The 134,666-nt window shown below is 35.2% G+C and overlaps 5 protein-coding genes and 2 pseudogenes across 14 annotated transcripts; 4 read left to right on the forward strand and 3 right to left on the reverse strand.

The window, feature by feature from the left end:
- The first annotated feature begins 6,894 nt into the window (after positions 1-6,894).
- LOC114300998 (chloride channel protein CLC-f) lies at positions 6,895-15,943 on the forward strand. 2 transcript variants are annotated; one of them, XM_028245883.2, is made up of 10 exons: positions 6,911-7,661; positions 9,065-9,467; positions 10,089-10,283; positions 11,850-12,304; positions 12,440-12,544; positions 13,584-13,817; positions 14,177-14,389; positions 14,570-14,802; positions 15,011-15,088; positions 15,347-15,943. In XM_028245883.2, the coding sequence occupies exons 1-10, from the start codon at positions 7,365-7,367 to the stop codon at positions 15,426-15,428; spliced, it is 2,295 nt and encodes a 764-aa protein (XP_028101684.2). In that variant the 5' UTR covers positions 6,911-7,364; the 3' UTR covers positions 15,429-15,943. The 2 variants fall into 2 exon arrangements, with proteins under 2 accessions (XP_028101685.2, XP_028101684.2); XM_028245884.2 differs by lacking the exon at positions 15,011-15,088 and having other exon boundaries at positions 6,895-7,661.
- A 513-nt stretch (positions 15,944-16,456) lies between these two features.
- Positions 16,457-24,077, reverse strand: LOC114300999 (putative WRKY transcription factor 2). Of its 8 annotated transcripts, none has more exons than XM_082880300.1 (6): positions 23,706-24,077; positions 22,151-22,607; positions 19,782-19,967; positions 18,388-19,232; positions 17,952-18,110; positions 16,457-17,089 (listed from the first exon to the last, which is right to left on the reverse strand). In XM_082880300.1, the coding sequence occupies exons 2-6, from the start codon at positions 22,589-22,591 to the stop codon at positions 16,540-16,542; spliced, it is 2,181 nt and encodes a 726-aa protein (XP_082736426.1). In that variant the 5' UTR covers positions 22,592-22,607; positions 23,706-24,077; the 3' UTR covers positions 16,457-16,539. The 8 variants fall into 8 exon arrangements, with proteins under 8 accessions (XP_082736426.1, XP_082736425.1, XP_082736422.1 ...); XM_082880299.1 differs by having other exon boundaries at positions 22,151-22,670; positions 23,706-24,075; XM_082880296.1 differs by having other exon boundaries at positions 19,782-19,976; positions 22,151-22,670; positions 23,706-24,071.
- Positions 24,078-30,847: 6,770 nt separating this feature from the next.
- On the reverse strand, positions 30,848-34,825 carry LOC114301002 (serine/threonine-protein kinase BRI1-like 1). The gene has a single exon (XM_028245886.2). It carries the CDS (start codon positions 34,624-34,626, stop codon positions 31,039-31,041), a length of 3,588 nt encoding a protein of 1,195 aa, XP_028101687.2. The 5' UTR covers positions 34,627-34,825; the 3' UTR covers positions 30,848-31,038.
- A 16,426-nt stretch (positions 34,826-51,251) lies between these two features.
- LOC114300082 (putative 4-hydroxy-4-methyl-2-oxoglutarate aldolase 3) lies at positions 51,252-54,405 on the forward strand (annotated as a pseudogene). The gene is made up of 3 exons (XR_014334859.1): positions 51,252-51,795; positions 53,439-53,588; positions 53,942-54,405. The product of XR_014334859.1 is annotated as a putative 4-hydroxy-4-methyl-2-oxoglutarate aldolase 3 (transcript).
- Positions 54,406-56,244: 1,839 nt separating this feature from the next.
- Positions 56,245-57,643, forward strand: LOC145796425 (uncharacterized). The gene is made up of 2 exons (XM_082881533.1): positions 56,245-56,929; positions 57,270-57,643. Exons 1-2 carry the CDS (start codon positions 56,245-56,247, stop codon positions 57,641-57,643), a joined length of 1,059 nt encoding a protein of 352 aa, XP_082737659.1.
- Positions 57,644-83,383: 25,740 nt separating this feature from the next.
- LOC114301001 (putative 4-hydroxy-4-methyl-2-oxoglutarate aldolase 3 pseudogene) lies at positions 83,384-83,881 on the forward strand (annotated as a pseudogene).
- Positions 83,882-84,242: 361 nt separating this feature from the next.
- Positions 84,243-92,568, reverse strand: LOC114301000 (COP9 signalosome complex subunit 6a). Its single transcript, XM_082880304.1, has 9 exons — positions 92,055-92,568; positions 91,869-91,957; positions 89,905-89,998; positions 88,906-88,967; positions 88,742-88,820; positions 88,560-88,652; positions 86,792-86,892; positions 86,451-86,506; positions 84,243-84,700 (listed from the first exon to the last, which is right to left on the reverse strand). The coding sequence occupies exons 1-9, from the start codon at positions 92,356-92,358 to the stop codon at positions 84,619-84,621; spliced, it is 960 nt and encodes a 319-aa protein (XP_082736430.1). The 5' UTR covers positions 92,359-92,568; the 3' UTR covers positions 84,243-84,618.
- Between the last annotated feature and the right edge of the window lie 42,098 nt (positions 92,569-134,666).

The raw sequence follows: 134,666 nt of genomic DNA on the forward strand, positions 1-134,666 counted from the left end.
ATATGAGCCACAAACTGAATGACTGATATACTGATAAATGACTGTTTTCAATACTGAAAGGACATTCATTCTTAACCTCTTTATGCATATGTTATTCACTGGGCCTTAGCTCACTGCTCATATATATATGTAGGTGTTCAGACACCGGACCATTGCTAGAAGCGTCAGGCTAAGCCCTTGTTTTGTCAAGTCAACCTTTGTGCCTCACTTCGAGGTTCCAGATCTGTTCAAGCTAAAGCTACTCTTGGGGTGTCTCAGATTCACCCTATCTGTCTCTATTATGTATAGACTGAATGATATTTGTACTGTACTGTTATGGTAGGGATTTGGTCCCTAACCTGAATGCCTGTAAATGATGTATGTATATACTGTTATGGTTTGAATGTGTATATGTTTGAAAAGTCTTTTTGCATACAGACTGTCACAGCTCATTGGACATCTTTTAATTACTGTTTTGGCTTCCGCCAGCCCCTGTACTCTGTATTACTGTTTTACTGTTATGCAAGCCTTCGGTAATCTCGGATTACTGGCCGGTTACGGTGCTAAACCCATAGGGGTGGGTTTGGATCGTGAGAAAATCCTCCTCCCTAGCTAAATGCCGGCTGGAATGGAGAATTCCTGACGGAAGTAATCTAGTTTATTGAGGAAGTCTACCCTCCATTTGAACATCCCCATGACCTCGGCTAGAGCGATTTTGGCAAGGAAGATTGAACTGTGTGGGTTAAAGACCTCGACAAAACCCTAAGGACTGCTGGGTTATCAGTTTCAGGGTTCTGAGGAAGGTTTGGGGGCAAAATTTGTTTCAGTTTTCCTAAGTGTGGATTCTAGCAAATCCCAAGCCTAAGTCTATGCAAATGTACAAGATTCAGAGGCAGTAATATGCTAACAAGCAAGAACAGACAGAAGAAACTGGTCTCAAAAACATGAAACAGTGATCAAAGATTCAAGAATACGAGAAAAATATAGCATTGACATATTCAAGGTATAAACAAAATTGATAGAATTCGGTGACAGTGTGCCAGAAAATATGTGTCAAATACAGAAAATGTGGAGATGGGCTCAAGAACATGAAGGACAAAATATGAGTCAAAGCAAGCAAAGACATGTAGAACAATAGGATTCGAATATAAATACAAGATGGCAATGTAGATGCAGATACAGATACCGTGTGTAATGTGTAACAATCCACAGAAGGAATGTATTTGAAAATAGAACTTACAAAGCAGAGTCGATGAAGTAAACGCCGAAATAGGATTTGCCTGAGTCAAACAACGCTTTGATCGGAACAGAACAACTGAGTGCACGTCGGAAGTGGTGACCAAAGTTGTAATAGGAAAATCTTCAAAGGAATGGCAATGGAGACTTCTAGAAAGAGAGTGAAGGAAGTTTTGTCCAAAAACAAAAAGGTGGCAAAACATTATGTAACTGCCTTGGATGACATGCCTGTTCGGCGGCGTGGACAGCTTTGATGTGATAGAGTGACGTGTGACTGATACGAACCAACAAGGTGATGACATGATGATCTCGGTTGAGATGTTGATCTTGGTTAAAATACTGATCTTGGTTGAGATGCTGAATTTACATGTGTTCTTGGTTCTTGATGAGTTGATACTAGGGTCTTGATATTCTTGAACTAGTGAATCATGATCTCTGCTAATTGTGTGATCTCTATCCAGATGTTGGACCTGGATGAAATAGAACATGATGGTTCTTGATTCTTGGTTCTTGACGAGTGGACATTTGAGTCCTTGTTTCGATACGCCGGCGAGTCGTGATCTCAGTCGGAAGAGTATCTCTAGCATGTTGGAAGATGAAACAATGTAGGTTCCATCACCTCAGGTTGTTGAGATAATAGAACCTAGGGGGCAGTTGTGGGGAAGCATTTTGAGATAACGCCACGTGGCTAAGGTGACGCTGAGGTGTCAACCGAGGTGCCACGTGGGTAGATCATGTTTGCCAAAATGTTTAGGGCACTGCCGAGGTATTCTGCAGGGATACTAGAATCCGAGATATTTGGATAGAAAACTAGAGTCCTAGATAACATCAAGCTACCTATTTGGATAAAGATAAGACTCTTGAGGGAGTTCATCTTAATCTGAGTAGTGTGAGTTATGATAGATGTTATCTTTGTAAAGGACAGAGTCCTATGAAGTAAGACTTTTAGGGGAAGTTGAACACTGATCATTATAAAAATAAGATACCCTTGTGGGTCTAAGGTATACTTTTATTGGTGATGCTTCAACTTGTGCATTAGGTACTGTTTTGATATCTGTGAGAGATAAGATTTACTGACTTGATCGTTGAAGTGCCCCCGGGTGGACGAACCACCGCAGAAATTCTCATCTTCTTGTTACAGGTTGTTGGGCTTAATCTATTCTACCGGTGCTCTCCAGTTGAGTTTCACTTTTAGTTGTGTGGTCGGAAATCAACACCCACACACAACATTTGAGATTTGAATATGAAATATAAATAGAAACATTTGGGAAGGAATAAAGATAATTTTTTACTCAGTTTAGAACTTGCAACTCTCTAATTGTTTATCGAGGAATTTGGTCAAAATTCTATCAAAATAGTTTTAATTTGGGAAGTGTAATAAGGACACAATATACATGAGGTTTAAGTTATTATAGACAGTTTTGACTTTCAATTAATGAAAAAAAAACACTTATTTCTCTGTTGAGAGAAAGTAGAGTTTACCAAAACAAATGATTATTGCACCAGCCATTGAACTTTACCCAAGCTAAGTTTATGTCAAAAAATACGTAAATATCTTAATATATATATATATATATACATAATTTGATTAATGAGTGTTTTAAGAATATTAGTTAATAATATTTAAATTAATTGCACATTATTTATTATATGCACTGTCATATATGATATTTGGTTGACAACTGGTTTTGTAACAGCTGTTGGATTGATTGGGTTCTATTCTTGCCTTATGCTTAGGGGATGGTTGACTTAATGCTGAGTTTGGGACTGTGGCTGCATGGGGTTTGGCATTTGATGGGGGCTCTGGCTTGCTCTGTGTCTGTGGGCATAAGCCTGAAACTGTTATAGGCAAATGCTATGGGTTAATTTGTTTTGTTGATTGCTTAAATTCAACTCACGTTGTAGTGTACGTATATAATTGAGCTCACCTTTCAGTGTCAATTTAGTTGAAATCATTTTTATAATGCAATTTGGACGCTCTATTATTGATGTATTATCTTTTTGTACATTGGTTGTTCATCGATAAAGTTTTTTTCTTTTTATTGATAAAAAAATAGGTATAATTATTTTAAATTTTGTTAACAAAATTCATTAGAAAATATGGTTGATTATTTTTAAAATTTTCCCCCTTGTCACGTAGTTATTAGCAACAATCAATTTTGGGCGCTAGGGCTGAGTAAGGAATCCGTGAAATTCGTAATCCGATCCAGTCCAGTCCAATTCAATAGATTTGAATTGGTTTTTTTAATCCGTGGTTCGGTTCCGGATTGAAAAATTAAAAATCCGTAGTACACGGATTGGTTCCGGATTGAACCCACGGTTCCGGATTGGAACCGATCCGGACGGTATACAAATAGTATATATTTTTATTATACATCTTCCCCCATAGTATCTTCTCTTATTCTATATAAAATCTAAACTCAAACCTAAAACCGTATAATATCTTCTTTTATTACTTTTGTTTGTTAGTTTTTAGTTTTAATTTGTAATGGTCTAAATACTTATGGTGAAACCAGTTTTCTTATGGTTGTTTAAATTCTAGCACAGTATATCGTTATTATAGAAATAGATGTTGCTTTGTTTAAATTCTAGCACAGTATATCGTTATTATAGAAATAGATGTTACTATTGCGGAACTAATATAGCGCTATGTTTATATTTTTATAAAATTAAAGTGTTATATATATTTTTTTTGTTATTTAATTATGTGAATCCGTGGTCCTAAACCGAACCAATCCGTATTTAAATGGATTAGTTCGGATTGGTTCCATGATTTAAACGGATTAGATTGGTTCCAATTTTTTAAAAATTATAAATAATAAATTGATTCTAATTTTACTTTAACTCGGTTCAATCCAAACCATGCTCACCCTATTGGGCGCGGAGGCTGTAGTGGATTTAGTTTTCTTTTTTACCCTCCATTTGAATAGGATGAGTTGGCGAGAAATGATAAAAAATAAAAAATAAAAAATTGAGAAAAATAACTCTTCTCTCATGTTTGATTTATAAGCTAAGTGAAATGAATAGAAAAAGAATTTTTTTTACTAAAAGTATTAGTGGTGAGATTTGATAAAAAATAAATTAATTGGTTGTAAAATAAAAACAATATATAATACAAATATTGTTCTTTAAAATATAAATTAATAAAATTAAAAAAAATCCGACTCACACGATTTGCTTTCGAGTTGGTTTGGAAATAGGATATTTTAGCCTCCGTTTGGGAAGTGGGTTGGCTTTTTGGCTTTTTGGCTTTTTTAGCCTAGGCTATTTTAGCCTGGTTTGGGAAGGGCTTTTTGGCTTTTTGGCTTTTTTGGCTTTTTTTGTGAGAGAGGATTGTAATGATTATGGGCTGGATTTGATGTTTTGTTTTTTGTGGCTAAAATAGCCTATTTTATTTTTTGTGACTATTTTAGCCAAAAAAGCCTGGGCTTTTTCTTGCCAAACGGAGGCTAAGTATTTTTTTTAACTAAAATATAAAGTCAAAAAAGTTAATTACTCTGTTTGGTTTCTATTTCCAAAATTCACTTTTCAAAAAATTCTACTTTTTTATTTTCCGTATTTTTTTGTTTTCAGTAAAAAAATTTTAATATGTTAAGCAATTTTTAAAATTATTCATATTTTTGTATATTTATTAATTTTTTTAAAAATATTTTACTATTTAGATACATCTAAGTAAGGCACATCTAGAAGAAAAAAAAAATTTGCTTAAAATTTTAAAAATATTTATTAAAAACAAAAAAAAAAACACGAAAAATAAAAAACTCAATTTCCAAAAAATTAAAACCAAACACACTAAATATGTTTGGGATAATTTTTTGACTTTTTATGAAAGCAAGTGTACAAAAATAAAGAGAAAAGAAAATATAAAAAAAAACTTTGATTTTTGACTTCTTTTTTTATTATTATTTATAATTCTTTGATTTTTTAATTTTTCTAATAACTTTTTAATTTTTTGACTATTATAATATATAAAAAATATTAAAGATCTTAAAAGTTTTATCAAATGACATTTGATAGACTAAGGGCATCTCAAAAGATATATCAATTTTTTCATGAAATTTGAGTAAAAATTTAAATAAAAGTTTCATTTGATATTAAGTGCTCCAACGAAGAGTTTTGTAGTTTCATCAAACCACCGGTTGACCGGGCAGACAACCGGTCGATCGACCGGCCAGTGTAATTTTTTCTCAATTTTTTTGTGTTAAGGTGGTCATTTGGGAGATATCTGATAATTAATGAAAATCCAACGATGATGAACAGTGATTTCATGAAAGACACATTAGCGCATTTCCAATGGTTCAGTAAAATTTTCACCAAATCTGAGTAAAAAAAATGTAATTTTCTCAATCTAACATGAGTAGCTCCGATGGTTCCACTGTAGCATGCATCAAAGCGAAGGGGATGCTCGGCGGGTCGACCAGGGTAGGCAAACTCAATTTTTGTTTTTTTAAGAAGGTTCTGATGAAAAGTTTGGAAAACCAGTGACCCAGAACCCAATTCAAAAAAACAACAAAAACTCTCAAGTCTGAAGGACAAGAAGATTAAAGAGTAACAAAATAAGAAACTACTCAAGCCCAGATCCAAATTCATCAAGAAAAGAAAATCAATCACAGAGCAGAGAACCCAATTCAAAGAAATTATAGAATGACTCACAAATAATAAAAAACCACAAGTCTAAAGACCAAGAAGAAGATTAAAGACAAACAAAACAAGAACCACAACCCAAACCCAGATCCAAATTCATCGATCATAGAGCAAAGAACCCAATTGAAAGAAAAGAAAGAAACACCACAAGTAACAAGTTCCAACAAGAAACACAAATTGAAGGACAAAGAAAACAAGTACAACAACTACAACAAAGAACCTGATCAAAGATTCACCATCAATGAAAGACGAACGGCCAAGATGGGTTGTCTAGGTTTTTGGCGGCTGTAAAAAAACCAAAAACTAAAAAAAAGAGAAAAGAAAAAAAAAAGAGGGTAGATGGATGGATTGTGGATGGATTCGTGAGTTATTGCATGCGCCGATCAACCGGTGAGTCAACCAGCCAGACGTCCGGTGGCTCCACTTGCAACGTTACAGCACAGTGAAATAGTGAAGGCTTACTCGAATCCTCAGTTTGATGAAAATTTTTCTCCGTTCTCGGTTTAATATTAGTTTGGTGAAACTATTGAAGGGAGAAAAAATGACTTTTTTCATCAAATTCAAATTTGATGCTGCATCTGATGCATTGTTGGAGATGGTCTTAGTTTTCAGTTTGATGAAAGAAAAGTGAAATTATGAATTTGATACGTATTTGATGAAATCGTTAGAGTAAGAAAAAAAAGTTATTTTTCATTAAATTTAAATTTGATGACAATTTTGAATAACTATTAGAGGTGATGTGATAACTTTTTACTAAATGATATTTATAGAAATTTTAATAAAATTTTGTCTCTAAGGGGTTGCTTAGAAACTACTAAAATATATTTTTTCTAATTATTTTGGAATTATATCACCTCTATAAGGAGTTCTTTGGAAACTATTAAAAAGTATTTTTTTTTATATTTTAATACCTTTTAAATCATATTATTTTTTTATAAATAATAAAAAAATATATTTATTTGATATTTTTCAAAGAAAATGTTTAGGAACTCATAAAAGAGGATTTCAATGATATTTTTTTAATAAGTATTTAAAAAAACTATGTTTGATAGTAACAGGATGGCTCAACGTAGATATTCTGTTTTGTGGTACTTTCCAAACAACTTCAGGCTTGTAACATATAGCCAAAAACCAAGAAAACCATCATTCATTTTATTTTCTCAACTCTACCATGTCGCTAGCCAGTCTGCCTCCAGATGATTGCAAATCTGCACGTTAGACGTGAAATTAAAAAAAAAAAGAGGCATCGCGTAGATCGATTTTTCCCAGTAGATAAACAGTAATTTTCCAATCAGGACGTACGTTTGGTTGCCAAGAAAATAAGCTAGAATCCAAACCTCGCATTCCATACACGCGTCTGCTTCGAATCTCCTGGATCGCCGTGAGAAAGATCCGGAGCCAATTCAATTAGGTCATTGATTTCAGAGTTTTCCACTTCCCCGTCTTCAAAAACTCAAATCTAACAGACTCGTATGTAGGTATTGAGATTATGAGGAGGAATTGAAATGTCGGGAGGCGAATTCAGAGATCACGACATTCTGTTGGGGTCGAATTCGTCGGTTTCGGAGAGCGATTTGGAAAGTCAAGGATCTCATAAGAGTAATAGACGAATTGAAGATCTGTTGAAGCGATTGGATCGAGGGTTTTCGGGACGCCGACTCAGCATCAATCGTTCGGATTGGGAAGATCACGGCGGAGATGCCGTACTCGGCGACGGCGCTCCGCCGGAATGGGCGTTGCTGCTCGTTGGCTGCCTTCTTGGTCTCGCTACGGGTCTTTGTGTTGCTGCCTTCAATCGTGGAGTGAGTCATTGCTTGTTTTCCATTTCTGCTTTATTGAATTTGGATTTGAATGGCTTGTATCGTAGCAAAATATATATATATATATATATACACTGAAATTGTTAATGATGTCCTAAAAATGGAAATTAATTACTCTAACTAGGTAATTTTGGTTGATCTAGATCTCTTGCTCTTGCTATTGATGATGACTTTTGGTGTACATTATATTTGTATATAGTTAATGAGTTATGCTAGTGATCCCTAGACAGATGGAGGGGTTGGATCTTAGTTGGTTGACAACTGACATGTAACAATCCATGTGAAGAATAAATTTAGAGGTTTTGAGCATTTTCCATAGTGGATATGGCATATGTGGAAAATTGAGCTTCGCTCAAGTGGTTGTATTGTACCCCTTGGTTTTTAAGGGGGAGGTTCAGGTTGGAGCTTATGGAGAAGCATTGAATGCCCATTAGTTTACTAACTGGCTAATATCCTACTTTGACCCCAAAAAAACAAAAACAAAAACAAAAAAAAAAGTAAAAAAAAAAGGCATATGTGGTTGGTTGACATGCAAGTCTCGCAAATCAAAGGAAAGATTGCTAGGTGAGCAAAGAAAAGGCTAGCTTTGTGGTATAGAAGCTAAATAATGAGAGCAGGAGGAAAATAGGCATAGAATAAGTGGAAGTAATGGGTGATCATCTGAATAAGTCGAAGTAAGGGGTAGGATTAAAAATGAATGCATCTAATAATACTGACTATTGGTGGATTGTGAGAACTGTTGGATGCAATGGTTGCTGCAAGTCACAAAGTGTGCACGGAGTGCTGGAAAATCAGGTTTGTGAGAGGCTAGAAGGGGGTATGAAATGTCATTTTCCTATTTTTATTATATAATAACATGCATAAAAGGTACATAAATATGTAGCTTGTCCTAGCCGCGTAGTGCCCTGCTTTTTAAAGATTGACTGTGTTGGTGTGTTTGTGTCCCATACCAGTGTCTATGCTACATAGATTGGCATCATGTTGATCTTACTTGGCATTTTTGTGGGTGCAAAGGGCAATGTAAAAAGGAGGGAGTGTTCAGATATAGGGGTATTTTTGTCATATTCAGTGGGTTTATATAAACCCCTTCATTGCATGTTTTGGTTGAGTATCTTTCAGATTGAAGGAAAATAAGATGAGAGGCTTTTGTAATGCTATTCCATCTCAGATTGTGGATGCATTAGCCTCTGCCCTATTGATTTAGGAATGCTATCAAGCCATGTAAGTTTTGTTGTCTCATGTGTGTGCTTGATCAATTCTTTACGAGTTTCATGGTTGATCCTTTGGTCACTTTTCTCATCCTTACGTGTTTGAGCATGAGTTGCTTACTGCAAATTGCTTCTTTGACATTTGCTGACACCAGAATATCCATATATGTATTACAGGTACATGTAATACATGAATGGGCTTGGGCTGGTACTCCAAATGAGGGTGCTGCTTGGCTCCGTTTACAGAGGCTAGCTGATACTTGGCATCGGATACTTTTAGTACCTGTTACAGGAGGCGTTATTGTTGGAATGATGCATGGCTTACTCGAAATATTAGACCAAATAAAGCAGTCCAATTCTTCTCAAGAACAGGGTTTTGATTTGCTTGCTGGAGTTTTCCCCACTGTAAAAGCCATCCAGGCTGCTGTTACATTAGGTACTGGTTGTTCACTGGGACCTGAGGGCCCTGATGTAGATATTGGAAAATCATGTGCCAATGGATGCTCTCTAATGATGGAAAACAACAGGGAAAGGAAAATAGCTCTTGTTGCGGCTGGTGCAGCTGCTGGGATAGCTTCAGGTAATCAGATTATCTTGTTCTAGTATTTCACCATGTACATGCTCTTTTATTTTCTTGTTCTCGAAATTGCCTTTGAATGAGCATTTCTTCTTGCAATTGCTTTTGAAATTAGCTTCTTCTTCTTCTTCTTTATTTTCCCACCAGCCTTGGGAACCCCACCTAAGGGTCAACTTTGGGTCAAGGCTACTCCTAAGGATTTCATTTGCACTTGTGATCAATCAGGAGGTCCTGTTGTGGCAATCTCATTGTAAATCGAACCTTTTCTCTTTCTCGTCATCAAGTGCACCCAAAAGTAGGTGCCTAAGACTTATAGTTGGGCGATCTGGGACATCCACAACATGAAGCAGTGTGAGGGCTATTAGAGTGTTTCTTTCATGTGGATGCATGATTCTATGATTATATTGTGATGTCCTTAAGTTTTTTTTTAAAATAGTATGGGTATTTCCATTCTGCTTCATTTTGTGCCTAATCTTTAATCTGCTTGCCACTGGCCTCTCTTTGTCCTTTTGATTTGTAATTCTAAGAACTATGACCTCGCAGATGGTGTTCATTTTTGTACTGGTATTTTTATTTCTCTGGTGTTTGATATATAATAGATTTTTTTTTCTTTGGACAACTCAGGTTTCAATGCAGCAGTGGCCGGTTGTTTCTTTGCTATTGAAACTGTTTTGAGGCCTCTTCGTGCAGAAAACTCTCCTCCATTTACAACTGCCATGATAATATTAGCATCCGTTATTTCATCTACAGTATCAAATGCTGTACTTGGGGAGAAACAGGCTTTCACAGTGCCAACGTACGATTTGAAATCTGCTGCTGGTATTTTATCTCTTTCCTGTTCAATTATCATAACTCGATGACATCTCTGTGTGCATACATTTATGTTTGATTGTTCGCATACTTCTTGAAATAATTGTACAGTTATTGAAGAAATTTTTTAAAATGCAGTTGCTTCTAATTTACTTTTGAAGAATTTAATCATCCTTACTGTATTGAGGGTAGAAAAAATTGCTTTGCCCTGATATTGGATCGCTTGGTTATTCCATTTGTTCAATTGTTCTGAGTTGTGACATCATGTATATAAGGCCCCGTTTGTTTTGGGGTGTAATGGATGGGTGGGGATTAGGATGGAGGTAGGGTTATTTAGTATTGTGTTTGTTTGTAGAGTTGGGGAAGAGATTAGGATGGAGGAGGGGATTAAGATGGAGGTTGGAAGGGGGATTAGGATGGAGGAGGTGGAGGTGGAGGTGGAAGTAGTATTAGAAAAATAGTGAGGGGATTAGAATTTTTTTTTATTTTTTACCTATTGAGAATTTTTTTTTTAAATATTAATGTTTAATTTTTTATATTTTTTTGTTTGTTTTATTATTTTATATAAAAATAATTTAACAATTTTTACACTAACAACTATCATCAAAATAAACACCATTTTACTTAATCCCCTCACTATCAATCCCCTCACTATTAATCCCTTCACTATGAATCCCCTCCATTCTACCTCTGAAAACAAACGGGGCCTAAGGTTGCATTGCATTCCTTCTGGCATCTTTTTTAATCGATACATTTACGTGTCCCAAAAACCAAAAACAAAACATTCCAAGTTGTGACGTGGGGAGATGATTAGAATTTATGTTTATGAACTTACATTGGCAATTTAACTGCAGGCACTTCATCCTTTTCCTGCCCTTAATCTTAGACAGCAATGTAGCTGATATGGGGAGGAAGAAGCAGATTGGTTATTTATGCACCCCCCAGTATCTTAGTGTAAAACTTATCCTGTCGAATGAACTGTACAGTCTGTAAAGTTAGTGAGTGCAAATCTGAGCACTAAATGCTTGACATGATCTATTCTGCTTAACTTTCTCTTATATTATTCTCTTTTTTCAGTGGATATTTGGTTTTCAACATGTGGCTCATCGTTGCTGTGCTAAATGCTAAGATTTGGGCTCTGTGTGTGTTGTAGTGTTGGTCACATAAACATTAAGCAGAAAAATTGTATAAAAGCTTCATTGTTCAATTTTTGGTGTGGGTAAATAGTTGGATTATTTTATCCCATTTACTTGGTTGGCTATATAGATCCATTCCCTCCAATTGATATTATTTGAAGTTGTATCCTTGCTTAAGTTTAAGTTGATCATGTGGATCAAATCACTCCTCTTTACATGCGTGTTAATTGATCTACGATGAACATGAGTATACCATCTTAAACGACTTCTCCGCATTTTGTGTTCAATCCATGCCACTTTTGTAATTAAACATGCGAACTAAATTATCTGTGCACTTCGAACACAAAGTAATTATATCTGCATAATTCTCTGAGTAGCTTACGTTTTATAGATTTATGGTGATCTACTCTCCTGATTATACACTGCTGTTTCCTTGCAGAACTACCTTTATACCTGGTATTGGGTATGTTATGTGGGGTAGTAAGTGTAGTATTCACTCGCCTGGTAAATTGGTTCACTGAGGCCTTTGAGTTTATCAAGGAAAAATTTGGCGTTCCTGCTGTTGTGTGCCCTGCTTTGGGGGGTTTAGGAGCAGGGATAATAGCTCTTAAGTATCCTGGAATACTCTACTGGGGTTTCACCAATGTTGATGAAATTCTTCATACTGGAAAGAGTGCTTCAGCACCTGGAATCTGGCTGCTAGCTCAATTAGCAGCTGCTAAAGTTGTTGCCACAGCTTTGTGCAAGGGGTCTGGGCTTGTAGGTGGGCTGTATGCACCAAGTTTGATGATAGGTGCTGCCGTGGGTGCTGTATTTGGTGGTTCAGCTGTAGAACTAATCAATTCGGCCATGCCAGGAAATGCTTCTGTTGCCCAGCCACAAGCATATGCACTGGTAAGTAGTCAGCGTGTTTCTACTTAAATAGGCATTAATTTGCTTGTACAAGTAATAATTTGTTTGCGTCATTTTATTGATTGGTTAAGTTCGATTATTATTGATGCATATTTATATTTCCTAATCACACTTCAGGTTGGAATGGCTGCTACATTAGCTTCAGTTTGTTCAGTACCCTTGACGTCAGTTTTACTTCTGTTTGAGCTGACAAAAGATTACAGGATCTTGCTTCCTCTCATGGTAATTCCTTCACAATCTTGCTTTGTAAAGATTGATTTGCACTTGTTGATGCGTGTGTGAGTGTAAAAGACCAGCTTTTCTGATGAAGCCTGATCAAGGCAACATGTGTAATGGTTTCTTGTCAAAGAAAAGGGCAATACATGTTGTGTTTAGATCCACATTAGCAGGTTTGTAGTTGTGATGTTTTATGTACCAACCTTAATTCCGTCTCTTCTAACAGATGGTTCCAATCTAGCTAAACTAGCTTCTCTAGATCGCTGCTGCATTTTAAACTTTATTCTACTAGATGGATTTATTCTGCACTTTGGAAAAGTAATACTGGTTTGATTGCTCTTGGTTTTGAACTTTTCATGCTTATTCTAAGCATTGATGGAAAGTGAAAACATTATTTTTTGAACAATTTTATTGCAATGTAGCCTGATGTTATTCAAAATTCAATAGTTGATTCTCTTGATTGAAAATAAATAAGTTAAAGAAAGAAAAAAGAGTGAAAAGGAAAGGAGAAAACGATGTATTACGAGGAATGGAGGAGATGATAGAAAATTATTAGAGAAAGAGAGAAGGTGACTAGGGAGTGGAGGTGTTAGAAAATAATAGATGGATTAAGAGAGACTAGGAAAATTAGGGAAAGAGACGGATGTAGAGAGAAAAGCATAGTTGACGAGAAGAGAAAGATGAAGTATAGTTGTTAATAGTATTGTTCATCATTGGGCTGCTCTGTTTTGTGGCTTATAGTAAGAAGTCACTACCAAAAAGTCAACTCTTCGCTCTATTTTTTTGCTCGTCTTTTCGTAAAAAGTTAAAAAGCTAACTAAAAAGCTAATTGCCAAAACAACTCTAAAACTCCTTACAATGACAATATCATTGTAAGGCTTGTAATTAAGCATATCGATTTATAATAATGTTTATGGAGGTTAAGGCAGAGTGAGGCATGGTTTGTAAAGTTGGCAAATATAACATATCTTTCTGACATGTGTTCTGCAGTCCACAATTTCACTGCTTGATTTAATGCTCTTCTGTTTTAAATTTTTGCGAGCAGGGGGCTGTTGGGTTAGCAATATGGGTACCCTCTGTGACAAACCAGTCCAAAGAGACCGAGGCATCTGATAAAAGGAGCTTGAATAGAGGCTATTCTGCTCTCTCACCCACTGAAGACAAAAACGAGGTTACCTGGAGACAAGCTGAAGGTGGAAATAATTTAGAACTCTGTGTTATAGGAAACGGTGAAAACCAAGAAGCAATCGATGAAGACATTATTCTAGAAGATCTGAAGGTTTGTTTTTTATTTTTTCCAATCAGAACTGGTTTAGGATATGGGAAAATTATTGAATAGTCCCTACTTGGTGCTCCTGGCCAATAGAAAACCGCAACATACACTATGTGGGTCATTCCTTGTATGCTACCTACCTAACAAGGTGGGTCAATATTGTTCAACCTGTGAAGTTTCCACTATGCCATTGGTTGAGCACCATGTGGACAATGCCACGTGGTACTCTGGGATCACCCAATAATTACCCTAGAATTTTTTTTCTTATGCTTTTAGATTCTCATTTTTTTGGTTGGATCATGCTTTTTGTTATCTTGTAGTTTCATATGTTGCTCAACTTCCGCCACTGTACTTGCTGTGATCAGGTTTCTCAGGCCATGTCAAAGAAATATGTGAAGGTTTCACGGAGTCTAACATTGAAAGAGGCCCTTCAGTCTATGCATGACAATGAACAGCATTGTGTGCTAGTGGTTGATGCTGAAGATTTCCTAGAAGGAATTTTAACATATGGTGACATCAAACGATTTCTGTCAAAGAAGTCTGTTGATGCTTTGGATGGTGATTCATCACTTCACGATGTATGTAGTAATGTCAATTGATATCATTCTTCTAGTGTACGTCCACTTTGGTGATTTTTTTATGATGTGAAGTTCTATCACTGTCTTCTTTCCTGATTCTTTTATCAATGTCTAAGAGATGATCTTACCCTCACATTTTCTCCCCTTTTATAAAATTGATTAAACATGAGTTCTTGACAGGTAAATACATGCCTTGTTTCTTCTATATGCACTAGAGGGATAAGCTATCGTGGCCGAGAGCGCGGACTTTTAACTTGTTATCCTGATACTGATTTGGCAATCGCAAAGAAGCTAATAGAGGCCAAGGGAATAAAGCAACTACCTGTGGTCAAGCGTGGTGGAGAATTTCAAAGACAAAGAAAGCACAGAATTGTTGCCATTCTCTATTATGATTCAATCTGGAACTGTCTCAGGTTATCTTTATTTCTTGTTGATGGTTATATAGTTTCGTATATTTGTTTGAATCCTTTGATACTTCTCGTCCTCGTTTTCAGAAATAGAAACTTCAAGATATGTCTTAGGTTAGCTGTGTTGAGTTTGCTCTCCCTCCCCGCACCCCCCCAAAGAGGCAACAAGTGAATATATCAAAATTCAAAATCTAACAATTTTTCATATTCAAAGGCTGAAAGAACTCCATATACTTCACATACGATTTGGTAGATCTCGATTGTTTTATCTACTACAAACAGATCCATATGGGTGAGTCATGGCTTTAGCTATGACTCAAATCAAATTAGTTTGCATCTTTTTAGTGAATTTTCAAGGTTGCACATCACAAGGACTTATTTTGTCCCCTTCAAATAAGACTAGATATATGGTTTGAGTATGTGACTGTAAATGTTTGTGTGTCCTACTTTACTCTTCTTGTGCCCTTTTTTTTAATATATATATATATATATATTTGAAGCAATTATCCTAATGGAACTTTGTCTTCTTGATTTCTCTATGTGCATGCAGAGAGGAGATCAATCGCCTGCAATCAGTCTATCAGCAGAGAAAAGACGACAATCTTCAGGCAATGATTTCTAATGGTCACTAATGTAAACGATGGAATTGATTTTTGATGCTCAAAAGTTTGATTTCTGCCATAGGTGAAACCAATGTCGAAGTAAAGACAACAGTGGTCAATTTTGCAGCATCCAGATTGGTCAAAGTATATATATATATATATATATATATATATATATATATATATATATATTTTTGGTGCATATTTTGAGAGTTGAGATCATTATAATGATGGATTATCTTGGTATCTGAAATTTCTTTATGTACTTAAGCACATTACGTTGAGTTTACTCCAAATTCAGTAGTTAATAGGAGAGGTGTTTGATTGAGAGAAAATGAGAATATGAATTATAGGTGTACTGGGAAAATTTGAGTTACGATCCTCTAGGTGGTGATTGGGTGTTTTTCATTCACAATTACAACAAAGATGAATTAAGGAACCTTCTATTTTGTATCCCCAATTCATTGGCTCTTTGTATAATAAAATTTTTAGACTTGTACTTTATTATATGGTTATGAGAAATACAGATCTCAGTTCATTCTGCATTTTGTTTTTCTCCTTTTTCTTGTGGTGGTGGTGGTGGTGGTGCATGAGCCAACTATATGGTATTGAATTATACTCCATCCATTATAAATTGTTTGTCCAGTATAAAAAACAATGTTAAAGAAATTTTAAAAAATTATTTCTCATTTTATGTGCTGAACAGAATTTGAAACGGAGGTAATAGCTCTGAAGGGCATTCCAGTTGGTAAAAAGGTAAGCTCTCCACCTTAGATTTTCAATACATTTTTATAAGTATTGATTTCGATGACATGACATGACAATACATAATAATTATGAATAAAGAGTAGGACAAAGGGTGGGACAAATGATCTATACTCTGCTTGGACAATTCGCTATCAAACATGAGTGGTCGCACACAGATGAAGATTCTCCATTAAAAAGAAAAAAGAGAGGGAGACAGTGTGTGTGTAAAATGTGGAAAATCTTATAATAAAATGGAAAACTATAGCTCATTTGTTTAAAAAAAATAAAAAATCAAAGAATCAATACCAAAATTCGTCACCAATGAAGATACCCATTCAAATATAGAAAGTTAAACGTTTCTACTTTCCTTTCTTGAAGACAAAAAAATAAAAAGTCATATATGAGGACCTAATGGTAGCCTACTCATAATTTGATTATAAACCAATGACGATGATCCATTGGTGAGGTTCAGGTGAGGCTCCGACATAGGCTCCATCTTAGGTTCTCCTTTCGACAACATGAACCCCATTTCACTCATCGGGCATTGCTGTCCTCCCATATATGGGTTAGGACCCAACCCGGCCATTGCCACATTGGCAAAGCCGGGTTGGTTCATCCCAAAGGCATATCCATGGGGCGGTCCTGGTCCCGGTCCCATCTGCTGCCTTTCAGGTAGGCCAAATGAAGGAGGCCTATCGAATCTAGCCATGTTGTTGTGAACTTGAGAAGGCTCGGACCTGTGAAGATGGGTCGGAAGAGCACCGCCGGTTTGGGAAGGCCCATTGCTAGTGGTGCCAGAGTTACCATGGCTGCTGCTCCGGGCTGCGGGAACATCGTGATTGTGCTTACCCTCGTAAGTAGTGATCACCGACTTGAGGTCATGCGATGCCCGCTCCACATGCTTCCTCACCGTGCAGCCAGCATTCGTGCACTTATAGTAACTCCTGCATCAAAAACAGCAACAAAATTGTTTCTACTTCAGCAATGCAGTTTCAGAAATGTTTCAGAAATACAAGGAAAATGAGAGAATAATTTTTATCTTCTCTTCTATATTTCTCCTTCTCTTCTTTCTAGTGTCTCAGATTCTCTAACAAATTTAAGTTTTTTTTTCTTTATTCTCATTTCTCAAATTATTTCTTTTGACAAAAAGATGTAAATAGAAAAAAAGGCTGGGACTTGCCTCCAGTCCACCATCTCTGGAAGGGAGGATCCAGTCTGGCCCAATGGGTCCACTTTGGGTCCCTTTTTGATAATCCGAACCGTTCACATTTTAGAATTTGTTGAGTATATTATCCCTATAAAAAATCACGTTGATCGGATAACGGATACTATGTATTCAGATCACTTTATTATGAATCGTTAATTTTCTGACCGTCCATTTTTTTCAGACAAAAGTGAACCGAATATATAATATTTGTTATCCGATCGACGTGATTTTTTAAAGGAATAATATACTCAACAAACCCTAAAATGTAAACGGTTCAGATTATGGAAAATGGACCCAAAAGTGGGCCCAATGGGCCGAACTGGACTGGACTGTCCAGATCTGGACTGGAGACAGTCTGGACCCAAAAATAACCATTTTTAGTTACTTAATAGGTGATCAAAACAACTCATTGTTTCAATGTGTTTTGTAATGTTTTGATGCATTTTTGTTTCAGTAGAAACAATAGAATTTTGATATTCCACTAATGTTTCGTTTCGGTTTTCCATGAAACTGACATGTTTCGACTGCTTTGATGGAAAAGAAATGAAATTTTGTTCCTTAGTGAGAGACAACTATGAACATGAAGATTATGAGATGACCTCGGATTTGGATTTCCTTTCACAACTTTCTGCCCGTACTTGCGCCAACGATACCCATCGTCAAGGATATCCACCTCGCTTGTTGTTTGAACCACAACCCTTGGCTCCCTAATAGCTCTGGCAGCCCCACTCATTTCTGTTGCGTACGCTTCGATTTTCCTGTAAAAAAAATAGAAGATATTACATTGACCAACTCACCTCAACATTATAGCAAACATTGAGATTACAAAAAAGAGTGAGACTCCCTTTCCAAGGGACCCCCACGACCCCCTTTGCCTTTTGATTGGTTGAAATTGTTTTTTTTTTTTTTTTTTTTCTTCTCTCCCACTCACCAACCCCCACGTGTCTGTGGGGGTGGGGGTGGTGGGGGTGGGAATATGAGGGGGTCCTAATCACAGCTCCATTGATTAAGTGTATGACAAAGAAATGGAATAACCTTCTCTTCGAGTCGGATTCATCTCCTTCACCATCATACCCTAACGATACACTGCCATGTGTCCCTCGATCATCTTCGTCTTCTTCATTAGAAAAAGTAGAAGAGGCGTCCACAGCATCACCCAACTCAAAGTGAGTGCTGTTCTGGCCCGGCACAGTGTTAGGTCCATTTGAGTACTCACCACCCATAGACGCTGATGAAGTCGCCTCAAGATTATCATGCCTCCAGTCGGGAGAGCCCTTTTGCATGGTTGTCCAAATTGAATCAACATCGGGCCCGTTTTGATCACCAATGTTGAGTTGTATATCTGTTAGTGGATTTGCAGATCCAATGGCTGATCTGCGATTGGGCGGAGGTTTGGAATGATTGTGGGTCCCCTTGTATATGATCTCTGTAATGTGGCCCTCGGGAGATCGTTCAACCTTCTTCTTAACTGGACAATTAGGATGTGTGCATTTGTAATAACTTCGTGGATACTCGCTCCCTTTTACTTGTTTTTGTCCATATTTTCTCCAATTATACCCATCATCGGACGGGGCTCCACCAACCACAGCATCTCCACCGCCTCTTTGATCAGCATCCTCATCTTGTGGCTCATCAAGTGGCGGTGAATGTTCGGCATTGCCACTGACAATATCAACAGCCCTTGGCTCCGACATGACAGTGTTACCCGATGCATCCTTTTTACCGGATGTTCTAGACAAGTCAGTGTGAAGATGGAGTGTGGATCCGTTTTGAGACGGTACTTTAGAAGGTTCTGTACTTTGAGACTGACGAGAGTTCTCTGGCTGAACGGAAACCTCAATACTAGGAAAGATTTTCTGAGGAAAATTTGATGAACTCATCTGTACATGTAAAGGCAAAATATACTTAAAAGAACAAAAAAACATGTTAACAAGCCAAGTCAATCCCAGTATAGGTTGGTCAAGCTTTGATCTGAAAACAAAATGAGTTTTAAAATATGTTCAAAATTAGCTTGTTTACATAACGAATGAACACAAGTTGAGCTCGAGTAAATTGACTTTTTATAGTGCATGTAAACTTACCAAACCTAGTAGTTAGTAAGTTGTTCAAGTTTGACTTGAAAATTTTACAAGTTTTAAAATATGTTCAAGTTTGACTTGTTTACATAACAAGCAGATCTCGAATGAATTTTAATGAGATGAACATGAGTTGAGCTCCAATAGTTTAGTTCGTTTTACAGTCCTAACAGAAAATGGATAATTCTTGATAGGATACGTGTCACCCATTACTCTGTTTGGTGTGTAGCTGCGTCATGTGGATATGTGTGCCATCTGTGATTGTGTGAAGAAGAGAGTTCTAACACGACTAAAATTTTTTGTTTCTTTTTCCCGAGGTTGAAATGTAGAAGAGAATTTCAAAAGCATACTTACTTTGCTTGCAACACCAAAAAAATGAAAGGGACTCGATTCTGCAACAGGCTTGAATGCAAATGATGAGGTATTGATGTCTTCGTAGAAATTTTTATTTTTATTGTGGGCGTTTGTGATCAAGGTAGAGCTTCTGCTGTAACCCCCTGAGCCAAATGGGATTTTTCCCGTTGTTGGAGATGGCTGAACCTGCATAAACTAGTGAATATGAAGTACAGATACTCCAAAATGGTCCCTATACGCGTGTCGGATACGTATCGGATACAGATACGCGTCCAATACGACGGGATACGTATCAAATATGGCAAAGAAGTATCTCAATTTTTATTTTTATTTTTTTGAATTTTAGATACGTTTGGGATACGTGAGGATACTTCAGGGATACGCTTGGGATACTTTCGGGATACGGCGAAATATTTTTAAAAACTTATAATGGGTCCAAGTGTAAAATAACAAAAGTAATCTAAAATAAAACAAAAAAATCAACCAAGCCCTAGCTCAAGGTTCGCTAATAGCAGTGAGGAGGAGGAGGAGAAGGAGGAGTCTCTATCGTCTCTATCGCAAGGTTCGTGAACAGCAGCAAGGAGGAGTCGATCAAGGTTCGTCCTCTCCCTCTCCCTCTCGCTCCCTCTCGCTCTCTCTCTCTCTGTCCCTCTCGCTCAATCTCACTCACTCTCTCTCTCTCTCTCCCTCTCGCTCTCGCTCGATCTCTCTGTCCCTCTCGCTCAATCTCACTCACTTTCTCTCTCTCTCCCTCTTGCTCAATCTCACTCTCTCCCTCTCTCACTGTACTAACCCCTTTGAATTTCTTTTTTTTTTTTGCAGCTAAGCTAAGCTACTATAAGGTATTTTTTTTTATCATTGAAAGGGTAAATTTTTTTCCCTCTTAATTTGAATTGCATTATGATTGTTATGGGTGATGCTATATTGTTGGAATTGCTAAAATTTAATTGAATTGCTGAATTTTTTTTTTTATGTTCATGCCAAAAGATAACTACATTAATGTTTTGTTTTATTTCTTTACCAAATTTATAAATTTTAGGAAATGAGTTCAGGTATGGGAAGTTTAGGTTCAACAAGTGGTACACCAATGGAGGAAGATGATCATGCTCCTCTTTGGTGTTATGTTACAAAACTGGAAAAAATGGAAAAGGAGGTGGTAATACCAAGTTTAAATGCAATTACTGTCAAAATGAGTACAAGGGGTCATACTTTAGGGTCAAGACACATTTGTCAAAACTTTAGGGTCATACTACATTACTAAAAATTGTAAAAATAATATTTTTTACAAACGTATCCCTGTTGTATCCGTATCCTAGTTTTTCAAATTTTGCCGTGACGCCGTATCCATATCATATCGTATCCTATATCTGTATCCGTGCTTCTTAGGTGAATTACGATCTAATTGTGAGAATTATAGACGGATTTGATACAAAAACAATACGAATGAGACATAATAATTCGCTCATAAATTGTTAACCTTGCAAATCTAGCCCATCTAGACCAACATTAATTCCATAAAGTGACATAAAAGTGAAAACACGCTCAGTTTTATTGTACCAACATCACCATTCACAATTGATCATGCATCTTCAAGCAGAAAGGCTCATACTAACAATAGAAAAACATCCGTGCAGCAATACTGCACACCAACTCCTTGAAGCTTGGGCATTCATAAAGATAGAGTTTGGATGTCCCATCAAAATCGCATGTTTATTTTGCATGTCCAACAGTATGAAGGTTTATTTCATCATCAATTGGGTCCATTGAAGAAAGCGGGGGCATCACCACAATTACTGTAATTGGGACCATTTTTGGATTGGTTATCCTTATTTTGTGATTTTTGGTTGAGAGACACAATGAGTGAAGAACGTGAAATAATTATGAAGTCTTATTTGCTCTACTCCTGATTATGAGCCTCGTATAATGATTGTTCTTCTCCAATTTTAATTGTGATTCAAGCAATGTATCAAATCTGAACTCTTAGTTTCCTTGCCCTTTTTTAGCTCAACATACCATACCACAAGATAATTCCCACAACAATATGATTTCATCTTTATCATAGTTCTTCTAAACTTAAGCCGTACAGTAAGCAACAACCCCACGTTTTGTACAAGTTGCTAACTAAACAAAGACTAAGAAACTCCCCGATATCACCAAGGCAAAGGTTGATATTGCCTCTCGGAGATAAGACAAGTCAAAACTATCCTACTCAAGTGGGGTCGGTTACGGATCATACTTCACCATTATGCTCTGTCAATGGTTATATGCTCAATTAAATTAAATAAATTCATATATTTTTTCACTGTTGCATCCCACATTAAGTACTTCCAAAAAATGCCAACCAAATGTTATCAAAATCTTAAGCTTACCTGTGAATTTGAGAGAAAAACTGGAGATTCTAGAAGGGTTGTCGGACTTAGACCAGACGGAATTGTCAAGTAAGGCGACCGAACATCTCCGTTTTGTGAAAGGTCAGAAGGTCTGATGTTTTCTGTATTCAACCTCGGAGCATTAAACCCTGCTCTAGCTGCCATCCTTTCCAAAAGACCACCTCCACGTGAGCCCATTTTCTGCTCGGAAAATGGATCTGATTTAGTCAATTGATCGCCTGCTCCATCCCCATCCTTCTCATCAGTCCACTCTTCATGACCTTGAAAAAACGCCCCAGTTTTGTTTTCCACAACATGTTCTGAAATTGATCTCGAGCTGATATCATCACCCAACATTGCTGTGAATAAGGATCTCGGACTTGGACTAGGAGGAGGCATCCAATCTCCGATAATAGCAACATGGTTGTCGAATCCACCCATGTTAATTCTAAGCTGCCTTGTTATAGCTCAAAATCAGGTCAGCAACAAAATCAAGGCGGTGTATGTAATAAATTAAGTCCTGATTTACATCATGACAACATCAAACACAAGCCAACGTAATAGTATATAAATCAAATATATATAGTGAATAACAGAAATATATAATTAGCGACAACGATAAACATGTCAATAAGAGATCAAATAGATCAAAAAAATTTATGACAATGAAATAGTCTGAACTACAAACGATTCATTTCCTTTTTCTTTTCTTTTTTCCTTTTTCAGATGCTGGTGAATCAGACTACAAATACCAATTACCTTTTGGTTCCATTCAAACAAACTGAACTTAAGAAAGTGATTTGATGAAAACCCATTCATGAATTTTCTTAATATACATCTCACTTATCAATGTCTTCCTCCCTCAACACAATAAAAGATTTTCCTAGGCTATGTTTGGATTAAAGATTTGGAAAGGGATTTGTAGAGGTAAATGACAAAAAAAGGGATTTTCCTTTCCCTGCACAAATATTCCCTCAAATCCTTAATACAAACACATCCTAAATCAATTACAAATCTACAATCAGAATCAGTCCAACAATTTTATATATATATATATATATATTCAAAGAGGATCATCAATTCATGACACATCAATTCAGGGCAATCCAGGAAGATCATTTAATTAATCCCACAATCATTTCCAAACTGATTTATCATAGTTTTCAAAATTAAAGATAATTGAAAATAATCAACAAAACAGAATCTGAAAGTTGACAAAAATCTAGAATTACAAACCATCAAATAAGATAAACTACACTGTCTATTTATTCAAATCTTTTTTTGGGCAAACAAACAAACCTAAAATCACAGAAGCTCATCAAGATCTAATTATACAAGAAAAACAAGAAAATTAAAGAGGGAAATTTAAGATCCAATATAGAAAAGGAAATAACTTAAATTAGAGAGGGAAACTATAGATGACTCAGAAAAGAAAATTCCCAAAAAAAGAGAGACACAAAAACAAGAAAGAGTGAAATGGAATACAAGAAAAACCAATTCAAGACTCAAATCATTAAAAAAATGATGAGCAAAAGAATGATAACTAGGTAAGCACCTGAAAACAACAGAGAAAAGAGAGACAGTCAAAGCAAAGATTGGTATGAAGGAGACCCTCTTCTGACCTACTCTTATGAACTCTGCTTAATGGGTTTCTTTTCCCCTCTCTTGAAAGAAAATTGAGACAAATCCCACCTTCCTGTCAATGTCCTCTCTCTCTCCCTCTTGTTTTTCTCCCTAGATGCGTTTGGGCAAAAACATGGTTGATAGATGGGAAAATTACAAAGAAATCAAATAAAGGAGGAGAAAAAGTGGGGTTTGTTGTGTGTTATGGTGGATCAGAAATGCATGGAATCTTTGGAGAGAGACAGAGAGAAGAGGAAAGTTCACACAAACATGACATTTGTCTCTCTGGTGAATTTTCTTCTATTTTTAATTTATATGAGATAAATTATAAATATAATTAGTTGGCATTTGATTAAAATAATTAAACAGTTAAAAGTTATTATAAAGTGAATTTTTTTAGGGTTCTTGGTATTAAAATTTTATAGTATAAAAGATATCTAATATTTTAATAATGTTTAAAGTCTCTCAAATTGATTTAGAGAATTTCTTTGGACTTCCAGAGAAATTCACTTAATCTAGAGAAATTCTCTCAAAATCAGAGAAATTCCCACAAAAACATTTCTAGATAAATTCTCTTCAGCCTAGAGAAATTTCATTTTTTGTAATTTTCAATGGCATGTCTCTACTTTTCTCCCAAACCCACTTCATTTTCTTCATCATCTTCATCACAGAGCTTCAGTTCGAGGCTCGTTTTCATCCTCACAATTATTTTCCTTGAGATAGATTGGGGACCTGAAATAGACGGTGTGGCGGTGTGGGGGAGAAAGGAGGAGGACGACTGGCGATGGTGGGACGCCAGAGATGGAGGGGCAACGACAGTGCAGTTGCAGTTAGCGGGCCAACAACATCGAAAGAGAGAGAGAGAAAGGAGGGTGATGTGACGGGGTGGTGAGGGGTGGCAAGCTGTGACAGTAACAACAGTGTAGTAACGGAGCGAGACAAGGCACACGTGGCAACCGAGCAACAGTGCTCTGATGATAGTAGCAGGGGCGTTGACGGCGGTCGGTAGGGAGTAGTCGGTGGGAGCAAGGGCAATGGGTGTGGCAGAGTGAGTGAGAGTAAGAGAAAGAGTGGAGGCAAGATCATGATGCTGGCGGCAGTGCAACAAAGGGCTGGCGACGGAGGATGGATGATGGTGACGTGAGGAAATGGAGGAAAGATTTGGTTGCAGTATGGTGTGAATAAGAAAGAAGGGGTATTTTTTTGAGTTGAGAGAGTCAAATTTCTTTGGGATATATGAGTGTGAGGTTGAGAGACCTTAGATATCACAAAATAATATTATGTGATATCTAGCAGGGGCGTTGATGGCGGTCGGCAGGGAGTAGTCGGTGGGGGCAAGGGCAATGGGTGTGGCAGAGTGAGTGAGGGTAAAAGGAAGAGTGGAGGCAAGATCATGATGCTGGCGGCAGCGCAACAAAGGGCCGGCGACGGAGGATGGATGATGGTGACGTGAGGAAATGAAGGAAAGATTTGGTTGCAGTATGGTGTGAACTGGAGAATAAGAAAGAAAGGGTATTTTTTTGAGTTGAGAGAGTCAAATTTCTTTGGGATATATGAGTGTGGGGTTGAAAGACCTTAGATATCACAAAATAATATTATGGATCTTTTCTATTACTAAAACTAGGAAAGAGACCTTAGATTAATTTTTCCTATTATAAATTATCATATTATTTTTTTACTTTTTTATATTTTTTTTATAAAAAGTTAATAGAAATAATTAATTCTCAAACGAGATTTAAAAATGATATTAAATTGAATATATACCAAAAAGTAATAATATACTAATAAAATTTATATATAGAATTATGTGGTACACATTGTGGTTACTTCATTTGTAATTCTAAAAATTTAGAAAAATTCTGTGGTTATATTATTTTTCTGTAAAAAAATCCAACACAAATAATTGAGGGAAAATTACAATTTAGTGGCCTTTTCAAAAAATAATTAAAGTTTCATGAAAAAGTTATAATTTTAATTATTAATATTTACAAATTTTATCACTGATTTATAATTATTTTTGTAAATATCACTGATTTGATATTTCTCCAATAATTAATATGTTTTGTACCCTATTATTCTCTATCATTTTTTAAAATTGATAACAGATAAATTATAAATATGATAACAATTATAACCCACTGGACATTCAAAAAAATCCAATACATAGATAATTATTGTTCAATTTACCCATCACTTAAAGTTTTTAGCTGATTAGTAAAGCTGGGCAGGTAATGTTTGGCACGAGATGATTTCACTAATTGAAGTCAGTGAAATTTCACTAACTAAAATATTACTGACAACATTGTGAACTTAGCTATTTTATTATGAAACTTGACCTAGTCCAATAATGTGATGTGTTAAATAAGTGGGTAAAAAAAAATTATAAACTTTTGTTATCGTATATATAGCATATAGAAATAAAGAGAATTAAGAAAGCAACAAAGACCGTCCAAGTGTTCACATTATGAGAAACTTGTTATTGGAGAGAACAAAATAGAACAAACTCATTTGTGACTATTTATTTGGGAGCATATGGGAATAGAATGGATTGATTAATTTATTTAAGAAAATCTTTTTTTTTTTTTAAAAAGGCTGGTTGATAGTGAATATATCATTTTTTTTTAAAAAAAATTATTTATTCTTGTGGATGAAGAATGAGTTTCCAACACTAATCTAAAATATATTCTAAAGTCATTCCTATTCTATTCATATATATATTATTTTATATTTGTTTATAGTTTGGTTGAGACTTGCCCACTCAATGTAAAGTTATTCCCAATACTTTATATTTATTATATATTCAATGCACATAATGATGTTTTACAAGAACTTAGATGCCTTGGTAACTTCAAATTTAAGAAACTCTATAGTTGATTTACAAGGATATTAAATTCTCATCATTACCATGCATAAAACTATCATTAATTAAAATTTAAAATCAATTCTCTATAATTATTATATCATTTTAAATTTAAAAAACAACTTTTTAACTGTTTTTAGATTTGAAATAAAAATACATTAATATGATTTTTTTTTACAATCATATAGTGGAGACTAGTTGGATCCAATTTACTCAACATAATGAGTGAAGTTTTATGGAACCGGGCGAATTGCTTTTGTCTAGCTAACTAAATAGTAGTATAGTTTTTATTGATCAAGTTCTTTTTTCTTTTCTTTTTTTACACCCACTTTTGCAATATATATATATATATATATAATTTGAATTTATTGTTTTGATACCTTACAACATTAACATTGATTAACAAAATCTTATCTAATTATATAATGTAAATACTTGAATTGATACGACCCTCACAATTTTTTTAAAATTTTTAAACAATCGATTTTCTTTCTTCTGTGACTGCATAATTAAATACACTCATGGCTTTAGATTTATAATTTCAAATTTCAAACACATCAATATGAATACGCACTCTACTAATATAATATAAGGAAAATTACTAGAACCGAAGAAAAAAATAAGGAAAATTACATTTCAGTTTCAAAAAGTAATTACAGATTTGTAACAAAGTTTATAATTTTAATTATTTATATTTATAAAATTTATTACTGATTTATAATTATTTTTTCAAAACATTAACTGATTTGATATTTTCTTTATAATATATATAAAAAGATTGAGCCAAAATGTGGAACAGAGGATGGAAAGTAAGTGAGAAAAGTGGTGGGAAACTGACAATTGGGGAATGACGCATCATCAATTAGCTAACAAACACAATACAATTCTTCTCTCTTCTTCTGACATATCCACACATATATATATATATTATCATAAAAGTATATAAATATTTATAATAATAAAAAATGTTATAAATTATGAAATTCTACTTTAAATTTTATCCTAAAAATTATTAAAAAATATAAATTTAAAATTAGTAAAATATGAATAAAACACATGCAATAAATATATACTCTTACTTCATTTTTCTAAATATTTTTTTTTGAATTTGTAACATTATTATGTAATAATATATTTATGTAAATTTTGTAATTATATGTATCAGTCTTACATGTAACAAACAGTTCAGGTTCTATCCCGACCCAGTCAAAAAGATTTCCTTGACCAAGTCTTTTGTGTCCTATATATACGCTCCCCTGACCTTTTTTACAACCAAAAATTATTTAATACTAAAACATAAATTAATTACCGAATCAAATATAATTTATTTATATGCGATGTGCTTTATTATTTTTATTTTTACATGATGTGTTTTATTATTTTTATTTTTATAGATTTTGCATCTATTTGAAAAGATCGTGTATGATTTTGTGATTAATTTTAATGTTTTTAAAAGAATTATAAAACTATTCAATGTGAATTCAGTATTACTTGTAACATGACCTTATTATATGATTTGATTATAATTAGAAAAATTACTAGAATATAATTGTCTCCTATCAACTATATATACATAGAATTAGGACAACATGTCATAATTATAAAAATATAAAAAATACTCTTATTTCAAATTTGAAGTTGAGTGATTAATGTCCTATCATTATTAACAAATGTCACATAACTTGTCAATATAATAACGAGTGACATATTTGTAATTTGAAGAGTACATAGTTTTAATTGATAAAATTAAATACTCAAAATTTAAATCGAAACAGAAGTAAGAACTTATGTTTATTTTATTTATTTATAATTTCTACTATTTTTTATTTGTTGCTAAGGTGGCAAAATGGGTATTAAAAAAACCACATATAATGAGGGAGGAGGAGATAAAATCAACCGACACTGTTCTTCCACATCAGTGAAGTAAAATAAGGGTTACCTAGGGGATTAAGGTAAAGACGGAGAAAGAAAAGAAAAGAAAAAGAAGAGAAAGAGACTTTTCGTGTTCTATAACTTGGCAAACACCATCAGGTCTTTGCAGTCAATGAAGACTACTTTAATATTTGAAATCCAAGACTTTTACAACTTCATGTCATGACTCTATTCACATTATTAGATGTGAATGGTTTTGTGTGAATAAAATGGGAAAGGTCAGGAATCGTGAATTTTTTTTTATGAAAATGATCATGAAAGATTTGTGACTCTGAGATTATCTTAATTAGTGTGTGATACTTTATTTTAAGTGTAATTTAAATGTCACAAATCTTTCATGATCATTTTCATAAAAGATTTTTCATAATACCTAACATTGCTGGAATAAAATTCCTACCTTGTAATTGGTTTTTAAAAATGAACCTCTTAATCCAAAAGGAATTGGGATACCATGCGTTTTGGGTATAGTAGGGCTGACTCTCTTTTGAGTGGGTCCATTTCATGAATATAAAAAAGATTTAAATAGTTAATCTCGTAAAATATATCAAATAGCTCATTTATGTAAAAATATAAAAAATAAAAAAAAATTAATAGAAATATCAACAAGATTAAATCATATTTTCCTTAAATTTAGATGACAAATGCGATTTTGAGAATAAACATTTTATTTTTTATTTTTTAAAAATAAATATGATTTAATTATGTAATTATTAACATTTGATTAATTTAATTTTTTATGTAAATAATTTATTTGAGGAGTTTTATAAAATTGAATAGTTAATAGAGTCCAAAGTGAATCTTACAGGGGCAATAAGGCCTGTTGTGCCCAAGGCCTAGTAGGTACCCTAAATCCATTAAAAAATATTGAGTCCAACTTTAGTTGTGGACCCATTGGAAGCCCACCCCTCCGCCACTTGGGCTGACTCTTAATTTTGTAGGGCTTGGACTTTGTTTCATGCTCTAAAGTTCATTATTCATTTATATTGTGTTTGAATTATAAATTTAGATAAAAATTAAAAAAAAATATAAGAAAAAAGGCGAGTGATCAGCCAATTTATTTTAGTAAGCACATTGAAAGGTAAAACCCAAAAAAGATTGAAAGGTAAAACCCAAGAATAGAGTAGGAAAACAATTAGTAATTTTACGGATTCAGAAAGAAAAAAATTCATAAAAAAGTGTTTAGAATGCAACTTGGCAGTGTTTGTATTCATTTCGGTGGAGTGTGAACTCACCTTGAATGAATGCAGCACTGTGAGTACAATATTTTAAACCTTTTTTTCATTATAAAAAAATAAATAAATAAATAAAATCTATAAGTCTATATATAACCCATAACAAAAACATCCAGGAAAAAAAATTAGAAGAGAAGTCAGATGCACTTGGGACTTTTCATCAACTGTTAAAAAAAAAAAATTTGTGTAATGAGTGTTCTTGTTTAGATGCAAAAACATGTACAACAGAAAACTTTGGGGGCTGGCATTGAGTTGTACCATGGACCATTCACTTATAATAATAAACCTTAACAAGGCTCGGTACAAAGGCTTCACTTATTTTTTTTTGGAACGCCAAAAAAGGATGTTCTGAGATATCATTACTGTATCATTTGGCTCAGGCCCCGGGATAATCAGTTGCTTGCCTGATTTAACCTAACCCATAGGAAAGGACCCACCACCAAGGCACTAACGGAGCTCTACCACACATCATAGACGAGCCCAAAGTTCAATCGGAATACAAAGCGAGATCTCCGCAGAGAACCACTGGAATTATCCAACATTTTGCTCTCCCCAAAATTCAAACCTGAGTCACGTTGTGAAGAGAGATACTTTCTTCATACAAAGGTTTTACTTTAAATCAGTTTTAAAAGTCACACAAGGAGACTATTCGACTGACAAGACATAAGAATTAATGTATTCTGAAAAATGATCCAGCTATTAATTGATTCAAGGAGGATGAACACGTGATGCAACGATGATCTATCATGGCTAAAATGAATTTGACTCTAGTGACTATACCTAGCCTACATACTGAGACAACAAAGAAAAAGCAATTGGCAAAGGCAATGGTATATGAGCATTGCATAATTACAACTCTGAATAATTACAATCAATGATGTCCAAATTGCTTTCCATTTTGTATACTTTTCTTGCTAAGGGCATTGAAGCCAAGTTTGTTTTGGGTAATGGTTTTGGAATTGGACTAATAACTAATAATCTAACAAAATATATAATTGTATAGCAGAAATACAAGGGTGATCATCACAGATTCACAATTAAACAACCTAGTTGCTACAATTATAATTTCCATTATCAAACAAGTCAGTGCCTAAAATGCTAAACAACTTCACAAAATCAGAGCTATTCTGAATTTTCTCAAATTCCCAACTCTCTCTACAAACATTAACAATCAACAACTGTAACAACAAACTGTCAAGACAAACTTAACAATACTGTGAACTCTAATGTCGTAAAAAAAACTAGGGTTCTCTCTCTTGTTGTTCATCGATGGCTGTGTTTTTTAGTGAGATGCTATCAAGTGTATCACTTTCTGATTCTCCCCCAAGATCCTTAAACATTGTCATCACCTGAATCATAGTTGGCCTCCGAAAAGGCCTGTCATCGAGGCATGCAAAAGCAATCCTTAGACACTGTAATAGCTCAGCGTCATCAGCAGATTCATGTGAAATCAATTCATTATCAAGTATTTCATGAATTCTCTTCTCTTTCTGTTTCTGCTTTGCCCATCCTACTAGATTGTTGTCATCTCCAAACTGCGAAGTGTCTATTGGTCTTTTGCCAGAGATAAGTTCTAACAATACGACGCCAAAGCTGTAGACATCCCCTTTCGCGGTGCACCTAAAACTCTGGTAGTACTCTGGGGGAACGTACCCGGGAGTCCCTGCCAGGGTGCTCACACTGAGATGAGTGTCGAGGGCGTTCACCAATCTTGCCATCCCAAAATCAGAAACCCGGGCTTCAAAGTTATCATCAAGAAGAACATTGCTAGACTTCATGTCGCGGTGGATTATGTGAGGGATACAACTATGGTGAAGGAATGATAGTCCTCTGGCTGATCCAATAGCAATCTTCTTTCTTGCTGCCCAGTCTAGTTTTAAACCCCCGACTTTAGAACTATCATGTAGAACAAATTCCAGGCTTCCCCATTTCATGTACTCATACACGAGAAGCCTTTCTTCGCCAATTTTGCAGTAACCCAATAAGGGGACGAGGTTTCGGTGTTTGATTTTCCCTATAGTTTCCATTTCTGCCATGAACTCTCTGTCTCCCTGACCCGTGACATGGATAAGCTTTTTGATTGCGACGACACACCCATCTCTTAGTTGAGCCTTGTAGACCTCCCCAAACCCGCCAGAACCAATCAAACTATCGGCACTAAAACCATTGGTAGCTTCGAGCAAATGGGCGAAGGTTAGCTTCTTCAAAGGCTTTTCAAATGCCGCAACATTGATGCTCAGAGGCTCTGGAACACCACTTAGTTTCCAACTACTACTACCAGAAGTTGTTAGGCTTTCGATATACTTACCTCTCTTCTCTGCTTTTTGTTGATGCTTCTTTATCCTACAAAACGCCAGCACGAGCATGACGATACAAAAAACTGATACCCCAATTCCAATGACCATCTCTGCCGTCACTGCCTGCTTCAAAATTCCTCGACGACGAAACGCTGGCCTAAGGCGTGGTTCATTTCCAGAGCCACAAGGAGGTAAGGGGACCCCACACAAACCCGAATTGTTCTCGTATCTGGAAGCTGGGAAAGTAGTGAGTTGACCACCCGAAGGAATAGTCCCAATGAGGTCGTTATTAGACACATCAAAATCACTGAGAAATGACAAGTCCCCTAAAGATCCTGGAATATATCCTTGGAGATTGTTATGAGACAAATCAAGAACTCCGACAACTTTTAGACCTCCTAAGCTGAATGGGATATTTCCGCTTAGATTGTTGTGCCCTAAATTCAAGACCTGTAAATATTTCATTGAACCAAACTTTTCCGGGATAGTTCCAAACAAGGAATTGTAGGAGAGATCAAGGTAGATCATGCTTCCATTGCTTTCAAATGTGTAAACCGCCATACCAGAGTAGATTCTAGTCGAAGGGCAAGAATGTACCATTGGAAAATTTTCTAATCTTTCTGCGCGAATCCCCTCAAACTCAACTAGTCCTCCTGCCCCTCTACATGCTGTCCCACCCTCGTTTCGCACGAAAACAAATTGCTTCCCAGAAACAATTCCAGGAAGTACTAACCCGGCATTGTTGGCAAGCTCCTGTGGGATGGGACCGGTTAGGCCATTGCTGTTCAAATCAAGCCAAATTAGGCTCCGACAACTACCAAATTCGCGAGGTATCTCTCCGGTGAGCGAATTGTTACCCAATTGGAGAACAGCAAGATTACGAAGATTTCCAATACCCGAGGGTATTTCTCCAGTGAGGTGGTTACTGGAGAGTGAAACCCAAATCAGGTTTGTACAGTTAGCAATGGAGAGTGGAAGTGATCCAGTAATAAGATTGTTGTTGAGAATCAGAGTTTGAAGATTTCCACCATTGATGCAAATGCCTTCTGGAATATTTCCAGTGAGATTGTTAGCCCACATAACCAAGTCTAAAAGATTTGGAAGGTTCCAAATTTCAATGGGTATTTCACCAACAAGGTTGTTGAAACTCAAATCAATTGTCCTTAAATTCTTGCACTTTCCGAGCTCCGAAGGCACGCTCCCCGACAAATAATTGTCCGACAACAACAGCTTTTCCAGAACCGACGATGTGGATGAGCAAAACCCAGAAGGTACATTTCCTGTAAAAGAATTAGAACTGAGGTCCAGCACTCGAAGCCAAGTACTATTAATCAAGGACACTGGCACCGGCCCGGTTATGTTGTTGAACTGGACAGAAAGGTACTTGAGGCTTCTGAGAGTACTAATTACCGTGCTGAGAAAATCGCCCGAAAGCTGATTGTGGCCGAGGTTGAGGCTAATCAACGAAGAACACGTGGCAAAATTCGGAGGAATACCACCGGTGAGATAGTTTCTAGAAAGATCTAGAACCTCAAGTGTCCCACAAGTTTCTCCCAATTCTTGTGGAATCTCTCCAAATAACCGGTTCCGGGCCAGATACAGCTCCCTCAGGTTCTTCAAGTTAGATAACAAAACCCCGGGAATCTTACCTCGAACCGCATTGTACCCGATATCAAGCATCGTCAGAAGGTGGCAGTTTGCCAGGCTGGCAGGAAAACCGGTACCGGACAGGCTGTTGTGGGAAAGATTTAGTTTGATGAGATTAAGGCAGGTTCCGAATTGGAGACTAGAAAAGTTTCCCGAAAAATTATTGTTTGATAGATCAAGTACACTCAATGACTGTGGCAAGTCCGGTATTTCACCTGACAAGAGGTTGTTAGAGAGGTCAAGAATCGAGAAGTTTGTACAAAGCAATGAGGGTGATGATGGTCCAGTACTACTCATGTCCAAATTACCGGAAATCTTGTTGTACGACAAATTTAGTGAATTCAGGTTCAGGCAGTTAGAGAGAGAATATTTCAATATTGACGAATCTGAAATTTGGTTATGAGAGAGGTCGAGAGAGGCGAGGCGGTTACAAGAGTGGAGGAGAGAAGAGGCGGCGAGGAGATCGGAGACATTGTTTAAGGATAAATCGAGGATGAGGAGGTTGCATGATGATGAGGGTGATGAAGTGGTGGTGGAGAGGTTGCCGGAGAAGGAGTTGTGGCTGAGGAGGAGGTGGGTGAGAGTGGGGATGGTGGTGAGTGGGTCGAGGTGGAGGCGGCCGATGAGGCCGAAGTTGGTGAGGTTGAGGGCGGTGATGCGGCGGCCGAGGTGGTGGTGGGGAGAGCAGGTGACGCCGTGGAATGAACATGGGGTGGCGGCGGTGGAGACCCAGTTGGTTAAGAGGTGGTTGGGATCGGCGGCGACGGAGGACTGCTTGAAGGATATTAGTGCTGCCACGTCGTTGTTTTGCTGGTCTGAACATAGGATTAAATGAGAGTGAGTGAAGAGAAGGAAGAGAGAGATGAGAAAAGAAATTGAGTCCATCAATTCTGATGATGATGAGGGTGATGAGATTATCTATTGTTTCTCTTCATGGGTTGAATTGTTGTGAATTGTGATGCAAACAATCAAGAAGTGGTTCTCTCTCTCTCTCTCCCTACATTTGTGAATTCAAGTTTTGCTACTTCACATTTGTTGCTTGCTGACCTGCTAATTTTTAATTTAAGCAAATAAACAGTTATTATCTAAATTCTCTACAACAATGCTACAATATCTCCGCACACAAAATTATTAAATACTTTTATATTGAGTTATTTTTTATCTCTTAATTATTTGACAAAAATAAATTAAGAATTTTGTTTATATAAAATTTTTTGAAACGTCATTTTTATCTCTTAATTATTTAATAAAAATAAGTCAAAATCTTCTTTATATAAATTTTTTTGTTGCGTGATTAATTTATGTAAGTAATGTCGCAAGAATGCTCAATAATTATTCTTTCCACACCCATTTAGACATATAGATGTGAATATCATGTTAGCATGTTGAGTGTTGGGTGTTATTGATAGGGAATGTTAGAAATTTAAAAATATTATAAATAAAAAAAGTACAATATGATTGAAATTTATTTTAAATGTAAGTTGGATTATATAAAAATTTGAATCACATAAGATAAATTTTTAAACATTTTTCTAAGTTGTTATCTTTTTTGAGAGAATTAGAATAAAGAGACAAGTTGGAGGAGAGAGTGCTTCAACTGTGTTTTGTCTATTATGGAGTGAGAAGGGGGCTCGTGGTTTGTCTTTCTCACTTTCTATGTTCAGTCAAAGTTGGGTGAGGATTTGGTTATTCTCACCTAAAATATGCTCTCTCTTTTTAGTTCTTTTACTATTTTTAAAAGCTAATTTTTTTTTTAACTTTTTCAATTTTTTTTAGAAAAATGTGTAAAAAAAAATAAAAGAGATAATCTAACTCAAAAAAGTTAAAAATTCAAAAAATTGACTTTTAACCCAATTGCCGAAATGGTTAAAGTCATGTTTTAGTATTTAAAATTTTATTATTACAAAATATACCAATTACTTAAAAAAATTATAAAATTATAAAATTTATGTTTCTATCCCCTAACACTACAACATTTTCTTAGTTTAGTGACATTTGAAAGTGTCACAAAACTATTCTTCTAATGACATTTTTTGGTCTTGTGGCATTTTGAACAAGTGCCATTTTTATCAGTGCCACGGTAGATACGAATGTCACGGTAGATACTTGCAAGTGCCACTGCACCATCATGATTGAAAACTTTCAATGACATTTTAATGTCATGGTAGATATTATTTGTGGCACTATCAAGCGCCATTAAAAAAAGAGTTAGTGACACTTGTAAGTGTCATTACACCATCAATACTAAAACTTTTCAATGACACTTTAATGTCATGGTAGGCACTATTCGTGACGCTATCAAGTGCCATTCATGACGATAATTCGTTGTAGAACAATTTGATCTGCTCTTGCGGAGACTCGAACCGCCAACCTTCCGCACCATAAACCTTATACACCACACTCTTCCCACTACACCTCTATACCATCACATGATTATATATGCAACATATATTATTTATATAGTACATACATCCATATTAATATAAAAGTATATGTATAAACATAATTATTTTATTGAACATAATTTATGTAAAATAAACTATTTACTACCAAAATAAAAAAAGACCACTTTTGGCGACTAAAAATATTTTTTTGTCGCCAATTCTATACTTTTGGCTACTAATTATTTTTTAGTTGCTAAAAAACTTAACTTTTGTCGACCAAAATTAGATTTGGTCGTCGAAGATGCACTTTCAGCTACCAAAATTTTGGTCACCAAAAAATTTTATTCCCGCTTTAGGATTTTAGTTCTCCGGTGCTAAAAATGACCACTTTTGGCGACTAAACTTATTTTTTAGTCGCCAATTGTAGACTTTTGGCTACTAAAATTTTTTTTGGCACCAAAAAGCTTTACTTTTGGCTACTAAAATTTTTTTAGTCAGTAAAACTCATATAATTAGCGACCAAACTTATTTTTATTCGCCAATTGTAGACTTTTGGCTACTAAATTTTTTTAGTCGCCAAAAAGCTTTATTTTAGGCTATTAAAAATTTTTTAGTCACTAAAACCCATATAATCAGCGACCAAACTTAGTTTTAGTCGCCAATTGTAGACTTTTGGCTACTAAAATTGTTTAGTCGCCAAAAAGCTTTACTTTTGGCAACTAATACTGTTTTGGTCGCTGAAAGTTATACTTTCAGCGACCAAATTTTTTTGGTCAGGAAATTTAGTCGCCGAATATGTTTTTTCTTGTAGTGTATATTGAGTTTAATTCATTTATTTTTAATCATTTACTGCATTTTAAAAATTTAGAAAATATATTGGCTTTTTTTGTTTTTTCAAAAATGTCATTATAAGCTTGGAAAGTTTTTGGCTTAGTGGCATTTCTCAAAATGCTATAAAATATTTGTTTATGACACTTTTCACCTAAGTGCCATAAAAAGTAATTTGTGCCTACCTAGTGTCCTGACATTTTTTAAAAAATGCCATTGCAACTAAAGTTTAGTGGCATCTGTTGGTAAATGTCACGAACATAATTTTTGTGTCATTATTTTATAAAATGTCATAAAATTGATGTGACATTGCTTTATTGAAATGCCACTAGAGCCTTATATGTTTTGTGGTTCTATGGCATTTTTCTAAAATATTTAATGCCAATTTTTATTTTTGTGGCATTTTCTAAAAACATGCTACTAGTGTGGTGTCACTAAAGTGTAAATTTGTTGTAATGACATTTTTGTTGTAGTGAAGTGACACTTTTTTTAATTGAAATGCCATTAGAACCTTGTATGTTTGTGGCTCTATGACATTTTTCTAAAAAATGCCACCAAATATTCTTTTTGTGACATTTTTTAAGAACATGCCACTAGTATGGTGTCACTAAAATATGTTTTTGTTGTAGTGTTGTGACACTTGTTTATTGAAATGTCACTAGAGCCTTTTATGTTTGTCGTTTTGTGGCATTTTTCAAAAACGTGCCACTAAATATCATTTTTGTGGCATTTTCTAAAAATATGCCACTAGTGTAGTGCCACTAAAGTATGTTTTTGTTGTAGTTTTGTGACACTTGTTCATTGAAATGTCACTAGAGCCTTTTATGTTTGTCGTTTTGTGGCATTTTTTAAAAACGTGCCACTAAATATCATTTTTTGTGGCATTTTCTAAAAATATGCCACTAGTGTAGTGCCACTAAAGTATGTTTTTGTTGTAGTGTAATTGGTGTTGAGCTTCTATTGATGAGCAAGCACTTGAGCACCCAATTTTATTTTATTTTCATGAAGCAATGCTACATACATGAAATTTGTGCATAAACATATATTGAAAAAATTCATTATTCCGTCAAGATTTATCCTAAATTTCAACCAAATAATAAATTAATTAAATGTAGACAATACATTAATTTTTTGTATATTTTTTTTTTTTTTTTTTGTACATAAATGCTGTGCATATATCAATACTGTTCTTCATATATATTAATGTGGTTATTAAGGTCAAAAATATTTCAACTTTTTTGAATTTAAGGGCAACCAAAAATTTCAAATCACAAGATAAGTTTTAGTAGAATACGACCAAGTCAAGCCCTACTAGTCAATAATGAGGTGAAGAAGTTGATTTACAGCATTAAAGCTTTGATGAATCATGAATTGGAACAAACCCTACATTACTAGCTATAAAGAGGGGGTGATCTTTTTAATTATTAGCTATATAGATAGGGTGATTACTTTTAAATTTTGAATTAAGAATGGCACTAAACTATGACATGAGGCACGGGGCGCGGGATTTAGGGCTTGGTGCCATGGTTCTTATTTCACTTTTTTTTTTTTTTTAAAATATAAATAATAAAATTGTTTTTTCAATAATAAGTGTTTCAATATCAAAACAAATTTAAAAAAAAAATCAAAACAAAAGATGCCCCATTTGAAAAAATATCAAAAAATCAAAACAATATCAAGAGTTTATAGTTAATAATTTAATACAATATCAAAACAAATAAAAATCCTTGTGTTTCAGCCTCTGTTTAGGAAGATGGGTTGGGTTAAATTTAGGGCTATTTTAGTTATAAAAAGACAAAAAAAACTTTTTAGCCTAATAAAATAAAGTATCGCATCCAACTCATAATCATTACATTCTTTCTCTTACAAAAAATTAAAAAATCATTCACAAACGAGACTTTTTAATCCCAAGTTAAAAAAGCTAAAATGTCAAAAAAAAACCAACTCACTTTCCAAATGAACCCTCAATCGTTTTACTTATTTAGTTACGATGTCATAAAAAATAAGTTATGAAAGATGCCCCATTTTAATTCAATTATGATGACAAATAATAATAATAATAATAATTTGACCTCTATTTTGTTTATTTGTCTTATCATAATTAATTATGGCCAAATGTAACATAATCATTCTCAACTTTTCAATAATTTTCTCCCAAAATAATTTTGTCATGTATATTTATATAATGTCTCACTATTTTTGTTAAAATATTTGGAGTAATGTTAGGGTTATTAACTTCTTTATCATATTTTATTTATGGATGGGTTTCGATCGAGACTTAGTCTTTGTCTGAAATTTAGGTTAGTTTTTTAACTTTTTTAGTCTAGCGTTAAAGAAGTCTCGTTTGGGATGGATTTTTTTAGTTTTTTTTTACTTTTATGAGAGAAAAAATGAAATGATCATGATTTGAATGTGACATTTTGTCTTATTAGATTTTTAGTCTATTTTGTCATTTATTGACTATTTTAATCCAAGAAGAAGATGCTAAACATAGCCTAAAAGAGGTTGGCCAAGTACGTGGGATGTACCATGAGTACCATTCAATGATCTTAATTATTTTATTTTATAAAATCTTTTGTATATATTATTCATACAAAAAATCAGTTACTTTATCACATTTATCTCAAAAAAAATTGACAAAAAAATATATGCTTGCCAAAATGCGACCTATGGGTGAGCCCATAAATCCAAACAACATCCTTTTAATTCATATCTTTTGATTTGGTAATCACAACAATAACGTTCATATGAGTGTCATTTACATCTAATTAATGTAAGTGACAACATAAGATAAATATTATAAAAAAATAATAACTTTAATATTATAAAAATATTTTGTCAGTATGCACCATGTACGAGCACGAATCAAGATCCTCTCTTTAAATTGTCTTCTTTACTTCCTACTTGCAAGGCTATTGAACCTATTTTTTGGCCCAATTTCAATGATCTAAACCGTACATATTTTAAGATTTATTGAGTATATCATACTTGTAAAAAATCAAATTGATTAGATATCATAAAGTATGTGTTCGGAAAACTGTTTATTAAATTTTAAAAAAAATAGTTTTTTGTTTGATATTTCAAACATGTAGTTTCTGATATCCGATCAATTTGATTTTTTACAAGTATGATATACTCAATAAATCTTAAAATGTGAACGGTTCAGATTATCGAAATTGAGTTCAAAATAAAGGAGACAACTCAAAAGAGAGGGTCTTGGTTCGCACGAGCGCATCGTATTCCCCTGACAAGTCTTCTCTCTCTTCATTAGATTCTTGGTATGCAATGCTCCAAATAAACTTTGTTATAAAAATAAAAATAAAAACGGTGGGGGATAGAAAAAGATAGGGGTGTCTTTTTCTCAATTTGTTAGGGGAACTTTATCATTCACATGAAAAATTATATTATAGTCTTGATTACATTAGTGTTAGAAATAGTATTACATAAATTAATATAAAATAATATGACATATTTTGACTTTATCATTAGAGTAAAAGATTTATTAAAGTAAGTTTTATTTTTACAATTTTCATTATCACATAGAATGTTAATAAGTTTTTCATAATTTGATCTTTCAACACTTTCTCATAAACCCAATTCAAAACCTCCGTCTAGAAATCTAGAGGTACAACCAATTTGAATTACACAGAAGAGCTATTAAGCTCTGTTTAGCAATAGTTAAAACGTCATATTTTTTCTTTAAAAAAAAAAATTGATTTTAATGATTTTTTTTAAAAAAATTGTATAAAAGGTTTTTACTTTTCAAATTTGTCTAGTCTAAAAATATTTAAACAATTAAAAAATAAATAACTTTTTAATCTTTTGTGGACTATATATATATATAGACAATAATACTTGAAGCCACTAATTAGGGCTACCACTAACCCACTGTCACAGTGTGTGTTGTGCCTTATTTTTTTTTTTTTTTTTTTTCATTTTTCACCTCACTAGTGGTGGATTAGAGCTCATTATTTAAAGTTCTAAATCATTACTGATATATATATATATATATATATATATATATATTTTACTCTTTTTGTGGGTATAATCTAATAAGATTTAAAAGTGAAAAAAATCATTAAAAATGAAAAAAAAAAAAGTAATTATCAAACTCATATGGATAAGATTAGAGGTGCATAATTTTTTTCACACAATGAAAATGAGATAGAAACCAAAATTAGAGATTTACTCCAATTATAATTAAACAATAAAAAATATGGTAAAAAATAATTGGTTTCAATTTTGTAAATTAAATTTTTTGAAAATTAAATTTTTTATTTTTCGTATTTTTTTGTTTTTAGTGAATATGTTTAAAATTTTAAGCATTTTTTTTTACTTTTTTTATATGTACTTTACTTAGATGTATCTAAAAAATAAAATATTTTTTAAAACATATTTTAAAAATCAATAAATATATAAGAATACGAAAAATATACTATTTTTTTTTCGTATTTTTGGAATTTAGGCATCCCCTAAATAATCCATTTTTTTATCTTTTTTCTAACACATCACCTCTCTACTTTTTTACACATCTTTTCGTAAAAAGACAAAAAGTACACTAATTTAGAACAACCCAAACAACCCCTAGTGAATTTTTTAAAGAAATTTTTTATTCACAAATATTATACTTTTTAAGTATATTTATGTTAAGTATATCTAAAAATTAAAAAATATTAAAAAAATTAATAAAAAAATTTAATTTTTTAATTAGTGAATCCTAAATTATGAAATCAAACAAGCTGATCGATAGGGATTTGGGGTGGCTGCTGGCTGGTGTCTGTTGTGCGAGGGTGCACAGCAGCTACTGTTGTGCAGTCAAATTGGTCTATTTTGGGACTTATTTCAATAATTCGAACCGTTCACATTTTAGAATAGATCAAGTAGAACATACCTGCAAAAAATTAAGTTAATCGAATATCGTTTACCCTTTCATCCACTCATATTTGTATCCACAAAAATAAATAACAATTATGATTTAAAGTATTAAAATAAATATAAATATGAGTGGATGAAAGAGTAAACGATATTCGATTAACTTAATTTTTTATACGTTTATTCTACTTGATATATTCTAAAATATAAACAGTTCAAATTATCAAAATTAATCCAAAAATAAACTTATTTAACTATATAACAGTAATTGAGGTGCACTCCGCACAGCCATCAGTCACCATCCCGAATCCGATCCATAGCCAAGTTATATATTTGACTATAGATATTAGAACTCCGTAATCTTCGCAAAGAAACCAGGGGCTGTTTTATTGGACCGTACTTTTTTTTTTCTTTTTTTTCTTTTTTTCAACTCCTACCGATTGCATTGTAAAGCTAACAACACCACTAAGGCCCACTAAAGTAAACTAAAAGTATCATGGGCCCAATTCTCTTTTGACCCACAAGAATTCCCAATAGATTTGATATATGAATGAATATTAAATGTACGATCACATTATTTTATGCGATATTATCAACTAATTAAATATTATAAATAAAATTAAGTGGACAATTATAGTCTTTTAGGTATCGTTTGGTAACACTTACTTTTTCAGTTTTCTATTTATATTTATAAAAATTTAAAAAACTCAAATAAAAACTTGTTTGGTAAAATTTTTTATTTATAAATCAGTGATCTCAGTTTATAAATTTGGCCAAAAAATAAAAATACAAAAAATGTGTTTCCTTTTTGAGTTTTCAATTTTTTTTTTTTTTTACCACCCAACACTAGCCACCAACCGCTACCATTTTCCACCACCGTTTTCTACCGCCACCACCGACCACCCACCTGTCACCTGCCACCCACTCGTCGCCGCCGCCACCACCACCCACCACCCATCTACCATCCACCCGCTACTACTATCCACCGCCCGCCACCACTACTCGCCACCTACTTGCCACCACCACTCACCACCCACCTGCCACCACCATCCACCACCAGCCACCTACCACCTACCACCACCACCACTACCACCACCCACTCGCTACCACCTACCACCCGCCTACCACCACCACCACCACCACCACCCGCCACCTACACGCCACTACCCACCACCACCCTCCATCCGTTACCCACCTGCCACCACCACCCGCCACCACCACCACCACCCATTCGCTACCACCCACCACCCACCATCACCACCCACCACCAACCTGCCACCACCCACCACCACCCGCCATCCGCTACCCACCTGCCACCACCTGCCACCGTCACCCACCCACCCACCACCACCACCACCACCCGTCACCGTCACCGTCACCCACCCACCACCACCCGCCGCCTACCCAACACCACCACCCACCCACCACCACCCGTCATCCGCCACCCACCTGCCACCACCACCACCCACTCGCTACCACCCGCCACCGTCACTCACCCACCCATCATCACCACCCACTACCCACCCACTACCACCCACCCGCCACCACCCGCTATCCTCCACCCACCTGCCACCACTACCCACCACCCGCTACCACCACCACCACCATCACCACCACCCACTCGCTACCACCCACCACCCGCCACCATCACCCACCCACCATCACCAGCTACCCACCACCCACCGTCAACACTTTCCACCACCGTCTTCCGCCGCCACTTGCCGCCATTTGTCATTTCTCACTCTTTTTTAAATTTTTAAATTTTTTTAAACATTTTGTCAATTATCAAACGCGTTTGTAGTTTATGTTTTTCTAAAAATAAACAAAAACTACTTTATAAAATTTTTGTAAATATAAACTGAAAACGTAAACGTCACCAAACACACCCCTATTAATTCAATCAGGTAGTTTTCACTACCAGAATGTAATGTGAGATCGGACAGTACAATTAGCCCAATAATTTATATCAAAAATGATTGAGATCCTAAATTTAGGAACTTTCATGACCCCTAAAATGATTTGAACCACTCATGTATTTGTTTTTTATTTTTTTTTCCTATCTCTCTCACATGAGTGATCTATATCATTTTGGGGGTCATGAGGGTCTCCAAAATTTGGGGTCTCAATCATTGGTGAATTCATATAGTTGTCCCTTAGGCCCTTTTTGTTTTCAGAAGTAGAATGAAAAGAATTGATAGTGATAAGACTAATAGTGAGGAGATTAAGTAAAATTATGTTTGTTTTGATGGTAATTGTTAATGTGGAGATTGTTAAATTATTACCATATAAAATAAATATAAAATATTTTTAAAAATAAAATTATGATTTTTGCTTAATAAAAAATACAAGAACATTAAACATTAATGTTTATAAAAAAAAATGCCCAACATGAAAATAAAAAATATAAAAAAAATAATCTCATGGGACTAATTTTCTAATACCATTTCTACTTCCTCCATCTCAATCCCAACACCAAGACCCATCTTAATTAGGAATGACAACGGGCCGGGGCGGGACCCGGGATGACACTCTCCGTCCCCGATCCCCGAAGGTAAAAAAATCCCTGTCCCCGCCCCCGATACCTGGCGGGGAACCCATTACCTCCTTCGCCCCTGCCCCCTAACATGGATTAGATTTTCCCGACCTCAAAAAATCCCTGACCCATCTGTTCAACACACACACAGGAACAACAATCGTCAACTTAAAAAAAAAAAAAAAAAAAAATTGTTCATCAACGACAGATTTGTTCATTATTAACAGTCTATTAATAGAAGAAAAACTTTAATTTTTGTGAAATATCCTTGTTTCAAAACTTGAACCCAAAATAAGAAAGTTATTCTCTGATGGAAGAACAATATCTACCAACCTAAAATTGTCAATATTAATAAAAAGTAAACTTTCTAAAGATTATAGAAAACTTTGAAATTCTAGTGTGCTGTTGAAGATGGGTTATCAAGAACACATATTGCATACAATATATGATAAGAAAATGAAGAGAGAGAGAGAGAGATAGGTTCATGATCTGTTTAGATAGGTGGCAACGGAGGGCTTCACGAACCACTGTTCAGGATCTGTTCAGAGGTCAGTGATAGTGGTGGATCTGGATGATAATGATGATGATAAGAAGTGAAGTAAAGAGAAATACAGTCCCTTGCTTAGATCGACAACGGAGGTGGGACTTCTCTGTGGTGTCGTTGTCAGAGTTCGTCAATGATGATGATGTAGTGAAACCCTAATCCTCCAATAATGGCGGCGTAGTCGAAGCCACCTGGTGTGTGGCTAGAATCGATGCGAGCGATAAGCTCCACAAACGACGCTAGACTCTGTATGCTGCGCTGACAAAGGCGAGGATGGTGGTGAGATGAACCATGAGAGAGAGAGAGAGACTCGATTTGATACTGAAAGAGAAGTGAGGTGAGAGTTTGGTTTATATATATATAGGGGTAAACTAGTAATTTCACTTTGGCAACAAACGGGGACGAGAATGGGGACTGGCCGGGTACGAGGCTGGGACACTTATCCTTGTCCTTGGCTCGAAATTGATCGATGATTGATTTTTGAATACCATTCCCGTCCCGTTGGAGATATTTTTCGAGGAAAAACCGCTCAAATTGAGGTCGGGAGATTGGGTCCCCGTCGAGTCGGGTTCAAATTGCCATCCCTAATCCTAATCCCATAAGATTATAAGTCGTCTCTTCATCTCCCAAAACAAACACAACATATAGTGGGTTTTACTTCCATCTAAATCCCAATCCCACTTCTATCTCCCAAAACAAACAGGGCCTTAGGATAGTTAAAATTTTAGAGGTTTAAAAAATCTAGTCGATGTAGCCACTGCGATCTTTCGTTATAATCTAACTTATTAACTCACTAATATTCTATCATTTGCACGCTCGCGTACTCATACACACAAAAATGAGACCATTAACCAATCCGCCTCCCCAATGAAGTCGCCAAAAATGTAAGAGAGGGTTCAAGAAAGGAGTTGAAAAATTTGAATATCTTCAAAGATCCTTGAAGAACAACTTCGAATTCTCTAGAAGATGATGAGAGGCTTAGATTCTTCAATAGTCTCAACTCAAGAACACAAGAGTAAAGGAGATGATGGAGATAAAAGATTGGGTGAAGAAGAAGGCAAAATGGCTAGAGAGAGAATAATAGCAAGGCTCTCCCATGGATCTCCCACTTTCACTCTCAAGGTTGATAATGGAGAAGGGAAATTAGTTCTTTTCCAAGAGTTAATTCTCCAAAATCCATCCCTTGTAAATCTATGGGTGGGTGCTGTTTATAGGCACCTCATGATGTAGGATGGAGCCCATGTGCAAGGCACATGGGGAATATTCTCTCTAACCACCTTGTCCGAGGAGATAACCTCTCCGAGGATGAGGAAAACCCCAAGGAAGAGATCAACCTCTCGGCGAACCCTTCTTCTTAGCCACACCTAACCAATGATCCCCAATCATCCCAAAGAGTCAGGGGTAGTCCCAGAGGACGTCATGCCGCAAATATTGTCGAGTCTCAGGGACCCCCTAGATCGTGCCACCTCGACCCGGGTATAGGCTAGTTTAACCAAAGAGTGAATTTATCTCCATTCACCGTCCTCGGGATCGGGTCCTTTGTTCGGACTCCATTACGCCCATGGTTCTGGTGCGTGGACCCGGGAAAGCTCCGAGCCCGCAAGTGTTCTGGGACTCATTAACGGGGCGGCTTCTAGATTGCGTTTGAATCTATTCGAAGCCAAGTGCTTCGGATCTCTAAGTTCGTGGATCCGAACCCTTTCGAGTCCAAGTGCCTCGGATCTCTAGGATTGTTCAATATCCTTTCCAGTCCGGGCCCGAGTAAGTCTCTAAGTCTCTAAGTTCGTGGATCCGAACCCCTTCGAGGCTTAGAACGATTCAGCCCGTTTGATGGCGATAAATCTGAGCCCACCAATCTTGGACTTGCGGTAAATTCAGGTCCACCAATCTTGGACTATTGGGCCTAAATAATTTAGTGGGCTTAAATTAGCTCCTCTTACACACATACACACAAAAAAAAAAAAAATTTACTGTAAGATTATTCATTTCCTTAATATTTGTTCTTGATATAGGCATTGACTCTCTTACTTTAACAGTAATTGCACGTCTTATATATATATATATATATATGTTTATTAAGTTTTCGTTTGGAATGTGAGTTGACTTTTTAATTTTTTGGTAAAAAATCTCATTTGGTATGGATTTTTTTTTACTTTTATGAGAAAAAAAATAAAATAATTATAGCTTGGATGTCTTATTGATTTTTTAGCCTTTTTTGTCTTTTTGTAGCTAGGCTATGTTTGGTATGGGTTTTTTTTGGCTATTTTAGCCACAAAATGACAAAATAGACCAAAAAATTAATAAGACAAAATATTACATCTAAACCATAATCATTTCATTTTTTCTCTCACAAAAGTCAAAATAGTCAAAAAGTTTATCTCAAATGAAACTTTTTAGCCCCAGACTGGGGTTGTTTGGGGTGTCCTAAATAAGTGTACTTTTTGTCTTTTGGACTAAAAAGTAGAGGAAAAAAATATGGATGTTTGAGTTAACTTTTTGACTTTTTATGAAAAAATGTGTATTAAAAAATTGTATAAATAAGTGTGTAGGAGAAGATAGGATAGGAGCTGTACGGAATGACAGTGGTGACTGGCTAGGTGAGTAGATGAAAAAATATTGTCTACTTGTCGGGCTTTGATTGGATGGTATTGTTTGGTTCGTGGGGGCTCACCACGGGTCCCGTTTTTCTAATTGGAACCATTCAACATGTAGAAATTATTGAGTACTACATGCTTATAAAAAATAACGTTGATTGGATATCGATAACTATCTGATCGTGTTAGTTTTCTTTGTCAACTGTTAACTATAATACCATCTAATTTTTATATAAAACTGATTTGATCATATAGTTAGCAATATCCGATAGACGTGATTTTTTACAAGCATATAGTACTAGATGAGTTCTACATATGTAATGGTTCGGATTATCAAAACGAGACCCATAGTGGTCCCCACAGGCCCAACTTTACCATGTAAATAAGTGAATGTACACATGTTATTATTTTTTGTTTTTCCTCTCATTGTAGGTTGGTGACGTGTCCGTACGTTGATGGGTTGGTCGGATTGAACTTTTATATTAATTTTGTATTTAAATTAATATTTGTATATTATTTTTTTAATATTTTTTTGTGAATAGTGATAATTTTTTAAATTTTTAGGTAATTTTTTGACTTTTTAACTTTTTCAAAGGTTGCCAAACCAGTTTTAAAATAACCAAAAAATCAACCCACGTCTCAAATGAAAGATAAATTAGCCAAAAAAAAAAAAAAAAAAAAAAACCTATACCAAACATAACCTAAGAATAATGTTATACCTAAGTAACCAACTTTTCTTATTATTCCAAAAAATGTTTGCCTACTCGCATATAAAACATGAAATTAAAAATATAAATAAATAGAATTCTTATTAAGGCCATGTTTGGCATATTCAGGAAAAGTCAAAAAGTTAAAAAGTTAACACTATTCACCAAAAGTCAACAATTACGACTGCACAACTCCCAAATCTAATTTTCTCCTGCAAACCAATTTTTACAATTTTTTATTACACATTTTTCCATAAAAAGTCAAAAAGTTAACCCAAACATTTATATTTTCTTCCTCAAATTTTTAGTCCAAAAAGACAAAAAGTACACTTATTTAGGACACCCCAAACAACCCTTAAAATAGAGAATGTCAGACATATACATGGAAAATGAAGATGAAGAAATGAATTCTAGGGTGTAGTTTAATAATATTTATATATTTAACTTTATGCTCTCAAATATATATATATATATATATATATATATATATATATATTTATATTTATATATGTCTAACCATAATTTGAATAACTTGATTCGGTTCATAATTTGAATAATTAAAACAAAATCATGTGATATGTAAACAATGCCCTTGGGATCAAGCACGTGCAAGAATTGTAGGAAAAATATTTTTGAAAAAATTAATTTAATGCAAATGAATAATAAAATAAAACATAAGAAATTTCTTACAGAAATTCTGTAAAAAAAATAATTTAACCAAAAAGAATTAATCTGTATCACTATAGATATAAAATTTGGTCCTAAAATTGTAAGAAAAATATTTTCAGAAAATCAATTTAATGCAAATAAATAATAAGGTAGATCACAAGAAATTTCTTATAGAAATTTTGTATATTTAATACAGATTGTGATCGAGGCTAGTGTTTGAACACTATGTCTTTAAGATAGAATTTTGCCCTCGCCTTTGTTGCTTGCTATTAATCAACCTCTTGCCTCCAGGATACAACGATTACCCTACACATAAATTGCACAACTTTTTGTGTGTACAACGAACCAATTTGTGCCATGCACTCTCTATTATATACTCGATTAGACATAATATATGGATCCTATAACAAATCTTAACTTATGCATGAATATTATGGGATGGAATGATATTTATAGAAGTATTTGGACCTTTAGAATAATCATGTCTCTTAAGTTTACATCCTTTCATATGGATAGACATCATAAAAAATTACCCTCTTTCATTCAAATGGAGTTTAATTCCATCCACTGCTAAATTTTCCAACAAGCTTTCCTTTTTAAGTTTCAAAAGAAACACTATTGGCTACACCCAAGTCATACTTCTTTAAATTCAAATCTAAGTGTATTCTAAACACATTAAACGCATGGCCTCCATAATCATTGTGATTTTTTTGAATTTTTATCGATATTAACTCCTTAATCATTTAGACTTTGGCATTTTTCATTGATGATGTAATTAATCAATTTATGCAAATGCCATGATACTAAAATAATTTAAATTACTACGAACTATTATCACCTTTATCATTGCTTTAATTTGGTCGGTTTAAAATGTCAAAAGTTAAGCAAAAGATATCAAAAGTTGTTTAAATTGGTGGCAGGTTAAAGTAGATGAAAGTTGAGCTAAGTTTTGGGATTAGTCCAATGGCCATAATAGGTTCAACTTTTCTTTCCCTTCTAATGTAAGTTGAAAAAATGTGATAGCCGCAATCTAAGTTCATTCCCACCCTTCCCAGTCCCCATATCCTAAGCTAACGTAAAGATAATAATAAGGATTTTTTTTTTTTTTGTAATATTCACCCGTGTGAGTATTGTAGGTATTTTTCTATAGTTTAATTATATGTTACAGTAAATAGTTTTGGCAATATCTGAAAAATAAATAAAATCAAACCATTAAAATTTGTAATATCATGTTTTAAAACTTAAAGTCATGTATCAGAAATAATTTTTACTTATATCATATCAAATTTGTAACTGAATTTTTACTTAAATTTAAAGAAATCTATAGATTAGAGATTCTCTAAAAAAAAAATAGTAAATTACACTCACCTCTCATATCATTTGAAAAAAAATATAATTAATATCACAGTTCTGATATAATTATACTATATTCTCTTGAGATTTTAATTTACATAATATTTAAATTATTTTTCATCAATAATACATTAATCGTATGAATCGAAACACAAATTATCATTTATTTTTTATTAAAATATTTATTTATCTTTATTTATTTAAGTATATATATAACCCTTATGATTTGTGAATAGTACACTGTTAGGTCCTTTAACGATTTAATAATATATATATATATATATATATATATAAGTAATTTAGGTATGTAAATTACGGATATTTTCGTTATTTATTTAGAAGACAAAGTATATTTAACCCATGTGGTTTATTCCCCGTGTGATTTTTTTCTTTAAAATTTGAAAAATTAACATATAACTCATTATGTCTCTCATATATTTTACACTTGTTTAATTTCACAAAATATTTAACGATATATTTCAATTCACAAACTATGTGAGAATTGATTTTAAAAAAAAAAATTACGTAAGAATTATGTGAGTGTTTGGGAGTTGCTATTTTAGTTATTGATTATTTTAGTAGATTAAAATTATTTTATTTGAGAAGGTGATTGAATTTTTTTTTGTTAAATGTGATGTTTATGAGAAAAAAATAAAATAATTATAAATTAATGTGATATTTTATCTTATCAATTATTTTAACCTATTATTATTATTATTATTATTATTATTATTATTATTTTGTAAATTTTAACTTGAAAAAAAGCTAGTAAAATTTCACTATCCCTATCTAATCATTTTCAAACAGAATGAGATAAACCACCCATGACATGATCCGTATAAACTGAAATTTACCACCCCCCCAAAAAAAAAAAAAAAAAATCCCCCAAGAACCGTTCTGCTGTGGCTCATTGCTTACGATGAAGATAGTTAAGTGGTGGGCCGAAGCACACAACCCCATGAGAAATGGTGCCGTGCCGTTAATTTCTTTTCAATGACTCAATGAATGGTCCGATCGTTTGTCTTTTTTTTTTCCTGGTGTGTTTGTCGAATAAAGATGTTTTACTATTAGGTCATTGGATTCGATTTTGATAATTTGAACCGTTCATATTTTAAAATTTATTAAGTATATCATATTTGTAAAAGTTTAAGTTGATTGGATATCAAAAATTATGTGTTCGAATTATCGAATTACAAATCATTTTTTAAAAAATTTTAATAAATAATTTTCTGAACACATACTTTTTGATATTCGATCAATTTAATTTTTTATAAGTATAATATACTTAATAAATCTTAAAATACAAACGGTTCGGATCATCAAAATTGGATCCAAAAGTAGGCCCAATAACTTAACAAAGAAGAAATTAAGGAAAGAGATGTAGGAGAGCATCTTGATTCGTGTTTGTCATCGTAACTGTATGTATCTTATCCCTGTTCCTTCTATAATATCTACACAATCAAACCTAGCGAAACAGAGCAAAAGAAGAGAGTAGCAGAGAAGCTCTTTCACATCGACGATATCAATCGAAAGTTCCATCCTCTCTGCTTTCTCGCTGTTTTCTCCAGAGGTAAAGCTTCTACTTCTTTGTGTCTGTGGTTGCTTTGCTTTGAGAAGTTAGTTAAAGCGCTAACTTTTTTGTTTTTACCATTTTTTTTTATTTTTTATTTTCAAATATGTAAAAAAATAGAAAAATAATGTGATGAAAAAAAATTAAAAGTTAAAAAGCAAGATTTTAACCTCCTGTCAAACGAGGCGCGCGCGCGCACACATATATATATATATATATATCGGGTTAATTTCAAATTTATTCCCTAAATTATCTCATCAGTTTTTTCTACTTCATCTCTAAATTATTAAGAGCATTATTCAAGACCAATTTTTAAGTTGAGTGTTGTGACAATTAATTAAGATATTAATGTTGTGTTTGGTGAAAATATTTGAAAAGAGGTTTAAAAAAGAAAAGAAAAAAAGTATATAAAATTAGGTAAAATATAAGTATATTTTATACACATTTTATTTCCTTTTTATTTTTCTTTTTCCAAATTCTTTCACAAATATCCCCACCAAACACATCATAAATGTATAACTCTCTCATATCTTAATTGCTCTATAAAATGGATCTAAAAATGAACTTATATATTATTTTTTAATTATTAATTGCGTCTATTTAGTTTGTCACACCACACTTTATGATATAAAGTCTCGAATTTAACTCATATAAAGAGAAGTTTATTATCTTTGTGATTGTATAGAGTTGTTGGATTTTAGTTAGAATGTAAGAAGTATGGACATGAATATAATAACATGTAAATTTTTAAAAATTGTAAGATATGATAACGTATAATTTTTTTTTTATATTTATTAGATATCATATATTTGAATATTATATGTTTGTTCTATATTGAATATTTATTTTCACCTGTATGCTACATCTATTTTTTTTTTAAATGTATGTTTCTCCCGTAAAAATAAAATTTAAAAAAACCAAAAAATGACCACACAAAAAAAAGGTGAAATCACTGCCCCCACCAGTCTGACCAAAAAAGAAAAAAAAATAAAAATAAAAATTAGGGTATTTATGTGTAAGTCTTAATAAACGGACTTATTATCTAATAGGTCCCATAAGAAAATTTTGTCATAAAAAAATGTCACTAATTATAAATTTTAGCTATAATTTATAAAAATTATGACAAAAAAAAGTTACTAATTGTAAATTTTTAACGACACATACAAAAAAAAATATCACAAAAAATTATTTTTAACGATAATTTTATCAAGACTTATTTTTAATAGAACTTAATGAGAAATAAGTCCAGCTATTAAGACGTATAAGTAGTTTCCCCTAAAAATTAGGCTTCCTCCAATGTGTCCGACACTATATCAAACAGCAGGACACAATACATTTTTCAGAAAGGTGTTGGTGTTTCATAACCTAAAAGTACTGTTACTTTAAAGCTCTTCAAAAAGAAATTGTTTGTAATTATGTCAAACTTTCAAAAACAGAAGTAGATTGTTTTCAAAACTTGGTTGTATGATTTATGTCAGTGAATTGTTTTTGGAAAATAAAAGAAACAGTCCACTTTTCATTGTATTTTTCACTTGTTAAGTTAATAAATTGATATTGTAGTTTTTACCTTCTTTTTAAAAAAATTGTTAGTATATGTGTTCGCTGTCCCTATATTGAAATCCGGGATCTGTCCTTGCTTGCAGTTGAGTACATGGCTTCTTTAGTAACTGTCGAAGCTTGTGATTCAAATGTAGCGCTTCTTTCAAGTGGTGATCTGCGTTGTCTGCAGCCAATCTTCCAAATATACGGTCAGTGTCGGCCATTCTCAGGTCTAATTGCGACCCTTAGACCATGTTTGTTTGGGCGGACTGGATTAGCATTCTCATAATTAATAGTTCTAGGACTACGAATTTGGATTATATATCCTAAACAAACATGGCTTTAGGGTATGTTTGATTGGGTAGATTAGAATATGGGATTGAAATTATTAATCCATAGATCCAATTATTATTTTAATATTTTGGTTTAAGATTATTAATCCAATGGATAATTAATCTAACAAATTTGTAAGATTATTAGTAATGGTGTAGGGGTGAGATTATTAATCCAATGGATATTAATCCAATTGGATAGTGAATACCACGCTAATTTAATAAGATTATTAATACTTCACTATTAATCTTGTGAATTAAACATAACCTCAAAGTATTCGATGACAATGTATTAGTTAGAGAGCTTCTTGAAACCAGAGGCGAAGGCAGAGTTCTAGTCATAGACGGTGGAGGAAGCAAGAGATGCGCATTGCTGGGAGGGAATTTGGGACAATCGGCTCAAAACATGGGGTGGGCTGGCATTGTAATCAATGGTTGCGTTAGAGATGTTGATGAGATCAACGGCTGTGATATTGGGGTTAGAGCATTGGCGTCGCATCCCCATCGAATAAGAAAGGGGTTGGCGAAAAGCATGTTACCATTCATTTTGCAGGGACTTTGATTCGTGAGGTGAATGGTTGTATGCAGATAGTGATGGGATTCTTGTCTCAAAAACTGAGTTGTCTGTTTGAATCTGCAGGAAATTAAGCTGTTGTTGAAGAGTTGAAATTAATCATATGATGTAAAATGAGTACTACGAATGCGAAGATCGATTGATTTAATAACTCAGATTTGTTCACTCTTGTTTCTTCTTCTTCTTCGCTAATATATGATGCGGTTGCTCCTAGGTACTAGGTAGTGTTTGGTTTACTTTGAGTAGGAATGGCATGTAGATTGGAATTGGTCTGGAATGTAATGAGACAGGAATAGTCATTCATGTTCATATGTTTGGTGATCTAGATCAAGTTCATTTGGTAAAGGAGGATTTTTTTTTAACTGTCACAACATTACAATAATTCCCAGAAACTAAAATTAACAAGCAGCATTGTTAGGCATAATTTGCTAAAGAACATGCACACAAAATTAAAAAGTTTTTTTTTTTTTTTACTTTTCTTAGTTTTTTTTGAAAAAACATGTAAAATTATGAGAGATGATGTGATTTAAAATAGATTAAAAATTAAAAAATGATTTTTAACCATTTTTCTAAAATAGTCACCTGCATTAAAAAAAAAAAAAAAAAAAAAAAAACACCAGCAATCGATGCATTTTCTACAAATGAAAAATAATATAATAAGCAATTTGAATAGTGAAAGTGCACACTTTATGAGGGGAATCCTCAACCAGAGTTAACAGCATATATGCCCAATTCAAATTCATTTTTTAAACCCCCCAACAAAAAAAGAAAACAAAAATTTAAAAAAAAAAAAAAACAGAAGAAGAGAGCATGCCAAATGGAAAAACAAACATACCGTTTGATAGAATTTTAGAATTATAATTTGAAAATAGAGTTATATTTTGAATTTATGAGTTTTAGAATTATGATTTGAAAAGAAAAAATTTGTTTGGTTATGAGTTTTGAATAGAGTTTTAAATTTTTGATGTGACATATGAAATGAGAAAAGTTGTTTGGTTATGAGTTTTGAAAAGAGTTTCAAAACTTAATTAAAAAACTTATAACTCATAATTAAACACACAACTTAAAATTCTACTGAAAATTTTATTCAAAACTCATAAGCATACTCTTTTTAAAATTCAATTCAAAAAAATAATTTGTCATTTTGATCTAAGAAAATAATTTTTATATTTAAAAAATATCAGAAACAAATATATATATTTTTTCCAAATAATAGGCAGCAATTGGCAATTGAAAAAAAAAAAAGTACTGTTCGGTCAACCAGCTGGATATCTGGAAGAATGTCCGAGCAAACGATCGAGTAGATCAAAAATTTTAAAACTACCAAACATGTTTTCAAAATATATTTTGAAATTGATTTAGAATCATAATTTTTTTTTTTTTTGAACAAGAAAAAAAGGAAGTTCTGTGGTGTCATCACAGCCCCCGTGGGCCCTGGCCTCGAGATAACCGGTTGCCAGCAAGATTTAACTCAATCCATAGGAAGGGACCCACCACCAAGGCACCAATGGAGCTCAATTTAGAATCATAATTTAAAAACTCAAATTAAACATAACATTAAAATATAAAAATAGAATTAATTTTAAAAAATTCTGCCAAACACAGAACAGTATTTTGCCATGCTTTCCAAGGTCAAAAGCCATATGATTCCGGAACTTCCCACGAGCTATCCACACAAAATGATCCATATCAAAGTATGCAGTGCAGGTGTACTAAGAGCATCTCCAACAATTAATCAAATTTTTCATCAAATTTAAGTTAAAAAAAAGTCAATTTTCTCAATTTGATATTGCTTCCTCCAACGGTGAGCATCAAAAGGGGGAGGGTCGACCGGCGGGTCGATCGGTAAGGCCATTATTATTATTATTATTATTATTTTTGTTTCCCTCCATTTCTGTTCCCAATTCTTTGCCTATTTCTCTTTCCCTCCATTACATATATTTCGTTTTGGTTTACCTCCAACAATGATTTGCTTCTAAAATATCATATAAACACATTATCCATATGCCAGACAACTCGAGACAACTCCAGACAACTGATACGATCATAGCTGAAACAAAACAGAGCATAATGAATACCTTCAAATCCATGATGTTGACTTCATTTTCATCATCTTCTTCTTCTTCCTCCTCCTCTAATGATGAGTCTGATGATGAATATATGGTCACACTTTTAGGGGCTTATGAGAAGAATAATGCTAGTATGCTTCAGATTCTTAAGTCAAGTGATAGCTCAAAGAAAATAGATGGTTCTGTTGTAGGCCATAAGTATATACGCAGAGATAGAAGGCAGGGTCATGAAAGATTGTTTGCAGATTATTTTGCTGCAAGTCCAGTGTATTCACCTATAATATTTCGGAGACGTTTTCGAATGCGTCGTCCTTTGTATCGGCGAATTTTGAATGCAATCCAAGCACATAATTCATGTTTTGTTCAGAAACAACATGCAGCTCATGTAGTTGGATTATCTCCCCTACAAAAAATGACTTCAGCGATGAGAATATTGTCATATGGTGTCGCAGCAGATGCAGTTGATGATTATATACATATCGGGGAAAGCACTGCAATTCAAAGTTTGCAACAATTTTGTAATTCGGTGATTGAAATCTTTGGACCAGAATATCTGAGATCTCCAACACCAACTGATATTGCTAGATTACTTGCTATTGGGGAGGTTCGGGGCTTTCCGGGTATGTTGGGAAGTTTAGATTGTATGCATTGAGAGTGAAAAAATTGTCCAAAGGCATGGCAAGGTCAATACGTAGGCCATCAAAAAAAAGCCAACCATTATTCTTGAAACAGTAGCATCTTATGACTTATGGATTTGGCATGCATTTTTTGGAATGCATGGCTCACACAATGACTTTAATGTGTTGGACTAATCGCCTTTGTTTTCTAATCTTGCTCAAGGTGAAGCTCCCCCTGTCCATTACACTATTAATGGACATAGTTACGATATAGGTTATTACCTTGCTGATAGTATATACCCTTAATGAGCAACACTGGTTCAAACAATTTCTTCTCTCCAAGGAGTAAAGAAACAACATTTTGCAATGATGCAAGAGTCTGCCAGGAAAGATGTAGAGCGGGCATTCAGAGTGCTTCAATCTCGATTCGCAATTATAGGTGGTGCTGTACGTTTTTGGGATTCGAAAATTCTTGCCAACATAATGAAGAGTTGCATTATATTACATAATATGATTGTCGAAGATGAGAGGGATGAGCACCTTGATTTCGATTATGAACTTTCATCAATCAACGCACCAGTACAACTTTCCTCTACTCCTACCAATGACTTTCAATCATTTTTGTCTCGTCATTTAGGTATTAGAGATAAGGATGCATATCATGCCCTCCGTAATGATTTAATAGAACATATGTGGCATCTTCATGGTGAAAACTAAATTCACCACATCAATACATGTAATTTTGTTTATAGTTTTGGAATGGAAGGTTGTCTTGTTTGTAATCTTCATTACAATGCACTATATTAACCAAGTAGTTCAGAAGTTATGTGATGATGTCCTGTTGTGATAATCCAATCTTTAATGTTCAGATTTGTTCTGTATTCAATCCATGAGAATTACAAATGAGTTTAATCATGTCTTAATCAGTTACAAATGATAATACTACATAAATTTAATAATCATGTCTTCAATTCTGTGTTCAATTCAGTATTGATGAGCCACAAATGATAATACCACATCAATTTATTCATATTTAATAATCATGTCTTAAATAATAATTTAATAATCATGTCTTACATTTATTCAATTCAGTATTATGTGTTCAATTCAGTAATGATAATACCACAAATGATAATACCACATAAATTTAATAATCATGTCTTAATCACTTACAAATGATAATATCACATAAATTTATTCACAATTCATATTTATTAATGTGCCATATGATTTTATTCAGTATACGAATTTATTGATGTGACATACAAATTTATTCAGTACATATATGTATTGGTGTCCAATTTATTTGTCCACATATATTTATTGATGTTGGTTGGGATATTACTGATATGTTGCCATTCATTTATTGATGTTGGTTGGTTTATTAGTGAGTATGTTGCCATTCCTTTATTGCCTCAGTTGAAATGCATTCAACCTACATTCATGGCATACTATAGAGGTGGCATACGAATTCCCTCCTCAAATGAGTTAATGCCTCATTTTACACACACCACCATTCATTCAATTCATTCAACCAATTTAGTTGAATCTTAATTCCCTCCACCACCTACCTCAATAATTCACCCTCTATATCAGCTCAAGATTGTATACAAACCTGGCATCACCAAATTCACTCTATTTAGTGAAGACCTCTATCTACAGATTGCCTCTATAAGAATACATTCACTGTATTCCCTCCACCACCACCTTCAAATTCGGGTTAACTAATTTCTATTCCCAAACTCTGCATATTCACTATATTGTAAGTGTGAATGCTCTAATCAGCAAGGCAAACCATCTGAATCAACAAAGCCAACATCAGCAAGAACAACAAGGCAGCATCAAAACAGAGGTGGGCTGTATCGCACGGGTCAACCGGCCCTGCAATTTTGTTTTTTTTTTTTTTTGCCTTTCAGTGTGCACTTCCTTCCACTTCTTCGGCCCTTCTTTTAGTGAGCACAACAGCATGCTGTATTTGTTCAACTTTAACCTTCTGAAGAGCATAAAATTCATGTTTTAATCCATTTCAGTGTGCATATTAAAATGTAGTGTGCACTTTTGAAATGGAGTGTGCACTTCTGAAATGGAATGAACACTACATATGTTTTCAGTGTGCACTTCTGAAAATGCCAACATTAATGTAGTGTGCACTTTGAAAAGAATAGTGTGCACTTCTACAATTTTAGAAGTGCCAACATGAATGTAGTGTTTTCAAAAGAGTAGTGTGCACTCCATTTTGTAACAAACACTACATTTTTTATGAAAACATATGCACTTCTGCACTTCTGAAAACATATGCAATATTTTAATAAACACTGCATATGTTTTCATTCCATTGAATTCTGAAAATGCCAACAAACACTGCATTTTCATTCAGCATATTAAAATGCAGTGTTTATTAAAATGCAGAACAACAAGAAGCCAACTCTAATTCAGCTTTCATATGTACACACTGCATTTGGTGAAAGTTCAACAGATATTGACATTTTCATTAAAATTTAACAGATATTGACATCATGCCTAGAACTAAAAGAGCCAGACTAGAAGTTGGTGAAAGTTCCAACCCTCCACGACGCCAATGACAACAGCCTCAAAATCATTCATATCCTACTGATGATTTTCTCAGTGAAAGTCATGAACAAGCCTTTCCAAACTTCTACAGCCGACCTATTGTAACATGGAGGAGGGTAAATCTGCCACCTCAATATGATGCACTATTAGTTAGTAAACTTGAAGTAATGGGATGGCTAAATTTAATTAATTTACCCCAAAAGGTATATCCACGGCTGGTATCTCTATTTTATGTTCACCTAAGAGGTACTCAGGAAGAAGATGGAAATTTTACTCTTTTGTCATATGTGAAAGGAAAGGGTATACAGTTTGATATTCCTACTTTGGCACGCATTATTAGAGTTGAGCTAGGTGATGAAAATATCCATTTTCAGAGTGAGGTTAAGTTAGTTAATATTATCGGTAATGCTAGTGATGTATATACTACTATTTGTCAGAACAGATTTACTGGGACTAGTCTACAAGCAAGACATTTAAAACCTTTTCTTCGGATTCTCCACCGGTGAAAAATGTCACTCCGAAAAAAGGACATCATAATGCGGTCCCATATTTTAATGCCTATTTGTTATATTGTTTTGAAGTTGGTCATAAGTTAGATTTGTGTTACATAATAATGAAAGAAATGATGTATGCAAATCAAGCTCAATTCACGGGCCGGTCATTACTGTTTGGGGCACTCTTAACAAAAATTTTCAAACATTTTAGGGTTCCCCTTGTAGATGAAATGGAGATCAAAATATGTTCACCCATTAATCAGTATACAGTGACCCGTGCTGGTGGAGCCTCCAATTTAATGGGAAGTGTTAATGCTCCAGAAGATTCAGAAGATGAAGTCCCACCAGATGATGCTCCAAAAGATCCTCCTGCCAATGTGATGCCATCAGCTGAACAACCTCAATATTGGACTGAGTTTTTGGCCATAGAAGAACAACGTTATAATCAGCGCGTTCAATGGGAACATCAAATGGCTAATCAGGTCAATTCGTTGGGTACTCAGTTTGATACATTTTCCACTGTGCAGAACTCATTAATTCAACAATTTGGTGAGTTCCATTTGGACATTGAAAGACGTCATGAAGTGGCAAACAATCGCATAGATAGGATTGAGCATCACGTGAATGACATATACCGTCACTACTTCCCTCATTCACCACCACTAGATAATGACTGTTGATGAGTTTGACATTATGTATTTGCACTGTTTTGTATTTTGTTATTTTAACAACCTTTTGTTGAGTAAATTTCTTTTATAAATGTAGTGGTTTTGTCATATTATCTGATATAAAATTCTCTGTTAGTTTTTCACTTACATTGCCTTGGTAATACATGTGCACTATCTTTTGGAGCTTCAGTGATGCCATGTTAGTTGAATTTTATTAATGTTTCTGATTACTTCAAATTTTATGAAAATTTCTGAAACGTCTAATGGTAACCAAAGAAAAGAAGAAAGGATGTATTATGTATTATGTATTATGTATGAAGTTGTTTTCAGTTATAACTTGATTATAATTGTATCATTTGGCTTCATTTTGTCACAGTGATGAGGAGATATTGCCAACAAACAGGAGCATAGAGGATGCATTTGTATGGTTAATTATCTAACATACATTAATAAAAAATAAAAAATTAATAAATTTATAACATTATAACATACATTAATAAATTTATTTTATTTTATTTTTATAACATACATTAATAAATTTATTAATTTTTCAATAAATAAAAAATTATAACATATATTAATAAATTTATTTTTATCTGTTAATTATCTAACAAATATAAATCATTATGTTCCATATGCCTCAAATTGTGATTACATGATTACTTATCACATTAATAATTCCAATACAACTAATACAAGTTAGCTGTAATATTTTTAACCAATACAAGTTAGATGTAATATTTTTAAATAATGAAACCAATAGATAAAACCTAATAATACAGAACCTTTCAAGACAATCTATTAGTTGTTCGAAATAAAATCTGTCGTTGAAGATCTTTGCAATACGCCCTTTGCATAGGATTTAAAATTGCCATGTCCATTGACATTATTTTATGATTTTCATTTCGTTGTTCTCTTTCATTCATCATAGATACGAGTTTTAGTTGTTCCTCCCTATCTTCGGCCATTCTTCGACACTCTGCAGCTTTCTGCTCACGGTCTATCGCCTTTTGTTCATCTCACTCAATAGTTCTAGCGGAGATAGTTGATAACACTTCAACAATTTTGGATTGGTTGGCAGCCATTTCATCAAATCTACTATCGTGCGTTGTTTGATTCCTCAACTTCTCTTTCACTGCCTTAGCACTAATTGGTCATGTTGATGTATTAGATGGTTGTTCGTGCACCACATTATTCTGGTTGGATTGAAATGCCTCATATTCAGTTGGTGGATTCGAACATGGATAAGCATGTTGGGTGCTTCTTTTGGGTTGTGTTCGAAATTCATCCCACTTACAACTTCGGCGCAAAATATCCCAACATGTATCAAATGTGAAGTGTTTTTTCTGTATTGCATGATACATCCGCTTCGCTTCAGCGACCTACAAAAAAAATTACAAAAATTTCAATAACAAGTATGCATTTAGAAAAGAAATTTGATATTTAATAACACAAATAAATTTTACCATGTCTGCCTCAGTTGTTCCACTTTGTTGCCTTAGTTGAATTTGTTCAAGAAAACCACATAATTTATTAATTGCCTTTTGCATGCCAGACCAACGGTGAGACAAAGAAATACGGTTTCGATTTGATTCACTGTTCAATTGTGAATTAAAATAAACAAGTACTCGTTCCCAAAATATAACTATAGTCTAACTATTACCAGTAATGGGATCTTGAGAGACTGCTAACCAAGATCTACATAAAGTTTCATTTTCTATAATTGTGAATGCTTTACCACGAGAAACACTCGAAGTTTTTGAAATAAAATGATTATCAGTATTCTACGTGTTCTGCTCTTGTGAAGTTTCCGACATAAAATTAATCTCAGTGTTGTGCTCCAACATTTGTGATTCCTCAAACATTTCAAAATCTTCCATAGTTTGAAACAAATTCAGTAGATACAATATCTAACTTATTGAAAAATATTATAATGATATACACTCAACCTCAGAATCAGATAATATAATCAGATAATATAAATTAAAGTGCACTGATGAGAAAAACATTTATAATGACACAGAACAAACAAAATTCACAGCATATAATGTAATGTTATTCTGAAAATGAAATACTCTGCCAACCCAATTGAAATGCACAACTTGATATTATGAAACAGATATATTTTATAGAGCACATCAGCAACGGTAAATTTTCAAAATACTCTGTTCATACAACGGTAAATTATTGAAACGGCTAGTTCTGAAATATGTATATGAGATGTAACATTTTCAATTATATTTTCATGGGAATTTAAATTTATATCACCCTTCAAATTAATCATAGTCCACAAAATAACCTATTTGAAAATAAACCAGTTCAAACCAGTTCGCACCTGTCGAGAACGAAACAAAGCAGATTTGATGACCCGATCGACCGGTTGGTCTCCTTTTCCAACGGTCACGCACAGTAAAGAAGTGAAATCTGTACCATTTTCTCAGTTTGATGATTTTTTTGTTCAATTCTCATTTTGATACCAATTTGGTGAAACCATTGGAGCTCCAAAAATGCATTTTTCACCAAATTTCAAATCTGATGCCAGGTTTGCTGAACCGTTGGAGATGGCCTGACAATAGTGAGTGACTTTCGGAAAAAACATGGTTCATGCTCCCCTTCTACTATGCTTGTCGTATGCAATGAACTTGTCAACTAACTCATTATTGTACTCCCAAAACAAACAAAAACAGTGCAATGGCAAATGAAATATCTAATGGATGCAAGTCAAAATAACATCCATCACTCCAAAAGAAAAAACAAATATGCAAGGACTATACCAATCACAAAAGGATGGATTTAGCTTTAGGTTTTCTTTTCTTTTTCTTCTTTCATAGATAGAAGGTTTGATTTGGGTTTTGCCAACTGATTATGTTAGACACAAAAGATTATTAAAAGAAAGGGGGTCCGTGTCTTGCATTATTGGGTCGTCAAAAACCAAAATAAAAGATTATGGAGTGTTTTGAGAAATTGGTTAAAAATTAATTTTTTTACTTTTTTAACTTATTTTGTTTTTTTGTGAATAAATTATGTAAAAAGTGATGTAACCTAAAATGGGTTAAAAATTGAAAACTGACTTTTGACAAATTTCTCAAAAGAGGTCTATGTGCACGACCATTCAATAGCACTTACCCATTCAAAAGGTTTTGATTGAGATAAATGGGGGAAAACAATATTTATTAAGATATATTTCATTCATTTGATTTACAAAATATGTGCTGTGAGGATCATGATTGGCAAAATGTTAAGTGGTAGAAGAATGGTACATTACGTTGTACATTCAAGTTCAACGTGATTTTTTTTTTTTAGAGTATGTTGGAAAAAGGGGCACAAAAATAAGAGAAAGCGAGAAATACAAATTTAAATGCGTATTTGTTAGTTTTATAAAACATGTTTGACAAACAACCAAATCCAAGTGCTACATAAGCAAAATTCATATTTTTCTTTGTTTATTCTTCCAATATTTGACAAGGGTGGGTTAATTTATTTATTTAGATATCCTATTTGATATCTCAACTATAAACATAAAATTTTAGAAAAATATGCTTGTCATTTAACCAAATAAACTATTGGAAAATATCACAAAAATAATACACACAAACATGTCACATGATACCAATAAGCAAGTAGTAATGAGCTATACAACTATTTTCTATAATTAATAAGGTCGAATAAATTTGATTGTCATTAATTATATATATTATTATAATTGTGGGGATATATTTTTTGAATACCAGCACGTGGCTAAGGTGACGCCGACGTGTCAGCCGAGGTGCCACGTGTCCAGGTCATGACGCCGAAGTGATCTCGGTTAAGCCGAGGTTATCTCCGAAGATATTGGAATCCGAGATAAGCGGATAAGGCACAAGAGTCCTAGAAAAGGGGAAGACTACAGTTGAAAAAGGATAAGACTCTCAAGGAATTTGTCCCAATCCTACCGAGAGTCCAAGATAGATAGTAATCCTAAGTCCATTAGAGTTAGGCTCTTGTTGGGACAAGGATTGAGTTAGCTATAAAAGAGAGGCATCCCCATGGGTCTAAGGTACGCAATTTATATTCTGAACAGTGAGTTTAGCACTATTGATTATCTTTGAGAGATATACTGACTTGATCGTCGAAGTGCCCCCGAGTGGACGAACCACCGCCGGAATCTTCTCTTTCTGTTACAGGTTAGCCATGTGTCATCTATTCTGCCAGTGTTCTCCAGCTGAATACTGAGTTGGGCAGTGTGATCGGAAAATCACCCACACAATTTGGCGCCGTCTGTGGAAAAGAAAGTAGAATAGATGGCCAGTAATGAACAGAAGGAAAAGATTGGGGACAACACTCCTGCTGGGAGTAGGAGACCTATTGACCTTAATATCACAGGAGACGAATGCAACGCAGAAACTCGTGACCAGAATCACGGAGTGAAAGACGTCAGCCAGACTGGTGACGCACCAAAGAAACCAGATTGAAGTGGATACTACAACGAGGACGACCTCCAGGTTTGGAATGATAGGTGCCTACGAAGGGACGAAGAGGTAAAAGAGATGGCAAACAAATTGGCAGACCTGCAGTCGGTCGTCAATTTCATGATGCAAAATAACGTCATGTAGCCACTGTTCCGGCTGCAGGACACGCCGATTCAAGCGGTCAATGCCCAGAAGGGAGGGCAGAAAACGATCCCCGTAGCCCCTCAGCACAACGGGAGCGAAAGATACTCTCACCGACCTTCTAAGGAAGTCGGACGAAGAGAGTCAAGAAGAGAAGAATCACGGAGGACGCACCGCACATAGGAGGTAAACCCCAAAGGACATCGGCATGTTCAGGGACAGGCACTGTGCTTCGACACAACTCATGAAGAAGGGTCAAAAAGGACTCACCACGAAGCTGAAAGTAGCGCACCAAAAAGATTGAAAGCAGGAGATAGTCGAGCTCCTGGACGGACGAATGAAGACTTAAGAGATTACCTCAAGAGGAAGCAAGAGAATGCTAATGCCGAGGTAACCTCCCCAGATATGCCGAGGACACCATTCTCGATGGAATTAGATAGGTTTGAGGCGCCAAAGAGATTCAGTATGCCGAGGTTTCAAATATACAATGGAAAATCAGACCCCAACTTCCACATTGGACTATATTTGAACTCAATGACATTGTATAGTGGGAACGAGCCGTTGCTCTGCAAAGTGTTCTCCTCATCCTTCGGGGAGATTGCATCAGATTGGTTCCACAAACTACCGAAGGGAAGCATGAAGACTTGGGAAGGCCTGGCCAAGGTGTTTGTGGCCAGGTTCGTAACAAACAAGCTACAGCCATTAAGGGTGGACGCATTGATGGCCCTGAAGATCAACAAGGATGAAGGCCTTAGGGCCTATGCAAAAAGATACTATGAGGTGTTCAATCGAATACCCGAATGTAATCAAGAGGTGGCGGTCATATCTTTCAAGAACGGCCTGAAAGACAACTGTCCACTACGAAATTCTTTGGCAAAGACATTGTCAAAAAGTATGGAAGAGCTCATGGCGAGAATCGAGAAGTATGCCAGAGCCAAAAAAGACATGTCAGGAACTAGGGAGGTAAAACAAGAGAAAGGAAACGGCTCGCCGAAGCGAGGCCGAGGTAACAATGGATCGAGCAAACAAGAAACAGAGCTGAGGGCCACACATGCAGTAACAACTATGTTCCGAATCCCGATTCCCAAAGTCCTGGACCGGATTCGGAACCAACCCTATTTCAGAACACCAGCGAAGGCACCAGGAGAGTTTATGGGAAGGAACGTTGGCAGACATTGTGCTTACCACAATGAAGATGGGCACACAACTCAGGGTTGCAGAGCCTTGAAAGCACACCTGGAAAAACTGGTGAGGCAAGGCCACTTGAGAGACCTCATCGAAGAGGCCATGACAATGGAAGAATAGGCAAGATTGCCTCAGGCGCCAGCAGCTCCGCCTCCTCCAGCACCACAACCTCAGGCAAGAGGACCTCGGGTAGTCAATATGATTCACTCGAAGGTCAACGAGAACGAAATTAGGGGGGAGACCCAGAAAGTGAAGCACCTGTAACATGTCTACCAAGTCGGGGAGAAGAGACATCTGGCAGAGGAGCACCAAGGACTAGTACTGTCCTTTTCAGAAGCCGACCTTGAGATGGTACAGCATCCGCATAATGATGCCTTGGTAGTATCCCTCCAGGTTGGGGAGTGCCAAGTAAAACGCATCCTAATTGACCAAGGCAGCTCTTGCGACATCATGTACGTTCGATGTTACAAGGAGCTCGGCCTTCACCCAGACGATATGGAGCAATCCAATAGCCCAATGGTTGGGTTCAATGGAACGCCAACATGGCCACTGGGAACAACTAACTTGGAGGTGCAGGCGGGCACCAGGAAGGTAACAACAGAGTTCACCGTAATCGACACACCCTTCCCTTACAACATCATCTTGGGAAGGCCATGGTTACATGCAATGGGGGCAGTTCCCTCAACATTGCATCAACTATTGCGATTCCCAACAGAGCATGGGATAGAGGAAGTCAGAGGCGATCAGCTGCAGGCGAAGAATTGCTCCATGGCAGCAATGAAATCTACCTGCAACATACGAGAGCCAGAAAAGGCAGAAATTGAAGATGAGGACGTGGAACTCCTAGAAGACGTCGGCAAGGAGCCAGCCGAGAAGAGCGAAGAGGTACTAAAGAAAATCCTCGTCCAGGATGGGGATGAAGAACGCTTCTTTCTTCTCGGCTCGGGCTTAACTGAAGAAGAGGAAAAAGAGTTGGAAGCTTTTTTAAGAGCAAATATTGAGGTGTTTGCTTGGACACCTTACGAAATGCCTGGCATTGACCCCGAGGTCACTTGCCACAAACTGAATGTTGACAGGTCGGCCAAACCTATAATTCAACGAGCCAGAAGACCAATGTTGATACACGTCGAAGCAGTAGAGGAAGAAGTAGACAAACTTCTGGAGGCCAGGGCCATTAGCGAAGTTCACTACCCAATATGGCTATCCAATACAGTGGTGGTAAAGAAGAAGAACAGTAAATAGAGGGTTTGCGTAGACTTTACCAGCCTTAACAAAGCCTGTCCCAAAGACAGCTTTCCTCTACCCAAGATTGACCAACTAGTAGATGCCATTTCAAGGCATGGAAGAATGAGCTTCCTAGATGCCTACAGAGGGTACCACCAGATAGCCATGTACCCCCCAGACGAAGAGAAGACCACGCTCATCACCCCAAAAGGCCTGTACTGTTACAGAGTAATGCCTTTCAGATTGAAAAACGCAGGAGCAACTTACCAAAGGCTAGTAACCAAAATGTTCAGACACCTGATTGGCCGAACAGTAGAAGTCTATATCGACGACATGGTCGTTAAGACCAAGGAGCCTGAGGGTCATCTCGCCGATCTAAAAGCAGTCTTTGAAATCCTTAAAACGTATCGGCTCCGATTCAATGCATCAAAGTGTGCATTTGGAGTTGGATCTGGTAAGTTTTTAGGATACCTAGTAACTAGAAGGGGCATCGAGGCCAGCCCAGATCAGATCACGGTCATCCTAGAGTTGAAGAGCCTGACATCGGCAAAACAGGTGCAGATGCTAACTGGAAGGGCCACAGCCCTGAACAGATTCATCAGCAGAAGCTCGGACAAGTGCAGACCTTTCTTCAAAATGGTAAAGAAAGCCACAGACTTCCTATGGATAGAAGAGTGCGAAGAAGCATTAGCCGATCTGAAGAAGTACCTGACCACAACTCCAGTTCTTTCGAATCCAGAACCTGGGGAGGAGCTGTTCCTGTACTTAGCCGTTTCAGAACATGCGATAAGTGTAGTACTAATCCGAGAAGAAAAATGAGAGCAAAGGGCTTTACTATGTAAGCAAAACCCTAGTCGACGCAGAAACGCGGTATCTACCCTTAGAGAAATTGGCACTAGCTTTAGTAATGGCTTCAAAGAAGTTGAACCATTACTTCCTGGCCCATAAAATTGTGGTGCTAACAGAGCACCCCTTGAAGTCCTTACTGCAACAAGGAGACCTGACAGGAAGAATAGCCAGGTGGGCAGTCACCCTAGGCCAGTATGACCTAGAGTACAGGCCAAGGACAGCAATCAAAGTCCAGGTTCTGGCCGACTTCATGGCTGAGTTCACGCCAGAATCCATCGAACATCGGGCTCCGTTGAGCCAGGATGAACGATGTCCAACCAAGCAAGGAGAAGCTCAATCAAAGGCGAAAGAACAAAGAAAAGAGGAAAAACTCAGACCCTGCAGTATTTACATCGGCGACTTCTTTCGACTGTTCATTGATGGGAGTTCAAACCGACAGGGAGTGGGAGCAGGAGTAGTGCTTATATCTCCAGATGGACAGATAGTGGAACAGTCCATTCGTTTGGGGTTTAAAGCCTCAAACAACGAAGCAGGATACGAAACACTCATTGTAGGACTGAAGTTGGCAGTAGCAGCAGAAGTAGACGAGGTAATAGTCTTCTGCAACTCCCAGCTCATTGTCAACCAGACAACGGGTTAGTTTGCTGCCCGAGATGAACGGATGTCGGCCTACGCAAAGGAGGTCATCAGGCTGGCAGCCTTATTTCAGAACTGTTGACTACTTCAGGTTAGTCGAGATGATAACAGTCGCGCCGATGCATTGGCCTACCTAGCTAGTGCAGTACAACTTGAAAAAGCAAAGACAATAATGATCGACTATTTATCGGGCCCGAGCATCGAGCCACTATCCATAGAGCATGAAGTAATATGCGTGGACATGGGACCAAGCTGGATGGACGCAATTGTTGTATTCCTAAAAGAAGGGAAGCTGCCAGACGATCACAAAGAGGCACATAAGATCAGATTGAAGTCGGCAAGATTCAGTCTGACAGCAGAGGGGCATCTCTACAGAAGGTCCTTCACTGGACCCCTTTTAAGGTGCGTACATCCTTTACAAGTTGAAGATTTTTTATATGAAATTCATGAAGGAATTTGTGGAAGCCACGCTGGGGGCAAATCACTCGCCCATAAGGCCATTACCCAGGGGTATTGGTGGCCTTACATGCAGAAGGATGTAGAAGCCTATGTAAAGAAGTGTGAACAATGCCAAAGGTTTGCACCTTTGATACACCAGCCAGCAGCAAACTTGAACCCTGTATCCAGTCCTTGGCCATTTGACCAATGGGGCATGGATCTCGTCGGACAACTATCCCAAGCAACTGGACAAAGGAAGTACTTACTGGTAGCAACAGATTCCTTCACTAAATGGATAGAAGCTGAAACTCTTGCCAAGATCCGAGATGTGGACGTGAAGAATTTTATTTGAAAGAACATTATCACCTGGTTTAGAATTCCAAGAGCAATTGTTGTGGACAATGGAACTCAATTTGACAGTAAGCTAATCAAGAACTTCTGTGCAAAATTTAAGATCAAGAACTACTTTTCAACCCCAAGCTTTCCACAAAGCAATGGACAAGCAGAAGCATCTAACAAAGTAATTCTGGATGGGATAAAGAAGAGGCTGCAGGCAGCAAAAGGAAAGTGGGTAGACGAATTGCCCAATGTACTCTTGGGATATCGAACTACGCCGAGAAGATCAACAGGAGAATCCCCCTTCGCCATGGCTTATGGCACAGAAGCAGTCATTCCACTGGAGATCGGCATCCTAGGAACCAGAACCCAGGGAGTAGAGAACGAAACTAATAATGTACTCTTAGCCTGAGATCTGGATCTTCTAGAAGAACGAAGGGAGAAAGCTGCGATTCAGCTCGCAGCGTACCAGCAGTAGCTTGCTAGAGCTTATAACAAGAGGGTTAATCCAAGGGAGTTCCATGTCGGCGACCTGGTCTTGAGAAAAGTTGTCGGCAACAAGAAGGATCCCAGAGAGGGCAAGCTTGGCCCAAATTGGGAAGGACCCTACAGAATCATCTCGGTGTTGGGCAATAGGGCATATCGGCTTGAAGATAATGAGGGCAAAGAATTGCCAAGACCTTGGAACACTTGCAATTTGAAATTTTTTTATCATTAGAATTCCTTTGTTCTTTTGTCATTTGCCGAAGTAAATAAATAAAGATCCAGCTTGGTTTTCTTTTCAAAATACTTGACGTTGTCTCTAGAATACATGTATAATGAGAACCCAAGTAGAACTTAGGTTCACATAAAGGGGCTGAGAGAGCCGAGATAATTGTTTAATACTTGTTGAAATTTGTGGACAATTTACAAGTTGAAGTTAAACCGAGATCATTGTTTAACACTTGTTGAAATTTGTGGACAATTTACAAGTTGAAGTTAAACCGAAATCATTGTTTAACACTTGTTGAAATTTGTGGACAATTTACAAGTTAAGTTAAACCAAAATCATTGTTTAACACTTGTTGAAATTTGTGAACAATTTACAAGTTGAAGTTAAACCGAAATCATTGTTTAACACTTATTGAAATTTGTGGACAATTTACAAGTTGAAGTTAAACCGAAATCATTGTTTAACACTTGTTGAAATTTGTGGACAATTTACAAGTTAAAGTTAAACGAAGATCATTGTTTAACACTTGTTGAAATTTGTGGACAATTTACAAATTGAAGTTAAACCGAAATCATTGTTTAACACTTGTTGAAATTTGTGGACAATTTACAAGTTGAAGTTAAACCGAAATCATTGTTTAACACTTGTTGGAATTTGTGAACAATTTACAAGTTAAAGTTGAACCGAGATCATTGTTTAACACTTGTTAAAATTTGTGGACAATTTACAAGTTGAAGTTAATCCGAGATGATGTCAAACACTTGTTGAAATTGATGGACAATTTACAAGATGGAAGACTAAGATTTAACACTTGTTAAAATTTTATATCTACAAGGTGAAACCAAGATTACACCGAGAGAGGTAGTTAGGTACTTGCCGAGATAAATCATCAGTTTGTACAACCGAGGTGTGTCACCCCGAGGAGATTGCACAAGGATTGAAGTGTATATTGAAGACATGTCAAAACTTCTAAGTATAGAATCATGCAAGACCAGTAAAGAGAAGACAAAGATACAAACATTCAAAGAAGGAAAGTCGTATTAATATTCAGAAAAGGCACGTCGGCCAAAAGCTTACAATCGTTCCCAAAAGAAGAAAAGCAAAAGTACAAAAGACAGAAGAAAAAGACATCAAAATTAAGATTCCTTAGCATCGGCAGTAAGCTGGGTTGGGACCTCAGAAGACTGTTGAAAAGCCACCTCGGCCGCCTTCTCCACCACAAGCTCAGCATCAATCTCTTGCAAGGTTTCATCAATGCTCTTGTCGGCGAGGGGGACGTCGACTGAAACCCTCTCAGGAACAGCATCTTTGAGGACCTCATCACCCTCCTCATCTTGAGTCAAGTCTAGGACTTGCTCATTCAGAAAAGGGGACTTGGCCCCATCAGCCTCCTTGGATTTCCTGACCAAGGTCTCCTCCTCTTCAGATTCAGAATCATTATCGGATTGAGCTGGTGGAGAAGGTGGAGGGAATGGAAGAGGAATGGCGTCGACTTTCCGAAGAGGCGAGTCCTTGGAGACCTCAAGCTTTTTCAGAAGAGACATCCAACCAAGGGTGAAACCCCTGTTGCATGCCTGCTTTACCTGCCTTTCGTAAGCCTCCGTGACATCGGCCATGCCCTCAGCATATGCCTTATCATCGGCATCCTTGATTTCGACTTCTTTCGTAGCCAAGGCCTCTTGAAGCTCTTTTTGGGCCTGATCCATCTTTTCCTCGTCCTCTCTTTTTTGGGCCTCAGAAACCTTCCTGATGGTCTCGGCAGATTCAGCCTTTTCTTTGGCATCGATTTGGGCTTTGATTGCAGCTTTGGCCTGGTCCTCTAACTTCTTCATTTTCGATTGAAGGCTTTTGTTGGCTTTTTGAAGAGTAGAGAACTCCCTCTTCATCTCGGCCAACCTCTCTCGATTTTCAAAAGATTGAATAAAGAAAGAATGGGCATGCTGGATAGCCTGAAAAAATACAAAACAAAAGTTATTAGAAAATTTCTAAGTATGAGAAAGAAGGAAAAAAGTGCCAGATGAAAGACACTTACTTGAACAGAACGCTGAAGCATCAAGGCATAGTTCTCGTACTCGCTAAACTCGGCGTTTCGCTCCAGATCGCCTGGAAGAAGCAGAGCAGTACTGAGGGCAACGCCAACATTGATATCATCGGCACTATCACTAGCCATAACAGGCTTATCTTCCAGAGTAATTTCGGGGGCCCAGGGGGTAGCAGGCTTTTTAGACCCCGAGGTCGTTGCAGAAGATGACCTCGACTTTTTGGATTTGGAAGAATCGGATGAAAGTGTTTCGGCGGACCTCTTCGCAGGGACAAAGGCAGTTTTCTCACTTGGAGCCGCTTTGGAAATAGGCAAGGTATCCTCAGAATCGATCTGAGACACCTTTGCCTTTGGCTGAGCCTTTTTTATTCGTTTTGGCTTTGGAAGGGGCAGGGTTTGTGTTGGCTGAGCATCAACATCAGTTAGAATATTAGCCAGAAAATCTTTGGCAACTGGTTTTGGGCGACCCATCTTGGTAGAAGAAACTGTTCGACGTCGACGGCGACGTTGGGATATTGGAATCAAGTATGGAACCGAGGTTGATGGTTGCTCAGCTAGATCAGAGGTTGACCCTTGGTCTGTCCGAGATGTGGATGCGGTTTGTGGAGTTGTGGCAGATGGTGGAGAAAGGCTTTTCTTCTTCTTTCTAGGTAGGTCGGGCAGAGCTGACTTGTATGTTGGAATAAAATTGAGAAGTAGGGGCGTCGTTCGTTTATGGACTGGTAGGTCCAAGAGTTTCTTCAAATCCTTGCTGGGAATGAAGGATTGGCGAAAGTTTTTTGGTGGCTTAGGAACAGCTGCAAGAAAAACAGACATTAAGAAATAGATAAAGTATGAAAGACTTTAAAAAACAAAGTAGGTATGAATGCAGGGCTCTTACCATTGCCCTCTACAACGACTGATTGAAGGAGAGGGAAGAGATGGAGGTCTTCATCTGGGGTGAACTCCCAGTTCCCCGAAATAATGAAATAATCGTCCCCAGCTCCCTTGTTGGAGTCAGGGAGGTCGGCAACGGTTTTGTATTCAATGGACCTCGGCTTAAGGTAGTAAACGTAGCCAGTGTCTTTTTTAAGGCCACACATAGTGTAGCAATATTGGATGTCGGCTAATGTGATCCTAGCGTTTTCTTGTTTGGCTAAGGCTATGATACCATTGATGGTTCGATAGGAATTGATGGAAAGTTGTATTGGGTTCAACTTGTAATAATGAAGTATTTCACGGAAAAGGATGCTGAGTGAGACCCGAAGTCCACACTCAATGAAGGCTACCACAGGGAAAGACATGGAGTCATCAGTAGGCATGATGGAGTCATCATCCCCAGCCAACCTCAAATGGACGTCGGCTGGGATTTCAAACTCTTGTCTAAAGAATTCTAGTTTGGATGGGGTGTTTACCCTATGTTTCCACATACCCATGATGTCGGCTTAAATGGAGATATCGAATTTCAGGAAAAAGTATTTTTTGAAGGTTTAAAGGACCTCGGCAAAACACTTAGATTGAAGGCACGAATCTAGAAAAGACACAAAAAACATAAACAAGAACGAGTTTCAGAATCAAGAACAGAGATGGTCCATCAAGAGCATAAAGAATATAAGAAGTATAGGGCCAAGAACAGTGGCAAAAATGCACGGAAGTGGTGAAACAGTGCGTGTGTTCAAGATATGAGCAAGGGAAAAATCGTGAAAAAAACACATTCAGATATATGATTCACAAGTTAAAAGTTTGAACAAATATAGTAATGACAGCAAGTAATAGAAAGCGTCGAAGAATTGAAAACGAAAGGAACAGTAAACTCACCGAAGAAAAGAAGCCAGTGTAAGGATCGCCGAAGTCAGACAATGGTTACAAAAGTAACAGAACGGCGGAAGCTTCACCAGAAGGAGGAATGAAGGCAGTTGCAGAGCTTGAGGTCTGGAACAATGGCGTATTCAAGTGCTAGAGAGAGAAAAAGCAAAGGAATCCAATGAAAAGTGAAGGAATGAAAGAAGAGGGAAAAGTTTTTGTTAAAACTTGAAAAAACGTCGAAATCAAATTAATGCACCTAGAGCTACGAATGCGTCAAACTGCGCACGCAGACAAGACGGTTTACTGGCGCGTCACAAGCACGATCCAATAAGGATAAAACACGTGAATAAAACGGTTGAAAAGTGATGTTTGACAGCTCATACGCATAAAGGAGTTCATTAGAATTCTTGATCTTTAAGAAGACATGTCGGCCTACGATGATGATCTCAGGTTAAACCGATGAATTAGCATGGGGTACTGATATAAGTTCCATCACCTCAGAATGCCGAGGTAATAGAACCTAGGGGGCAGTTATGGGGATACATTTTCTGAATACCAACACGTGGCTAAGGTGACGCCGACGTGTCAGCCGAGGTGCCACGTGTCCAGGTCATGACGCCGAGGTGATCTCGATTAAGCCGAGGTTATCTCCGAAGATATCGGAATCCGAGATAAACGGATAAGGCACAAAAGTCCTAGAAAAGAGGAAGACTACAGTTGGGAAAGGATAAGACTCTTCGGGAGTTTGTCCCAATCCTACCGGGAGTCCAAGATAGATAGTAATCCTAAGTCCATTAGAGTTAGGCTCCTGTTGGGACAAGGATTGAGTTAGCTATAAAAGAGAGGTATCCCCATGGGTCTAAGGTACGCAATTTATATTTTGAACAGTGAGTTTAGCACTATTGATTATCTTTGAGAGATACACTGACTTGATCGTCGGAGTGCCCCCGGGTGGATGAACCACCGCCGAAATCTTTTCTTTCTGTTACAGGTTAGCCAGGTGTCATCTATTCTGCCAGTGTTCTCCAGCTGAATACTGAGTTGGGTAGTGTGATTGGAAAATCACTCACACAATAATTACTTATTATGTATAAATCCATTATTTGTGGAAATTATATTAGATATAGTATCATTACTTTTTATTCGAATGAGTTTTTCTCATTAATGTTGTGTTTGGTTGAGAGATTTGATGAGGAATTTGAAAAGAAAAATGGTAAAGGTAGGTGAAATGTATTGAGTTTACGTGATCCTCACATATTAAAAGCCTTAACATTAAATATTCAATTGTTTGGTGAATTTACTAATATGTTAGAAAATGTTCACAACATTGCTTTAATTTATCGAATCTATTATAAGTGTATGAAAACTAATTTAAATGTTCAAGTTTTAACCAAAAGTCCAAAAGATAAAACTTTACTAATTCAAGGAAGTACTAATGACACTAATATTTCTGTTCCCAAAATGATTGATTTCATTGTCACTAGATGTATCAGAATGACTAGGAATTTCTAATGGAGGCTGTTGCGTTAAGACAGTAATGCCTTTGTTAGTAGATGATGTTGCTTTACTGGTAGATGTAGATAATTTACTAAATATTTGTTCAATAGCATCAATAGTGGTGTGCTCTTGGGTAGCTAAACTTAATCGTTTTCTAGTACTGGGAAGATTAATAAGAGGTTTATCTAATGATTTATTTACGGAAGTATGAGTGGTAGAATAGTCTTTAAGAGTGTTTTCAATTTTATCTAGTTGCTTACCAATATTGCTAGTAAGCATATTTTTGCCTGCTGGCAATCTATATTAAGTATTTTTTATTTTGATATTGAATATGTCCCTGGTAGTCAAAATTCTATTCCTGACTTTCTTACTCGAGAATTTTTACAGGGGGGATAGAGGATGGCCACTCCTTTTATTTCCTACCATAAATTGCAAGTCACCCATTTTAGACAACTTATTTACCAAACTGCTTATCGTATTGCTTGCCTTAAAACAGCTCGCAAAACTACTCATCGTGCCCAATTTATCCAGTTTCATGAAATTTCCAGTTGCAGACACTTACTTGCTCATTATACTAATTGTCTTCATTATCACATGGACATATCCTTAGTGGATGCTAAATTCTGTTCATTTCTTTTACAGATGTCTAGTCAGAAACCTTTGAGACCTTTCAGCAGGGCCCTTGTGCCAACTAGTCAACCTATTGCTATTCCTCCCATTGATATGGCCAATCGTTACCAAGTTCTTGGTAATATTCCTAAACCTAGTTATACTTCTACCCTTGCTTCAGATCCCTTTGCTTCATCCTCACGGTCACTTACTCCATATCCACCCAATCCAGTAAACACTCCTCGTTCTAACTATATTAAATTTCAGTCAACCAATTTATTTTTCAAAGAACCTACTCACAAGAACAAACATGATGTTCTTGATTTAGTTACAAGTTATTTTCCTCCAGGATGGCATTTTGTTACTCTCCATCCTGGTAAGTCAATTTCTTTTTATAAAGATATTTTCTTCCATCACAAGTCAATTGTTATTAAACCAATTTATGACGAGTTCTCACTAGTAAAATTGTTTACCACTCACTTTACATTCATAACATTGTTTCTCTTGATGAATGGGGACTTCCTTTTCTCCTTCGTGATTTACATGGTCATTCAATCCAATATAGTTATTATGACTATATGGATGCATGGTTTAAAGTTTTCTTATATCAAAATGAGTCTTACAGTCACTCCTAGTTCCTCCAATTTGATCATCAATTCAAATCAGTTATCCCTACATGGTTCCTTCGATGGTGGTCTCATTATGGTGCTATACCTGAGATTTTCCCACCCGTCTTAATGGAACAAGTCAACTATTTCTCCTCTATTTACAACTTCAGTCAACACCAGAAACAGTTTCCTTCTTTGCTCATTTTTATATCCAAATACAAAGTTCCCTAGATATTAAAATGGCAATATGCAATTGATAACAATATAGTCATCCGGCAACATTTTGTGAAATGGTGGGATAATTTCAAAATTCCACACATTATTGAACAAGTCCAACTTAAATTCCCAGTCAATATTCATACTCCAACTCCCGCCATGACTAAAGCTCAGCAAAACCCAACTGCTTCAGTCATTCAAGGAAGTTCCAAGGAGGAGGATTAGCTTTTAACCTATCAAAGAGGGGTTGATAAGTTTTCCGAAGGTCTTTATAAAATTCAGCAATGTAATTTAAAGAACCTAAAAATCGTTGTAACTGAGTTTTATCAAGTATTTCATTTGGAAATTTAGAAGCAAATTCAATAGAGCGACTAATAGGAAGAATAGTACTTTGGTGAATATCACAACCTTTCAGTAAATTTGATTTAAAAAGTGAATTTTGACAAATCCAAATTCATCCTAATGATCGTTACAAAATTGCTTTTACTACTCCTTTTGGCCATTATGAATGGAATGGCATGCCCTTTGAATTAAAAAATGCTCCTAGTGAATTTCAAAATATTATGAATGAAATATTTATTCACATGTCACCTAGTTTCACACACCTTTTCCCTTTCCCTTTTCCTTTCCAAATCTCTTCCCAAATTCCTCAACCAAATATAGGGTAAGTATACAAAAAACTTTAATAGATGTCCAGTTCAACTTTAAAAAATAAATAAATAAACCAAGTAATTATTTGTTAGGTTTAAAAACCAACCTTTTTTTTTTTTTTTTTTGGTTAGGTTTCAAATTTATACGGAAAATGAGTCTTTCATTTATGTGTTTGTAAGCATATCATGCGACAGCAGTATCAGTATTTATGCCTCGTTTGGGAACAGGTTAATTTAGTAACTTTTTGGTTATTTGGTTAAAATATGAGCTAAAAAAATTAGTATGTTTGGGATGATTTTTTGACTTTTTACGAAAAGATGTGCAAAAAGTAGAGAGAAAAGAGAATCTTTGACTTTTTGATATGGGTTATTAACTTTTTGGCTAATTTAGTAACTTTTTGACTTTTTGACTAAAATATTCGGTTGCCAAACGAGGCCTTACTAACTAGGCTGAAGATGGTACTCTCTAATATTTCAAGTTTAAGTATATCCTAAACACATGGTCTCCTTAATCATTGTAATTTTTTGAATTTTTGTCAATATTAACTCGATAACTGTTTAAACGACATTATACTCTATTCATGTAATTAATCAACTTATGCAAATGCCAAGATACTAAACTAATTTAAAATACTATGAAATATTATTACCTTTGTCATTGCTTTGCTTATAATTTGGTCGGTTTGAAATGTCAAAAGTTAAGAAAAAGTTATTGAAATATAAATAATAATAAAAATTTTAAAAAGTTGATCTAGGTTTGGAGATTAGTCCAATTGGCATATTGAGATTATGGGTTCAATTTGTCTTTCCTTGCTAATGTAAGTTAAAAAAATGTGACCGCAATCTAAGTTCATCCACACTATTCTAGCATCTTTGCTTCTTATATTTTTTTATATAAAAATATAAATACGAAATTAAATTATAAGAAAATATCCATAATATTCACATTTTTTTATATATAAAAATATAGATATGAAATTAAATTATAAGAAAATATCCACAATATTTATCCATGTGAGTATTCTGAGTACTATTTTATAATTTAATAATATACACTAGAAATGTTTGTTTTAAATACTTTATAAGCCAAGGAGTTATTCTTTCATATACTCATGTTATACAATTATGTTAATGTAACTAGTTTTGGCCTTAAATTTGAATTTGTAATAATTTGAGGGTTTGTGAGTAATTTTGATGATCTGTACCATTCATTTGGTAAGATCCTTAATATATATTATTGATGAAAAAAATAAATCAATCAGATAATTTTAACATTTTCATTTTATCGCATTTGTTTAAAAAAAATGAACGATAAATATATTTTTAAAAATAAATATCGTTTAATTTTTCCAAAACAAATGTAATAAAATTTTTAAAAAATTACAGTTATCAAATCAACTTCTTTTTTTTTCCATAAATGATATATATGCGGAGGGTCTTACAAAATATACTACTTAGATCATTAAAACGAGATATATGATAGGCTCACGGACCCTCAAATCTTAGATTTGAAAAAACTCAATCCAAAAAAATAGAGTAATACCTCAAATAAAATACAAAATATTCTACGGAGTACCATTGTAGCATTTTTGCAAAACACGTCTTCGTTTGCCATAAATTAAAATGAGACTTTTTGGCTAAAATAGTCACAAAAAGATAAAATAGACTTTTTAATACAATGAGACAAAATGTCATATCCAAACCATAATCATTTCATTTTTTCTCTCACAAAAGTCAAAAAAGTCAAAAAACTTATCCTAAACAAGGCTTTTTAGCCCTAGATTAAAATAACCAAAAAATTAAAATGCCAAAAAATTAACCCACATCTCGAACGAACCCTATGAAAGGAGACCTAGCTATCAGGTAAAATTATTTGGTTGTCTAAAAACTTCACCTAGTAATACTTTCACCAATTATTAAATACTATATTCCTTATTATTCCTCATAATCTAATACAAAGGCAATTTTAAAGATATGGTTAAAAGTTAATTTTTTGATTTTTTAAAAAAATTTTAAAATATATATGTATATATATATATATATATAATTTAAGAGTTGACATGACCCAAACTAAATTAAAAGCTGACTTTTGATTTTTTTTTTTTTTTCTTTCTTCCAAAAGAGCCGAAAATTATTAGGTGTGTTTGGTTTTTGAGATAAATTTTTTATAAAAAGAATTGGGGAGGGAGTTTAGAATTTTTTTAATTTGTTTGGTTGCATATTTTAAAAATAGTTTTGAAATTTGAGAGTTTAAAATAATTTGATATTTTATTGTAATTATGTAAATATGTGTGAGAGAAAAAATAATTGAGAAAAAGAAAAAATAGAAAAAAAGTGATTCATTGATATGTAATAGAGAGAGAAATAATTTTAATTTTTTTTATAAAAAAATTATTACCAAACATATTTTTAAAAAATTTCTTCCAAAAACATATTTGAAAACACAAATCAAATACACCCATTAACTCCACCGAAAACGATAATCTAGTGGTTACAGCAACAGCTTGAGATCAATCTGAACATTAATTACAAAAAATATTATAAACCCCACCCTGTCACCAATCACCAATCACACGACTAACATCTCCAACAACCGTGGCGCTGTAGCTCATTATAGCGTACTCTGAAGATAATGTGCCTGTTTGGTGCAGCTTAAAAATTGTTTATTTCAGCTTTCAGTTTAATTTAAACTATTTTAATGTGTTTGGTTTAGCTTAACAATGCAGCTTATAGCTTTTTGTAAGTCAGAAATCAGCTTATTCTTTAAGTGAGGCAGGAGATGCTTAATTTATAAGCCAGAAATCAGCTTATATTCATAGTTATAAGCTATATGCTGTTAAGGCATAAGCCATAAGCACTTTCCCACAGCTCTACCAAATAGGGCCAGTGTCTGGTAGGTAGGTAGTGGGATAATTCTATTTTCACACACCAAAACATCTCATTTCACATCCTCTCTCAATATACATATCAATTAATTTTAAATTTTGTAACTTTACTCAATGGACAACGAACTAGATAGAAAGCAAAACCCACATTACCATTGAAAACAATAATTATGTACAAAACCCAGTTCTATAATCAGAACCAGCAAGAATGTATATATATGTATTATTATATGCAATAGGGGTCAAATTTGGATCTGAACCATCAAAATGCAAGAAAAATCCATGTGTAATCCCCTGCCAATCATGCGATTAACGGCATTGTTGCCACCTCTACCTACTCTGACGACCCTGATCTTGGCCACGTCCATTGGAGTAAACGAGCTACTACAAGTACAGTAATGCTTCAAGGGGCTTCGACGACGAGCCTGGAAGGAGAAACATGTTCTTGAGATGAATGGATGGAAGGTTTTGTGGTTAAACCCACTGAAAATTGAGGAGGAAGAAGAAGAAGAACACATTATTAACTTAGCTGGGTTTGTGAGTTGACAGGTAGCCATTTGTGCCACTGTTTGGTTTCCAAGAAAATGAGGACAGAGAGTGGGAATGAGAATTTGTTTTCTCTACTAAGAGAGTGGGAGAGAGAGAGAGAGTAATCGGAGGTCTAAGGTTTTAGAATTTGACGGCTTCGAAAATTTTTTCGCAAAAACTTTAAAAGGTCTTAGCGGTGGCCAGTGATTGGAAGAAGGTGGAGATGGTAGCGGCGGAGTTAGCGGTGGTGGAGGTGATGATCTAGGGGACAAAAGAGGAGGAGGAATGGAAGATCCAATGTCAACAATGGTGAATCCATTCAACAATGATCAAAGTGTGTGCACAGAGGAGATGAAGAAATTAGGATTTTGGTGGAGAAGATAAGAACACTTTAATAATTTTATCTTAGGACAAAATTGTAATAAAAAAATAAATCATTAAGTGTGTGCACAGAGATAAGTGAGTGTGTGGAAATAGAATTCCCCATAGATAGTGGGCTTTTCTTATGTGTTCCTCGTCATAATTATCTCTATTCTTCTATCTATATATTTGCACAATCAGCAACATGCCGAAAAAACAAAGCAACACATCATATACCAAAGAAGCTCTTTCCTTTACTAGTTGTTTTCTTGAGAGGTAAAGCCCCTACTTCTTTGTGGCTATGGGGCAATTTAGGAAGATTGGTTTTTTAGTTTTTTAGTTTTTTTTAAATTATATCACTTCTATATTTTTTTACATAAAAAAGTCAAAAAATCAACCTTTTATTATCTTCTCAAAACACCACTGTATATATATATATATATATATATAGGGTTAATTTTAAATTTATCCCCTACATTGTCTCATCATTTTTTCCACTTTACCCATAAATTATTCAAAAATACTTGGGACCCCCAAGGTTCGGGACTCCTATGACCTCAAAATGATATGGACCAATAATGTGTTTTTGTTTTTTTTTATTTTTTTTTCTTTCGTTCTTAGATCAATCATAAGTGAGTGGGAGTTGTAGGGGTTATGTTTTTTGAGGGTATGTAGTATTGTTGTAAATTATTAATTGCATCTATTTATAGATCGTGGCACTACATTTTGTTGCGTAAAATCTCGAGTTCAAATCCAATGGGAACAAAAATAATAATAAAAACATTTGATACTTTTGTGATTGTGTGTGATTGTTGGACTTCAGTAAGAATGTAAGAAGTAAATGTCAGATGTGATGACAAATAATTTTTTGGTAATGATACATCCCACTAAAAGTGGTGCTTTAGAGCACCACTAATGAGTTGGCAAGCACTTTAAATAAATAAAAAAAAAAAAAAAAAAAAAACAAGACACAAGCAGTGGACCCCGTCCACTGCCACATCACTAGTGGTGCTTTTAGAGCACCACTTTTAGTGGTCTCAAGTATTATTGATAATTGTTTTATATTTATTGCATGTCATATATTTGAATATTATATGTTTATTCTACATTGAATAATATTTTTATTTAATTTATCAACTTTAAGTATGCTATTCTCCTGAAAAATTATAAAAATAGAAATAAAAAGGTGAAATCACTGCCTTAGCAGTCCGACAAAAAAATATATGTATATTACACTTCCTCAATTGTATCCGACAGTGTCAAACATCAATACATCATCTCCAGAAAGGTATCCATGCTTCGTTGCCTAAAGTGATGTTGCTTGAGAGTCTTTCAAAAAGAAGTTACCATAATTATATCAAATTTTCGAAAACAAAAGTAAATTGTTTTCAAAACTTGGTTGTATGATTTATGTCAGTAAATTGTTTTTGGAAAATACAATAGAACTATCCTATTTTTCACCTTTTATATCAATAAATTGATATTGTAGTTCCTATCTTCTTTTTCTTAAATCGTAGTATGTGTTCACCGCCCCTATATTAAAATCCCAGATCCATCATTGCTTGCAGGAGAGTACATGGCTTCTTTAGTAACTGCCGAAGCTTGTGATTCAAATGCAGGGCTTCTTTTAAGTGGCGACCTCCGTTGTCTGCAGCCAATCTTCCAAATATATGGTCAGCGTCGTGCATCTCAGGTCCAATCGTGACCCTCAAAGTATTCGAACACAACGTGTCAGTCAGAGAGCTTCTTGAAACCAAAGGCGAAGGCAGAGTTCTAGTCATAGACGGTGGAGGAAGCAAAAGATGCGCCTTGTTGGGAGGGAATTTAGCACAGTTGGCTCAGAACATGGGGTGGGCTGGCATTGTAATCAATGGTTGCATTAGAGATGTTGATGAGATCAACAACTGTGATATTGGGGTTAGAGCTTTGGCATCACATCCCCAGAAACCGAATAAGACGGGTTACCGAAAAGCATCTGACCAGTCATTTTGCTGGGAAATTGATCCGTGACGGTGAATGGTTGTATGCAGATAGTGATGGGATTCTTGTCTCAAAAACTGAGTTGTCTGTTTGAATCTGCAGGAAATTAAGCTGCTGTTGTTGGAGAGTTGAAATTATTCGTGTGATGTAATAAGAGTACTATGAATGCAAAGATCAATTAATTTAGTAAGTCAGATTGTTCACTTCTGTTCTCCTGCATGAAATGAACAGACATTTTATCATGATAAAAATCCAGTTTCTTCTTCTTCACTAATATATGATGCAGGTCCTCCTAAGGGATGTTTGGTTTACTCAAATGTTTGGTGATCTAGATCAAGTTGATCTGGCAAAGGAGAATTTTTTTTAACTGTCACAACATTACAATAATGCCCAGAAACTAAAATTAACAAGCAGCATTGTTAGGCATCATTTGCTAAATTGTGCGCGCACAGGCATAAAAAGCACCAGCAATCAATGCATTTTCTACAATGAAAAATGATACATTAAGCAATTTGAATAATGAAAGTGCCTGTAGTTTTTTTTTTTTGGGGGGGGGGGGGGGGGGGGGGGGGGGGGGGGGGTGGAATCCTCAACCAGAGTTAACAGCATATATGCCCATTCAAAATCATTTTTTAAACCCCCAACAAAAAATAAAAAAAAAACAGAACAGAAGAAGACAACATGCCAAATGGAAAAACAAAACTCTTCACAACCCTATTTTGCCATGCCTTCTAAGGTCTAAAGCTATATGATTCCTGAACTTCCTATGTGCTATGCAGACAAAATGATCCATATCAAGTAAGCAGGTGGACTGACAATAGTGAGCAGCTTTCAGAAAAACGCGGTTCGTCCTCCCCTTCTACTATGCTTGTCGTATGCAGTGTTGAATTTGTCAACCAACTCATTCATTGTACTGCCAAAACAAAATAAGTGCAATGACAAATGAAATATCTAATGGCTGCAAGTCAAAATAACATCCATCACTCAAAAGAAAAAATAAATTGATTACTGGATGCAAGACTATACCAATCACAAAAGGATGGATTTAGTTTTTCTTTTCTTTTCTTCGTTTTTCTTCTTTGATAAATAAAAGGATTTGATTTGGGTTTTGCCAACTGAATCTGATAGACACAAAATATTATTAAAAGAAAGGGTGCTCGTGTCTTGCATTATTGGGACGTCAAAAACAAAAAATAAAAGATTATGCCAGGAACATCCAATAGCACTTACCACATTCAAAAGGTTTTGATTGAGATAAATGGGGAAAAACAATACATTAAGACATATTTCATACATTTGATTTACAAATGGTGTATTGAGGATCACGGTTAGTACAATACAAGGTGGCAGAAGAATGGTAGATTATACATTCAAGTTCAACGTGAATTTCTTTTAGAGTACGTTGAAAAAATGGGCACAGAAACAAGATAATGCGAAAAATACGAATTTAAATGCGTATTTGTTAGTTTTATAAAACATGCTTTTGACAAACAACTAAATAAAAGTTCTACATAAGCAAATTCATGTTTTTCTTTGTTTATTCTTCCAATATTTGACAAGGGTGGGTTAATTTATTTATTTAGATTTCCTATTTCATATCTCAACTATTAATATAAAATTTTTGATAAGTTTGCTTGTCATTTAACCAAATAAATTTATTGGAAAATATCACAAAAACAATACACACAAACATATCACATGATACCTGTAAGTAGTAACGAGCTATACAAGTATTTTCTACAATTAATAAGGTTGAATGAGTTTGATTGTCATTAATTATATTAGGGTTATTTACATGGAGACCCCCTAAACAATTGAAAAGTATCACTTTGAGCCTTGAACTATAAAAGCATACAAATGGACCCCTTAAACTATTGAGAAGTATCGCTTTGCCCCTACACTAAAAAAGCATACAAATGGACCCCCTAAACTATTGTCCTGTTTCACTTTGACCCCTTCTATTAGGGGGTCCAATTGGAACATTTTCATAGTTTAGGAGATCCAATTGTTCGTTTTTATAGTTTAAGGGATAAAGTGATACTTCACAATAGTTTAGGTAAGAGATCTTTGTGTAAATAACCCATTATAGTAATATAATTATATATTACGTATGAATCCATTATTGTGGAAATTATATTAGATGTAATATCATTACTTTTTATTTGAATGAGTTTGTTTCATTAAGTATACAAGAAACATCTAATAGATGTCCCGTTCAACTCAACAAAATCAAGTATTTTTTGTTAGGTTTAAAATATATACAGAAAATGAGTCTTTCATTTATGTGTATGTACGCATATTACGAAAGAATACTATGAGTATTTACTAATTAGGCTGAAAATGGTGCTCCCTAACATTTCAAGTTTACAGGTTTTTTCCAAAAAAATCCTGCAGCCCTTGCTAGATGTACTCTAATCAATCTTAGAAGCACTATACCCACATATTCTGACAGTCGTCTTTGCTATAAAATAAACCAGCCTAAGCTTTGTTCCTCATGCCACCCAACTCAAAACTCAAAAAATAAAAAACACACAAAAACCACACACACGGAAAAGAAAAACAAGTAATTGGCACTGAAGTATTTTAATTTCCTTTTTCTTTTATCAAGCACTGAGTTTGATACTGATAAAAATGAACTCCATGCAAGAGAGCAGAATTCAAACCTCGAGCAGTTGGTAAACATGGCCAGGTAACTAATCAATAATGTGTCGTTGTATTCCTGCAAACAGAAGTGATGGGATCAAACATATGATCAGACAATACCTCTAAATGACAAATACGGTAAATCATATTAAAAATAACCTAATAAATTCCCCACCCTCCCTCTCTCCTCCACCCAAATACAATTAAAAATAAATAAACTTAAAGAAAACCAATTCCATCTGCAGAGTTCTCTAGCCATTTGGAAGAGGATAAACTAACTAAACCAAACACATAAAAATGATTAGTTAATGCAGTGAAGAAATAATAACTTTTTACTGGCCAAGGAGTTGAAAGCACTGACCATCAAGAAATCATCTTGAAATTTCTCTGATTCAATGGCTGGTAATCTCCTCAATAGACTAGAAACTTGTCTAAGCAATGAATTTTCACAAGGAATGTCACCTGCATTTGAAAGATAGATATTATCAATTCTGGCCCTTCTCCCACAACATCACCCACTTCACGTGTTTACTAACTTCATGAACAAAGTAAACATGCATGCTTTCAAACCAAGCGCTCATATGGACCTTCTTAGAACTTAAGGCTCCGTTTGGCACAATTCTCAAATTATAGTTCCACCCATTGATTTGAGCGTATTGTTTGTTTTGAGTTTTCAAATTATAATTCTACACTTATTTCTCAAAACTCAATTCAAAACATAATCATTACTTTTCAAAACTCATAACCAAATACATAATTCAAAACTCTTTTCAAAACTCAATTCAAATCAATATTTTAATTTTTTGAATATTTTAACATTTAAATATGTTACGATTTTTTAATTTTTTTAATTTTTTGAATATTTTTAAATATTTTAATTTCAAAATATTACGATTTTAATTTTTAAAATTTTAAAATATTTTATAAAAATAAATTCAAACTCTATTTTATAAAAATATTTTTATATATTTTAATTTTTTTGTTATGTATTTGGTTATGATTTGAGTGTAAAGTTGTAAAAGTAGTATGGAGTTTTGAGTTATGTGTTTGGTTATGAGTTTTAAAAATAATTTCTTAATTGAGTTTTGTTTTATGTGTTTGGTTACAATTTGAGAGTGGAGTTATTTTTAAATTTAAAATATTAACATTTTAAATTATTTAAATTTTTTGAATATTTAAATTATTTAAATTTTTACGATTTAAATTTTTTGAATATTTATTTTAATTTTTTAGATTATTTAAATTATTTAAATATTTATGATTTAAATTTTTTGAATATTTATTTTGAAAAAAAATTATTTCCTTTATAGTATTTTCAATTAAAAAATTGATTAATGTTATTTTCTGTTAATAATAAATTTTTTTAATTGAATTTTAAAAAGAGTTTGGTTATAAGTGTTAATCAGAATTTTCAATAATGTGAAAGTAGTGTGTTTTGTTATGAGTTATAACAATTTGAATTAAGTTTTGAAAACTCTTTCCAAAACTCATAACCAAACAAATTTTCTTACTTCACATGTCAAATCAAACTTTCAAAACTCAATTTCACACTCAATTCAACACTCTATTCAAAAACCATAACCAAACAAATTTTCTACACTCAAATCATAATTTCACAACTCACAAACTCAAAATACAACTCATACTCTCAAATTATATTTACAAAACTCTACCAAACGCAACCTAAGTTTCTAGTTTACAGTTGCCTTTTCATATTTTTAGCTCAGTTATTTTCTTTTTCACAGAAATCCATTTCCTAGCTTGATGAACAAAGTAAACATGTATGGCTGTATGCATTCTAACCAAGTGCTCATATCATTACTCAGAGAAGAGGCGGCTTTAATACTATCTCAAATATGGAGGTGAACTCTCTAGGAGGCTCGCTAAACATATCATAAGATGCTCTAGATGTTTGTAAAGCATTAATTTGTTTCAAGCTGCCCAACATAACAACCAACTCAATAGTATTTGCAAGTTTGGAGGAATTTTTATTTTTTTAAAATGGGAAACCACTGCCTTCTTAGAACTTAACTTTCTAGTTTACAGTGGCCTTTTCATATTTTTGTTGCTCAAGTTTGTCTTGGTCAGCACCTCCTTTCTAAAGAAGTTTGTTTCTCAAATACTTGTACCTTTCTGCATAGCGAGAAGATAGTGGTGAAGCACTCTGATTCTACTATTAAGCATCTTGATGGCACTGTGTATACCCGTAAGGTGAGCAGCCACTACAGAAGAAACACAAGTTTGTCAGTCCTCCACACTTCCGTTTCAGAAGAAAAAACTTTTACGAAAAAAAAGGGGGGCAAGTACTCACATTGAGTTGCAGCAGAACCTCCATCAGATGGTTTAAGGTGGGCAACATGGTCAACTGAGATCCGTTCGGCTTCTACGGTCTTTGAAGCAACACGAAAATGATTAATCACTCCATTTTGTAACATTTGCGTGAAATGAATGATATAACAAAGAAACAAGACAAACCTCAATAGTGTAGCTAGAACGAACAAAAATAAGCTGTGGAATCCCATCTATGACATGCAGCTCTAGAATTGCATTGATTAGTCCCCACAATAACAGAAAGTGTTAGGGCATCCATAACAGTAGCAAAAAAAAAAAAACAACGCCCAATTAATACACATATGAAGTAATGATGCTACGACGCCTAAAATAGCCATGTGATAAATAATTTTGCCAAATGTGATTCAAAAAACATAGTCTGCAAAAAACACCATTACATCCTTTAACAAGGTGGCCAACTTAGAAAGCCGTGTCTAAGGTCTCTACAAACTATTTGACTATTTAGGAAGAGTTCAGAAATTAGATAAATAATATTTGTGCTACAATAAACAGACATGCTAGATAAGTCAAGCAATATCCTATTGTCAGTATACTCACTAATATCACTTTGACAAGTCACGTGATACCATTATTAGGGTATAAATCTCAAGAAATTTTGAATGGTTCTAGCATCTGCAAGACTGCAACAATCACTGCTTGCTTGTCATAATGTTGCGTATTTTTACATCAGAAACAATACTAACAAACAGCTAACTTCCTATTGTACGACTAAAAGAGCAATCATGAGTCTCCTGACAGCAGTGGCAACAAAATAAGTCACTTGACAATGCACTAAATAGTGTGGGGATGGAAAGGACCTAATCGGAGTTTCTAAGAAGAGACAGTGAGCTTAAGCTAGCTGAAAATGCAGATTCTAAAGGGTAAAACATGATGTGTGCTGCCAAATGTGGTGGATTACAACATACAACACCATTCTTCATTGATAAGCCATGCTATCAATATAGGAGGTGTTCAAGAAAATATTACAAATACATATCTAATAAATAAATAATGAGATGCAAGGTATAGGTATCACTCCCTATATATCTACAGTGATGTACAATTCCTCAAAAAAAGTCCCCCCCTAAAAAAAGAGAAAAGGGTAATATATAACAATATAAGGTAATAATGCAGGTTACATACCACTTTCATAGATAGTCACTGGAAGATCCTTCTGTGCATGATTGATTGAAGGATTGAGAAGAACATAAACAGGGCTTTCATTAATATCCATCAACTGTCACGGAAAAGGCATTCATCATAATCATAATGATTTGGCAAACATTCTTAGCACAAAGCAGTTTCAATGAATCTCATGCTTAAGAACATGCAAAAAGAAATATTTAGTAAACCATGTACGAGATCATGGGTACTTCAAAAAACATGTCATACCCGTATCGGGTACTTACCGGCGTATAGGACCTCGTGTGGTACTTCTGCATACGTACCGGGTACACAAAACACGTACCCAAATTTTTTCTTCTTAATTTTTGGCATACCCAGACGTACCTACTATATATCCAACCCGTACCGTACCTCAGTTGAAACAATATTTTCTTCTACTACAGAGATAAAACTCATTTCACTAGATTTCTTTTTTATTTTTAGTTTTATACTTAGGGCTAGTTTGGCATGTACTAAATAAGCCAAAAAGTCAAAAAGTCACTATCTTATTTAAGTCACATCATCTTATTTAAATCACATCACCTCTCTAACACATCACATCAAACCCAACCCAAACCCAACCCAAACTCACCAATAAGTCAAAAAGTGCACTTTTTTAGAACATCCCAAACCAACCCTTAGCATGTTTTTAAAATTAAACTATGGCTTGTAAGTTATTTAACATATTCACATTTAATTTTGATTTATACCTTTATTTTTGGCATTAAATATTAATTGTAGGTTGAATCTTAACAAATTAAACCATTTAATTAATTTTTGCATTATTCTAAATTAAAAATAAATATTTTTTTACAAGTGTACCAAGCCGTACCCATACCCGTACCCTACTTTTTTTGGATTTTACCGTATCGACGTACCCGTATCGTATCAATACCAATACTCGTACCCGTACCCGTACCCGTACGCGTACCCATACCCATACCCATACCCATACCCATACCCATACCCATACCCGTGCTTCATATACGAGCCCTCCTGCACATACTTTTGCAGACCCTTGCATATTACAATAATATATATCATATATTCTCATTGATAGCTGAATCTTTGCCATTCCACTTGAAATTGAAACTGCATATTGATTTATTTCACAACCACCAGAGCCAACAAATAGATGGTAGCGAACAAAAGCACAGAATTGGCTCCCCTGTATTTATAACAATGAAGCTTGAAAAGATTGTAAAAATCTAATTACAACAACAAATGGAGCCTAAACAATGTTTTAAGTAGAAATTCCAATCATAGCCACGAACTATTAACACACTTTTTATGAAAATAGATATTGGCATCATAGCAACACACCAATACAAGTATGGGTCCAACTAGTGTTAGCTATGAATCATTATGATGTAATTATTGTGATCATGTTATGAACAGTATAAAGTTAAGCATCTCCAATCCTTCATATTTTCTTTCATCAAATTTAAATTTGATGAAAAAGTACATAAATATAATCTCCAATCCTTTTGTGAAATGTTCATCAAATTTAGGGATCAATTGAGAATTCATCAAATTTCAAAAGATGAATCATTGGAGATGATTTTATTATTATTATTATTATTATTATTATTATTATTGTTGTTGTTGTTGTTGTTGTTGTTATCAAATTTGATGAAATGGAAGATTTTGAATAAGAGGGTAATTTTTAAAAAGATTTTGATTGACAAAAGGATTGGAGTAGTTTATATCAAGTCAAACATTTTACTCAAACTTGGAATCAAATTAGATGAAAATTTTGGTGAAGGGTTGGAGATGGTCTTATGAGTCATTATGGTGTAATTACGAAAGGGCATTCATTATACACTTCTTTAGGGACTTCTATAATAGAATTTCGCTACAAGTATACACTAAAGTATTCATATAAAAATATTTGCATCCACCACACTTATAATATTTAATTTGAAGCAAGTTTCAGAACTTACAGCTTTGTGGATATGCATATCTGATTCTTCAGCTTCACTCCCCGTAGAATACCATCCCAGTATATAAAAATTGGGAAATACTTTCTTATCTGTTCCAAAAATCACAAGCATAATTTTCAACATCAAAAAAAAAAAAAACCCTAGAGCGAGAAAATCATATATATACGAATGAATAGATATACTGACAAAGTTCTTGCTTCTTCTCGAGGAACGATCGGTCGAGAGAGTGCGAGGAGGGATCGTAGAGGAGCTCGAAGCTGTTAAAGATCTCGACCGTCCGTCCCCTCTGGACGCCAATGACACAGCCGAAGACCCTCGGCGGAGGAGGCGGAGCAGGAGAGGTGGTGGTAGTGGATTCGCCGCCGTTGCGGTGGTTGTGAGGAGGTGGAGGTTGAGACTGAGACTTGAGTCTGGTGTAGTGATCGGAGATGTTTACTATTACCAGTGGGTGGAGCTTGAATGTCAGTCCACTGCTCGACGACGAAGCCATTCGTCTCTCTCCTCTCTCTCTCTCTCTCTCTTCATGGTCTAATAAGCTACTTTTTTGGCAAATTATACTTTAGGGCGATGCTACAGACCCCAGCGGGGTGATCCAGACAACCCCAGTCAGGTGTCATTTCTTTATTGACTGAAAATAAAAAATAATAATTTTTGAACCAATGAAAAACAAGCCAGTAACCCCCAACTGGGGGTGTTACGTATTTTTCTTATACTTTACAATTTGTAATACTTAACCTCTCTTTTCTATTAATTGGAATTTATTTTTTATTTTTTTTCACCCATACATTCTATCGGAAAGGTCTTCAAAATCTGCGGCTGAGAGTTAATCGCAGAAATCATCCTCATATCTGGTTCATTCTTCCATTGATTATCTTCATTTCCTACTAATGGTGACTCATGAGAGACGCTATACTGATAGTTGAGATACTGACTTTCATCGACAAAGGTTTCTTTACTGAACGGATATCCTGGGATAGCTAAGTTACAGTATATCTTTTGATTTCTATCTTCACAGATTAGATGATCATAATTTCCATTATACGCTAATAGAGGATTATTAATAAATTTCCTCCATTTATTTAGCTGATCTCTGAGTGAAAATTTTATACATGGTGTAGACACCTCATTTTTGACCGTCCTAAAGACTTGGACGTCATCGTTTGAACACTCGATGATTGTCCATGCTCGTGTTCGTTTTGAGTTCCTGGAGGTCTCGGTCGCACGTCTTGCCTCAAGATCTCTCAACGTGTCTGTTTTTGTACTTGGTTGTGGACCAAGGACTTGTATTTTTGCTTCTTAGGAAAAAGGGTGGCTTGTTGGCCATCCCTTCAAACCATCGGCCAAGGCATGAAGCCATCGGCCTTGTTTTCTTGATATCGGCCAAAAGTGTTGGCCGATCGGCACTCCTTTTGGTCGATCGGCCCTTATGTTGGTCGATCGGCCATGTTTTCTAGTCGAACCCTGTTCATCTGCTTTATGCAGATATTTTATGCCAGCTGTCACAGCTGGCATGCACAATTCACCCCCTCCATACACGTGTATGGAGGGATTTGCCCTTTTGCTTAGATTCTTCAAGAAGCTTTGCTTTTGGTTCTCTATAAGAAAGAACCATCTCCTCCCTCTTAAAGGGTTCAGAAAATTGAGTCTTGAGTGATACATATACTTTTGTATCTATATTCATTTGTTTGATCTTGCTTTGTGCTCTAAAGTGTAGTATTGTCTTACTATTGTACACAAACACACACTAAAACACCATCCTCTTGGAGCTGAGGTCCCTTGAGGTTGATTTCAGAGTTCTTAGAGTGGTTTAAGCTTGGAAAAGTTGCTGGAGCCTTGTTCTTGGAAGTATTCTTCAACGGTGAGCATTCTTGCTTTTAATACCCCATTATTGCTTAAGATTTTAGCCCTTCTTGCTTATTGTTTTAAGCTTAGCTCTTAACTGATAAAAGTTATATTTTACTAACTTTAGATCTTTGTTTAAGATCACTTTTTGGTTTGGGGTTATTTCCCCCCTCTTAGGCCTTGTTTGGCTTTGTTTAGAGCCATCTCTTTTGGCCTTTGTTCTTGCCTTTGCATGACCTTTCTACCACTGAAATCCAGAGGATTTTCAGTAGTGGGAAGGTGGTTTTGGAGTCCTAAATAGGAGAAGGTCATCCCCTCTCCTTGTTGTCTTGTATGCTTGCATAAATGGCTTATATTGGTATTATGTTTGTTAAGCTTGTCTTAACTTCATTTCAGCAAGTATTTGGTGTTACTTTGCCATGCTTTACCTCTGTCTAAGGTTGGTTTAATGGCATTTTGCATGTACCATACACTTGTAGTGTAAATCACACACACTAACTTTATATGCTTCATGTTTGAGCATGTCTTTCTAGCCTATGTTGTGTCCATTTCAGCATGTTCTTGGGCTTGTTTTACCATGTCATACCTTTGTTAGGGTTTGGTTTAATAGCTCCTTGCATGCTCCATGCACTTGTAGTGCATTTCCATGAAATAGCCTAATGTGTCTCATTCTTTAACATATCATTTTAGCATTCTTTTGGCTTAGCTCTGAGAAGACTTTGTTCATGTTTTACCATGTTTAAGGTCTGATTTGTGTTGTTTTGGTCATAAATGCCATGCTTTGTATAGCCATAAGGCATTCTTGCTTGTTAGTTTTGAGTGTCCAAGTCACTAGCGTGCTTTACTTGGACCATTTCAATGATTTGGCATCATTTGTTATACTATTTCAGTCCATGTTTCATGCTTGAACACTTGCATTTATCACTCCTTTAATGTTTTAAAGAGTTGATGTTTTATGCCTCTTGAATGGATCATTGTGTATGCTTCCATGCTTAGGTCATTTGGATGTCATCTAAGTGGATTTTTGGTCTTGTTTTACCATGTCATAACTCTGTTTTTCATTGGTTAAGTCATGCCATGTTTGGTCTTGATAGGTGTAGTGTAACACCCCCTTTGTAACTTTGCATGCTTCATGTTTTATGCTCATCTTGCTAGCATGTTTTGCTCTCATTCCTTGCATGTTTTAGGCTTATTTTGGCATGCTTTAGGACTGTTTTGGTTCACTTTGGCCATTTGCTTCATGTTTCACATAGCCATGGTTTGAGTCCCTTGGCTAGTCTTAAGCTTTGGGCTTTCTTGCATGCTTTGCTTGTGTACTTTGGTTAGTTTGGCACCTTTCCATGCATGATTTCAGAGCTTACAATATAGGTTACATGTCCATATTTTTCCACTTTTAAGTGCTCTTGAAAGTTGCCCTCTTATGCCTAGGTGATAGGCCATCACATGTGCATGTTTGTATGTGTTTTTGTCCATCATTTCTTAGCACTTTGGCCACTGATTTGGGTATGTTTAAGAGCTGTCCACTTTAGTTTAAGTCCATCTTTGCATGTTGTCGCATGTTTGTCTTGCATGTTGTTACATGCTTGCTTCATTTTGCATGTTGTTGCATACTATGCATGTTTGCATATTTAGGTTGTATGCCTATTGCATGTTAGTTGCATTGCATAATCTTGTTACATACTTGTTGCATGCTTGAGTTGCTTGCATGCTTAGGTTGCATTGCATTGTGTATGCATTCCCTTGCCTCTTGATCAAGCATGATAGAGGTTGGGGCCCCTTATGTGTTTTGTGCATTTCATTTGATATTGAATTGCACACTTGGCTCATTTGGCCATTATGCATTGAAATGCCTGATTGGTGGTCCGAGAGTCGAGAACTACACACATTTAAGTCTTAACACATGATAAGGGGTGTAGTTGTGCAGACATTGTCTTGTAAATGTATTGCCATGCTCTGTTTGTCCTCTGCTACAGCAACAAGAGCTTTTCACAGGAAGAGATGGTCGATCGACCACATTCAGTACCGATCGGCAACAAACATTTGGCCGAGAGCCTTATATTTGGTCGATAACCAGTTTCCCTTAGCTGATGACCCTATTGCTTGGTTGATAACCTCCCACAACACTCAGGGAGTGGTTCAGAAGCATCCTTGAGACTTTTGCAGTTTTCAGAGGTGCAAAGCAGTGCAAACAGAGGTAACATGTGGCATGGCGACGGATTTCCAAACGAAGCCGACCGAGCATGCATTCGTCCCTTTTCCCGAGGCTGTTTTACTGTTTTCATAGCTTAATTAATTTGTTTAATTAGCTAAGGGTTGTGTAATAATTAATTAGCTTGTTAGTTAGTTAATTAGATAATTTGTATTATTCTTTCAGTCCCTCCGTCGAGAAGGCACAATTATGTAATAAGCGTGCGTGTGTGTGATGCATGTCTTGTAACCCCCACATCTTTCTCCCTTTTACTTACCTGCTTTCAGTGGTTAGTTCTAGGGCATATTTCAATTAGCATCCTTATGCTATGCATGTTTGCATCATTCATCTGTATTGCATGCACTAGGCTCGGCGCATTATACTAACTGCATTGTATTTCAATTCCTACATGAATACATGTATTGGGCTGTCGCATCTCATGTGCCATTTTAGATTAGCTGAGCCTATTCTAGTCGCATTTTGCATGCGTTGCATTAGTCATTCTAACATGAACTAGAATCATGCATTGATTACTAACTAGTTTCTTGTTTTGGCTCAGAGTACACTGTAAGTGTTTACGCTTTAGTATTTTGCATGTATGCAAGTGTTAACATGACAGCATGCTTACCATGAGGCTAATTGCTTATGTGATATAACTGCCTGAATGCCTGTGGGTGAAGGTTGGATTGCTTGAATTGGAACGATTCATTAAAATCCGCGTTTTAGCCTACTCACGAGTAGCAAACTTCAAACCATTTCCAAACAAACGGATATGCAATGCTTTATTCCAAATTAGGCGATCTAGTCTATACTTTTGTATTGTGTGCATCACATAGTAATTCTAGTTAATTAACTGGAATAAGAACGCATATGTTTTCAAAAATAAGATATCATGCTTAGTACATGACGATCTTTGATCTGGCGAGCGGGGGTGCTCATAGATGACCTTCCTCAATCGTATCCAAGTTCTCGAGCCGAGGCAACTTTGGTGATAACTGACACGTGGCCTTAGGCACGAGTTAGGGTTTCCTAAATTCTCTCTAAAATAAAATATTTAGGTAGCGACTCTATATCTAGCAAAGCAGTCCATGTTTGGCACTTCTTTCTTAAAAATCAGTTTTCCAAAACGATTTGCTGGATTTAGACTGTTTGGTGATTTATCAATCTCACATCGCACATTGTGAGATCAGATTAAGAACCGTGACAATTGAGTCCGAACTGAAGCATAAAGCCCAAGGGCGCGTCTACAGTTTCTTGGCGACTCTGCTGGGGACTTAGAGAGCTTGACTCAAACTCATGATATTTTGTTTTGTTTACACTTATGTGTCTTTTTGCATCGCATGTGCATTGGTGCGCCTAGGACATCGTGTTTGCCGTATGCTATTACTGAACGGTTTGTCGGAGGCTCGCTTCGAGAAGCGTGCCATAAGGCTGACCGGTTGCGGGCTCTGCCACGACAGGAACACAAATCTCGGTTTTCACCGAGGCACCCTTTTTGACCATTCGACCTAGTACATATTCAGAATCCATAGTGACTATTCCAAACCAGGACATGTTGTTTACCCGATTGTAGGTTGTTTGAAACCGCTGTGTGCGTAGTGAAACCCTAGCTCCTGATAAAATAGGACAGGGAAACCCTACCCCAACATAGGGGTGTTTTTGACTCGCATTTACTTGCTATGTGCTTTTAGAGTGTGCCTCTACAGGGAATGCGCATATCAGTTTGCAAGTCTGAGTATCAGGCCTACGGGCATCAGTATTTTAAGAATCAATTATATCTGCAGGTATTAGATTTAGTTTTGGGGCAGTAATTTGGGGAACAATGATCAGTGGTCGAATACAGTTATTCAGTTATGCTTGTGTCTGTTCTGGTGAAATTGGGCTGAGATGCTGCCTGTTTTCTCTTTCAAGGGGTTCAGAGATTCGGTTCAGAGCAACCAGTGTTCTCCTTCGCTGAGGCAAGGCAGAAAAGGGCCAGTCAAGGCTCACCGGTTCATCAGATCCGTCAGCCACCAATCACATCACCTTTTTTCAGTTCAGCAGACTCATGATGACACAGAATTCGGAAGAAATTGTGGTCATGGCAGCGGCACTAAACTAAGGAATCACCATACAGGGTGAGACCGATGTTGAGATGCAACATTCGCCCAGGTCACCTGCCGTACATCCAATCTAGGAACCCCAATTATTTCAAACCCGTGAGCCCACCACTTTTAAGCTAATGGGAATGATCGGCGATCTTTAGAGATCTATTGCTGATCTAGCCTACGGAATATCGGCTCCACCGTCGACCATGTCACATGCCGGGAACTTCATGCCGGAAGAGCCTCCACTGTTGGGGCGAATTGTAATTGAACTCAGTCAACCTGAAGCCATCCCAAGTTTCGGCAATGACATGTCGACAACAACAGGACTTCGCTCTAATACAACAACCCAAACCTTTGACCAAGCTGAAGCGAGTGGTAAGAACAAGGTGGAGGCAGACACTGATCCCTATGAACAACTTCTGCAGGCTGTTGAGGCTTTGAAAGCCGGGGGACTAAACAAACAGCAAGTGCTCGCAGTTACTACAAAGGCTGTGGATGACACTTTCGTCACTCAGAACGAAGGCAGTTCAAGCCAAGGGGAAAATCGGGAGAAAGACCGTCGTGCCAGAGCTGTTCCTCTCAACCCTAATTCTATACCCGGGAAAGATCAGAAAACCAAATCAGCGCCTGCCAACCCCTTTGCTGATGCGTCCAGCAAAAGTCCTCAACTCTCGAAGTATCTACCCCGAGGTCGCAGGGTCTTCCATGCCCTCTACATGCCTTTGTCCAAGGCTCTTCAAATCCTTGCCAAAAAAAGGCATCTCAAACCCCTTGAGCCTTGGCCTCTCCCTAGTCATCTTCCATCAAGTCATGATGTTACTCAGTACTGTACGTACCATCAGCAAACCGGTCATAGTACCGACAATTGCTTCCGTCTTCGCCACAAGGTACAAGACTTGATTGACAACGAGGTCATTCTCCCATCAAGCTCAGCAAAGTCTATTGTCACTGGATCAGTGAACCTGGAGGATAATGTGATGTGATCAGAGGATGAACCACCTGCGGGCAGCACTCAGTTTACTTCAGATATGGCGTATGGCCCACACTATTTTGAGGATTTGCGAGTGTTAGTTTTTGTGCTTTCTGACTTGGGTTTTCAGTTAGTTTTGTTGTTTTGTATATATTCAGTCTTTTTTTGTACTATGTCAGTTGGGTCTGTCTTGTTGTATCGTGTCAGTCTTGTTGCATAGGAGTCGAGTGATTCCGGGGACGTTACCTCGGATATCACTATTTTGTTTTGTCTTTTTGCTTTCTTTTGAGCCTGTTTCTGCCGTAGAGCCAGTTGCACCAGAAGATCTGAATGAAACAACTGTGATTTTCATGTTTTTGGGCTTGTTTCTGCTTTGAGCCTGTTGTGCCAGCAAACTTGAATGAAACGACAGTGCATTTCACCTGCTCTTTTGTGCCTTCAAATCATTACATTGACCTAAGTTTTTTTCAAAACTTTTTGAACACTGTGATGAAAACAAAGAGGAAGGAATTCCTCGAGTTTTGTAAAATTTGATCAATTGAGAGAAAGAGAGGCGTACTAAGCCCTTAATGATTGAGATCATGCTTGTTGATATGAGTACTAAGGAGGATCCTGGCTTGATCCAGATTGGTTCTACATGGTCTTCAGCGCGAGCGACTAGTCGCTTTCTTAAAAGCTTTCAAAAAAATATTTTGCGCAGTTCTGCGAAGACCTGTGTGGGATCGTTCTTGAGATTATGCAGCTTAGGATCACTCTCAGCCTCGAGACCCGCTCCCCTTTGCTCTCAAACCTTGAACCTTAATTCAGAATGTTCAACGGTCAACTACAATGTGAGACCTGTGTGGCCAGATTTGAAGCAGCTCACGAACTAGGGACAAGGAAAGTCAGATCAAGAAGATCAGATGTGATCAAAAGAAGCTTGCGAAGCTAGACCAGCAGCACCCCTCGAATTAGGGGCACCAAAAATAATAAATGCGCTCGAAGAGCAAAAAATTGGATGCTTCTCAAAACTAATGAAGATCGGCAAGAATGCCAAATCCCAGAAGGGAGGAAAGAAGAAAGTATTGCTAAAGAACAATTGAGTTCCTATCCATACCACTAGGGGCAAATTCAGCCCCCCATTAGATGGATTTCTACATCATCAACAAACAACAGCCATTCTCCTGGATTTAGATGGCTTCAAGATCCTAAAACCATTTGGCATGGACCAAGCTACACTTTTACCCTTGAGAGGCTCGTTGGGCCGAAAACCCGAAAGGGTGACCCAGGCAAAAGTTAGAGCAAATGAAAAGAAAAAGAAGAAAAAAAAGAAAATGAAAATTCTGAAAAGAAAAAAAAAAGAAAAGAAGAAAAGAAAAGAATTGAAAAGAAAAGAAAAACATAGCTCGCAAGGTTGAAAACCCAGAAGGGCAACCTTGGCAAAAGTTAGAGTGTAAAAGGTAAGGGTTAATACACGAGTGTACCTTAACCCGAACTACGTAAGGCTTGATTCCCATGTTTGGGATACGTAGGCAACTTTATTGTGAAGTCTAGCCATAAACACTTCCAAATCGATTGTGTCCATGTAATGGTTCTGACCATCTTTGTCTTCTCTGTATTTAAGAATTCGGTTGTGGTCACCACTTTGAGAACTGGTTACAGTGTGCTGCGGTACTATTCAAACAAGGGGCAACTTTCTGTTGCCATACAGTGTACTGCGGTGCTATTCAAGTAACGGGCAATTTTCCATTGTCATACAGTGCCGTTCAGACAAGGGGCAATTTTCCATTGCTTCCAATTTCAGGTTGTGCATCTCAAGAGTAGGTTCCGTGCTCGTTGAGCAGTGGCCGTTTGCAAAAACAGTTGTTTTACTAAGGTTGACTAATTCTCTTGAAAATTATTCCATTTTTCCAAAACTGGGCCATATCTTGGACCCAAAAAGGAAAATTTTCAGTGCTCACAATCTAACTTGCATGATTTTGAATCAGAAAAGTTGAACAAGTATGCTAATCTAACTCTCATATTGGTCAAAATTGTTTTAGTAGAAAGCCAAAACAAAAAATGGTCAAAATAATGAACTAGGGGCACAGTTGAGTTAGGTGTTCTGTCTTTTCCCCATTGCCAACATACTTGCCAGAAAAGACACTCTACTTGCCAGAAAGGGCACCGTATTCGCCAGAAAAGGGCAAAACTGAAGCTAACAACAAAGGGCTGAAAGCTCTCAACATCCTCCAAACAATGAGGTATCAAGCCAAGTGTGAAACACGAACTGGATTGGATCAAGATATTCCAACCCCTCGTCTGGACACATCTGATCACGTCCAAACTCCCTAGCAGAGCATCGTCAACCGATGTTAGCTGCAGATTGGCTACACACCCAGTTATAACGCAACCCCTCTGTGGGGGGAGTTCACTCTTGTGATCAGAAGAAGAAGAATTTAGCGGAATGCTAGGGCGAAAGCCCGCAACTTCTTGTTTATCCATCAATCACCCAGGGGAGGGATAAAAAATGAGAGATTGAAGAATAAAGAGATGTGCGTAGAGAAGAAAAGTGGGAAAATGGCTTTTTCAGAAAAACAGAGCCTGAGGGCCGAGTGATGTGAGAATCACAAATAAGAAAGGGTGGGAAACAATACCCAAAGAGACTAACTCCTTACAAACTGAGAGGTCTTTTGCCATTGGAACACATCCGAGTGGTGTGTGTGTGTTTTTGTTTGTCTCGATTCTTGTTTTGAGTCATTTTGAATAGATGTGTTTAGGTTGTTTATCTTTATTTTCCGTTGTTGAGTCTTTTTCGTTGTGTTCAGTCGTAGACTTAGGCCAAGTTTGAGATGTTTCAAAAAAGCCAAAAAGTCAAAAAGTTACTCAAAAATTTAAAAAGTTAACACTATTTACCAAAAGTCAACAATTACGGCTGCACAACTCCCAATTCAAATTTTTCCCTACAAATCAATTTTTACAATTTTTTATTACACATTTTTCAATAAAAAGTCAAAAAGTTAACCCAAACATCCATATTTTCAACCTCAATTTTTTAGTCCAAAAAGACAAAAAGTGCACTTATTTAGTCTTCCCAAACTTGGCCTTAATACCCGGTTAAGAACCCATCTCTTAATTTAAAAAAAAAAAATCGTTTTGTGCTCATAGTGCTGTACCATTCTCCACATATGTGCAAAACATGATTTGTTCTTTCACAAAACTGCAGGGTTCAACCCAGGTCATGTGAGAATAGTAAAACTGGGACCTATCTAAAGCTATATGGGTTCCGGGCTGCAAAGCAAAAGAAAAGAGGGAAAGTTTGGAGCATCTGAGTGTGTTTCAACTTCTGCAAGTTCCGTCATTGCATCCCATGCGTTCAGAATGAGCTGCGTGTTCAGAATGAGCAGTGTATAGTTATGGGCTGTGTGTTCGAAGTGAACCGAGTATTGTGTTATGAGTTGTGTGTTCAAGATGAGCAGTGCGCTATATGAGCTATGTGCCAAATAAACCGAGTACTGTGTTATGAACTGTGTGTTCAGAATGAGCAGTGCGCTATATGAGCTGTGTGCCAAATAAACCGAGTATTGTGTTATGAGCTGTGTGTTCAGAATGAGTAGTGCGCTATATGAGCTGTGTGCCAAACAAACCGAGTACTGTGTTATGAGCTGTGTGTTCAAAATGAGCAGTGTGCCGTACGAGCTGTAAGTTCAAAGTGAACAGGATACTGTGTTGACTGTTTTGACGCCAGAACGGCGATCAGAAGTGCTCTCCCTGAGTACCAGTCCCTTCCAGAGGGTATCTTGGCTGTGTTTGCAATAAGTTCCTAGGAGATCAACTACGACGGTGGAAACTAGAGTTTGAATGGCTGTTGCCTAGAACACAAAGGTTTGAAATTTTCGAGACTAAAGACTGGTTTAAATACCCAGGGGTGTATCCCCAGCTTGAAATCTGTATAGAAGCCCCATAGGTTGAGGTAGCAGGTTTGCGCCTCGGTTCTGGATACTGATCCAACCTAGTCTGTCACCTCATTGAAGAATAAGGAAAGTTGTGAATATGATCAGGTAGAAAAGTGGCATCCGTGGTTCCCCCAGTAGATGTTACCCATCGTCAGCATTTCTGGCCCTTTGTACTGTGAGTTGAAGGCACGATATTGTATATACGGTTCATTTGAAGCTGGCACAACCAGACGATATTGTATGTGTTTCAGTCAGAGGAACTCCGTGTGAGATCATTCATGTTCTCTCGAACTCATTTGGATACCTTTCTCCTTTCGCATGAGACGCGCTTGGACGTATTCGCATCTCTCTCTGGTCTAGGAGACCTTAAATCCTCTGAAGGTGCAATTCCTTTGGTGTTTGTTGTGCCCAAACGACTTTCGGTGGTCTAGTATAGCCACCTGCCTGTATTTGTTGTGAGTTCCTAAGAGGTCAACTAAGATGATGGAAACTAGAGTTCAAATGGCTCATGCCTAGAACACAAAGGTTCGGGATTTTTGAGACTAAAGTCTGGTTTAAATACCCAGGGGTGTATCCCCGGCTTGAAATCTGTATGGAAGCCCCATAGGTTGAGGTAGCTGGTATGCGCCTCGATTCTGGATACTGAACCAACCTAGTCTGTCACCCTGTTGGAGAATAAGGAAAGCTACGACCATAGCTAGGGAGAAAAGTAGTACTTATGGTTCAACCGAGAAGAAGGGAAAGATTTCCACATCAACATGAAGTAGGACATTGCTGAGGTAGGTCTTTGCCAATTGCCCCTGTAAGGTACCTTCACTTCCTAACTACTACATCATCTAGTATGTCTATTGCATTATACATGGCATTTATCGCATGCATTCACTGCATATCCATTGTATCGCCAGCATCCTTTCCATGTTAAGCCTAATCTGGCATATGTCCATACTTTTTGCGTTAAAGCATAGTTATGTGATTATGTGTACGCGCCTATTCCACTAAGGGAATTGTGGTTTGAGGGTGATGGCACCATTTCTGTGTTAGACGTGGTTTGTTTTGTGTCTATACCTTTTCTAGGCAAAATGTGGTTTGGCCGCACGCCTTATCCACTCCATCCATTGCATTTTAGCTATTACATTGCATTGTACATAGCATTTATCGTATGCATTTACTGCATTATCTGTTTTATCGCCTGCGCCTTTCCATATTAAGCTTAGTCTGGCATGTGTCCATACTTTTCGTGTTAAAGCATGGTTATGTGATTATGTGTACGCGCCTATTCCACTAAGGGAATTGTGGTTTGAGGGTGACAACACCATTTCTGTGTTAGATGTGGTTTGTTTTGTGTCTATGCTTTTTCTAGGCAAAATGTGGTTTGGCCGTGTGCCTTATTCACTCCATATAGAGTATATTGCATTGTAGTTTGTTGCATTCACTGCATATCCATTGTATCGCCTGCATCCTTTCCACGTTAAGCTTAGTTTGGCATGTGCCCATACTTTTCACGTTAAAGCATGGTTATGTGATTATGTGTACGCGTCTATTCCACTAAGGGAATTGTGGTTTGAGGGTGATGGAACCATTTCTGTGTTAGACGTGGTTTGTTTTGTGTCTATGCCTTTTCTAGGCAAAATGTGGTTTGGCCGCTCACCTTTTTCTCTTCATCCATTGCATCCACTGCAACATATTTTAGTTTGTTGCATTCAGCATGTAAGATCACGATCTTTCCTTAGCAGATCATTCCTCACTTGTATCATACCACCCAATTACTTGTACTTTGTGGTCTCTCTGCGAAACACATAGTTTTGCATGTGCTCGCACCCCTTTCACGTTGAAACATGGTTCTGTTATGTGTAAGCATCCATGCTGGGTTAAGGCCAGTACTGGGGATGTAGTCACTTAGCCTGTGTTAGGCGTCGTTCGGCTCGTGCCCACTGCCTTTTCTGTGTTAAAAGTACTCTAATGTTGCATCTCCATCCCTTTATGATATTTGTGTGATTTTGTACTGCTTATGGTTTGATCATCTCAAATACATTGCATATCATTTGCATTGCTTCGTTACATTGTATATCATTTACACTGTTTTGTTAAATTGTGCATGTATTTTATCGCACTATTTTGCGTTGTGTCCATTACTTGCATTATGCATGCATTTTATCACGCTATTTTTGCGCATCACGCTATTTTGCACTGTGTCCATTACTTGCATTATGCATGCATTTTATCGCGCTATTTTACGCTGTGTCCATTACTTGCATTGTGCATGCATTTTATCGAGCTATTTTGCGCATCGCGCTATTTTGCGCCGTGTCCATTACTTGCATTGTGCATGCATTTGATCGCGCTGTTTAGCGCATCGCACTATTTTGTGCATTACATAGTATCATTCGCGCTATCTTGCGCACCTTACCTGCACTTGTTAGTGCATTGTGTTATTTTGCACACTTCACTTGCATTGTTATGCTTGTTTTATCCACATTGTTATGCGTCACACTTAGGTTGCATTGTTTTGCATCCCTTCCGCATTGTTATGCGTCACACTTAGGCTGCATTGTCTTGCATCCCTTTCGCATTGTTATGCGTTATACCTAGGTTGCATTATTTTGCATCCCTTCCGCATTGTTATGCGTCATACTTAGGTTGCATTGTTTTGCATCCCTCCCGCATTGTTATGCGTCACACTCAATTTGCATTGTTTTGCATCCCTTTCGCATTGTTATGCGTTACACTTAGGTTGCATTATCATGCACCCCTTCACTCGCGTTGTCACGCACTTCTCACTTGCATTGCTATGCATGTTTCTAACGATATTGTACCTGTTAAGTTTCTTTCTTTTGCAGGCATGATATTGTATATACGGTTCATTTAAAGCTGGCGTGACCAGACCAACTGGACAAGTATTGTACATTCTCCGCGTGAAACGTAGCGAGAATTGAATAATTCTCTTACATCCTTTCTGCATATAATGTAGTTTGGTTTTTATCTGCTTGCTTAAAAACTGTTGCATGTTTTGCTTCGTTACAACTCTCTTTGCATGATCATAAGTTATGTTCGGCATCGTGCATGTCCTTTGCATTTTGCCCTTGCCTTCGGGCACATATTTTGCTATCTTGTATGCTTGTCTAAGTCTTCGGCCTTGTCAAAAATGGGTCATCTCTGGGCTTTGACATTCACTCCTGTCATCTTACGACTTTCGAGTTCTGTCAAAGAGGGAAACTGTAGACACCCAATTTTTGACAGTCCTCAAGACTTGGACGTCATAGTTTGAACACTCGATGATTATCTATGCTCGTGTTCGTTTTGAGTTCCCAGAGGTCTCGGCCGCAAGCCTTGCCTCAAGATCTCCCAACTTGTTTGTTTTGTACTTGGTTGTGGACTAAGGACTTGTGTTTTTGCTTCTTAGGAAAAAGGGTGGCTTGTTGGCCATCCCTTCAACCCATCGGCTAAGGCATGAAGCCATCAGTCTTGTTTTCTTGACATCAGCCAAAAGTGCTGGCCGATCGACACTCCTTTTGGTTGATCGGCCCTTATGTTGGTCGATCGGCCATGTTTTCTGGCCGAACCCTGTTCATCTGCTTTATGCAGATATTTTATGCCAGCTGTCACAACTGGCATGCACAATTCACTCCCTCCATACACATGTATGGAGGGATTTGCCCCTTTGCTTAGCTTCTTCAAGAAGCTTTGATTTTGGTTCTCTATAAGAGATAGAGAACCATGTCCTCCCTCTTAAAGGGTTCAGAAATTGAGTCTTGAGTGATACATATACTTTTGTATCTATATTCCTTTGTTTGATCTTGTTTTATGCTCTAAAGTGTAGTATTGTCTTACTATTGTACACAAACACACACCAGAACACCATCCTATTGGAGCTGAGGTCCCTTGAGGTTGATTTCAAAGTTCTTGGAGTGGTTTAAGCTTGGAAAAGTTGCTGGAGCCTTCTTCTTGAAAGTATTCTTTAACGGTGAGCATTCTTGTTTTTAATACCCCATTCTTGCTTAAGATTTTAGCCCTTCTTGCTTATTGTTTTAAGCTTAGCTCTTAACTGATAAAAGTTATATTTTTACTTGCTTTAGATCTTTGTTTAAGATCACTTTTTGGTTTGGGGTTGTTTTCCCCCTCTTAGGCCTTGTTTGGCCTTGTTTAGAGCCATCTCTTTTGGCCTTTGTTCTTGCCTTTGCATGGCCTTTCTACTATTGAAATCCAGAGGATTTTCAGTAGTGGGAAAGTGGTTTTGGAGTCCTAAATAGGAGAGGGTCATCCCCTCTCCTTGTTGTCTTGTATGCTTGCATAAATGATTTATGTTGGTAGTATGTTTGTTAAGCTTGTCTTAGCTTCATTTTAGTAAGTATTTGGTGTTACTTTGCCATGCTTTACCTCTGTCTAAGGTTGGTTTAGTGGCATTTTGCATGTACCATACACTTGTAGTGTAAATCACACACACTAGTTTTATATGCTTCATGTTTGAGCATGTCTTTCTAGCCTATGTTGTGTCCATTTCAGCATGTTCTTGGGCTTGTTTTACTATGTCATACCTCTGTTAGGGTTTGGTTTAATAGCTCCTTGCATGCTCCATGCACTTGTAGTGCATTTCCATGAAATAGCCTAATGTGTCTCATGCTTTAACATATAATTTTAGCATTCTTTTGGCTTAGCTCTGAGAAGACTTTGTTCATGTTTTACCATATTTAAGGTCTGATTTGTGTTGTTTTGGTCATATATGCCATGCTTTGTATAGCCATAAGGCATTTTTGCTTGTTAGCTTTGAGCGTCCAAGTCACTAGCGTGCTTTACTTGGACCATTTTAATGATTTGGCATCATTTGTTATACCATTCCAGTCCATGTTTCATGCTTGAACACTTGCATTTATCACTCCTTTAATGTTTTAAAGAGCTGATGTTTTATGCCTCTTGAATGGATCATTGTGTATGCTTCCATGCTTAGATCATTTGGATGCCATCTAAGTGGGTTTTTGGTCTTGTTTTACCATGCCATAACTCTATTTTTCATTGGTTAAGTCATGCCATGTTTGATCTTGATAGGCGTAGTGTAACACCCTCTTTGTAGCTTTGCATGCTTTATGTTTTATGCTCATCTTTCCAGCATGTTTTGCCCTCATTCCTTGCATGTTTTAGGCATACTTTGGCATGCTTTAGGACTATTTTGGTTCACTTTGGCCATTTGCTTCATGTTTCACATAGCCATGGTTTGAGTCCCTTGGCTAGTCTTAAGCTTTGGGCTTTCTTGCATGCTTTACTTGTGTACTTTGGTTGGTTTGGCACCTTTCCATGCATGATTTCAGAGCTTACAATATACATTACATGTCCATATTTGTCCACTTTTAAGTGCTCTTGAAAGTTGCCCTCTTATGCCTAGGTGATAGGCCATCACATGTGCATGTTTGTATGTGTTTTTGTCCATCATTTCTTAGCACTTTGGCCACTGATTTGGGCATATTTAAGAGCTGTCCACTTTAGTTTAAGTCCATCTTTGCATGTTGCCGCATGTTTGTCTTGCATGTTATTGCATGCTTGCTTCATTTTGCATGTTGTTGCATGCTATGCATGTTTACATATTTAGGTTGTATGCCTATTGCATGTTAGTTACATTGCATAATCTTATTGCATACTTGTTGCATGCTTAAGTTGCTTGCATACTTGCTTGCATGCTTAGGTTGCATTGCATTGTGTGTGCATTCCCTTGCCTCTTGATCAAGCATGATAGAGGTTGGGGCCCCTTATGTGTTTTGTGCATTTCATTTGACATTGAATTGCACACTTGACTCCTTTGGCCATCATGTATTGAAATGCGTGATTGGTGGTTCGAGAGTCGAGAACTACACACCTTTGAGTCTTAAACATGATAAGGGGTGTAATTGTGCAGACATTGTCTTGTAAATGTATTGCCATGCTCTGTTTGTCCTCTGCTGCAGCAACAGGAGCTTTTCACAAGAAAAGATGGTCGATCGACCACATTCAGTGCCGATCGGCAACAAACATTTGGCCAAGAGCCTTATATTTGGTCGATGACCAGTTTCCCTTGGCTGATGACCCTATCTTTTGGTCAATGACCTCCCACAACACTCAGTGAGTGGTTCAGAAGCATCCTTGAGACTTTTGTAGTTTTCAGAGGTGCAAAGCAGTGCAAACAGAGGCAACATGTGGCATGGCGACGGATTTCCAAGCGAAACCGACCGAGCATGCATTCGTCCCTCTTCCCGAGGCTGTTTTATTGTTTTCATAGCTTAATTAATTTGTTTAATTAGCTAAGGGTTGTGTAATAATTAATTAGTTTGTTAGTTAGTTAATTAGATGATTTGTATTATTCTTTCGGTCCTTCTATCGAGAGGGCGCAATTATGTAATAAGCGTGCGTGTGTGTGATGCATGTCTTGTAACCCCCACTTCTTTCTCCCTTTTACTTACCTGCTTTCAGTGGTTAGTTCTAGGGCATATTTCAATTAGCATCCTTATGCTATGCATGTTTGCATCATTCATCTGTATTGCATGCACTAGGCTCGGCGCATCATACTAACTGCATTGTATTTCAATTCTTACTTGAATACATGTATCAGGTTGTCGTATCTCATGTGCCATTTTAGATTAGCCGAGCCTATTCTAGTCGCATTTTGCATGTGTTGCATTAGCCATTCTAATATGAACTAGGATCATGCATTGATTACTAACTAGTTTCTTGTTTTGGCTCGGAGTACACTGTAAGTGTTTACACTTTAGCATCTTGCCTGTATGCAAGTGTTAACATGATAGCATGCTTGCCATGAGGCTAATTGCTTATGTGATATAACTGCCTGAATGCCTGTGGATGAAGGTTGGATTGCTTGAATTGGAACGATTCATTGAAATCCGTATTTTAGCCTACTCACGAGTAGCAAACTTCAAACCATTTCCAAACAAACGGATATGCAATGCTTTATTCCAAATTAGGCGATCTAGTCTATACCTGTGTGTTGTGCGCATCACATAGTAATTCTAGTTAATTAACCGGAATAAGAACGCATATGTTTTCAAAAACAAGATATCATGCTTAGTACAGGTCGATCTTTGATCGGGCGAGCGGGGGTTCTCATAGATGACCTTCCCCAATCGTATCCAAGTTCCCGAGCTGAGACAACTTTGGTGATGACGGACACGTGGCCTTAGGCACGAGTCAGGGTTTCCTAAATTCTCCCAAAAATAAAATATTTAGGTGGCGACTCTGTGTTTGGCAAAGCAGTCCATGTTTGGCACTTCTTTCTTAAAAATCAGTTTTCCAAAATGATTTGCCGGATTTGGACTCTTTGGTCATTTATCAATCTCACATCGCACATTGTGAGATCAGATTAAGAACCGTGACAGTTGAGTCCGAACTGTAGCATGAAGCCCAAGGGCGCGTTTACACATGGCCAGGGTCTCCGATTGAGAAGTCTTGGATATCTTGGAAATGTTGAATTTCCTCTAAGATACATTTTATGTTTGGCTGGGACACACCTTATTCTTTTCCATTCTAGTAGATTGCTATCAATTAATGCTTCTACATATGGATGATGCTCTTCCATTACACAAAGTACTGAATGAGTAAGTTTATTTCCAAAACTATTTGTCTGATCTGGATCTAAGAAAATTATTCTAGAAACAAAGTCATAATCTAACAATTGTGAGGCTGCTAGATAACGCGGTTTGCCCCTAATCTCTATCTCTAATGGCTAGAACGTTGCTAGATTTATCTGGCAAAGGCAGATACTGAAATCTGAATTACACTAACATCTATCAAAATATTCTGTCTTGTCTATACATATTTCCTCTTGTAAGTAGGGCTGCTCTTCATCCTCGTAGAGGTAAGTCCATTGATAAGCTATACCAGGGCATTGAACTCCTGCTATGGAGAGGTCTTGAAGACACTGCTGTATAGTGACTAACTCACTATTTCTGCTATTTTCGGCTAAGGTGTATATATAGGGTTTAAGGTCCTCTATTTCTTGGCTCTTCTCACAAAAAGATTGAATGATAGAATGCTTAAAGAAATACATTCTAGCACTCAATTGTTCAAATTCCTCACTGGTGAGTTGTCTGGTTTCTAGGTCAAGAAATGGAGTGGGTGCTTTTTCTGGAGTTAGTTTTTTAAGCTGGTTGGTTAGGGTTCGAATGGTAGCCTTCAATTGTTTTTCTTTGTCTCGGAGCTGGTCTAGCTCTTCACCGACCTTTTTGCCTTTATCCATAATTTTCTTGAAATTTCTGGTAAGGCCTTCACAATGTCTGCACATTTGGAAAGGATTTTGAGAATCTGTCTGAGGGTTAGTACTACTACTTCCAATTATCTGGCTAACTGGAACTCCACTAGTAGCAAGAATGCTTGATTGCATCTTGCCCAATGTGTCTAGATAATCTTTAGCTATTTGATTGATAAAGTAACTGGTTCTTATTTGTCTACGGGCATATGTATTGGTTGACTCGAAATCATAAAATCCCTTAAACTGAGGTATGGAAAAATTTTTAACTAAGGGTTCAACTTCTACCCAATCATGGTAAATACTAGGCTTGGTTCCTTTAGCTACTACATAAAAAGAAAAGCTTTTGGACAAAGGTTTATTCTGGATTTATGAAAAATATATACTGAGAGAGTTTAAGGCTGACAGACGTTTAGCTGGGTGGTTATGGTTGTTCCAAAGGTTATCTAAAAGACACTGTTGAACTGGGTCTAGCTCAATTCCTGTTAATGGTTTGAATTTGTTTCTGTCTTCATAAATGGGAATGGCAAATCCCCCAAAGTTCATTGTTTTGCTGTTCTCCATTATCTGCACAAAAATCAAACTGGTTATTTTCTTTTTCTAAATAAATCTTCCTACTTAGCCAGTCTGTTCATTTATTATCACTCCCTTTAATATGTTCAAATTCTACTTTATATCTTTGTCCTACTATACAATCTAAAATTTTTTCCCATCTTCTGGTACTGAGTTTGCACTCATTAAGTTTATTATGAAATCGAACTATAGCTTCACAGTCTATTCTAATTGTAAAGGGCTTGTGTAGGAATAAGCTAAATTTGTTTATTGCATATACTATTCCTAATATTTCAAAATCTAGACTGGTCATGGTTGTGGCTTTTTCTTTAAATTTTCTAGAACTATATCTACAAATACGTTCTTTATTTTTACTATCATACTTGCTAGGTTTAGCTAATAATACTGTTCCCCATCCTAGTTGGCTTGCGTCTGTTTCTACAAATATATATTCTGATTCTAAGGGAAGTTATAGGTCTGGTAAGTTTCTACAAATGTCTTTTATTTTCCTAACTAAAGGTATATCTTGTTGATTGAAATGTTTTTTCCCTATATATGTGGTTTTACTATATAGGGGTCATATTATTTTACTAAGGTTAGGAATGTACATTCGTGCATAATTTAAAATTCCTAAAAATGATTGAAGTTGTTTTGTATCTTCTAATTTATCTGGATAATCTAAAATTTTCTTAACTATGTGAGGTTGTAACCTAATTTTTCCATCTCCTAACTCCATTCCTAAAAATTCTATATAAGGTTTATTTAACACCATTTTTCTCTTACGAAGTATTATTCCATTATTTATGAATTCTTCTAATACTATATATAAATGATCTACGTGACTATTTTTATCTGGGCTAAATACTAATATGTCATCTATATATACCAATATAAAACTATATTCATTAAATATACTATCCATCTTATGGTGAAATATGGAAGGTGCATTTTTTAGTCCAAAAGGCATGACTAGCCATTCATAATGTCCTTGTGGGCAACAAAAGGTTGTCTAAGGTATGTTTTCCTTTTCCATTTTTATCTGCCAAAATCCCGACTTGCAATCAAATTTATTAAATATTTTTGCTGTCTATTATATTCTGTTTATGAGCTGATCTTTATCTGATATATTATATTTATCATCTTCCGTATTGTCATTTAATCTTTTATAATTTATAACCATTCTAATTTTTCCTCTTTTTATCTTTGCATGATTTCTTACCATAAATACGGCGCTCCTATGCGGGCTATTACTAGGTCGAATTACTCCTAAATCTAATAACTCCTTAATCTGTGTCCTAAATTCTTCTATGTCTGCTGGCGTATGATCTATTTGTGTTGGTGTAATCCTATAATCTTTATGTTTTATATCTAAACTGGCTAAAACTTTATTTCTTTCCCAGTATTTCATGGGCTATTCACTTAAAATTTCTGTTGTTTCAGCTAATCTTATTATCTCATCTAAATCATTTTATGTTCTTCTGTATACTGGTTTTTTCTTTAATTTTCCTATTTTTGCAAGAATTAATTCTAGGTTAATAATTTGTTGAAAATCCTCTTGGTTCCAATAGTCTCTTTTTTCTTCGAATTCAAAATCTTCTATATCTTCTAATTCAAAATCTTCTATGTCTAAATTTTCAAAAGAAGTATTTGCTATCTCTTCATTTGGTATGTACTTTTGGGCTAGCTCAGGAAAAATATTTCTACTAGGAAATAAAAAACTAGCGGGAATTGAATCTACTCTTATGGTACCACCACGCTTCGCAAGCAACTCTGATGAATGGGCAATGGTGCTAAGGGCATATGCTGTAGGTGTGTGTACAGGTCGTTTGAAGAAACTGATGTTGTTTTGGCTGATAAACATGCCGCCTTGTAAACTAAATATGAAGTTAAGTCCTAAGATGAAAGGATGGTTTTGTCGAGTATGTCCAATCCAAACTTGAGGCAAAGGAAACCATTCTACATGTTGAGTCCGAGATCTTATGTGATGAAAACTAATCTGTGCTCCATTGATGCAATGTGTATATGTCTGTTTAGTATCATCGGCTATACTAACTAAAGCTGGGGTTGTTAAAGCTGTGCTTCATCCTGGTGGAACTATGTTTTGTTCAATATATGATTTACTAGCTCCTGTATCTATCATGGCATCTATACTAAGAGTTTTTTCTGCAAATTTGATGACACAAGAAATCTCAACTAAATTTGGCTTGGGTATAATAGGGTAATTAAATGGTAAATATGTATTATCTAACTGTGCTTGGGAGTATTGTCTAAAAGGTTAAGAATCAACTAAGTTGACTAATTCTAAAGAGTTCATATGTTCTTCAACCAATTTATCTTTTAAGGGGTATCTAGTATGAAATTGTTCTAACTGCTGTTTAAGCTGTTTATTTTCTACTTCTAAACATTCCATGTCAAAATTAGCTTTAGTTTCTACCTTTCGTATTTGTAACTTAAGTTCTCTTACTTGTATTTTTAATTCTCTAATTGTTAGATGTAATTCTCTACTTTCTATACTATGATCTTCTAGCATCTCGTTGTTATTCCCTAATGTTATCTTGTGTGTTATGTTTAATTTTTCTAGACAGACTACACAATAGGTTATACTACATAATAAACACTGAGCTCTCTTATCTTTAGCTGGAAACCAATTACAATAACTGCATCTAGTGGTATCAAATCCTAGTCCTATTTGAAAATTATGTTGACATTCAATATCTGCATTGCATTCCATCATAAAGAATGTGTCATGAGAAGGAGTCATTCCTATTTCTTGATTAAGTTGTCCTAAAAGATTATCTATGTCTGTATCACTTTCTAAACCACTATCTGAACTTATGACTTCTATTTGATATTCGTAATCACTGACTATGATGTAGACTTTTGAATCATCACTGTTTATGCTAACTATATCTTCTTCTAAATCTTCTATAATATGTAGTCTTTCTATCTGTTTATTAGTATTAGGCCTTTGTCTTTTTGGGTAGGTTTTTGCAAAATGATTGGGCTCTCCGCATATAAAACAATTGCATTTTTTACTATTAGGTTTTCTAACATATCTTTGTTTTCTTTTATCTTTCTCTTCTTTAGGTAGTCGTTATAATTTATCCTATTAAAAGTTCTATTCTTTCTAATGAATTTTTGTTTTTTCCATGGTTTTCTATATTTTTTCTTTTCTATATTTTCCACATTTTTTCTTATTATATTTATCTTCATATTGTTGATGAGTATATGTTACGCTGCTACAAAAACTATAGTTTTGTTTTGTCAAATCTTTCTGTATTTTAACTTCTATACATTTTTCTCTGAGCTTATGAAATGTAAAAACTATTCTAGGTCCTATTCCTAAAGTTCCTCTTATTTGTACTTCTCCTGAGACTATTTTTGCTGGTAAGTTTGCATAATAAATTGACCATTTATTTTCTATTTCTCTTCCTAGCTCTCCAAGTAATTTTCTAAAATATTTATTTCCTATTTCTTCATCAAAACTTTTTCCAGTTCTGGCTGCTATGGTTAAATATTCTTTGCTAAAGGGTACAACATATTTTCAACTTCCTAATGTTATCTGATCTAACTCAGTTAATGCTATGCTTTGAGTATAATCATTTCTTCTAGAAGGGTCATATCCTATAAGTATTTCTTTTATAAAGCTAGTAAAATTTCATGGATTATCTCCTAGTCCTTTAAGCTGTCTAATTGTCTCATCATATTTTCCTTTAAAGGTTAAATATATATTAAAAGCTTAATCTCCTAAAAGTATTTCCATATATTCCCACATATCTGTTAATTTAAAGGGATTACTCATCCATGCTTTTATCGCATCTTTTTCCTATTTTTCTATTACTTCTTGCCATATCTGAGGGTCGAATCTAGCTAAATCTAAAAGGGTTCCTTGGTTATTTGCGGGCTGTAATTGTATACTCATGTCTAGTTGTCTATGCTTTCCATGAAATCTATAACTTTTATTTGGGTCTGCCTTACTACACCCTGTATTAACTAATAGTCTTCTTCCTCCTACTGCATAATGCATTGGTTCTACTGGATCTTCTACCTTATGTTGTGGGTTACTAGTTCCTGTGCTTTCTGTGTTCATATAAAAAGTATCTTCTAAGTTGGATTGTTCTAGTATTTTAAATATTTTACTAGGATGTATTTTATCTTCTATGATATCATCTACATATTCAGTATGAAATTCTCGGTCTAAAAATGATATTGTTTCATCATGGGTATCTCCTCTAGCTATGTATTCATAGTATCTAGTATCTAATATTTTATTCATATCGCTGAGGGTGAAATTTTCCAAATCTATCTCATCAATATTATATATCTTATTTTGTGATATTGTTTTTTCTTTTGTCATTATATAAAGTTGATTTATGTCACTATGATTATCTTGATTTTCTTCCCTATCTGTACTACTAAATTCATCATCTTCAAATTTTTTTGGTGCTACATACGTATATTGAGTAAATCTTACTGCATAGCTTTTGTCTGCTTTTTGATATAATAAGTTATCTTGAGAGGCTAACCTTTTTTGTCCTAGAAAATCTCCTAAATTCCAATCTAGTGCTGCATTATCTTCAGAATTATATTTTTTAGCTGGTAGTGCCTTTATTCCTTTTGCGCCTAATATTTTAACTATCTGATCATTTGTAAGTCTATAATGAGTATTGCTTTCAGAGACTGCTAAGCCTAAAAATCCTGTGCAAACTGATAAATTCTTTTCTCTTTTTTTCATTTTGTATCCTCTAATTTTTATCCCTATGTTTATCTTTTTATCAAAGGTCGAGGTTGGTAGTAGGAAATCTGGTGTAAAATGAACTATTCCTCATTTTGAATTCATATCTAATTCATAGCTGCCTAAAATACTTTGTCCTACATCATTAAACCTATCATCATAAAGACATACAAAAACTTTAGTTCCTAAATTTTCTCTAGTTAAAGCCTTAACTCCTACTACAATTAATCCTATGTGAGTCATTTTGAGGTGTTCATTTACAACATATTTATAACTTTCTCTATCTATTAAATTTAGCTCTATTTTTTCATCTTCATGAGTAACACTAATCATTTGTTCACCGTAGTGTTTAAATAGATATTGTCTTTTATGAATCTTTCCTAGCTTATATACATATTTAGCTGAAATTAACTTTAGTTTTTCCTTTTTAAATTTTTATATTTGTTGTTCTACATCTATAAATTCTTCAATTTTAACATCTTCGTCCTCATTACGCTTTTTACTACTACTTCCTTTTACTAGCTGTTTAAACATCTTTGTTTTTTGTAAGTTCTACGAACAAGTTTCTTTAGTAATTTAAGTTTTTCAAAATATCTAGCTATATCTTCTTCGTTTATTTGAGATTGGGGTTTGTTTGTTGGTCCTTCTACTCCTTTTCCTTTTTGAAGTATTGTTTTTTGTAAAGAAGCTAAACGATTTTCTAAACTATGTAGTTGTTCTGATAATTCTTCAAAATTTTCACACAATCTGATTAGAAATAAAATTTCTATATTATTTTGTTTTACTGATATTTTATCTGAGTAATTTATTCCCTGGTAGCTACTAATTCCTTCTGGGTTATTATGAAAGTCTTCGGCTTGTTTTAAAATAATCTGTTAGTCCCTTTTAGCCTTTTCATCACTACTTATAAAACTAAGATCTTATTAGTTGTTCTAAAATTTCTAATTTCTGTTTTAAATTATCTTGAATTTGGTTGATTTGTTCTATTTGTTTAGCTATTTTATTTATCTGACTATGAATTTTTTCAATTAGTTGTTTAAATTCTAACTCTATTATCTTTGAACTGCTAGTATTTGTGGCTGAAATTAGAGTTTTTATTTCTAGCTTAGTGGGAAATTTTTCTAAATTTAAATCTATTCGTTTTTGTAGGATAGAACTACACTGATCTTGGATATAATCTAATTTTTTATCTTGACCTTTAATTATATTGCGAGTATTACGAAGATAGTCTATAGATGAAGTAAAAAGATTACTAATTTTATCTACGTCCTTTTTAATATTTTCTAAAAAATTAATCTGATAATCTATAATACTATTTAATTGAGAATTATGTTCACTATGGAATTGATGTGTAAAAGTATCTTCAAAAGTACAACGAAATTTATTTTTATCTATATTAAGACGATGGGTATGATTGCTGAGTTCTAAATCTAAATATTTTACTCTTTTCATACACAAAATTAAATCCTACTTTAAAATTATTAAAAGCTACTATAATATGGAATTTATAACTAAATTGTCCAAAAATAAAAACTACTCTATTTTTGGGGTTGAGTTAGTAGTCTACCACTATTTTGAAACTGGGTTGAGAATTATCTAATTAATTCTACAGTTGTGCTAATAAATCTTAAAGCTGTTGTATAGCTAGCTGTAAGGCTTTTTATTTTATAGTTATCTGTATATTTATTTGAGTAATTTTCAAACTATAATTTTCTAGAGATCTACCGGAAGCTAATGATAATAGAAACTGATATCTTAATTTTTGATCTTCTAATTCTTGTATAAGCTCAGTACTGGTCCTGATTTTAATCCTAAGTTCTTCTTCTAAAGGCATAAAATTTTGATTATTAAAATTCTTTTATGAACAATATTTCATTGATATTTCTATTCGGGTTACTCTCCTTATATTCTAAAAATTTTTTTCTTTGGCAAAACTATTTTTAGGCAATGTTTGTTTTCATTACATATACTCCTACCTTGAAGCTAAGCCTCGTTCAACATAGTATATTTTTATTTTCTATTCCTTACCTTTCCCTTTCTGCCTACAATTTGCCCTCAAACGCCTAACCACGGCTCACACGGGCTCTTCAACTAAGGTCACTCAGTATTAAAATAGAAAACAACAGTTACTATGAAGGTGCAAAGCATGTAATATTAATGAGCAAACAAGCATTCCATAAACTTAGTTTTTCCAAAAGGAAAATAAATTTTAGAATAAAAGAGTTACCCTTTTGAAATATCTAAGGAAAAAGAGAGACTACTCACACTTCATATTAATATGTAATGTACTTACAAAGATTATGTTACAGACTTTGAGTTTCTGAAAGACTTGGAACAGTTAGAATTTTTTAGAGGAGTTGGAAATTTTTGCAAAGAGAAGTGGAGGGGAATTTTTCATTGCTTCTTCCGTTGGCATGAATGCCAATTTATACAATACAAGAGGATAAAAACAAAAACTCAAAACCTAGACTTAATGCCTTACGTTCCAACTTTTCCTAAAAGTTTAAGACATATTCAAGCCTAGACATAGGCTTTTTCAAAAACTTTCTTTAAGTAATAATGACAAAGACTATGCATACAATTATATGCCTATTTTGACAAACTTTCTACGCAGATAAAAACAAGTAAAGGGTTTGGATAATGATGACGGGTACTGCTTTGGGCTCCATCGTACATCATTCAATCCTCACTTTTTGATAAAATTTTGACACTATAATTTATTACAGGACACGCGTAAGGATTCTCACAGCTTTTCTTTAATGAAGCAGGGTAGGGGTCATCTGCTTTATTAAAGTAGTGAGTAAAGGAGAAGAATTATCGCTGACAGACATAAATAATTATAGACATAAATATTTACAATAGCTATTTGTCGTTTCTTGGCGTGCTTTTCTCTTGTCGTTGAAGAGAAACTTTTTCTTCTACAGATTTTGTCTTTTTCTTTTGAGAGGCCAATAATTGATGTAGACACTTGGATGGTGGATTGAATCTTCAAGGCTAATTTTTTGTAGAAAATTTACAAAATTTCAAAGAGTCAAAAAATTAAAGTCTAGAAACAAGGACTTTGTGACTATAATACTATAATACTTCCAAAATATTACACGAGTCCTTAATTATGGAGTGCACTGTTTTTTTTTTTTTTTTCCACCCATACATTCTATCTAAAAGATGTTCAAGATCTGCGGCTGAGAGTTGATTGTAGAAATCATCCCCCATATCTGGTTCATTCTCCCATTGGTTATCTTCATTTCCTACTAATGGTGACTCATGAGAGACGCTATGCTGATAGTTGGGATACTGACTTTCATCGACAAAGGTTTCTTTACTGAAGCGATATCCTGGCATAGCTAGGTTACAGTATATCTTTTGATTTCTATCTTCACAGACTAGATGACCATAATTTCCATTATACGCTAATAGAGAATTATTAGCAAATTTCCTCTATTTATTTAGCTGATCTCTGAGTGAAAATTTTCTGCATGGCCAGGGTCTCCGATTGAGAAGTCCTAGATATCCTGGAAATGTTGAAGTTCCTCTAAGGTACATTTTATGTTTGGCTGGGATGCACCTTATTCCTTTCCATTCTGGTAGCTTGCTATCAATTAATGCTTCCAACAAAAAAAAAAAAAAAAGAAAAGAAAAGTGCTGTCACGCCCCCAAACCGCCCCTAGTAGTTTGGTGCCGTGATGGCCAGTAATCTGAGATTACCGAAGGCCGACTTACAAAAATCACACACAATCAGAGTATGAAATATGGGGCTTACAAGTGCGGAAGCAATATATATATATATATACAGAATCTAAATAGTCCATGAGAGTCGTGCTTAAGTCCAATGAAATGACATACACTTTTACAAAGTCTTACAACTTAGATACAATAAGGGAATGAGATACAAAATACATCTTGACCAAAAGGCTTCTCAAGCCGACATATACAAGTACACATGAAATATAGACTAAGAAGCATAATCTTCAAGATGGTACAAAATGCTAATCCAAAACACGTCGGCAATGCGCCCAAAAACACATCGGCTACACGTCTAGGCCTCATTGCCTTCTTGCTCATCACCTACATATATATAGAGAGGGTGAGCTTGGATACTCAGTGAATGATATTAGAAATAAAGGTTTTGCATGATTGATATCCAAGATTTCTTTCAAAACAATACATAGCATACTTTACAATCAAGAGGGAAATCAAGTTCATTGTCGGCCTTTCAAGTTCCTTGGATGTTATTACATCTACATATTACAAGTGCGATGACATATCAAGACAAGAGTGCAGTTGCATTATAGTCCCCTGCAACTAAGGACTTTCAAGACAAGAGTGCAGTCGCATTATAGTCCCCTGCAACTAAGGACTTTCAAGACAAGAGTGCAGTCGCATTATAGTCCCCTGCAACTAAGGACTTTCAAGACAAGAGTGCAGTCGCATTATAGTCCCCTGCAACTAAGGACTTTCAAGACAAGAGTGCAGTCGCATTATAGTCCCCTGCAACTAAGGACTTTCAAGACAAGAGTGCAGTTGCATTATAGTCCCCTGCAACTAAGGACTTTCAAGACAAGAGTACAGTTGCATTATAGTCCCCTGCAACTAAGGACTTTCAAGAAGTGTCATCAAAACAAGATAGTGTTTAATACACAAGTAGAGATAGTCATTCATGCTAGATCAAGTACTTTTCAAAACAAGGCGAGACGAGATTTATGAAAGCAAGTGTAACATAGCTTTATTAAAAATACCACTCACATGGTTTCTTCAAACGTCGGAGTCGAGACAAGCCCAAGTCCTACAAACACATGGCAAAGCCTATTGAATGCACCTTCAAACAAGTCTCTTATGTATGCAAATGATTTCGGAAAACATGCTGGGCACCAACCAGGTCTAGCCCAAGGTTCCACACCTCCTCGCCGAGGTGTGTTCCCGGGGGCCACATGCAAGGAAAAGAGGTCGGGAAACTCTGGGTTTCCCTCTGCTGATGAACACGAAGAACATGGGTGTGAAAACATGAAAAATATGAATGTTCAATCATAATCTGTCGTCACAAATCTGGGATTTTCGTGCTATGAGTTTGAAAACATGGACCTGGGTACCCGTTCTTGGAATTCTTGCGGAAATAAACACAAAATCATGATTCTTTATGCAAGCTTTCGGATCAAAACAAGACTTTCTTGAAGAACACATGAATGTCATTTTCTCTTTCTAAAATCGAACTTCAAAACGATGCATGGCTTACAAATCATATCCGATCATGCAATGCAATAACATGAACATAGAGAACATCATAAGCAGATCAAGAATCTAACCTTAGAACACGGATCTAACGGTTCGATCTCTAGGAATCAAGCTTGAAGATCTACTTCCTCACTCTAAAACTCTTTCTTCCTCCTAGAGCTTCTCTCTCTACAAGGCAAGTTTATGATACCAAATGATAGTTTTCTTTACTCGGTTCTGGGGTTAACCTTCTACTGAGACACGTGGCGGCGATTGGTTGGGTTTTTCCTGAAAAGGTGGCTGACAGGCCAGACAAAGCATGGTGGAAGGGTGTTCAACAAGTAAAGCGGTATGGGCTCTCTGACGAGGCAATGACATCGGCTAATAACAAGGCGTATTCGACAAGCTACACGGAATGACACTCCGGCAATGGGTGACATCGGCTAACAAAAGGACTTCGGCAACTAAGGTGACAATGACCCCGGCTAGGAAGGACAACACTTGACTAAGCTGTGCCACATCTTGGCCTAGATGCGCCACACCTCGGCCTAGGTCATACCACTCCAGGACGAGATCACTGGGGTGCAAGGTAACATCTCGGCTAATGTGTCAAGGCAAGGACGGAGGTCAACAAGGGGTTCCAAGATACTTCTAGACTGAGGATGACTTCGGCTTGGAATAACATCGGCTAGTATAACTCAGGCAAGGCGTGACCTAAGTTTCACATCAAGGAAGGAACAAGACAAACACACTACACTTAGACAAATCACAAGGCTTCAAAACAAGGCATGGATCGCATTCGCTCAAGCGAAACAAATCACAAACATACACATGCAAGCTTAACAAGTCATAATCATACCGATGCTCATGAACATGATGAGGACATAAAATGTGGGTTCCTACAAGTGCACTCCATAATTAAGGACTCATGTAATATTTTGGAAGTATTATAGTATTATAGTCACAAAGTCCTTGTTTCTAGACTTTAATTTTTTGACTCTTTGAAATTTTGTAAATTTTCTATGAAAAATCAACCATGAATATTCAATCCACCATCCAAGTGTCTACATCAATTATTGGCCTCTCAGAAGAAAATGACAAAATCTGTAGATGATAAAGCTTCTCTTCAACGACCAGAGAAAAGCACGCCAATAAACAACAAATAGCTATTGTAAATATTTATGTCTATAATTATTTGTGTCTGTCAGTGATAAGGCTTCTCCTTCACTCACTACTTTAATAAAGCAGAGACCCCTACCCTGCTTCATTAAAGAAAAGCTGTGAGAATCCTTACGCGTGTCCTGTAATAAATTATAGTGTCAAAATTTTATCAAAAAATGAGGATTGAATGATGTGCGATGGGGCCCAAAGCAGTACCCGACATCATTATCCAAACCCTTTACTCGTTTTTATCTGCGTAAAAAGTTTGTCAAAATAGGCATATAATTGTATGCATAGTCTTTGTCTTTATTACTTAAAGAAAGTCTTTGAAAAAGCCTATGTCTAGGCTTGAATAGGTTTTAGACTTTTAGGAAAAGTTGGAACGTAAGGCATTAAGTCTAGGTTTTGAGTTTTTGCTTTTATCCTCCTTTTGTATTGTATAAATTGGCATTCATGCTAATAGAATAAGCAATGAAAAATTTCCCTCCACTTTTCTTTGCAAAAATTTCCAACTCCTCTAAAAAATTCTAAGTGTTCCAGGTCTTTCAGAAACTCAAAGTCTGTAACATAATCTTTGTAAGTATATTACATATTAATATGAAGTGTGAGTAGTCTCTATTTTTCCTTAGATATTTCAAAAGGGTAACTCTTTTATTCTAAATTTTATTTTCCTTTTGGAAAAACTAAATTTATGGAATGCTTGTTTGCTCATTAATATTACATGTTTTGCACCTTCATAGTAACTGTTATTTTCTATTTTAATACTGACTGACCTTAGCTGAAGAGCCCGTGTGAGCCGTGGTTAGACGTTTGAGAGCAAATTGTAGGCAGAAAGGAAAAGGTAAGGAACAGAAAATAAAAATATACTATGTTGAACGAGGCTTAGCTTCAAGGTAGGAGTATATGTAATGAAAACAAACATTGCCTAAAAATAGTTTTGCCAAAGAAAAAGAATTTTAGAATATAAGGAGAGCAACCCGAATAGAAATATCAATGAAATATTGTTCATAAAAGAATTTTAATAATCAAAATTTTATGCCTTTAGAAGAAGAACTTAGGATTAAAATCATGACCAGTACTGAGCTTATACAAGAATTAAAAGATCAAAAATTAAGATATTGATTTCTATTATCATTAGCTTCCGGTAGATCTCTAGAAAATTATAGTTTGAAAATTACTCAAATAAATAAACAGATAACTATAAAACAAGAAGCCTTACAGCTAGCTATACAACAGCTTGAAGATTTATTACCATAACTGTAGAATTAATTAGATAATTCTCAACCCAATTTCAAAATAGTGGTAGACCACTAACTCAATCCCAAAAAATGGTATCAGAGCAGTGTTCGATTTTTGGAGAGTTTAATTTAGTTTATGCATTTTGCTTATGGAAATAGAGTATTTTTATTTTTGGACAATTTAGTTATAAATTCCATATTATAGTAGGTTTTTATAATTTTAAAGTAGGATTTAATTTTGTGTATGAAAAGAGTATAATATTTAGATTTAGAACTCAGCAATCATAACCATCGTCTTAATATAGATAAAAATAAATTTCGTTGTACTTTTGAAGATACTTTTACACATCAACTCCATAGTGAACATAATCCTCGGTTAAATAGTATTATAGATTATCAGATTAATTTTGCAGAAAATATTAAAAAGGACGTAGATAAAAGTAGTAATCTTTTTACTTCATCTATAGACTATCTTCATAGTACTCGCAGTATAATTAAAGATCAAGATAAAAAATTAGATTATATCCAAGATCAGTGTAGTTCTATCCTACAAAAACGAATAGATTTAAATTTAGAAAAATTTCTCACTAAGTCAGAAATAGAAACTCTAATTTCAGCCACAAATACTAGCAGTTCAAAGCAAATAGAGTTAGAATTTAAACAACTAATTGAAAAAATTCACAGTCAGATAAATCAAATAGCTAAACAAATAGAACAAATCAACAAAATTCAAGATAATTTAAAGCAAAAATTAGAAATTTTAGAATAACTAATAAGATCTTAGTTTATGAGTAGTGATAAAAAGGTTAATAGGGACTACCAGATTATTTTAAAACAAGCAAAAGACTTTCATAATAACCCAGAAGGAATTAGTAGCTACCAGGGAATAAATCAGTCAGATAAAATATCAGTAAGACAAAATAATATAGAAATTTTATTTCTAATTAGATTGTGTGAAAAATTTGAAGAATTATCAGAACAACTACATAGTTTAGAAAATCGTTTAGCTTCTTTACAAAAAATAATACTTCAAAAAGGAAAAGGAGTAGAAGGACCAACAAACAAACCCCAATCTCAAATAAACGAAGAAGATATAGTTAGATATTTCGAAAAACTTAAATTACCAAAGACACTTGTCTGTAGAACTTACAAAAAATAAAGACGTTTAAACAGCTAGTAAGAGGAAGTAGTAGTAAAAAGCGTAATGATGATAAAAATGTTAAAATGGAAGAATTTATAGATGTAGAACAACAAATAGAAAAATTTAAAAAGGAAAACTAGAGTTAATTCCAGCTAAATATATATATAAGCTAGGAAGGATTCATAAAAAACAATATCTATTTAAACACTACGGTGAACAAATGATTAGTGTAACTCATGAAGATGAAAAAATATAGCTAAATTTAATAGATAGAGAAAGTTATAAATATGCTGTAAATGAACACCTCAAAATGACTCACTTAGGATTAATTGTAGTAGGAGTTAAGGCTTTAACTAGAGAAAATTTAGGAACTAAAGTTTTTGTATATCTTTATGATGATAAGTTTAATTATGTAGGACAAAGTATTTTAGGCAGCTATGAATTAGATATGAATTCAAAATGAGGAATAGTTTATTTTACACCAGATTTCCTACTACCAACCTCGACCTTTCATAAAAAGATAAAAATAGGGATAAAAAGTAGAGGATACAAAATGAAAAAAAGAGAAAAGAATTTATTAGTTTGCACAGGATTTTTAGGCTTAGCAGTCTCAGAAAGCAATACTCATTATAGACTTACAAATGATCAGATAGTTAAAATATTAGGCGCAAAAGGAATAAAGGCACTACCAGCTAAAAAATATAATTATGAAGATAATGCAGCACTAGATTGGAATTTAGGAGATTTTCTAGGACAAAAAAGGTTAGCCCCTCAAGATAACTTATTATATCAAAAAGCAGACGGAAGCTATGCAGTAAGATTTACTCAATAGACTTATGTAGCACCAGAAAAATCTGAAGATGATGAATTTAGTAGTATAGATAGGGAAGAAAATCAAGATAATCATAGTGACGTAAATCAACTTTATGTAATGACAAAAGAAAAAACAATATCACAAAATAAGATATATAATATTGATGAGATAGATTTGGAAAATTTCACCCTCAGCGATATGAATAAAATATTAGATACTAGATACTATGAATACATAGCTAGAGGAGATACCCATGATGAAACATTATCATTTTTAGACCAAGAATTTCATACTGAATATGTAGATGATATCATAGAAGATAAAATACATCCTAGTAAAATATTTAAAATACTAGAACAATCCAACTAAGAAGATACTTTTTATATGAACACAGAAAGCACAGGAACTAGTAACCCACAACATACGGCAGAAGATCCAGTAGAACTAATGCATTATGCAGTAGGAGAAGGAAGACCATTAGTTAATACAGGGCGTAGTAAGGCAGACCCAAATAAAATGTATAGATTTCATGGAAAGCGTAGACAATCAGACATGAGTATACAATTACAGCCAGCAAATAACCAAGGAACCCTTTTAGATTTAGCTAGATTCGACTCCCAGATATGGCAAGAAGTAACAGAAAAATGGGAAAAAGATGCGATAAAAGCGTGGATGAGTAATCCCTTTGAATCAACAGATGTGTGGGAATATATGGAAACACTTTTAGAAGATTCATCTTTTAATATATATTTAACCTTTAAAGGAAAATATGAGGAGACAATTAGATAGCTTAAAGGACTAGGAGATAATCCATGAAATTTTACTAGCTTTATAAAAGAAATACTTATAGGATATGACCATTCTAGAAGAAATGATTATACTCGAAGCATAGCATTAACTGAGTTAGATCAGATAACATTAAGAAATTGAAAATATGTTGTACCCTTTAGCAAAGAATATTTAACCATAGCAGCCAGAACTGGAAAAAGTTTTGATGAAGAAATAGGAAATAAATATTTTAGAAAATTTCCTAGAGAGCTAAGAAGAGAAATAGAAAATAAATGGTCAATTTATTATGCAAACTTACTATCAAAAATAGCCTCAGGAGAAGTAAAAATAAGAGGAACTTTAGGAATAGGATCTAGAATAGTTTTTACATTTCATAAGCTCAGAGAAAAATGTATAGAAGTTAAAGTACATAAAATTTTGAAAAACCAAAACTATGGTTTCTGTAGTAGCGTAATATATACTCATCAACAATATGAAGATAAATATAATAAGAAAAAATATAAAAAATATGGAAAATAAAGAAAAGAAAAATATTGGAAGAAGAAATATAGAAAACCATAGAAAAAACAAAAATTCATTAGAAAGAGTAGAACTTTTAATAGGATAAAATATAAGCGACTACCTAAAGAAGAGAAAGATAAAAGAAAACAAAGATATGTTAGAAAACCTAATAGTAAAAAATGCAATTGTTTTATATGCAGAGAACCCAATCATTTTGCAAAAATCTTCCCAAAAAGACAAAGGCCTAATACTAATAAACAGATAGAAAGACTACATATTATAGAAGATTTAGAAGAAGATATAGTAAGCATAAACAGTGATGATTCAGAAGTCTACAACATAGTCAGTGATTACGAATATCAAATAGAAGTCATAAGTTCAGATAGTGGTTCAGAAAGTGATACAGACATAGATAATCTTTCAGGACAACTTAATTAAGAAATATGAATGACTCCTTCTCATAATACATTCTTTATGATGGAATGCAATGCAGATACTAAATGTCAGCATAATTTTCAAATAGGACTAGGATTTGATACCACTAGATGCAGTTATTGTAATTGGTTTCCAGCTAAAGATAAGAGAGCTCAGTGTTTATTATGCAGTATAACCTATTGTATAATCTGTCTAGAAAAATTAAACATGACACACAAGATAACATTAGGGAATAGCAACGAGACGCTAGAAGATCATAATATAAAAAGTAGAGAATTACATCTAACAATTAGAGAATTAGAAATACAAGTAAGAGAACTTAAGTTACAAATACGAGAGGTAGAAACTAAAGCTAATTTTGACATTCAGTACCTTGTGTAATGGAAAAGCATCATCCATATGTAAAAGCATTAATTGATAGCAAGCTACCAGAATGGAAAGGAATAAGGTACATCCCAGCCAAACATAAAATGTACCTTAGAGGAACTTCAACATTTCCAGGATATCCAGGACTTCTCAATCGGAGACCCTGGCCATGCAGAAAATTTTCACTCAGAGATCAGCTAAATAAATAGAGGAAATTTGCTAATAATTCTCTATTAGCGTATAATGGAAATTATGGTCATCTAGTCTGTGAAGATAGAAATTAAAAGATATACTGTAACCTAACTATCCCAAGATATCCCTTCAGTAAAGAAACCTTTGTCGATGAAAGTCAGTATCCCAACTATCAGCATGGCGTCTCTCATGAGTCACCATTAGTGGAAAATGAAGATAACTAATGGGAGAATAAACCACATATGGGGGATGATTTCTACGATTGACTCTCAGCCGCAGATCTTGAAGATCTTTCAGATAGAATGTATGGGTGATCAAAAAAAAAAAAAATATCCCCCATAGAATGTATGGGTGCATTTTTTTTTTTTTAACCCATACATTCTATCTTCAAGACCTGCGGCTGAGAGTTGATCGTAGAAATCATCCCCCATATCTGGTTCATTCTCCTATTGGTTATCTTCATTTAATGAAAATACACTTCCAATTATACAAGCAAATTACACTTTATTTCGTTGAATTATCACTCACTTTTACAACTAAAAACGTTACATTTTATCATTCAAAATTATTAATTGGTGGTAATGTAAATATTTCATTAAGGATCCGTTATAAATTAATCAAAATATAATATATAACTTGTATGTAATATCTTGAATTTTGTAAACGGTTTAGAAAGACGGATGGTACTTTGTTGGTATTGAGAACTTGAAGGACTTGTGGGGCGCAACACGAGTCTTGTTTCTATAATTCAAACCATTTTTGTAGGACTCGCAAGGTATATTATCTATGAAAAAATTAAAACGATCCGATAATTATAATATTTTTATTTTATTACATTTGTATCTAAAAAAATAAACCATCTATTTCAAATATATATTTTCAACCCTAAAAAGACTACTTTTCTCTTTCCATAATTTTTTTCCCCAGGGTTGTTATATAATTTGGGGTGCCTATTGTGCACCCAGCATAGCAGGTATTGTTGTGTAGCCTTATGGGCTTATTTCGGGATACGTCTTGATAATTCGAATCGTTCATATTATAGAATAGATCGAGTTGAACGTATCTGTAAAAAATTAAGTTAATCGGATATCGTTAATCCTTTCATCCACTCACATTTGTATCTTCAAAAATAAATGATATTGTGATTTAAAGTATTAAAATGAATACAAATGTGAGTGGATGAAAGGATTAACAATATCCGATTAACTTAATTTTTTACAGGTATATTCTATTTGATGTACCCTAAAAGGTGATCGGTTCGAATTATCAAGAAGGACTCCAAAATAAGCCCATAAAGCTGCACAACAGTACTTGCTATGCTGGGTGCACAGCAGGCACCCCAAATCCGTTGTCATACCTACTTTGATAACTATACTATCTATACTATAGAATGGTTATTCGGTGCTCATAGACTACGATCATGTGATATTTTAAGGTGTTGTAATTTGTAGAGAAAACGGAGCACATTATTTTGAATCAAATGATTGAGGAACATGAATGGCATAATGTATGAATATTAGTCCTAGAATATGAACACGTGACGCTCCAAGAGCATTGAATAGTTTTTTTAAAATTCCATGAATATAATATTTTTATTTTATTGCACTTGTGTTTAAAAAAATAATGTCATTTTTAGTATTTTATAATATTTGAAATGTTACATGCAAGTTGTGTGTCAAGTTTTATTTTATTTATGTAACAGATTTTTCACATAAGGGTAAGTGATAGTTTAAGGTAAAGTGTACTTTATCCTATAGCTTAAATCATATTTTTCTTTGTAAAGGTTCAAATTGTAAAGAAAAAAATTATATAAAGGTTTAAATTGAAAATATATATACATATATGAGGTAGTTAAGTGTTGTAATTTTCAGTTGGGAAAGATAAAGTAATATGAGACAATAAGTAAGAGAAGAAGTAAAATAGGTGGTGAAGTGTTACTCATATTTCTTTCTATTTGGTGATCTTTCTTAATTCAACAATGCTAAACCAATCAATACCAACAGAAAAAAAGTATGGGTCTATATTTATTTTAAGTGTAGAAATTACAATATTAAAAATTGCGGATCATTGCATAAAACCTCATATTAAAAATATATATATAAAAAATATTCACAGTTTTATGAAGTCATTAATAATGTACTCAAATTTATTTCTATAGACTGTTTTGTGAAATAAATATTTTAATTGCTTTTTTAATTCTTATAAAAAAATATATAAAACAATAGAGAGTCATCAAAAATAAAAAATAAAAGTATAAGAGGTTTTTTTTAATGAATTTTTTACTTTTTGATTATTTTAGATGGTCCACAAAGAAGTCAGACTTTATGTAAATCAAAGATTAACCTTCCAAACAAAAAATTAATATTTTTCAATAACTAAAAAAACTAGGGGAATTATTAATAAGTGATTATCAGAAAATATTTATAAAAAGTAGTAAACATTTTAAATATTAATAATTAAAATTAGGGTAAATTATAAATACACCCTCTGAGGTTTGCTTAAAATACGAATTACCCCATGTGGTTTGAAAAATTACAAATACCTCTCTACCAGAATTTTTTATTTAACATAATTAATTGAAAAAGTGAAATTTCTAATTGTTCACCTATATAATAATCTGAATTATTAATTGAAATAAATTTTTAACATTATTAAAAATTGTTAATTAATTTGATGATTTATTAATAAAATGACTTATTTGTTATGAAATTATAAAGGAAAATTTAATTTATTAAAAAATCCATTTTCAAGTGTTTGTATCCCAATCAGTCCCTAAGATATTCTTATATTCTAATAAGTCTTATTATTTGGACATTTAATCTATCAAACCCTAATTCTCGTATTTAAAGTATTTTATAGACATTTCTACCCTTACAAATATTTTTTAAACGGTTTGCAATTTGGTAATGTGAATGTTCACATTGATATGTTAACATTCACATTGATAGCGTGAATATTTGCATTGACGATGTGAATATTCATATTGATGGTATGAACATTCACATCACGAAACATTCACAATGTAAATATGAATATTATTATGGGTATTTTGATAATTATGTCACCCATAAGATTTATTGGAATATGCGAAAATAATGTGAATTAAATGGAATATAAGTAGGTGAAAAGGGATTTATGAAAAAGTGACCCAATTAGAAACCTTAGAAGGTATAATGTAATTTCTAGAACCACATGGGATACTTTACTATTTAAATAAACATCAGAGGGTGTGTATGTAATGTACCCTTGAAACTATGAACATTTTCACTAATGTGTAATAATTTTTGAAAACCTCTCTTGCTTAGTAATTTCCCCAAAAAACTATGTCACAATAAAATTTACATTGACAAGTTATATTATCAATTAAAAATGTATGCTACAAAATATGATTATAAAAACTTAATTAGTAATTAATTTTGCATCATTTAAAAAAAATTAAAATATGCAAAATTAAAATATATGTTTAAAAGTTTAAAACTGATTGGGCTGCCCTTTGAAACAAAATTATTAGGTGTGTTTGGTAACATTTACGTTTTCAGTTTATATTTACAAAAGTTTTATAAACTGGTTTTTGTTTATTTTTAGAAAAACATAAACTACAAACACGTTTGGTAATTAATAAAATGTTTAAAAAATTTTAAAAATATAAAAAAGAATGAGAAATGGCAAGTGGCGACAAGTGGTGGTGGAAGACGGTGGTAGAAAGTGGTGACAGTGGGTGGTGGGTAGCTGGTGGTGGTGGGTAGTGGCGGGTGGGTGGTGGTGGTGGTGGTGGTGGTGGTAGTGGCGGGTGGTGGTGGCAGGTGGGTGGCGGATGGCTGGTGGTGGTGGGTGAGTGGGTGACAATGGTGGGTGGTGATGGTGGGTGGTGATGGTGGGTGGGTGGGTGACGGTGGCGGGTAGTGGGTGGTGGTAGGTGGGTGGTGGGTGGCGGATGACAGGTAGTGGTGGGTGGTGAGTGGTGATGGTGGATGGGTGGGTGACGGTGGCGGGTGGTGGGTGGTGGTGATAGCGGGTGGGTGGTGGTGGTGGGTGGGTGACGATGGCGGGTGGTAAGTGGTAGCGAGTGGGTGGCGGCGGTGGCGGTGGTGGGTGGTGAGTTGTAGGTGGTGGTGGTGGTGGGTGGGTGGCGGGTGGATGGTGGGTGATGGTGGTGGTGGTGGTGGTGGCGGGTGGTGGTGGTGGTGGGTGGGTGACGATGGCGGGTGGTAAGTGGTAGCGAGTGGGTGGTGGCGGTGGCGGTGGTGGGTGGTGAGTTGTAGGTGGTGGTGGTGGTGGTGGGTGGGTGGCGGGTGGATGGTGGGTGATGGTGGTGGTCGTGGTGGTGGCGGGTGGTGGTGGCGGGTGTGTGACAGGTGGGTGGTGGTGGTGGGTGGTTGGTAGTGGCAGGTGGGTAGTGAGTGGTAGTGGCAAGTAGGTGGCAGGCGGTGGATGATAGTGGCGGGTGGATGGTAGGTGGGCGGTGAGTGGTGGTGGTGGTGGTGGCGAGGGGTGGTGAGTGGTGGCGAGTGAGTGGCAGGTGGGTGGTATTGGCGAGTGGTGGCTGGTGGTGGCAGGTGGGTAGTGAGTGGTGATGGTAGGTGGTGGTGGCGGAAGACAGTGGTGGAAAATGGTGGCGGGTGGTGGCCAGTGTTGGGTGGTAAAAAAAAAAAACTCAAAACTCAAAACGGAAACACATTTTTTGTGTTTTCATTTTTGGCCAAATTTATAAACTGAGACCGCTGATTTATACATCAAAAATTTTACCAAACAAATTTTTATTTGAGTTTTTTAAATTTTTATAAATATAAATAGAAAATTAAAAATGTAAGTGTTACCAAACGACACGTAATTTTGTAACATAGGTGACATTATGTGAGGCTATTAACAAGTAAAAATTACAAAAGCATTGAATTATTTATTATATTATAAAAGTAACTAAAATTTAATAATTTTTGAAAACCTCTCTTGCTTAGTAATTTTACCAAAAAACTAAGGCCCCGTTTGGGAACATGCTAATTTAGTAATTTTTTAGCTATTTGGCTAAAAAGGTAGGTAAAAAAAACTTATATGTTTGGGATAACTTTTTGGTTAATTACGAAAAGATGTGCAGAAAGTAGAGAGAAAAGAGAATTTTTGACTTTTTAGTATGAGTTGTTGACTTTTTGACTAAAAATGTAACTTTTTGACTTTTTGGCTAAAACAGTAAGTCCCCAAACGGGGCCTAAGTCACAATAAAATTTACATTGACAAGTTATATTAGCAATTAAAAATATATGCTGCAAAATATGATTATAAAAACTGTAATTAGTAATTAATTTTGCATCATTTAAAAAAATGAAAACATGCAAAATTAAAATATATGTTTAAATGTCAGGAATTTCAAATTCCGATTAAAAGGTTTAAAACTTTGAAATAAAATTATTAAGTAATTTTGTAACACTAGGTGACATTATGTGAGGCTATTAACAAGTAAAATTTACAAAAACATTGAATTATATATTATCTTATAAAAGTAAGTAAAATTGAATGTCTTGTACAAATTTTGGTACATAATTTGTTAAAATCATTGCATGAAATTCATGAATAATAACAAAGGATACTCTAGTGTAAGTGTTTGCAATTCAACTAAAAAATTATATATATATATATATATATATGTATTTTTATTTTTAGTGTTTTAAAAAAAAAATTGTGATCAAATTTATTTTTTTGAAAGATTTAATAAAATAAAAAGCAAAAAAAGCTTAATTTTTTATTTATTTATTTATTACTTTTAGTAGAACAAAGTTTTTAAATTTTTTAAAAAATCACTCCAAACAAAAGAAAGAAAGAATGAAAAAAAAAAATCTAAAAAACAATAATAAAATAATAAAAAGAGTAAATTATATTTTGTCCATTTTATGTTTGGCCTTTTTCTCATTTTAGCTCTTAAAGTTTGTTTTTTCCTATTTTAATCATTTATTTTTTAATTTTTTTTCACTTTGCTCTTACAAATAACTATATTTGAAATTAGATAGAAAATGTCACAATAGTTGACATATAATATAAACAAAATATTATTATATTTTAATTTAAATTTACATGAGAGATGTGAGTCATATATAATAAAATATTTTTATATTACATAACTATCAATATATCATTTTATGTTTAAATTTTTATGTTTAAATTTTAATAAAATTAATTTGAGAAGTAAAATAAAAAATTTAAAATATAAAAAGTCAAAGTAAAAAAAATAAATTTTAAAGATCCAAATAAGAAAGTAGTCAAAACAATAAAAACGCAAAATAAAATATAATGGTATTTTGTGAAATTGGTAAAATTTTTTGACTTTTTTTATAATTTTTTTATTTATATAAAAAATAAAAAAATGGTATAATTTAAAAAAATTAAAAAATTAATTTTTTAGGAGCTTGTCAAAACGGCCATAGGTGGGGTCCGTTGGTGGTAGTAATTAAGGGC

Source organism: Camellia sinensis, chromosome 7, assembly GCF_055761805.1.
Source record: "Camellia sinensis isolate YWXY chromosome 7, ASM5576180v1, whole genome shotgun sequence".
Taxonomy (NCBI): domain Eukaryota; kingdom Viridiplantae; phylum Streptophyta; class Magnoliopsida; order Ericales; family Theaceae; genus Camellia; species Camellia sinensis.

What these genes read in the sequence shown, in the direction of transcription:
- LOC114300998 (XM_028245883.2), top strand. Translation starts at nt 7,365, where the DNA reads ATGTCGGGAGGCGAATTCAGAGATCACGACATTCTGTTGGGGTCGAAT. An exon ending in AGCCACAAGCATATGCACTG is followed by an intron (nt 12,305 to 12,439) that starts GTAAGTAGTCAG and finishes ATCACACTTCAG; the next exon opens with GTTGGAATGGCTGCTACATT. An exon ending in CTACAAACAGATCCATATGG is followed by an intron (nt 15,089 to 15,346) that starts GTGAGTCATGGC and finishes ATGTGCATGCAG; the next exon opens with AGAGGAGATCAATCGCCTGC.
- LOC114300999 (XM_082880296.1), bottom strand. Translation starts at nt 22,591, where the DNA reads ATGGGTGGATTCGACAACCATGTTGCTATTATCGGAGATTGGATGCCT. An exon ending in TTTTTCTCTCAAATTCACAG is followed by an intron (nt 19,977 to 22,150) that starts GTAAGCTTAAGA and finishes CATATTCACTAG; the next exon opens with TTTATGCAGGTTCAGCCATC. An exon ending in TTTTTGGTGTTGCAAGCAAA is followed by an intron (nt 19,233 to 19,781) that starts GTAAGTATGCTT and finishes TTACATGTACAG; the next exon opens with ATGAGTTCATCAAATTTTCC.
- LOC114301002 (XM_028245886.2), bottom strand. Translation starts at nt 34,626, where the DNA reads ATGGACTCAATTTCTTTTCTCATCTCTCTCTTCCTTCTCTTCACTCAC.
- LOC145796425 (XM_082881533.1), top strand. Translation starts at nt 56,245, where the DNA reads ATGCCAGACAACTCGAGACAACTCCAGACAACTGATACGATCATAGCT. An exon ending in GGAGGTTCGGGGCTTTCCGG is followed by an intron (nt 56,930 to 57,269) that starts GTATGTTGGGAA and finishes CTTCTCTCCAAG; the next exon opens with GAGTAAAGAAACAACATTTT.
- LOC114301000 (XM_082880304.1), bottom strand. Translation starts at nt 92,358, where the DNA reads ATGGCTTCGTCGTCGAGCAGTGGACTGACATTCAAGCTCCACCCACTG. An exon ending in CGAGAAGAAGCAAGAACTTT is followed by an intron (nt 91,958 to 92,054) that starts GTCAGTATATCT and finishes TTTTTGGAACAG; the next exon opens with ATAAGAAAGTATTTCCCAAT. An exon ending in GTTCTAGCTACACTATTGAG is followed by an intron (nt 88,821 to 88,905) that starts GTTTGTCTTGTT and finishes GTTGCTTCAAAG; the next exon opens with ACCGTAGAAGCCGAACGGAT.